The 144,179-nt window shown below is 37.4% G+C and overlaps 2 protein-coding genes across 4 annotated transcripts; both read left to right on the top strand.

Moving 5' to 3' along the window:
- Positions 1-23,595: 23,595 nt before the first annotated feature.
- Tfec (transcription factor EC) lies at positions 23,596-91,514 on the top strand. 2 transcript variants are annotated; one of them, XM_038318787.2, is made up of 7 exons: positions 23,596-23,725; positions 52,989-53,240; positions 75,430-75,544; positions 76,701-76,757; positions 83,885-83,960; positions 89,509-89,656; positions 90,536-91,514. In XM_038318787.2, exons 2-7 carry the CDS (start codon positions 53,061-53,063, stop codon positions 90,914-90,916), a joined length of 957 nt encoding a protein of 318 aa, XP_038174715.1. In that variant the 5' UTR covers positions 23,596-23,725; positions 52,989-53,060; the 3' UTR covers positions 90,917-91,514. The 2 variants fall into 2 exon arrangements, with proteins under 2 accessions (XP_038174715.1, XP_038174716.1); XM_038318788.2 differs by lacking the exons at positions 23,596-23,725; positions 52,989-53,240 and adding an exon at positions 61,660-61,725.
- Positions 91,515-139,702: 48,188 nt separating this feature from the next.
- On the top strand, positions 139,703-140,161 carry LOC119808384 (ubiquitin-conjugating enzyme E2 L3-like). 2 transcript variants are annotated; one of them, XM_038320861.1, is made up of 2 exons: positions 139,703-139,729; positions 139,826-140,161. In XM_038320861.1, exons 1-2 carry the CDS (start codon positions 139,703-139,705, stop codon positions 140,159-140,161), a joined length of 363 nt encoding a protein of 120 aa, XP_038176789.1. The 2 variants fall into 2 exon arrangements, with proteins under 2 accessions (XP_038176789.1, XP_038176788.1); XM_038320860.1 differs by having other exon boundaries at positions 139,703-140,161.
- The last annotated feature ends 4,018 nt before the right edge of the window (positions 140,162-144,179 follow it).

The raw sequence follows: 144,179 nt of genomic DNA, 5'->3' as shown, positions 1-144,179 counted from the left end.
GTTTTGTGATGGACCTAGATTAGAGCGAAGGGGTGCTGGCTAAGTGCATCTAAAGGTCACTACACTTGGGTGAATCCAAGTCTTGAGGCACAGACTGCCCCAGGATCATGAGCGATATGCACAGGAGGTTTTTCCGTCACCAGTTTTAGAGCAGTCATTAACAACACAATTCACACTTTACTTTTTTTTCTGCTCATGTAGTCTCTTTCTCTATCATTTCTTTATTTTTTATTTTTTATTAAAAATTTCCATCTCCCCCTCTCCTCCCACTTCCCTCTCCTCCCCTCCACCCACACCCCCACTCCCTCCCTCCCCAGGCCAAAGAGCAGTCAGGGTTCCCTACACTATGAGAAGTCCAAGGTCCTCCCAAATCCCCCCAGGTCCAGAAAGGTGAGCATCCCAACTGACAAGGCTCCCACAGAGCCCGTCCATGCAGTAGAATCAAAGCCCAGCGCCATTGTCCTTGGCTTCTCAGTCAGCCTCCACCGTCAGCCACATTCAAAGAGTCCGGTTTGATCACATGTTCCATCAGTCCCATTCCAACTGGCCTTGGAGATCTCCCATTAGATCTGTCCCACCGTCTCAGTGGGTGAACGCACCCCTTGCGGTCCTGACTTCCTTGCTCATGTTCTCCCTCTTTCTGCTCCTCATTAGGACCTTAGGAGCTCAGTCCAGTGCTCCATTGTGGGTCTCTGTCTCTATCTCCATCCATCACCAGATGAAGGTTCTATGGTGATATGCAAGATAATCATCAGTGTGGCTATAGGACAAGGCCAGTTCAGGCACCCTTTCCTCTGCTGCCCAAGGAACAAGCTGGGGACATCTCCTTGGACACCTGGGAACCCCTTTAGAGTCAAGTCTCTTACCAACCCTAAAATGGCTCCTGTAATTAAGATATATACTTCCCTGCTCCCATATCCACCCTTCCTCCATCACAACCATTCCATTCCCTCAAGCTCTCCCCATCCTCTCTTTCTGCCTTCTCTCCCCCCATCTTCCCTTATCCCTACTTCATCCCCACCCCCATGCTCCCAACCCCTGCCCTGCAATTTTGTCAATTTCCAATATCTAGGATGATAACAATATATTTTTCTTTGGGTTTACCTTCTTATTTAGTTTCTCTAGGATCACGAATTATAGGCTCTATGTCCTTTATTTATGGCTAGAATCCACTTATGAGTGAGTACATACCATATTCCTCTTTTTGGGTCTGGGTACCTCACTCAGAAAAGTGTTTTCTATTTCTATCCATTTGCATGCAAAATTCAAGATGTCATTGTTTTTTTACCGCTGAGTAGTACTCTAAAGTGTAGATGTGCAACACCTTCTTTATCCATTCTTCTATTGAAGGACACCTAGGTTGTTTCCAGGTTCTGGCTATTACAAATAGTGCTGCTATGAACATAGTTGAACAAATGCTTTTGTAGTATGATTGGGAATCTCTTGGGTATATTCCCCAGAGTGGAATTGCTGGGTCCTGAGGTAGGCTGACTCGCAGTTTCCTGAGAAACCGCCACACTGCTTTCCAAAGTGGTTGCACAAGTTTGCATTCCCACCAACAATGGATGAGTGTACCCCTTACTCCACAACCTCTCCAGCAAAGGCTATCATTGGTGTTTTTGATTTTAGCCATTCTGACAGGTGTAAGATGGTATCTTAGAGTTGTTTTGATTTGCATTTTCCTAATCGCTAAGGAGGTTGAGCATGACCTAAGTGTCTTTTGGCCATTCGAACTTCTTCTGTTGAGAATTCTCTGTTCAGTTCAGTGCCCCATTTTTTAATTGGGTTAATTAGCATTTTAAAGTCTAGTCTCTTGAGTTCCTTATATATTTTAGAGATCAGACCTTTGTCTGATGTGGGGTTGGTGAAGATCTTCTCCCAGTAAGTAGGTTGCCTTTTTGTCTTAATGACAAAAAGTGTCCTTTGCCTTACAGAAGCTTCTCAGTTTCAGGAGGTCCCATTTATTCATTGTTGCTCTTATTGTCTGTGCTACTGGGGTTCTATGTAGGAAGTGGTCTCCTGTGCCCATGTGTTGTAGACTACTTCCCACTTTCTCTTCTATCAGATTCAATATGGTCAGATTAATATTGAGGTCTTTAATCCATTTGGACTTGAGTTTTGTGCATGGTGATAGAAATGGATCTACTTTCATTCTTCTACAGGTTGACATCCAGTTATGCCAGCACCATTTGTGAAAGATGATTTCTTTTTTTTTTCTATTGCATACTTTTAGCTCCTTTGTCGAGAATCAGGTGTTCATAGGTTTGTGGATTAATATCTAGGTCTTTGATTCTATTCAATTGGTCAACATCCCTGTTTTTGTGCCAATACCAAGCTGTTTTCATTGCTGTAGCTCTGTAATAGAGTTTGAAGACAGGAATAGTAATGCCTCTGGAAGTGGAAGAGGTATGGAGATAGTGGACAGCTTTGTCTTGTTCCTGATTTTAGTGGGATGGCGTTGAGTTTCTCTCCATTTAATTTAATGTTAACTGTCGGCTTGTTGTATATTGCTTTTGTTATATTTAGGAATGAACCTTTTATCCCTAATCTCTCCAAGACCTTTATCATAAAGGGGTGTTGGATTTTGTCAAATGCTTTTTCAACATCTAATGAAATGTCTTTGATTTATTTTCTATTGGGTAAGTTATTAGTCTCATTAAGGCTGCATTTCATTTCATATAGTGAAGCTACCTTATTTATTTTAATTAAAATAGAATTATGTCACTTCCCTTTCTTTCAGTTCTCCCTCCAGCCCATCTGATATACCATCCCTCTACACTTCTATGACCCCTACACTCCAAGGTTGATAGCATGTTTCTCTTTATTATTGTTATGTATGTACACATGTGTATGTGCATACATATATTTGTTGAGTATATATATTCAGCAGATGAATTTGTTTCTGTTTTATGACAAGTGGTTTTTCTCTGATTTAAAGGATGCTAATGCTAGTGGCGATGGCTGTGTTACTATTCTACTGCAGAGAGCAGTATGATTGTCCTTAGGGCCATCAGGAGACCATTGTTCTTATGTACTCTTCACAGGAAATCCATACACAATTATGCACACACCCACAGACACCTTGCATTACCTATACATACACAATAGATGTTGAAGGCAAGGTCATTGTCAAATGGTGGTGTATTCTTTGCACGTTATGAATCCATGCTTTTCTATATGAGTATGCTCTATTTAAATATTGGTAATAAAAACAATCTTTTTGCTGATTGCCATTTTCATAGAAGCAACATGTTGCAATAGTTCACTAAGACTTTAGGAAAACCAGCGGTGCACTTCCCTTAGTCCTCTCTCTCCCCTGTTCTCTTTCTCAGGCAACTAGATTCATGTGATCTTAGCTGATTTATTTGTTACAAATAGAATTCCTAGATCGTGTGGAGAAGCCTTCGGTTTGCCAGTTTTAACTAGTATGAGTTCATTCCCAGGTCTAAATGACTGAGAGCTAGCTTTCCTTTTCTCTCTCTCATGATGCATTTCCCCCAGGTTAAGCGTGCTGGTATTTGGTTAGATCGGTATCATGCAATCACATTATCAAAACATATAAGCTATGATACAGCGAACCATGCTTCATTTCCCTTAAGCACTATGTCTCCTGGAGTTACAAGTTGTTTTTATTGTCTATTTAGATCCATTTCCTATGGATTAGTAGCTGATTCAGAAACCAGGTCTTTTGAGGACTGTTTGTATTTTCCAAAGCACACCAGTTTAGTGTAATTTCATGTTGCAGCAGGGACTGGGGGAGGTGCCACACTACAGTCCAGGCTGGTTATGCTTGACGACTGGGGCACAGCTGTCATAGAGGATCTCTCCGCCTTTAGTCGGGATCTCAGCTTCTTGCTCATATCTGAAATTCTTTGTCGTACCTCACACCTCACACTTCTTTCGACCCATTTCCTTGACTTGTGGAGTAGAAATTGCTTTCTTTCAGAGATTTTTAAAGATGGATATGAAGGAAAAAGGAGTCACTGTAGCGTTAGCTTTTTGTTCTCCTTTCCTCAGGCTTGTAGGATTGACTTTTTATCCCACTGTTCCCATTTTCATGCCTTATCCTTACTGGCCATTTTAGGATTTTAGCTCATATCCTTAAATTCTCAGAATTTTCCATAAATTTTGTTTATCATTCATATCACGTTTTGCCCTCCCCTCCTTGTGTGAGGGTGGGTGGAGGGGGGTCCTTTGGGAGAATACCTCTATGTGAGTGCCTGAAGATGCCAGAAGAGGGAGTCAGATCCCTAGGAACAGGAATTACACACAGCTGTGAGTTATCCTAGGAGGATGCTGGCACTAGAACTCAGGTCCTCTGAGAGAGTATATAGCTTACTACTGAGCCACCTCTCAAGCCCCCTCCCAATAGTGTTTAATTACCATGTACACGATCATTTCCTTTGTCATACCCAGAAAATTCCAGAGCTTTGGGATTAACACAAAGACCTTCTTGACTTTCCTTGATCCTAATTATTAATCTACCTTGTTTTCTGTGCCATTTAGTCAGTTGCTTTTAACTTTTCATAATTTTTCTTTTTTCTTTGCTATGTGATCTTCTGGGTTCTGGTTATTATAAGTTTATTGAAGCATTATTTACATAGGACAAACTATATACATGTAAACTGTGTATTTTTAATTAATCATTTTTATTGGCAAATAAAAATTTGCATATATTTATTAAGTATAATATATTTTTAAAAAATAATGGGATGACTCAAACTAATTATGAAAGTATTACTTCGAATATTCTTTGATAAGAACACAAAATCTACTTACTGAATATAGTTGTCAAGATGTACATGTCTGTTGGATTCATTCCTTCTGTCTAACTGAACTTCTGTGCTCTTTGATCAACATCTCTCTCTATCCTTACCCATGTTCCATAACATAATTCTATTCTTTTGCTTTATGAGACCATTTTTGGATTGCATATGTAAGTGAGGTCATTCAGTGTTTATCTTTCTGGGCCTCTTTTATTTCACCTGGGAACATACCTAAAGAAAATAAGTTATGTCAAAGAGATAACTCATGTTCATTTTAGAATTATTCAAAATAATCAGTGACATGGAGTCAGTTTTAATAGCCACGAATAAAATAAGGAAAATATAGTGTATATAACCAAGAGAGTATTATTCAGTCTTTACAAAAAGGAAATGATAGCATCAGCAGTAACCTGGGTGAAAATGGATGTATTACATGAAGAATATATTTTAAAATTTTATGTATGTATATACATGGAAATACATCACTACAGTCATTATAATGAATATGTTCTTCATTTATAAAGTTTTTTTTGACCTTATTGTTGACCTGTCCTCTCCAGGCAACATTTGATCTGCTTTCTGTTGCTATGTATTAGTTTATATTTTCTCAAAGTTCATATGAACGGGATTATACAGTATGTGTTTTTTTCTTATCTGGCTTCTTCAGCTCTGCATAATTATGTCAATATTCATAAATGGTGTAGCCTATACCAGTAGTACATTCTTGGTTCATTGTGAGTGATATTCCCTCAGGAGTATGAATATCTTAGTGGATATTTGTTTTGTTTACAATTTAGGTGATTTTCAAGAAAAATTATTTTCTTAGAGACTTGGGAGATAGTTTAGTGGGTATGAATGTTTGCTGTGTAAGCATGAGGACTGAGTTTGGACCTCCAGCATCCATGTAAGGAGCTGGGCATGGCCATGCACACCTGTAACAGTGCTGATGGGAATAGACAACAAACAAGGGCCACGGGCTTAGCTGAAAACAGAGAGCTCCAGGTTCAGTGAGAGACTCCTCTCAAGAGAATGAGACAGGGAGTCCTAAAGGAAGCCATGTGACATTGTCCTCTCGTCACTACATAGGTATATAAATGGCATACATCGTGTGTACATGCATATAACAGACACACATTTTTCATGGTCATGTGTTGTTATTTCTCTTGAATAAATACACAAAAGTGGGTGACAGAGTGGATGAAGATTTTATGTTTCATGCATCAGCTGAAATTATTTATAGTGGTTCTACCATTACATATTCCCACCAGCAGAATGAGAAAAGTAAAAGTTGCAAAGTAAAGTAAAGGTTGTAAAATTCAATACGATCTCGTTTTTTTCCCTTTGCATTTTGCTGGTTTTTTTTTCTACAATGTAATGGAATCAATGTAATTTTGAAATGCATTTGCCTCATTGCTATTGCTGTGGAGCACATTTTTATTTGCTTGTTCAGTGTCCTTATCCTTTCTATGGTGAAGCATTTGTTCAAGCAGTTTACCACATCTCTTATTGTATCGCTAGTGTTAATTTTGAAGATCTTTCACATATTATGCATACAGGCCTTTATCAGACATGTAATTTGAGCACATTTTGGGTTCGGTCACCAACCCTCTCTTTTTACTTCCAAAGGGATACCTTTGGAAGAGTAAATGCTTTACATTTTGCTGAAATCAGGTTATCAGTTTTTACAGTTTGGGATTGTGCTCTTTATGTGATACCTAATGGAAAAATGACTCACCTACAGTTACAGTTTGATTATTCAGCAAATGTGCATTTAATTTTTTTTTAAAAAATCACATTTACTTTTAGTTAATTCATGTAGATAATAAACATTAGAGCCAAAACTCCATTTGTCTGCATATCGAGTTTTTCAAGAGAGTTTATTGGAAAGACCATCCTTTGCACACGTGGGTCAGTTCAGTTCCCTAGAGACACAGAAATGCATTTTGAGACTCTTCCTTCTCATTGGGTAAGGCATTCACTTTTATAGTAAATCCACACTGCTGTGGTTATTTTAACTTCCTAAGTTATGAAAGCAGATCATATTAGTCTTTCAAATTTTCTGGAGAAATTGATATTGAAGGGTTGTAGAATTTTCCAGAGGATATCTGAGCTTGTAGTTTGTTTTGGTAAGGATTTCTAAACTTTCTTAATATTTATTTCATTAATTTTCTTTTACTCCATCTGCATTGTTTATAACATGTCTTATTCTTCCATTTTCTTAAGTTGGGAATTGGAATATGATATGGAGGAGTTTTTTTTTGTAAAAAATCAGAAGCATTTAGTTTAAAGCATCCCTCCCAGAGTTTTGTTTTGCAGCCTCACACGCAAGTACTTTTAGTTCATGAACTTCTCGTTCTTCATCTAAGCAATAGACGCCCCATCTTGTGGGACCACAGCTAACTGATAGTCCACTTAATGCTGTCGTTGTCATTCTCTTCTTGCTCTGTATTTTTTTGCTTCTTTTTGTCAGTTCTTGGAGTTTCTCCCATTAAGCAAAGTACCTAATCACTGTTACTCTCACTTAGAATATTTTGTATTATTTTTAAAAAGGAAACTCAACCAGTCTTGTTTTTATTTTATACGTCACATTTACAACAACATAGGTTTTTTAATTGTTTTATGGTATTGTCATCTAGATATAAAAGCTGTTATAACATCTATGCTAATTTGATTGGTATTTTTTTTTCTTTTGAATTTTTGAGACAGGGTTTCTCTGCAGCTTTGGAACCTGTCCTGGAACTAGCTCTTGTAGACCAGACTGGCCTCGAACTCACAAAGATCTGCCTGTCTCTGCCTCCCAAGTGCAGGGATTAAAAGCGTGTTCCACCACCGCCAGGCTTGATTGGTATTTTTGCTCATAATAATTATACTTTTCTATTTCTTTCATGAATGTCAGACTGTAAATTTAGTTATTGGACTACCAATTTTTGGACTAATCAGCATTTTTGATTAAGATATAAAATTTAATTCCTTGGAAATATTTGGATAACTTAAGTAATGTATTAAAGATTTCTTTTAAGTAAGACCCAAACAGCTTTAAAACTAGTACTATTCTCCTACCAGAGGCAAAATCATTCTTGCCCCAGAGCCAAGAATGATAAGATTTTCAGAAAGGATTGTGGGGAACTGACAATATTTTTGGTTCAGTGTGAGAACTGGACACTTAGCTCTACTAAGCAGCTGACTCCTTTTCCAGTCTTTTCCTTGCATTGCTGTTTTAATCAGAGTCCTTCTAACTACTTTGAGAGGGATGGCTTCATCTCATCTCTCCAGGGCATATTGCATTGATATTCTGGCCAGATTGACCTTCACTGTCAACCTTTCTTCCTCAGCTCTGGACCACAGTCTGTAAACTTGGGATTTTAAGCCAGGGCAGCCACTGGGTTCACTCTTCTTCCTTTGGGTTTTCTATTTCTTAGGGATCATTCCCTTTGCTTTTCAGTGTCCTTTCTGTTGAAAGCTTATGTTTAAAGTATTTTGTCTATGTTTGATTTGGTTCCATTTAGGAGGATATGACTGATTCCTACTAGCTTTCTTAGGAGTACAGGAATTAAATAGTACTCTCTTAAAAAGTATTGTTTTCATGAGATTTCAGCAATATGTTAACAATCTTTTGTGTGCACGGGAGCCAGAGGTTGATAGTAGGCATCTTTCTCAGTCATTTTCCACTTTACTTTGTGAGACAGGGTCTCTCACCGAGCTTAAAGCTCTAGCAGTTGTATGTGCTGACTGGTCTATGAGCTTCAGGTATCTGCCTGCTGCTGACTCTGACTCCCATGTTGTGCTGATAAGGACGTTTCCCACGGAACCCCACCTTTGATGTGAGTATTGGGTTTTGCATTCAGATGTTTCTGCTTGTGTGGCAGGTTCTTCACTTATTATCGACTAGCTCCCCAGGCCTCCATAAAAGTGTTTTAAATGCTTCATTCTTCAAGAATTCATGCACATTTAAAATATAATTAGATTATATCATCCCTCTTCTTCTTCCAACTCTTCTCAGAATCCACCTACCACATCCTTCTCCCAACTCATGCCCTCTTTTCAGAGCTCATTGAGAGCAGTCAGTGCTGTCTATATATGCGTGGGTGTAGGGCTATCAACTGGAGCGTGGGAAAGCTAGTAAGCCCCACTTTTCTGAGGAAAAGAAACTCTTCTTGAGTAGCAACTAGCAGCTGCCAGTGCTGCTCAGTTAGGATTGTAGATGTCCGAGTCCCTTCTCATCTGCGCTGAAATCTTGACTGGCTCATGTAGGTCAAACAGAGTGACTGAGTTCACGAGTGCAACAATGCTGTCACATCTAGAAGATGCTGTTTCACAACAGTGGTACACACAGTCTTCCCGCCTCATCTTCTTAGGTGTTTCTCGAACCACCTGAGGAGAGTGTGTGCTCTCAGTGTCCCGTTTAGTGCCGAGCACGTCACAGCTGCTCATCCTCCAATGGGTCTGAGTCTCTCAATTTGTCATCGCACACAGCAAAAGAGAAACTTCTGTGATGAAGGATGAAAAAAGCCCATTTGTATTTTAAGAATACCATCGAGTGTTTTTTTACAGCTGTTAATCATAATTTCAACAAAGACAAAGATATTAAAAAATAGCATGTATGGGACAGAATTATCTGAGCATGTAAATCACTGAACTAGAAAGGGAGATGCAATACAAGGATATCTTGTTCTTAAATCTCCCATATATTAGCAGGGGACTTTTGAAGCTTTCTGTACTTGATTTTCTTATTTGCCACATAAAGATAATAATATATTCATATAGTTGTGACAGACACTTGATCCAATGATTTTAATCCACTTTGAAAAAAATCAGTATTACATGCAATTATACAATTTCTTTTAAAATTTTATGGTTCAACTTCATAAAATGTTTAGTATTTTTACATTACTTAATTCGTGGATATATTACTTATTTCTATACTTATACTATATCACTTATATTCTATATTACTTATTTCATTAATAGAAAATACCCAAACTGTGAAAACACTCTAAAAGTTCCAGAAGATTATAAGTCACTATATAACTAATATTATAAAATATTTGTTTGTTTAATTTATCTGGAATCACATAGCTTTCCATTTGTGAACATATTTTCCTATCTTTCATGGCTTTTCTACATAATTCAATAAGGTTTAAATTAATAATGAAATACCATGAAACAGCATTAGAAAACGCAAAAGAGCCATGCCTTAATGACAGACATTTACAGTATTAATCCCAAATTGTGCGGCCCATTACTTTTAAAAGCATAACTTCAAACACAATACTGGATTTGTTTTAAATGTAACCATGGAGTTGCCAAGAAGAATCTTTTCCCATTTGTATCGAAGATGAAAGCTGATTTGTGATAATGCCCAGGCTATTTCCCTGTCATCATAATTGGACTGTTCAGCACTCTGAATTAACAACAGAGGGATGAGTAGGGAGCCTGCCCATTACTACCTCCCTCCATACCTAACTGGTAATAGAAGTGCTAGATTGCAATTGATGCCATCAAAATACTTTTGCTTTCATAAAATTCCATATGCATTTATATTTTCATGAGAATATATTATTGTAAGATTATGGAATACATTTACTCTAATTTAGCAGATAGGAGCAGAATTTTGCCTTGGTAGAATTTTGTTCACCGTTTTATTTGTTTAAACCCATGCTAGTGGTGAAAATCTATTACATCCAGTTTTGGAATCTGGCTTGAGTGAGATGCATGCGATCTGTGGTGCGGGTACCATTAGGAGGGTTTCCAGATAAAATACAAGATGCTTAGCTACATTTAAAATTCAGATGAACAATAAATAATTTTTGGCATATGTATGTTCCAAGCAACATTTGAAAGATACTTACACTAAAATATTCATTTTCAAAAATCTGAAATTCAAATGTATTTCTGTTCGTTAGTTCTGGCAAGACTGTTACTCACCAGTCAGCAGGGGAGTGTCAATTGCCTGTTCGATAGCCTTATTGACCCGGATTTAACTCTTCTCTCCAAACTAAACCTATCTTTGCAATATCAATGCATCTTCGGATAACTGTTCCTAAGTTTTTCTGTCTCTTCCTTGCTGTTTTTATCCTTTTATTTTTTAAGATTTATTGTTATTCGTGTCTGTGTTTTCCTGTATTCACATGTGTGCAGGAACATCCAGTCCCTGGATACAAAGTACCAGACAGCTGTGAGCCGCCTAACATGATGCTGGCCACAAAACCCATGTTCTCTGAAAGAACAACACAGTCCTAACTATTGTGCCATTTCCCTAACTCATGATATATTTGCTTAATGGTCTTCTGTTCTCATTACACTAGTTACAGTTTTGTGTGTCAGCTAGACCCTAACATCCTAACTAAATGCACTTCTATGTAGTATATAATCCTGAATTCTAGGTATCCCCTTCTCCAATCAACCATTCCTGCTTTTCTTATTTGTCCCTTAGAATATTCCAACTCTAACATTTGTTTTTCCTTTTTTTTTTTAATTTTTTTTTAATTTTTTTTTTTTTTTTTTGGTTTTTCGAGACAGGGTTTCTCTGTGGCTTTGGAGCCTATCCTGGAACTAGCTCTTGTAGACCAGGCTGGCCTCGAACTCACAGAGATCCGTCTGCCTCTGCCTCCCGAGTGCTGGGATGAAAGGCATGCGCCACCACCGCCCGGCCTGTTTTTCCTTTTAAAATAAAATGCCTCACCATTTTTTGCTTCATCTGCCATTTGGTTATCTCCGTTTTAAGGTTACTCGTTCTTCTTTCAGTCAGTGTACATCACGGTCCTTTATGGTGGTATAGAATTATTGTGACACGGAGCAGATGGCCTGGATACCTAGAGCATTTCCTGCATTCACAATTTACAAGTTCTAATGTTCATCAAGTTGCCATATATTTTAGTTGCGGATCTTTGTCAAATAAAAAATAGCAAGGAGACGGAGACATAAAGTAATGAACTATTGTGTGTAAAGTACACTGACAGTTTCTCTTCTGGTCCATGATAAGCACTATAGCAGCTTTTGTTATCATCATCATCGCCATCATCACCATTATAGCCATCAACAGGATCTACAACTCCTCCTACTTTCAACCATCGTCCCATCAAACCTGTCTGTAGACTACTGTGCTCCATACACACACATCAAGAAAGAGAGGTTTTGCTTTTGGTCAATCAACCTGAACCTCACTTGGCCCTCTACCCAGCACTGAATTTGTATACCAGAGACTCTTTTCCTCCACCGTTTCATGTTTTGTCTTTTCTTGCCAGCTTTAGTCATCTCTACTTGATAGTTGGATCTGCTTTGTTGTTGATCAGACACAGAATGCAAGGTATGATAGAAAGTAAATTAGGTTCAAGAATTTTGACTCATTAAGATAGGATAGATATGGAGTATTTTCTCTGAATTTGTCAAGGGCAAATGGACTAGACATTGTTGATGTATTTATTGCTTGTATATACTATATATACTATATATAGTCATTGCACTTTTATATATAGTTTACTTATATTAGATATAGCCTTTTTATTTTTAGACAAAAAAGGAAAATATAGTGGCATTTCAGTTGTATTTTAATTAAGACTGCCTGAAGATCTGAGAGTAAAACAGTCAACCTTACAGACCAGGTTATGGTAACACACACCTTTAATCCCAGTAGCCACACTAGTTGCCATCAAAACCGGCAGATGCACGCCTTTATTCATGGTGGTGCACACCTTTAATCCCAGCCCTAGAGAAGAACATAAAACGGGAGGAAACACACAGTCTCCTTCTGAGATTCTGGGAGGCAGGATCACCATTTTCAGACTGAGGTCAAGGCAAGAGCCAGTGGCTGGCCGTTTTGCTTTTCAGATCTTCAAGTTGAACCCCCAATTTCTGACCCTGAGCTTTTATTGATCATGTTTCAGAGATGTACGTAGATAGCAGTAAACTTCCACAGAGTCATTACCTCATTGTCCTGCTCAGTCAGTCTGCAGCTATTGCTTCGACCTTTTGGCTTCAAATCTACTCTCATTTGTCCTTAACCTTGCTTATTTTTTCATGTGCATTATCCCTCCCCCTCTTATATGCTGAACACCTGAGAGCATGACAAACTATCACATCCAAATGCCACATCTCTGACTTCTTCAGAAGATCACCTACATCCCAAGTCCCACCTTGCAGTTGCTTAGAGCAAACCTTTTGGTGGCAACTTTGTTCTCAGAGTGTACATCTTCTGCGAAAGACCAGGCCTTGTCCTCCTACAGAAAAAAAAGTTAGTTTACCTAATCTCTTTGTCTTCTAATATGGAAAATTATATTAGAGAAGTAACTAAAATTCAGGTAAGAATTCAATCGATAATCCATGGAAAGAACTGAAAATCCTGTTTCATTCTAACACTAACAAAAATTACAGCTATTTAAAGTCTATCAGTACATATCTACTGCTCTGTAAAACTGACTCAGAATATGCTAATATAGACAAACACACATGAATATAAAATATAACAGGCTTAAATGTCATCAGATGGATATCAATAAAACAAAACATACTATTTGTCCTAGATCTGTTTAAAAAAGCTGCTGTTTCTTACTGCTCATGTTACACTCCCTTTGAAAGACACCTAGAAAGACGATGTTTAGCTGTACTGACAGTGCAAGAAATATATTAAATGCCTTCCACATTCATTCATTCATTTAACAAGGAGTTATTAAACTCTAAACACTGTGTGTGTATACTAAGTTTTGTGTGGGTCATACTTATGAGTTGCTACAGTGCTTTTCTGTTAAATGAATATGAAAAACATTGCACATAAATGGCTATAAACCCAACCATTTCCATTCTTTTTTGGATTAAGTTATAACAATGGCTACTTTTCCTTTTTTAGCACTCTATGCTATCTTCATTTAGGAGTTGCCAAAAAAGAAACACTGGAATTCATTGGATAAAATTAGTCTTTGCTCTTCCTCCACACAATTTCTCACCTAACTGATCAAAGCTATTTGGTCTCATTTCCATGCAAGTAGACAGTATTTCTTAGTGCAAGTAAATCTGAAGAAAAACTATCCTCTCTTTATCCTGGATGAATATTTGCCTCTGGTATAGGAAACTCAGAGCTGGGACTGCGGAAGGAGCCTCTGCACCTGAGCACAGGTAGCTGGCATCAGCATGTGTATTCATTCGGAATGCTAGAAAATCATGCTCAATTGATGGCCTTGTACCACACACGGGTAATTTACTTCATTCCTTAGCTTTCAGCATGCTTCCCAAATAAAAGCGAGGAAAGAAAGAAATAAGGAAACGGAGGAGGATTTTGTTGAAAGAGTAGCCCAAAAAATAAACTCCTGATAAATGTTTTATAGCAAATAAATTCTAAGGTAGTTCATTCTATCCCTGTGCCGATAACTGTTATGGCAAAATATTCCAAATTATTGAAATTTCATGTTCAAGGCATGCAATAAATATTTTATTATATTACTGCAGTAAACATAAATTTATTTTGACTACAACTTAGCATATTGCCATTATTATTATCTAGAATAAGTATCTCAAGTATGCCTTATACAAATTCCTTGTATTATTAGAAACAGATAATCATTATTTGTCTGAGTGGTAGCCTATGTTATTAACTCTGGTCACAGTGAAAAAAAATCATAAGAGAACTTTGGAATATTTAATGAGTTCATCTTTTGACTTCTTTGGGGGAAACATCTTTAAGTGCACACTAAAACTTTGGAGCTTCTAACTCACCCTGAGATTATAAATTATCTCTCTGATTTGAAGGAAATAACTGCATTCTAAGGCATCTTGAGGGTTCCAGCAATGACTTCCTATTGTCTTTGAGGTTCCCACTCATACCTAGACCTAAACAGCAACTGGAAGGGTCTCACTCACTCCATACAGTTCCTGCCCCTGTACTTGCATCCTGCTTCCTTAATCCCACAGTTTAATAATACTTGCCTAATTTGATTTCTTTGAGTACAGCAGCTATGTATCCATGTTTTCTTTGAGAATAAGAAACGGTTTCTAAGCCGGGCGGTGGTGGCGCACGCCTTTAATCCTAGCACTCGGGAGGCAGAGGCAGGCGGATCTCTGTGAGTTTGAGACCAGGCTGGTCTACAAGAGCTAGTTCCAGGACAGGCTCCAAAACCACAGAGAAACGGTGTCTCGAAAAATCAAAAAAAAAAAAAAAAAAAAAAAAAAAAAAAAAAAAAAAAAAGAAACGGTTTCTATTTGGGTCATTTTGATAAATGAAGGTAGATAACTCAAAATCAATCATAGCTTGCTTAGTGAGATTCATAAGAAAAAAACTTTACTTTCACTTAAATCCTTATGCATTATTCCCACATTTAACAATTTTATGTTTTAACACACCATTTTCTTATTTATAAACTTATTGTCATTCATAATAAGCTTACTTACAGTGACTGTATTTAAAAAAAAACTTTAGCTTTTCATTTGTAGTGTGAGGTATCTATTATTAATGAAATATTGGTGTTTTTTCCCTTGAATTGTCTTGAAAGAACAGTGTTCTCTTATTTGGAAAGAAATGTCCTTTGGACAGGAGCATTCTTACAGAAAATCATTATATCCACATATGTTCATAAGATTCACTATTAAACTTAGTAGTCCCATCACACGTGAGCTCCAGATATTGTTGCTTTAATGCATTCCCTCACTACTTTGATAAAAGCCTTAAGATGTTACCACTAGTTCTTTGATGATATCCTCTGATGTTACAGTACCTTTCTTTTTTTTCTCAAAAAATCTGTTTTGCATAAACATGAGGAGTCAAGGCAGTTTGAATTAATGAGTAAAGAAATTCAAGTTTTAGCAACAAGAGTACATCTATTTATAACCAATTCTATCCCGTATTTGTAGCCATCTCTTTCTCACTGTAAGGAAATATTTTAGATTTCTAGAAAATATGAACAATTAGCTTTAAAAGAAGTCCAAATATGTCAGTCAAGATTATAATTTTGAGGTTTGTTCAGCAGTGTACCTACTGGTTTAATGAGCTTTTTAATGGAATTTAGGAGGAGAGTCATATTGACCTAGATATTGACTTACTCTGATTTCTTTCTCTGTCACCCCTTCTCATGAATGAGTCCCACATTCTGCTTGATGGCTGTGACTGCTTTTTAAAAAAAAAATGTTTGGTTTTAGCTTCCAGGTACTCCTTGGGGATTATTAGTATTAACAAGCCCTTCTATATTATTATATCCAAAGCTAAGTTTAACATTTCTATTGGGATAAACTGTTAGCAAATCCCCCACAAACTCAAATCTGTCGAGTTTGATCCTGAAGTTGGCCTTCTGTTAAACATGCTCTGTTCAGAATTGAATGCTACTAGCCAAAGACCCCTAACGCATTCCGGCTGCTGGAGGCTACTCCACATTGCTGCTCATAGTCAGGTATACTGTGCCTCCCTGAGCTAACATAACCTCTTTAGTTGCTTTCTCATTGTGTATAGTGCAGCCCCTCCAACGCTTATGCTGTATTATATGTATTTTAGAGCTAAGAAGATCTTCCACAGCTCTATCCTAGGGAAAGAATGCCATTCTGCCATCCTTTGTGGTACCTGTGGAATTACACTTTTCCCATTGTGATAAAATGTCATTTTCACGTTTCTCCCTGTACATCTAAAATCTGTGTCTGATATTCCTCCCTCCCCCCGGCTTTTTCCCCTTAAAACGAAGGTTACTAGGTTTCACATCTAGCTTTGTCCTCACTCTGGCACACCTGTTGGCTTTCTGTCTACCAGACTGGTAGCTTTGTGTCTGCCGCTGAAGGGGAACATTTGTAGGTCAGCACAGTGGGAACAAGAGGGGTGTCTCTTCTCCTTTATTTTGGGAATGGCCTTTCCTTGCACTGTCCCGGTGGGATTTGAGTCAACCACAGTCAAACTGTTTACAAGTGTGCAAGTGTGCACAGGCGCAAGTGTCTTTGTTTCAGAGATGGCATCTAAAATACAGAAACAGAGCAAAGGATGGAAAACCATGCCATTTGTACTTTTTAAAGTGCTGTCTGCTTTGTGTTGAAACCGGACAATGAAGTACAGTTTTTACATGTTTGGTAAGGTCTAGACACAAAGCAAAAAAAAAAAAAAAAAAAAAAAAAAGATTCTTCTGAGCACAGCAGTTTGTTCAAACTTTTCAGATTCTATACCAAAGTCACCATGAATAGTTAGTTTGCTCTTGTTTAAAATGGAAGACTTCAAGAGATCTAATTTTCCAGTGTTCTAATTCTAGAACTTCTAAGGTTTGGTGTCTGATTTTAGTTTGCTTTGTTTCTTAAACCACTGACTTTTATAGCACATGAAAGGGAAAAGTCCTGGCATTCAATACATGGGTTCTACTTGCTTGAAACTGGAACCAATTTTTTAAAATAATCATACTTATATTCTAAAACACTTGAAATTGTTTCATCACCTTTTTAAATATGCTTCTTTTCTCTTTTTGTGACTTCTTCGCTCTGGTTGTGCCTCACTTCCTCATTAATTGTCACTAGCAAACAAAAGGATAAATCACAGGTTATAGCATATGAGTTATACTAAAAGATAAAGTCACTTATGTACCAACTGATGCACATAGTATATTTAATAATACTATTATAGTTATACTCATTTACTTTCAGCTTGAGAAAATACTTTTTTTGCAGATTTAATGGATCCTTTTGGTCTTTGTGTGAGGACAGGAGACAACTGAGGATTGACTTTCTCTTGATGGAAACTTCTACCAAATAAAAATGGAATCCACATAAATTTTTTCTCAGCTGTAAAATGCGTATATTTCTTATTTTACTTTGTTCAAATAAAAGAAAACACAGTATTTTTTCTTTACCACACAGTGTAAGATTTTCAATGGTCACCAAGTTCGATGCCATGTAGAGAGTATGGGGTTAAATCTGGAGTTAAACCATATGTTGCACAAATAACAATAACAACCCCAAACCAGATTTTAGGTGTTAAAGCTGAAGATAAGAGACTCGGAGCAGTAAGCCACTAGAGAGACCTTTTACCCCTACCAATACTCAGACCAAAGGGCAATCCTTGGATTGCCTAGACTGCACTGTGTCTCCACCAAACCTCAGACTCCACACTCCAGTGAGTTCCAGCCTCTTCCCCTTTATATTCCTCTCTCTGCACAGCCGTATTGTTCCTGTCTCCTCCTCCCTAGTGCTGGTATTAAAGGTGTGAGCCACCAGAACCTGGATTTGTTTCTGGATCGATGTTTTGTAGCCCAGGGTAGCCTTGAACTCACAGAGATCCATCTGCCTTTGTCTCCTGAGTCCTGAGATTAAAGGTGTGTGCCACCACTACCGACCTCTAGTGACTTAACTCTGTACTCTTATCTTCAGGCAAATTTAATTTATTAAAGTACAAATAAAATATCACTACAACCATAGACTCCAATCCTCAGTGGTGATGAGAGATATGGGGAAGTTATTTGGAAGAAGACAGTAGTCAGGATAATCTGTGGGTTGTGACTATAATTTTTCATTTTCTAGGTTCTATGTTTTTGATTCAGAAACCTAAAGAACATCACAGCCTGTGCAATATTGTCTATAATAGTCAGTAAAAATAGTTTTAATTTTGACAATGTTGTACATATCTGAATGTTTTGTAATCCTATTCATGCCCCCCATATATTTTTCTTATCCCATCATCACTGATAATGCTCTTATTCTTTTCAATTAGTGCCCTTTCTACTTTCATGTTTCTGTTTGGCACAGATTTTGTGCAGTGATCATAGACAACTTTTTTTTTTAAAGATTTATTTATTTATTATGTATACAACATTCTGCCTCCATGTATGCCCGCCCGCCAGAAGAGGGCACCAGATCTCATTACAGATGGTTGTGAGCCACCATGTCGTTGCTGGGAATTGAACTCAGGACCTTTGGAAGAACAGGCGGTGCTCTTAACCACTGAGCCATCTCTCCAGCCCCCATAGACAACTTTTATTCTGAGAAGGGAATACACATTAAAATTCAGCCAGCACTCTTAACCACTGAGCCATCTCTTCAGCTCCACTCAGATGAATTTCTATAGACCTCTTAAATATACACAAGTATAGAGTTCTTAATTGATTTTGATCTCTAGGTGATGCTACTACCACTTCCAAGTATTTTTCTTCATGCTTCCTCCCTTCTTTCTATAACTCTTCTCTGATATCTTCCTCTTATCTTTTATTTTTAGTTACTGTAAATAATGAACAATAAGCTTATAGTTTATTTGATGGACCAAGTTTGTTCATTATACGACATTATAGGAGAACCATGTTTTGCTAAAATTGTAATCCTTGACAAGAAGTCAGATGGTCATTGCTACCCTTCCAACTCAGTAAATCAAGTTCTCTCTTCTTAGCTTGTGTTAGGGTTGCATGTTCATTGTTTTTAAGAGCAGGTAGAGCCACTGATGATTTTGAACAATAAATGAAAGACATAAATGATGACTATAACTTCCTACAGAATCTTCATACTCTGTGTTCTACCCCATTGTGCTGAAATCATATTTGGAGATGAATGTCTTTCATACTGGGTCTTTAAGTGACCAAATGGAACAAAGTTTCCTCAGCATTTAAAGCACTACACTACACTACACTACACACACACACACACACACACACACACACATACACACACATACACACACACTTAAAGTATTTTTTGGAGTTGTTGTTATGACAGCATATTACATCCTATCCTATCTGACAGGGAATAATTGTACAGTTGCAAAGGACTGTAGAAGACTTGTCATTTTTCTAATCTCTAGAGAGCTGAAGTGTCAATCATGATAGGTATCATCTACTTTGGAACACCCTAACATTACAAAGAAAGAAGATCTGCTTTTATTTATTTTTCAGATAACATGTTGTCAAGTTTTTGTATACCATGCTCAGAGTGGATGGAAGACTACATAAAATTTTTGGATTGCTTGTTTGAAGACTTTTGTATATAACCCTTCTTTTCCAATATTAAGTTTGTTTTCTCTTCTTTAAGGTCATATTGCTTTGAAATATAAATACCTTTGGGAAGAAGGTTATTTTCATTCTTATCAGTCATCTATTCCTTAGTGAATAAGGTACGCAACGAATTAGAGTGTTTTCTAAGAATAGTTTTAGATAGCATGAAAATGGAGAGGTAATAAGGGACCATGGCACCTGTCTGGAAACAGGAAAAAGGGCAAAGAGATTGATTGTTGAAAACTAATTTTGTCTACTTCAAATTTTTCAGTTGGACTTGGTCTTTGTTTAATACTCTAGTGCATGTTAGAATTAAATATAAGCTCCAGAGAAATCTTAACAATCTTAGTATTATAGAAAATTAATTTTTATTTATGCCACAAGGGTTTCCAGAGATTTCTGTTCCTCAAAACTGAGTTATTTGGGGGCAGAAGACTTTGGAATGTAATTTGCTTGTTTTGAGTTGATTTTACTGGTTTTGATGAAACAATGATGACCGCATGGACTTCTGCTGAAATTGTTGAGAAACCAATGGACTGATCTTTCCAGATTCTGTTGAGATGGACAAACGTCTTTAGAAGTGAAAGCAGCCTACTTCATCATTCTGTAGTAATGTCTATTCATGGAACATGTCCAGTTGCTCTTCTGCAGTGAGTGTTTCTAGTTAAGAACATCACCTTTTTGGTCAAGAAACTTTTAGTGCAATTTTAAAGATATTTTAAAGGTTTTTACGTATTTTACTCATACTGGACCTAATGTCAGTTTGTCATTTACTGTTTTTAATTAGATTGTTATCCATGTAGCATTTTGTCTTAACACATATATTATAAAAAAACTTTTAACTTTCTAACATCTGTCCTTCTCCAAAGTGCCAATGAAATCAAATTTTTGATGATATTTTTTGACAGTGATCCTATGTATAATCCTAATCTTTCTCTATGTAGCTTCTATGACTGGTAACATAAAATAGACAGCTCTATATCTCATTTTGGCTTGTTTTCTGTTGTCATTTTGATTTTGTACCTTGTGTTATGAGATCTATCTTCTCCTTTGATGAACTGTCTTAGGAGATTTTAGTTCTTTTCAGAGCTTAATATAGAATGTTTTCAATAAGATAATTATTATCTGTAACTACTAGATATGTATAGTACACACACACACACACACACACACACACACACACACACACACAGGAGGGGATTTCGATGGGCATGATGTAGCCAAAATTCTGTGAACAAAATCTGATGTTACTAAAAGGACTTATTGTTCAAAAACCTTTTACTTTTGAGAGTTCAGTAAAGGTAATAACTGAAATAACAGTAAACATACATATTTCTTACTTTTGAAGGCCTAACTAAGAGTTTTTAGTAAAATTGCTTTCAGAATCCATGCTAGCTGTTGCATGATCATCCGAAACTTTTCTGTGTGAACTGTTAGTATTTCTTACTTGAACACAGCCTCGCTCTGATCTTTGGCCTTTATGGCCACTGCAAACCATACTCCTCTTTTATTTTCGTTTCTCACCTCACTGTTCTCTGTCTCTTTCCAAAGGCCAGGTCTAATGAAAAAAATCTCCCACTTGTATCTATTATTTTCCCATACTTTCCTACTAGGTTTTTTTTTTCTGCTACTAAGTTTTGTCCTACTAAGTTTTTTGCTGCCCTAAACTAAGTTAAGCCATGAGCGATACATTCTTAAAAATCAAGTGGGCTGGAGCTCTTGGAAGGTAAAAAGCTTGGGCCTTTTCCTCATCCATATTGGCAGGTCATCTGGTGTTTTCATTGTGCCCGTCTTGTTTAGGTTACCATATTTTTGAAATTTCATGAGTACAGCTTTCCTATAAAATATGGAAAACAATATCACAGATAAATGAATATGTGTTTTACTTCTTTTGCTGGGGAGGCTGATGTAAAAGAAAGCTACGAATTGTTTTTCATTCATATTATCTACGGTGTGACAAGGCTTATTCTAAGTCCTCATCATCACAGCAGCTGCTGCTGACAGTTAATCTCTACTGCCATAGAAATGTTGCCTTTTTGTCTTTGAAACAAACACCTGAAGGAAGAATGAGTTACGAGGAAAGCATATATCGATCACACTTCGAGGACGTTTCAATTCATAATCAGTTGGCTTTCTTCTTTGGGACTTGGGAGGTGACTTGTGGAAAGAATGACTGCCAGAAGGAAGCTGCTCACCTTAAGGCTCAAGGGAGAAAGCAGGAAGACCTTCACTGGAACTCCAAAGAACTCTTCAAAAGCATATCCCTATTGCCCAATGCCTTCCACCATGTCCTGCTTATTCAAGTGTTCCACTATTTCCTAGTAGTGCCAAACTTGGACTAAGTTTTCAGCACATGAGCCTTTGGAGGAACATTTGTGATCGGAATCACAGTGTACTTTAGTGAGTGTCAGCGTATTTCCCAGCAGACAGAAGTTTTGTTGGAGGTCAAGAGCGGTCAAACGTGCAGCTGCAGAGGGAAAGAGGACCCTGCAGATATTTCAATCGTAGTAATCAGAGATAAGAGAAGGAAGTGGAAGAGGACACCTGAACAGCTGGGGAGTTAGGAGAATGTCTGAGTGTGTTATCCTGCACAAGTATGAAGATGAAGGTAGCAAGGCCTATTATTCTATACAACTGATGCTCATCGATGCAAATGGGGAAAAAGACATTAAATGCTTATCAAACATATGCTGCTGGTATAGAAAATAAGTTGTGAATAAGCAGTGACTGCCACTGGTAATATTGATGAGGCTAGTTAAGGTGTTCTAGCTTTTCAAAGAGAACGTAAAGTGTGGAATCTCAGGCAGTGAGCAGAAACTTTTCTGGAGCTTTCAAATGGAGACAAAGAAAAGGCTACTGTGGTCATTCATTTGTAAACTGTGTGAGTATGCCATTACAAGAATAGAACTGCCAAGTCATAAACGATGAGTGCCCTGAGACACACATCATGTTTATTTTCTTCTTCTTTACAGGGAAAGTGTATCAAATTCCTTTTTTAGAGAACATTTATGTTGGTTTTGGAAATTAAACTAGTCTACTTGCTCCTGACTTGGATTCTTATTAGAATCATTTGTGATTCTGGCTAAAAGGTCATATTTTAGCTGCTCACATCAATCAAATCTGGTGGAGTACAAGGAAGAAAGAGAGACAGGAGAGAGAAGAGAAAGGAAGGAAGAAAGAAAAGAAAGAAAGAAAGAAAGAAAGAAAGAAAGAAAGAAAGAAAGAAAAAGAAAAATAAAGACAGATGATAACTGATTTGAGAGCACCCTTGATGGTCAAAAGAAAAGGTGTTCTTTTTTTGTTTCCTTTTTAGTAAAGGCGCATATATCTCAGAAGTTCAATTTCATATTTCTATTATACGTGGCAAGATCAATGATTCTTGGTCAATATTTATCATGAAGTCTTTGAGAGCAATTGAGATGTAACAAAACTTGCATTGTATAAAATTCTGAAAATAGCCTTAAATTCTAAGCTCGGCCTATTAGTATTCAAAGCCAAAGTGCAATTCTTAACTGAAAATTTTGGAAGATCATCGTTCTGAAGAAACTTACTTGTAAAGAAGGCAGAATGTGTTGCAATAACTGTGGGGTCCTAGTCCACTCTGGTAACAACCACATACTGCCTCTGAAAATTCTCGGGGGAAAATGTTCATTATGGGGAAATAATGGCATCAATGACAAAGTTTTTTATTTTTTTAATTATTATTTTTTTGCTGTATCCACAGTGTACGGAGTGGTTGGGCTGGAATGCCCTTTCTCAAATTAGTAGCATATTTCAGATAAAGAAAGGAAGTCGCCTTAACTTGAAACTGCTGTGTCATTTCTTCTTCCTTAACTGAAATTCCAACCAGAGTTCAGGAAATGCCCTAATGAGAGACTTCTCTTTTTTCCTTCCTCAACTAAGTGGATTCCAAGCAGTTCTAACCATTCATTACTTGCGAACAGATCCTTGACTTTTGTGCTTAACTTATGGGAGAAGGGGCTGTAATCTGGAGCTCCTTCCAGAGGCGATGACACCTGCTTGCTCCAGTCACTGTTGGTAGGTAACCAAACTGGAAGGTTAATTTTCTGTACTTTAGAGAAAGATGAAGACAAGGTCAATCAATGCCTGTTTTACTTTTATATGTGGAGCTAACTTGTAATTGTGCTTTCTTCTTGTGTGATGATAACCAGCTATCAGGATAGTAAAGCAGGCAAACTATGACTTGCTATGATGTGGATGAAATATAAATGGGATGCTATTAATGTCTTATTTTAATCGTGATGTAGAAATCATTGTTTTAGCTCTTAATAACCAAGGGAATTTCTTCTTCCTGTTTAATATTCTCAGATATTCACTATATAAGAATATAATTTAGCATTTACTGTATGCTATTTTATGAGTAAGTGCTAATTTTTGTTTACATTCTAGCAATGCCTATTTTATTTGTTTTTAAAGGTAAGAATGTATAAATTTTGTTCATAGCAGAAACAACACCAGACAGGATTTTAGCACATACTTTTTTTCATAGGTTAGGTTATGCTATTCTTTTGGAACATATGTGGATCTAACTATTTTGCTGAAGAGATTTCAAGTGTCCGAAACTAGTAACTTTCAAAGTAAAAATTTTAAATAGGAACAAATAAGAGTTACTATGAGGTCTTAACAATTAGGCCATGGTTGTTTCTCTATATATGCACAATCATAAATATAGAAATGTTATATATGAATGTGCACTTATATTTGTTTCTGTGATTATTCCATATTGCCAATGTTGTCTCATATAGTTCATTAGGAGTAGATATTTTGAGAACAATCATAAGCCTGAGGTAACATTAAATTTTGTTTAAGTAGTTCATTGGCAATTTATTTATCAGAAACTTCATTTAGTACTAAAGAGTTTTCAATGCCCTTGATGGTTTTTCCCTGTTCAAAGGCTGTGCCTCCAAAGCAAGCTGAAAAGGAATGGAGAGTTCAGCAAGATCATGAGAGAAGGCTGCTTCACTTGGATCTTACATGAAACTGATTGTGGCTAGGCACTTTCAAGTAGCTTTTGAATTAAATCGTTCCCATGTTTGGTGAAAGCAGCCTTAAATAGGTCAAACTTGAGGTTTACGCTCAAGTGTTTAAAGAAACAGTTAGAGCTATGAATTCAATGAAATGCATAGATTCTTCACATTGTCTCTTCCTTGGGTTTTGAATGCTACTTCCTAGTCTTTGATTTCTTTATGAAGCAGTAGAGGAGTGTAGTATATAAGCTCATTTTGCTAAACCAAATCTTCAGATTGATGTCAAATGCCAAACAAGTTTCTTAAAAGTTAATTGAACTCTAGTGTCTTAGAGATGAGTGTTTAAATTCTAACTAGCCAAGATATTTGCAAGATGTTTGTGTATAATGCCAAATCTTAGCATAAGCATACTTTTCAGTAATTGTAGTGATTTGCATAGTGGAAATAGAAAATGATTTTTAAGAGTGGCTTGGATAGTCAGAAAGAAGAACTAAGGAAAGCAGAAACTGAAAGAACAAAGTGTCTTTACACAATGGTTTGAATGCACTGATGAAAGCTGCTTCAAGTGAAGTGGAGTCACGCGGGTACTTTTGGGATGCATGTGGAAATCCAGTAAGCTCATCTTTTGTCCAAAAATGAACAACTGGAAGCATTTCAAATCAGCTCAACATTGCAGACTGGTCAGGGAGATCAACTCTTACAGTTAAAAACAGTCACGGCAGCACCAGATTAAGAAATATGAAGTTGACAGATCTAGAAAAGGTCAAAGTTTGCAAACAACAAATGGCTATTATCACCCTGTTTACAAATGACGCGTTGCTATGGATACCTGTTGGCAACAAACAAAGCAGCTGTAGGTAGTAAAAAATATATTGCCGCTCAGGTTCCACAGTATGACTTGGCAGAGAACTTCAAAGCATGAAGCAGAAAAAATGGCAGAGGCACAAAACAACGAAAGCAATGCAGCGTGGGTAATAGATTTGTAGGAGAGAAAGGAGAGAGTGAGAGAACGAGCGAGGAATGAGTCTACAAAACTCGCCCATGCACAGTCGCCAACTGCAGCCTAGGACTCTCTGAGTCTGAGTTGCAGGTGTTTGGAGATGGCTCAGCACTGGCTGACCTCACATTGTGGAAGCAGTCCATAGCTGCTCTTGTCCTTTTGTGAAATTGGATTCTTTGGGACAGGGAAAGCCCTGGCCATTTCAACCTGAATCAAGAGCTTTGTAAGAATGAAGGCGATTTATATTAGATATTAAGGAAACTGGGGGGAGGCAAGTATTGGAAAGGTGGAGAGGTTGTGCAATTTCCCGAGGAGACCAGTGTTAAAAATAGGCTGGTTGGCAGGCACAGTGGTGACTGCTTGTAATCCCTGCACGTGGGGGCAGCGATGGGACGATCCTGTGTTCAGACGCCAGGTCAACATGGGTGAACAGTAAATCCCAGCAGAGAGGAAGGCCTCAGTATTGATTTTTTAAATCGCTCCTAGAGAAAACAGGAGGTTGACACTTCGCACGTATTAGGTTGCACGCTTTTTCTATCTTTTCACGTTTGGAATAGGAGATGAGAATTTTATGTAGAAGTTTCGCTTGTCTACATTTCTGAAACTAGCTCTAAGCGAGACTAGAGGTGCACTTCTGGGTTCCCATGCTCTCGTGTCCATTTCTGAGGCACACTGAAGGGTTTTCCAAATCATCTCTCGTATGGATTGAAATGTTCTCTAGCTTGCCCAATAAAGACATTATGTTTATGTTCTAGCTGTTTCCACTGAACCCGAGACTTCCACCCTGCCTTCTACTTCCTCCTATGTTTTTTTCTTACACAAACATATTACCAATGCCTAGAAGACCATGTGCACATAGATAAATCATTTTTCCCCTTTGTTTTAAGTTATTGATTTCTTCTTGGATGAATTATTATTATTATTATTATTATTATTATTATTATTATTATTACTACAGATTTTCACCTCCACCCCTCCTCTCATTTCTCTCCCTTTCCCCCAATTCCCCCTCCTTCTCCCTCTCTAGTCCAAAGAGCAGTCAGGGTTCCCTGCCCTGTGGGAAGTCCAAGGTCCTCCCCACTCCATCCCGGTCTAGGAAGTTGAGGATCCAAACAGATTAGGTTCTCACAAAGCCAGTATATGGAGTAGAATCATAACCCAGTGCCTTTGTCCTTGGCTTCTCAGTCCGCCCTCCATGTAAGCCATGTTCAGAGAGTCTGGTTTGATCACATGCTCCATCAGTCCTTTTTTTTTGTACTTATACCCAAATAAGAATGTGAGCCAGGACTTTCTGCATAGTTAGATATTAGTTTTCTTGTATACCTCTTGCTAATAGATATTCCATTAGGCATCTTTACACAATGATCTAAATCAGGACCTGCTACCCTGGCGATCTGTTTATACACATGTGGCGGTATTCACCTCTTTTGTTCTGTTATGGCAGAGGTTCTTAACCTATGTGTCAAAACTCCTTTGGGAGTTGAACGACCCTGTCACAGGTTTTGCATCTTAGATATCCTGTATATCAGGTATTTACATTATGATTCCTAATAGTAGAAAAATCACAGTTAAGAAGTAGCAAATAGTTTATGTAGAAAATAATTTTACGATTGGGGGTTACCACCACATGACAAACTGGATAAAGGGGTCACAGCACTGAGAAGGTTGAACCACTCTGTCTTAGAGGCTTTGCCAATGCAAACACATTCAAATCCACTGCACCCCCTCTTGCCAGCAGAGGAGGCAGCATTTAACTCTCAGATTTTAAGTTTTCATAAAATTCTAGGCTTCTCTTTAATAAATCTTAGTGAACACGCATCTGGCCCTTTGAGCATCCCCTCACATTTCTCTCTAACCTGAAAAATAGCTTTGTCTCCTCTATAATCACAGTTTGCAGGCTATTTACCAGCAAAGGACAATTTGTTCTTTCTACTGAAACTGTACCTTTCATTGTAAGTCCTTTTTTCTATGAAGCCCTTTCAAATCATTAGAATTTTTCTCAAATTTTAAAAGCATCAGTCTCTCTCTCTCTCTCTCTCTGTCTCTCTCTCTCTCCCTCCCTCCCTTCTGCACTCCCTTCTTTTTATCTGTAAAAGCACCATCACTCATGAGCTTTTGAGTGTTCCTTGTGAGAAGTTCCTTATAAACTGTTTGGAAAATCTTGACCATGTCTACCTTTAAACTGAATAGGAAGAAGTGAGTAGATGAACTTGCTCAATATTTTCACTAATGATGCCATCCTCTGAAGACGTGTGACACCATGCAATTTAAGCTAAATTAATATCACTCTAAATTTCGTTAAGTTGAAGGTATGGAAATAGGGGAACACACCTGTGGTTGTATCTGCTGGATTCTAGAACAGTGGGGTGGTGTTATCTGCCAATGAGCAATTCTGGTATTCCAACAGTGTATGAAGAGACAAGTGTTATATTAGAAATGTAGATGAAGTCTTTGAGTTGGGTGGTGTGAGAAGATCATAGAACTATGAAGGATGAAATGTATCATGAAAAGCAATTGGCTGTTCCCTAGATAGACAAACAATGGAAACAAAGCTTTAGACCAAAAATTTAGCAAATGCAAAATATGGCACAAAGTTTCCTTTAGAGCTCGGGGCCATTGTGAGGTGCGGCAAGGAGGAAGTGTGGACAGATAAGGTGGAGACAGACCTTGACAAGTTCTGTTTATTTTAAGACTTGAAGGAATTTGATGAGGGGTGTAGCGTGATCTGATCCTGCCTCAGCCTCAGTATCTGCATGACCTCTTGGTGCCAGCCATTTAGAGGAGAGATTAGAAGGTCAATGAGTGCAGTGGTGAGCTGTGTAACTTTGTTTACAGATGCTCCTATGCCTGCTTTAACCCACTGGGGTACCAATGCCGAGAGGGGTAAGTCGACGTGATTTCCCATCCCTAACATGAGTTCTTTCCGATTTACATCTACTTCCAACAAAAAAAGCTAGTTCTTTCCAAGAAAGTCTGTCTCGAAGGGCCCATCAACCACTTACGTGTAGGCTATGCTGAAGCAGTAGATGGTCAACACAAAATAAAGCTCAATGGTATTTTTGGAGACTTTTTGTCTCCTTTAGCAATTTTTTTTGTCTTACTGGCGTTTTGCTTGTATATCATAATTTCTGATTTTGTATTTTTTATTGGTTTGTGTATTATGTTTTTTCTTTTTTATACTGTATTTTAGGTGTGTGTGTGGGGGGGTATGTGTTGGTTTGTTTTCTAAAGAAAGAGAGAAAAACAGTGCATGGAGTTGGCTAGGTGGGAGATGAGAAGGTAGATAGGATCTAGGAGAAGTTAAGGGCAGAGGGAACCATGATCAGAACATATTGAATGAAAAAAATTTCAAAAGATACATATGTATACACACACACACACACACACACACACATATACATATATGTAATGGTATCTGAACCATATTTTGCAAAGAAGTGTATCAGAGCACATTGCTGCAAATATGTTAGTCCCCACCTCATGGAAGAACTGAAGATGATCTTCTGTGACCAGTGTAGAAAAAGCCCTTTATGTTAGCATATATTATCTCTCAAGCAAATTGTTCAAACAAACACACGATTCAGGGATTTCTCTGTGGCTGCCTGGTGTGGAGGTGGGGGACCTCACAGTGACTAGGAAGTCAGATGATCAGCACTTTTAGTTTGTTACTCATTTCCCATGTGACTTTGAAGAGATCACTTTATGTTTGCAGAGACTGTAAGAGCTATTGCCTAGTGTGGAGACTGCAGGTCCGGGCCCCAGCATGAGGGTTAAAGGATAAGGAGTATGATGGGGTTTAAAGTTCACTCTTGGACCTGAGGATAACTTCGAATTTATTCTTAGGAGGTCAAACTTGGATTGAACACGGGAGCTCTGAGACTGGGAATCTACCTCTGAGCATAAAAAGGGGCCTTTCCCTGCCTCCTTATGAAGCCTGAATTTCACGTTTTGACAAATTTTCAAAGCACAAATCATAACAATGAGGTCCTGCCTCATATTGAACTGCCCCATATTGTTTCCTATGAAAGCAGTTCTCCTGTTAGATGGCTCTGCTTTGGGATAGAAAGTTCAGAGCACAGTGAAGCAGAGAATAGGTCCCTGTGCATAATTTGGGAAGTCACTTGTCAATTTGCTTTTCCTCTTTAAGACATTGCACACTTCCCTAATCTCCAAAAAGTATTTCCAGCTCATTCTCTTTCTGCTGGTTGTACTAATGTGTCTCCACCCTACAAAACGCACCCAATGGGATGTATGACAAAGCTTTTGTTGATTTGTATAAAGATAGGATAAATCACAGCAACAAAAATAATACAATTATCGATGATTTTCTAAGAAAAAGAAATACTTTATAAAATAGTAGGTAAGCTGATATTAATTATTTTAGTGGGAAGCCAAAGAGAGATCTTTAGTACTAACCAACCACTCCTGCCTGAGTAGCAGTCTGTTTTGACGAATTTTAAGATATGCCCAAATCAGTTTATTTGGTGAAATTTCTTCCCCATTTCCCCACTTTTGTTTCTCCCCTTCCCTCATCTCCCTTCTGTTACCTCTTGGTTTCTTCTCTCATCTCTTTTCACATTTGCTTTCCTCTTAGGTGCTAATGGGAAATGTTGATCATGTATTAATTGTGCAATTTTATGTACTAAAGGCTTTCTATGAGCTGCCACATTTGAGTCCTACAATACTCTTGGAGTAAGTGCTACTATTACTATTTCCCTAAAGGGAAAATGCTGATTTTGAAGACTGGTTGGCTTTTCTACAATGGCTAGTGGGTGAGCAACGGACTGGCACTGGAAGGCATCTGGGTCTGTATGGCGCTTAAACTCTTCATTTGTTGTAGACAAGCCCCCATCTTTAAAAGCAGAAAAGGGGGAAATGGTCCAAGGCAGGAGGGGGGAGGACCTATCAGAATCCATGTTATCCTGTTTCCTAGGCTCACACAAGGATAACGAAGTCTCTAACTGTATTCAATTTGCAAAAATAGCAGATGCGGAGGTAACAAGGGACCAGAAAAGATGTCTGCATTTCATGAAAAAAAGGGGAAAAGTGAAGAGACTCATTAATGTCGAAGCAGTAGATGGATAACCAGTGACAAATATCAAGTAGATTTGCTTCAGTTTGGGCAGAGAAAGGTCATTGATTATTTTTGGTTAAACTGGTTCACAGAGGCCAGGTCGCCACTAAAAAAGGGAATTAATTGCTTCCATTTCCCACTAATTGCCTCAACATTTCCCTTTGCTTTGTCATTGGAGATTTGGTCAGAGAGGAGAAAAGTCAGAAGTCAGAGTTTGATGGAATCTACATAAAAAGGGAATCTAAGGAGACCAAATTATGGCATTTGGTGTAATAATGATAATGATATTTAGCATTTTCCCTGGGAGTGCTGTGGATTTTTAGAGCCCTTTTCAATCTTTAATCAGACCATAGGGCACATTTAAAAGAGTTCACTGTTTTTATTTCCATCTGGAGGATAAGGCATCACAGAGAGATGAGCTGACCCAGGGCAAGTCCCCTGAGATGTTAATCCTGTACATTAGATCATACCCTCCAACGTTGAGTTTTAGCTGGAAGCCTGGGCTCTGCCCAGTGGTATAGTTCATTCCTGTTCCTCCAGTCTTCAGGATGTTTGCACACTGCTGTTTGAGATTATGGTCTCTAGCGAGGACCAAAAAGTCACCCATGAAAGCAGTATGAAATTGTGTTGATACTGTAAACATTTCTTAGTGTTCTGCCTACTCATATGTCAGTATCATCATATGGTAAGGCATTACACTTTGTGTTTGCTGAATAAGGAAGTCTTTAAAGTCATTTATAGCTCCAAGTCCTTTGAAACTTGGGAGCTTTGTCTGGCAAACACTCTTTGTTTTGGAGCCTAATGTATCAATTTAGAATGTAGGCTAACATAGAATTCTGCACATTCTAGGTGAGTGTTAGGTTGGGTTGTTCTAGTTTCTATGGTTTGTTGACCGTTCTGAGTGAGACATGTCTCCTGAAGAAGTTTCAATCCTGCAATAGCAACCACTCTCTTTGCTGGGTCACCCAAAATGCAAGCCATTGTTATGTGTATTGTGTGTTCTTAGCAACATGAGGCAGAAGGTGTGTAGGTTTTAAAGCAAGATGGTTAGATTTCCAAAGTGCCTCTGTCATATCATCTGTTTGATCCTGGCTAGGTGATATGTTCTATGACAATCAGCTTCTTTTGTGAATCTGATCTATCTACTAGGACTTCTATGGCATTAAATCAGAAACAAAGAACAAAGTTTATCAACGACTACACAGACTAGCAATATTGCAATATTTGTCATTATGCTTATTAGTGATAATTATTGGATATTGAAAATATATTGAATGATTAACTATTAAAATGATTACACTTCAACAGCATATGCTGTTTAGTCCACTGCTAAAAATACTTTATTTGAACAGGAAGCTGTCAATATTACCGTGTACTTGAGCTGGATCACCTTCCTGTGGTTCACAAGGTATTGCCCAATACTGGAAATGATTTTCTGAAACAAAGTAGCTTTAATCGAAACAAGCCTGGGAAATACATTGTTGTATTATATGTATTGTGCAATTAAGTGCACGTTGGTAGGGACTATCTGGTCCAAAGTCATAAAGCTTGCCATTCAGTATGGAGCCAGGTTTTATGACTGGCTGCGTTGATTCTAAAACTTGCAGTCTAACACCGCTTTGTGAGCATTGGGCTGCATTTCTGCAATGGTACTTGCCAATGATCAGCTGACTTACTTTCACCCCTAGTTTCAAATGTAGTAAGGATGTGTTTTCACAGTTATCTCTCTTCACAAAATGGCTACTGCTGCTGAGAATGAAAAAGAACTGTGGATCCTGGCATCCTGTCCACCACATCCTGTGTGGAATTCTTCTTGCTGTTTTGTTTCATCTGAGAAAGTATGGCAAGCACGTTCCTTTGTTTGGACACATGTGTTAACCTCCTACATGGGAACTGTGGTCCTGTGGGCATGTGTGTGGTCCCAAGTTCTCTTCTCTCGCTCTTACCACTCGTCTCCTTTCCATAGCTCTCAGAGAATCCCTGGGCCTTTGCTCCTCCGTGGAAGCTGTGAAATAATCCCAGTGGTGTGAGCCCTTGCTTGTCAAACTAGCAGCTCACAAACTTTTGGGCTTGTTATTCCTAAACAATGCCATGTAATAAAACTCTCTTCAGATATATAAACAGAGCACAAGTCCAGAAATAGCAGACCCTGCCATTGTATACATGGGCACCCTGGTTTGACTATTTTGATTAACTTGACTGCTCAAGTCACTCAAAATGTAATCACCAGTGAAGGCAATGGCTTGACAGATTTTTGGGTCTGCTGACTGCTGATTTGGTTGGCTTGCCTGTCAGGCTGAAGTGGTCAGATTGACTGGAGACATCCTAACAGACAAATTTGACTCAGAAGGATGTGGGTGGCTGTATACCAGAATCTCCTTTAAATAGCTTTCTTTGAAATCTGCACCTATTTCCCTGGGACCAGGGAGAGAAGTTTGAAAGTGACATGCTCCAGCAGTTGACTTTCTAGACTGAGATGTCTCAGCGATAGTTAGAGTTGGCAATATGTATTTATAGGCTACAACACAATCACATCTTCCTGATGCACAGACGGTTCAATAAGACTGAAACTTTATTCCAACTTGGGAGCATCCTAGGAAAGTCTCATTTTTGCTGACTTCTGAAGGGCTGATGATAGACCTGTGACAGTAAGTGCCTTCTCAGATATTGTGTGACTCAATTAATCAGCAGTGCATTTCATTAGCATGATTTTAGTAAACAATATTGACCTTGCCAGTGGTAACAACCCTTCTACAGAGAGTCTATGGGATAAACCAAAAATAAAGCACTGAACAGGACACGAGAGGCAAGAACATTTGCCTGGACTTAATACTTGAGGTAGTTTTGAAGGAAGCCATTTCAGGTATCATTTATAATGTCCCCTCGGAAACTTGATTTTGTAATGAACTCCCAAACCCAGGCAAGACAAAAATAACACTGTAAAAATGGAAAGAATGATTTATGCTTATATTATAGTCTTGGATTTTATGGGGAAGACATAACGAGGTTATTGTATGCTCTAAGCATATTTTCATAAAGTCTGGTTTATGTTGGTTAAGTAGCCTAATGTATTTACATTGAGAATCTGAAATATCCTGTTATTGTTAGAGCGAATTATTTATGTGCTGTTCCTTAACTCCCCCAAATTCTTACTTTTCTCGGGAAAATGTTTTGTAAATGTTCAGGATTTAGATGTTATCTCATGTACTTAAAAAAATAAATCCAATGATAATTTTAGGTAGAAGGGAAAAATGTTTACAAAGACTTTAAAATCCTGACAAGTTTCTTCAGATAACCTAACACTCGTATTTTCTCTCTGTTAGAAACACTTAATCTATCATGCTATTTTTTAAAATTTGTAATTGATCAAGAGAAAGGAAGCTTACTTTGTCTTTGCTTTCAAGTTTAGGTTTCCTAGCAATTGTGAAAAATTGTTTTTAGCAAGAAAGCCTTTTCCATGAATGAGACAGCTTTGTAAGATTTCTTACTACAGAGAATGCCATCAGAGGGGCCTTGGTGTAAATATTTAAATATTCCATGTACTTGACAGTCTGTAATATCATGATTCATACTGTTTCAATGATCATCTTGATGTTTCACATCATTTACACATTTAAGACTATATTTAGTTGACTATGCGAAAGTATACATACATACAGGGAGATTATTTTCAAAATTCTCCACATTAGAAGTTTTCATGAAGGTATTTGTTAAATTGAGTAGCAAAAATTCTCAAATTATGGCTATGGAAGCAAGGAATTGGTTTTGGGTGCTTGCTTTGTTCTTTCACATACTTCCAGTCTTTAACATATTGTGTAGGGCATAGTGAATAAGAATTCTCAACTCACTGGCTGGAAGTGATGGTCAAATGGAAAAAGGCAGACAGAATAAGAAATGGATATGGTTATATTCACCAAGTTATACTATTATCACTAGTACCATGAATGTAATTTTTAGCTTAGAAGTGAGCATAAGGATAGAGTTAAGGAGGCTTGGTTTGCTTTTAAGTCTGTAAACCTTATTTCTCTGTACCTTAGCTAATTAATTGAAATATAAACAAGGAAGGTTATTATAGGTGATTAAGTTGGAGATCATAAAAATGAATAATCAATGAATTTCAAAATTCTCTGTGAGTAAATATTAATCTATAAGAATCCAATTCATTGCCACTTGATTGCTTATCCTATAAATTTATAGCTGCATATTAGAGAATTCAGCCTGTATGCTATATATACTGAGCCTTCGATGGAGAGCGAAGTTACTAGTGGTGGCAACATTGAGACATCAAATTGTGCACTTGATCACTATTTTTGCTGTGCTCATGGGAAGTGGTAATATTTAATGTTAAGAATATGTCTACCATTTTATAATTTTAAAGTAGTGTGCACATCATAACCAAGAAGCCAGGGCCGTGTTTACCCCTGAAGTTTGAAGAAGCGTGGTTGATAAACAAGCATACTTCCCATACCTCCTTCATGGAGGAGTGTTTGGTGTGATGCACAAAACAGTCAGTGCTAACAAACATGGAAATTTGCTGTTAGGTTGAACATCTCCTTAAATGGTTAGTGAACAATTGCAGCCAAAGATTCAAGTATTGTAAAATGTCTATGAGGTAGATCGGGGGATCTTGATTCTGAGGTTCAAGTGTGTTCAGAAGAGTTCCAAGACCCCAGGCTAGATGTCAGAGCTACCTAATCAATTACGCCTTTCCCTTAAGTCTTCTGCATGTGTTTAATAACTGATTACCTTCTGCCTATGAACACTGTTGTCTCTAAGTACACATACAAACATATAGTACACAAACCTCTAGTCACCCCAAAACCATTGCAATAACTGAAAACCATCAGATGTATCTTCTTGTTTATTATTAGGCACCCCAAGCCCCAGTGTGTTTACTTGAACTTAAAAGATAAGAGCTTGACAGCATGAATATAATCTTTGAAGTATCCCTTGAATACCACTGGATGGCATCAGCCACACAAAGGGTAAGGAGAGCTTGGTGCTGAGTGCTATCTACTTCACAGATCTCTGCACCCTTGATGTTACACCACACAGAGATCTGGTTCAGAGAAACAATCTTGGAAGGCATTCACATGTAGGCAGCCTTTCAAACTAAACTATCAGATGAGCTCCTCCATGAAGCTTGTGGAGAGAGAGGGGTCAGCGACCCACCTAAGGCATGAGATCTCTTTGTTCACAATTCACTGTCCCTGCCGGCTGCTCTCCACCCTCTGTCCATACCTGCGAAGGGTTCTCCTAAGCATCCCTGGTGACCTACTTATTTCCAGGTTTGTGAACAGCACCTCCTTCTCGCTGTCTTCTCTCTTCTCTGTCACATTTGACTTTGCTAAAACCTCTATTCCTCTAACTCTCTCCTACTTTGACCTCGTGATCTTACACTGTCCTCATTTCCTGGTACGTTTGTGAGATTCTCTGTTTCTCCCACTCCTTGGCGCACCTCAGAATGCTGAATGCTTTGTCCTCCAGATTTTTGCTCTCCTGGATGGATTTATTAAAAAAAAAATCCACTCGATGACTTTTTCTGAGTCCATACTTCTTCCGTTACCTCAGCTATGCATGAACTCTGAGATTTTCCTCTGACTTCAATTTCATTACATTTACCTTGGATTTCTTCAAAATACACTTGGTTTTGTCATTTACCGCTGCACTTTTTCTAATTTCACATCCCACAATCATGTGTGGCTGTTCTTTATCACCTGGGTAGATTTACCAGAGCTACACGTATTGTTAGCAATTAATTACTTTGTTTATGTTATGATTAACACTTTGCTTATATTGTACCCGTACAAAATTTATTGCCTTTTCTTGGGCCCTCTATTATATTCTTCCAAGTTACTGAAAATTGCTATTTGTTCATGATCCTAGGATGGTCTTTTAATATCTGAGCCTCCATATCATTGCTCCAGGGATATTTCTGAAGATGTAAGCTGAGTGCAACCCCATTTCCCCCAAAACTCCCAGTAGTATTATAGGGCTTTAAGAACATAGTGGAGAGTAGTGTTCTCAGTTCTTTATCAGTTGTCTTCTGCCTTATTTCCTGGTTTATTTCTTTTCATCTTTATTTTGTTAAGATCATTACGAGAAGAAGGAACGGAAGGAGAGAAAGAGAGGGAGAGTGTGTGAGTGAGTGAATTAGGGAAGGAGGGAGGGAGAGAGGCGGTAAGTTTTACCAGCATAATTTCTACTATAGGAGCGTTTTGGTAGCATTAAGAGGTTAACAGAGGCATTGTATTTGAGGAACTGCATTTTTTTTTTTGCTAGCATTTTCTTAACAATAGCTATGATTGGGAAATCCCAAATTCTCAGCATTTGTAGATGGACTGTTTCTTAGAAGTCCTAAGCAAAATCCATGTCACTAGAATGAGAATTAACAAAAACACATCTTCATTTCTTTCTCATTGCTGCTCTAACAGTTTTGCTGACACTGTAGTGGTTTGAAGTCAGGAAAGAATTTATTGTCTTGAGTCTGGTGGGCCAAGTCCTGCAGAGCTACCGTGGATTATGCTGAGGGCACAGGCAAAGCTTAGTTCCTTTCTAGGGCCTCCAGCGAGTTTCTGTTTCCTGCCATCTCCAGCTTTTTTGGTTAGGTTCCTGCCTCATGTTGAGTCCAGCACTTATTGCCACATCTTCCCTGTCTGACTGTCCTATCTCCTGCTTGTAGAACCGTTAGGGTTACATTGGACCTAGATAGATGATCCGAGGTCATGCATCCACCCAAAGAATCTTTATTACATCTACAGAGTTCCATGTGCAATTGCAAGACTGCATATCCAGGCTGCTTCTGGGCATTAAGATATCAGCATCTTCGATAGGGGAGATATTATCTTATGCTACAAAGTCACAGAAAATTACTGGAATAATAATAATAATAATAATAATAATAATAATAATAATAATAATAATACTGTCTGATAAAAGTTTGCTTTTGCCTCTTAGTCATCAGTGTAAAGATATTTTCTTTATGTTTTAATTGGTTTCTTTTCTTAAGAAGAACTATGGAAAAGAGATCCTGAGTCTGAAATTCTACTAGAAATTTTTCTGTATATTCCAAGTTACAGTATCATTTACCATTTGGGTTTTATAATATTTTTCTAGATTAAGTGATACAGAAGAAAGATTTGGTAGACAACCTTTTTGTCCCAGTAAGTCTATCCAGCTTGTTTATAGGGTTAAAAATATTTTATTAGTTAGTTAGTTAGTATGTGTGTGTGCATGTGTGCACATATGATTGGCAGAGGACAATTTTTTTGGAGTTATGCAAACTTTTTGGTGTGAGATTGTAGCCAAACTTTATTACCTGCCTGCATCTGAAAGCTCTCTCTCCTGAGGAGAAGTGTGAAGACAGTCTTTTGAATGACTGCGAACTCATTCATTGCTGTCCTTCCGCATTCTTGGTCATTCAGCTAGTCCACCAGCTTCTCCGATTCTTCCCACTGAATTACTGTTTCGTAGATATACTTTTTGCAGCCATGAAAATTCAAATCAGATGCGTATTTCCTTGAATCCAATGAAACATTATTCTTCTGTCTCAATGGGGAGGTAAATCTTTGACAGTTACACCACTGAAGCTCATTCCTAAGGTGACACAATACTTGAGGAATTTGATATTGTAGATATTCTAACAACAAGTGAACAAGAAACACAGAAAGCCAAAAATGATCATCTATACTGTTAAGTAGAACAATGGCAAGATCAGTTTTACCCTTTTCTCATAAATGCTAGCAGTCTCTATAAAAATTGAGTGATGGAAATGTGCTTCTGAACAAAACCAGTGTCTGTAGTTTGTCAGTCAAAATGAATAATCTCAAAATCTCATTTTCAATTAGATTATTTTAATATTTAACTACCTAAAATGCCCCAATCATACTCTTTAGAAAATTGTTAGACAGGAATACTGCAGTTCTAATGACATTTATTATGATAGAAATGACTTCATTAATTGATGATCATATATCAACCCATAAAGTAGATAAAAGATATGAAAAAATTCAAGTCCAAAAGAGTTTAGAGCCATTTTAATTGTTCAGTTTTTTCCTCAAGAGTAAACTTTTATATGATACTTTAGGCCTCACATAAATAGGAAAATTTCATATAAATATAAATATATATGCACACACTCATTTCAGTCAAATTAAATAGTCCATGAATTTCTTTTCTAAAGTTCAAACAAATTGACATTATGTAAGTGTCATCCCAAATACAAACACTAGGATATAATAAAAATGATAAATGTAGTACATGTGTAACATAAGGATGCAAGACATTTCAAAAGCAGTGAGTGTTGGATTTTTATCACAAACATTTTCCTTTGTGACTTCAGATCTATTTTAGAACATGGAGAATTTTTTAAAAAGTGCATTGGTGACTTTCCAAAAATATTTGAAACATGACCTTTTAAAGAAACTGGTCCTGTTTCCCATTTATTCTCCGCACCATTGAAAGAACATTTGCTACTTCTTAATGAAAATAATATAAAAAGGTCACTGGGGATGAAAAATAGCACAGTCAAGCATTACAGGAGAGTTTTGCTTTAACAGGTAAGCGAATAAGAAATGTAGAGTATTATTATGTTTGTTGATTCCTCTTAATATATATTAGTATTTAAGCTCCCATGAAATCAAATAAGCCCTTGCCCATCCTCGTTTCCTAGTTTCCACAGGTACTCAATATCAAACAAACCTAACTAAAAAATAGCTAAAGAGTTGAAGCTAGACGCCACATATAAGAGCATGCATGTGACATTGTTTTTGTGGACTTTGGCTACCTTACCCTTTTTTTTCAATTCTGTCCATTTCTCTGAAGTTTTCATAATTTGGTTTTTTTTTCTTTAAAAAGGAGTTACATTCCATGGTATATACTTACCTTATTTTCGATATCCATTCATTAGTGGACATGCTAGCTGCTTCCATCACCCTAGTTATTGTTAATTGGACAACAATACACAGAAATATTTAAGTATCCACATCACAGGGTATGGGGTCCTTTGCCCAGGAGTCATGTGTTAACTCCCTCTTTTTTCTTTTTCAGAAACCTCCAGCATGCACTAACTTATGCTTCCACTAATAGTGTGTAAAGTCTTCCTTTCTCCACATCTATACCTGGATTAGTTGCTGTTAGTAATTATTTATGCTAGTCTGATTGGGTGACAGAATCTTACAGTGGTTTCCTTATGGGTAGTAGTATCAAGCACACTTTTGAGTGTTCATCACCATTTGTATCTCTTCTTTTGAGACGATACCATGCGACTCATACTCATCTATACTGTGATTTTGTCTGGCTTGTTAATACACAGATCTTGGGCATGCAGGCATAGGTGCTAAGAGTTCATGTCTGCGTTGTTACTGTTGTGTCTGTAAAATGTTACTTTGCCACCACAGATTCCCACTACCCCTGGCTCTTACAGTCTCCTTGCTCCTTCTTCTGTGGTAATTTCTAATGTCCTCAGCAGGGAAAGATTGTGATATTACTATCCTATTTATTCTACACATGTTGATCAATTGTCATCCTCTGCATTAATCCCCATCTACTTTATAAAAAAATTTCTTTATAGAGATGCACTAATCTATGGTTATACATAAAAGAATGTAGGTAGTGATTTATTACTATGTACATTTAGCAGAAAATTAATACGAGATTTTCTCTTAGCTCCTATGACCCAGTCACAGATTTTTGATCTTGTTAAATGTACTGGACATCAAGGAGTCTTAAATCTAATCAGAAAGTGGCTGGTTACTCTCATAATGTTTGTGCCACTATTGTAACAGTGAACGTATCATGAAAGGCCAGTCATCACTTTAGCTGCCAGTGTTCACAGCGGGGTTAAACTGTTGGTTATTTTATTCCTCTGCTACTCATTTTAAAAATTAGAATGTTTGATTCTTGGTACTCAGTTTTGGAATTCTTTGTATATTCTCATCATGAATCATCTGTCAGATGCAAAACTGGCAAAAAATAATAAGCAATTCCTAATCTTATTAAGAGAACTAGTTTCATAGTGGTGGGCATCACTATCAATCAAATTAATATATGTATGAAGTGATAACTTGATTGAAGAATTCATATAAACAGAACTAATAAGCACATGTATAAATAGTGCTAGCTGGAGTTATAAGATTTCTTTGAATCTCATTGAATGTAAACATTTTACTGCTAGAATGATATTGAATGAGAAAATTGTGCTTAATAATATTCATGTCTTGCTAAAGTGCTTTAAGTGTAGATTTTTTTCCTTAAAGACACATCTCTGGAATTATCTGAATTCAAATGATTGAGACTGAAGGAATATGTTACAACCACATTTTACATCATTATCCATTAAATGGCTCTGAATTATATAATACTCCACTGAGATATGCTGACAGCTATTCTGAAATCTAAGTAAAACTTTTGATGAACTGAGTCCTACTTTAGCTCAGTAGTTACATCTCAATCAGACAGGCTCTGCCGTATAATTTTAGGTTTAGTCAAGATGAGATTTATGGGTGTATCATATTCACAGACCACTGTGAGGAAAGTAAGATTTGAAGAAATGAGTTATTAATCTTCAGTGTGGAACATTAAGAAGTGTCATGTGGCTATTATAAGTTGGTATCTAGAAGGTAGTCGACTCATAAGCCCCCCAAAATAGATTTCCTCCTTATACCTCTGATATCTGAGACATAATTAACTGTTACCTATTATTCATTTGTGAAGTCCAAATATTTTACTTCATTTATTATGTTCAAATGGAGCATAAATTAACAGCATTTCTCACGAACTGTCATGCTGTAGGGAACATGGCTGTCTATTGCCTTCCTTAATATTTGCTTGTAGGCCTGTGTGTAACTGGTGACTGCATATGAGCTTTGCTTGCTCTCACCAAGTAATATATCTTAATTTGCTGATATATTTTATTTTAATTTCATTGATGATCTTATTAGGTATGGGCCTGTGTTTGCCTTTCTAGTTAGAATAGTGGAGACAAAATGTTTTGTTACTGAGATGACTGTGCTGTGATATTTGCTGTCCCTCTTTAGTTTTGACTTTCTGCAGAGAAATGGTGTCCAGAGGCAGAGACATGATCTCAGAGGTTCTTTGTTTCCAGTTTGGATAAGTGGTTTTCTGGAGGATGGTGACATGTAGGTCATAGTTTTGTTTTCTGGAGAGGAATAACTTTCAATGGGATTGGTTTTTCGAAAAAGGAAACACTTAAATGCCTGTTGAGGGCTTGCTGAACCAGCCAAGAGGGTTCATCATTCTCTTCTGCTCTCTCTCCGCTATATATCACTTTCAAAAGAGGCTAAAATAAGTAAAATCCTAGAATATAAAAATAATTTATATTATTTATAACAAGATTTAGAAAGATATAATTCAAATAGACAATATTATAGAATAAAAATATCACTAGGTCTGCATGCAGAGTTGGTGGATTTTGGCATAAATACCCACTAGTAATTTAAACTTCCTGGCAAAAAACAGAACAGAAACAAGCAGCCTCAAACTATTATCTCTTTGATGGGTTCTAAAATCCATGGAAGAGCTAGGTCAAAGGCTTTGTTATTACACACTGAAGAGTACGTTGAATTAATAATTTGAAGGCTGCTATTTCTGCGTGAAGAAGCATGTATCTCGAGGTGGGGATTGCTTAAAGCCATTTCTTCAGTAGCTCCTCCAGTAGCAATTCTGTCTGGCTGCCATGTCACTCCTCACAGTGGGATGTTTGTTATCATTGTTGACCTTACACTGAGCCCTCACCTTTCCTCAAAGTCTGAGGCTTACAGTAAGGGTTTACTTACGGTACTATTTATGCCATGGGTTCATGGGTTTCGACAAAATGGATGCTAACATGCATCTCCCATGCTGTGAAGACTACTTTTACTGTTCTGAAGAACCAGTAGTCTGTGATCCGTCCAGTTCTCCTCCTGCTCCAGTCTAGTGCACACCTGACATTCTGATCATCTTTTGTGCTTTTCTTTTCTAAATGTCACATAGTTGTTATGATGTAGGGTGTAACCTTTTTAGATTGACTATTTCACAGAGTGGCAGGCTTTTAAATTTCCTTCATGCCTTTTAATTGTTTAAATCACTTATTTTTTCTTAATTTTTAAATTATCTGTATATGTGTGTCTCCGGGTGGGTTTGTGCTTACTGAGGCCATCATAGGGTGTTTGATCTCCTGGAGCTCAAGTTATAGACGGTTGTAAGCTTCCTTTTGTGGTAGGGGGCAGCTGAGCTTATGGCCTCTGAAGAGTAACAGGTGATTTTAACTACGGAGCCATCTCTTCAACCCACATTCATTTATTTTACGTGTCTAACAACATTTCATCATCTGGATACACCACAGTCAACATATCCACTCAACCGTTAGGGGAGATCTTAAGACCTCTTCTGAGTTTTCAGTTTTTAATGAAGTGTTCATGTAGACATTCAGTGGATCTGTTTGCAATTAATTTAGGTAAATAACAAGAGCACAGATGCTGGGTTATATGGTAGGAATATGACTGATTAAAAACATCATAAAATTATCTTGCAAAATGGCTCTAGCTCTACTACTTTACAATCTTACCAATAATGAATGAGGACCCACATGGTCCCCACACACTCCCCTGCCCTGTAATTGTTTGATATCACGGGTGTCCTCTAACAGGTATACAGTGGGAACTTCTGCTTTGATTTATATTTCCATGATTACATAAATCTCAGAGCATCCCTGCTGTGGTGTCTGTGGGCTTTTTCTTTTTAGTTAGGTTGCTTGCTTTTTTTTCCCTATTGTTTATTTGAGAGTTCTTTCAGTTCATGGGCAACAGTTCTTCATCTGATACAGACTGTTTTTGAAAATATTTTCTCTTTGTGGCCTCTCTTCCATTATCCCAATCATGTCTTTTATAGGGAAGAAAATTCTAAATTTAGTGAAATCACATCTATGATGTTTTTCATTGTGATACCTTAAAAATTGTGCTATACTCTAAGTCCCATGCTTCAGTTAGCAATTAAATGTCTTTAGTAGATAATCTAAGAGAGTGTTTCCTATTTAGTGAGTTTTGCCGAATCATTTTCTTCAGAAAGTTGGCTCATTTCATTTAGTTTATCAACGTGGCAAAGCTAGAGTTGTACATTGTGCTGATTTGGTATCCTTTACTGTCTTGGGTAAGGTATGGTGAGGGCATCCTTTCCTCCTTTCCTCCTTCTCTTCTTTTACTTTTCATTCTTTGTTTCACTTTGCTTCTTATTTGATACAAAATCTGGATTTGATACACAGCCTAATTATAAAATCGTGGGCTGTTATAAGTCACCCACCTCCAATTCCCAAATAGCTGGGGCAACGGGTGTTTCCCACAGTGCCCTGGCGTTGCATATTATAGTTTTAATCCTTTCTCAGTATTTTTTTAAGCTAACCTAGAAACAGGCATATTCATATTCACTAATCATTTCAAGGAATCAGATTTTGATTTTATTTCCTCAACTGAATTTTGATTTTCATCTTCATTGTGTTCCACTTAAATTATGTTATTAATTTCCACATTTTTCTTGGATCTGATTTGCTTTTCCATACTTAGTTAACTAAAATGTAAATTTATATTTTTAATTTCAAATTTTTCTTGATTTCTCTTCATACATTTTGCCCTATATTGATTTTTGTGGAATAAGAAAATACATGTAGATAAAACAAATAGATTTTTATTTCGGAAGGCTTAATGAAAATGTTGATGTCTCATTGGGCATATATTTGAATTTTGAGGGTTTTTATTTTATAGTACATTTTAATTGAAATATAATTACCTCACTTTTCCCCTTCCCTTTCCTCTCTCTAGCCCCTCCATGGTAATGTCATTCTAACCCTTCTCATTCCCTTTACAGTCTCTCCCGATTACCTTTACTCTGACATCGATAGCCTTTTATTACTACTACTACTACTACTACTACTACTACTACTACACACACGCACTTACACAAACACATACAAATTTGTAAATATAACCATTAGTTGCTGTCTTAGTCACTGTTCTATTGTTATGAAGAGACACCATGACCAAGGCAACTCTTATGAAAACAAATTTAATTGAAGCCTTTACTACAGTTTCAGAGGTTTAAGAGGTTTAAGACATGGTCATCATAGTTGGGGCATAGCAGTGCACAGAAAGAGAGAGAGAGAGAGTGAGAGAGAGAGAGAGAGAGAGAGAGAGAGAGAGAGAGAGAGAGAGAGAGAGAGAGAGAGAGAGAGAGAGAGAGAACTGAGCCTAACATGGACTTTGGAAACCTCAATGCCCACATCCAGTGACACACTCCCCTCAAGAGGAGCACACTAGTCCAAGGCCACACCTAATCTCTGTAATTTTTTTTCAAATGGTGTCATTACCTGGTGAATAAGAATTCAAATATATGAGCTTATGGAGGCCAGTCTATTCAAAACACTACAGTTGCCTATAGTTCCTTGTCTGGAGATGGGATCTCATAAAATTTTACTCTTTCTCTGTTAGCATATATAGATATTGCCTTTATTCTGCTCTTGTTTATATAGCCATTTCCAGAGGTCTGCTTCAAACCAGTCTTCCTGGTGTTTTGGCTTTTGCAGTCTCTCAGCCCCTTCTTCTGTGATTTCCCTGAGGCATAGATGCAATAGCTAAGGTATAGATGTGCTCATTAGGCCTGGGCTTCTCACTGCTCTCTGGCATCCTATTCCATTGTGGCTTTTGGTGATGGATCTGCGGTCCAGAGAAGCTTCTTTGATGAGGTGTGGTAGGTACACTTGCATCAGAAGAGTTGTAGTTAGGAACCATCAATCAATGGGAACATTTTTATTATTTTTATTTTCAGTCTGAGCTTAGCCTTTAATGGCTGAATCATCTCTCCAGCCCATGAGAACCTTTTATCTTAGAACTGTGTGTGTATATCCATATCTCTCTATATAGTTAAATTTTTCTATTTTCATTGATGTCCATAAAACCTAAAAGTTTTGTTTTCATTTTCATTTAGTAAAAAATGTTTCAAAAGTCCTTTTGAGACATCTTTGGCTCATATGTAATTTAGAGCTGTGTTTCTCTAAGTATTTTGGAATTTTAAAAAATTATTTATTTTTACTTTTGTGTATTGGTATTTCATCTGCATGTATGTCTGTGTGAGGGTGTCAGATTTCAAGGACGTAGAGTTAGAGGCAGTTGTAAGCTGCCAAGTGGATGCTGGGAATTGAATCCAGGTCCTCTGGAAGAATCGCTAGTGCTCTTAACTGCTGAGCCATACCTCCACATCCATACTTTGGGATTTTTAATTAGCTCTGTTATGATATTTCTGGTAGAATTCTCCTGTCTCAGAGTAGACACTGAATGATTTCTTTAAGTTGTTAAAATGTTTTGTGGCCCCAGATGTGGTATATTCAGTATTTTGTGTGAGTTTCAGAGAAATGGGTATTACATTCTAGTTGGATGAAGTAATCTACAGATGTCAATTATATTAATTTGTTTGTTGAAGGTACTGAGTTCATCTATACACTCATCGATTTTCTGTGTCCTGTATCTATGCATTACAGCATGTTGAATTCCACAGCTATAATAGTGGATTAATTCCCTTACTCTGACATTTCGATCTTCTTCTGCCACAGGATTTTGGCATTCCATTGTTGCTTACACATTAAGTATTTCATTATCATCTTGGAGAACTAATCACTTGTCATTGTAAATTATCTCCCTCCCTCCCTCCCTCCTTCCCTCCCTCCCTCCCTGCCTGCCTCCCTCCCTCCCTCCCTCCCTTTCGTCCTTCCTTCTCTTTCATTTTTGTTTGTATGTGTGTGTTGTGGTTATGAACATGTGAGTACACAGAGGTCACAGGAGGACACAAGGGTCCTGTTCTGTCTCACTATCCTTTGTTTCCATGAGACAGGATCTTTTACTGAACTTGGAGCTAGTTTAGTAGCCAAACCAAACCATAATCATCCTCCCATCTCCACTTGCCACACCACTAGAGTTACAGGGATACCTGCCAATGGTGGAATTGGGAGTTTGATCTCAGGGACTTATGTTTGGCAAGCTAGAGCTCTTATCCACTGAGAAATTCTCCAGATGCTGGATCTCAATATTCCTGATAACTGTCTTATCTGTGCTATGCTCTATTTGAAATTATTACAGTTATTTCTGTATTAAGGGAAACAAGTTTCATATAATATATTTATATTCATTTACTTATAATCGACGGGTGCCTTTATATTTAAAATGAATTACGTTTTCTTGATATTGTTATTAATGAAAGATTATTTATTTTGGTATTGTTATAGAATTACATCATTTCCCATTCCCTTTCTTATCTTAAATTTTTCATCATGACCCCTTCACTCTCTTTCAAATTCATGGTCTCTATTTCTTATTGCTCGCTCTCTCTCTCTCTCTCTCTCTCTCTCTCTCTCTCTCTCTCTCTCTCTCTCTCTCTCCCTTGTCTGTCTACCTCCCTCTTCCATGATGATCTCTGAGCATGAGATGCAGGAGTTGTGCCATAGACAGATCAATTTGGACTGGGCTCTACAACTCTGCATTTGGACTGGTTGTGGTTTTCTGTAATGGCCCCCATCTGTTGTGAAGAGAAGCTTCCTTGATGAAGGGTATGTGCTATCTGCATCCATCTAGACTCTGGAGATGGATCTGTAGCATCTAGTTGCAGAAGTTAGATGTGGTGTGAGAAGGGCTCGACATTGAGGGCTGGGAAGGCAGATCCGGGTGGAAGCCTATAAAACTTCTATGAGTATTATAAGAAGAAGTTTAGGCAGGTGTGGCCAGAAGAAACTGAGGTACTGGATTTGGAATGTATTGAACAGAGGACCAGACAGATCCTGAAAATGGGTGCACCAGATTTGCCTGAATGGAGAACTTGCTTTTGTTTTTGTATTTATGTATTTATTTACAGAACAGATTTCTAAGTAGAGAATGGTATCCTTGAATTCTTACTATGTTTGTTGCTTTTTTTAAAATATGGTGACTGTTTTTTTTCTTTTTATTCCTGTACCCTTTTACTTGTTTGAGGCTTTACTTGAACACTTTTAGTTATTTATTTCTAGTTTTGTATATGTGTGTTTGTATGTGCACCACGTGTGTATAATGCCTGTGGCAGCCGGAAGGGGGCATCAGATCACCATGAACTGCCTCTACAGATGTTTGTAAGCCAAATTGTGAGTGTTGTGAATGGACCCTCAGTCTTTTGGGAGAGCAACAAGTGCTTCTATCTCTGCAGCCCCTTCAGCACTTTTTAATGATGTTATCCTCTGTGTTTGCCCAAGGGTAATATGTTCTAATGCTTACCCGTATTTCTCAAAAGTGCATTTACAAACAGTTCATGTGTATTTCTAAATAACATTATTCAGTAGTATTTGGTGATACATTTTCCTTATGGTAACAAACAACTCCCTCCTGACTGCTGCCTGCTACCACTGCTAGCCTTTCCTAATTCTTAGACTTTGTACTTTCAAGCGTATGCAAAACATTCACAATCAGTAGCTCCTCACTAGTATTTTGAACAAAATATCATGGACTGGGTCAATTAAAAGTAACAGACATTTAAAAAATTCACTTCCTTATAATTGTGGCTCTCTAATGCTTTAATCATTATAATCATCAGCACTTTAGATCCCGAGCAGGCAACTCTAACTTCTTCGCTCTGCATTTCTGATGTTTTCTTTGAGATGTTTTATTCAAATTGCCTTTCTTTCTTGGCTTTTAGTATAACTGTTAAGAAGTTATAGATAGCTGGACATGACGTGACATGTAAAATCAAAAATGCAAAACTCCCAATGTGTAACAAGTAGGCCTTGGGTGGTATAATTGCCAGGCATGTGGGAATGGATGCTTGTTGTATTTTCTTCAGTTTGCAACAGCAGCATATTGGGAAAACACTGTTAAAACATGGCTCAGAATTTTGGAAATATGATCCTTTTATTATTTTCAACAGCAAAATTTCCTTCTTTTGCAATGGTTCAATGACAGTCCAATGTGACATATTGCAAGCCATGACAACTGTAGCTTTTATGTAAAGGTTTGCAGTTTGCCTATGCCTGAGCAACAGCATCAGGTCTATGGATTCCTGAAGCTCCTCGGTTTCTCCATGGTGCTAATGCACACTGTAATCTCATGACCTACTCATTCATTCAATCACAGCATAATATTCCTTTAAGTATCTGCTGTGTGTCTTCTCTGGGTTGTGACCCGGGGTCATGGTAGCTAAGCACCCAGCACGAAGCACGTGGTCTTTGCCTGTAGAAAGCACCTGTCCTTCCTTCCTGGCCATAGGGAGACTAGACAAAGCCATTTGAACTCAGACACAAATGACAAACTCCCCCTCCCTTCACTATGTTGCTCAGGGCCCACATGCTTGACTCTCAAAAGCAAGCATGGAGCTGGTAGATAAATAAACAGCAACCTATAATTAAACTCGCTGAATATCAGAGAAGATTGGGGTATTCAGTAGATGAAATTGAATAGATGCTTTTCAATTTTAGAACTCAGGAAACCTAAGTATTATGAATGTTGCTTGGTGAGGTTTCACCCTGAGCTGTTCCATTGTTCTGATATCAGTCTGTGACTGGAACAGTCAGCGATTGGGGTTGGGTGTGCGTTATCACAGTTTATTGACTCTTCCTGAGCACAGGAAACAAAGTCTTTCCTGCTTAGTTAACTGATGTTGTGTAGATAGCACCCAACACAATCTCTACCGTTGACTGCTAAACCTTGTAATTTCCTGTGGCCAACCATTCGTTCAGATAGGGCCTGTCCCATTGTGAATCTTCTATCATTACAGAGCAGTTGAAAAAGACAGTTCTGTTTTAGAAAGGCATCTGGGTGGCTTCTAAGGGACACAGATTTGTAACATTGTTCCCACTTCTTACTACATCTTATTTCCATAGGACACCCCCTTTCATTCTCCTTCTGTGTAGGACTGTCTCTCCCTGCACCACCTTGCTTATAAACCCATTCTTTTCCATGATGCTTATAAAAAGCACTACTTATGCATGTCTTTAAAACTCATTGAGTATACTACTGGAACTTTCTGTTGTACTCTGCTAATTGGAATAGTTCACTCAAAAGCCATTGTAACTGTGCTTAGGGCATAGGCTGTGTATTTTAATTCTCCCCCCTACCAGCTGAGGGAAAAAGGCATGCTCTTTAATGTTGCTGAATCCCAGGTACAGGTATCATAGTTCTGTGGAGACACTAAAGGTACCTATCTCCTGGGTTTTAAATAAAGATTAAAAGCAACAAGAGCAGCGACAGGATGTCCAAATTGTCTAATTGTCTAGCTCAGTGACCAGTACCTGCTGCTTTGGTTGATGTTGTGGTTGCTATAGACACTTTAGCTAAATTAGTTCCATCCAGAAGGTTATGAACTCCAAGAACTCTGAGATCACATAGAAAACATTTATTCTTGATATCCCATGGAAGCCTGAAGTTCAGTAAATATATGTAGCATCAATGACTGAAAGGTGAAAAATGAATTAGTTAATGAACTAAATTCAAATTCCAGGAGCTTTACTTAAAAGATGAGATATGGTGCGTTTGTACAATGCTCCACAATTACACACAATTGATGTGATTACATAGCATGAAAAATTGTTCAGATCTGTGAGACTAAAAGCATTCTTCATGATTTCTATTTTGTAACTGTATGCAGACTAAGAGGGATTAATTTCAAGTTAGGATCTCTAAACATCTACACTTAAAACATTACTATTGGCATTTTAATGAAATGTTATTTTACAGCTTTAAAGTTCATAGCAATATAATTAGTAATATGTGTAATCTTTATTGCCAGTCTTAATCTTTTTTATATGACTGAAAAATTATTTTATGGTCGTACAATTAAAATAATGCTAAAAATGTCAGCATAACAGAATTAGACTAAAGTAACTACTACAATATTGTACCCCAAACCAGCTAATATAAATGCAAAACACTTTCTACAGGCTATTTATTTGAACTAATACATGGTGAGGGATTTAAGGAGTAGTTTGTGCAATGAAATAAAAAGAAAAATACGCACTGTACAGCAATCTTTGCTACTGTTTAGCACAAGGGAAAATTAAATAGGTTTATATATAGGCCACTTGAGGAAAATGTATTAAAAGCCACATCACAACACAGTAAATACAAAGGCAACTGGCAGGCAACGCTCCATTTTATAGGTTTTTATAAATACTCCATTTGCAGATTTTAAAGGGAAGTCTGAGGTGCTTAAAGTTGTCATTTTGCAAATGATTGTATAATATTGACTATGAAACCAAACTGCGTATGCCCAGAATGCTTTGTTAAGTTTGTTCTTTGCATTTTCACACATGTATACAATGCTTTCCCCACCCACCTTCCCTTCTGCCTCCATCAGCCCCTCTCTTCCCTACACAGCCCCTTTACATTTTTATGTGCTTTTGTTTTGCTTTGGGACCCAGTATTTGTAACCAGGGCCATCTGGTGAGCATGGGTGCCCAGAATCCTAATGGTACATTTTATAAAAAAATTTCAAAAAACAGTTGTGCAGTTGGCACACCAGAATAGTTGGAATTTTTCACAATGCTTTTACCTGTTGATTCATGGGAGTACATATTAATTTGTTGATACTATTTGTTAGGACATAGGAAAAAATAAAAAAAAATATAAAACAAAATTCTGTCTGTATGGAAAAACTGGAAAATACATAAAAAGATGCAAAAAATAAACCACCCAGGATTTTGCCACTATTACACTATCATACTATAACAGTATTTCTATTTCTAGTGTTTGATTCCTTATGAATACTTTTATAATAATTGTCTTTATTTAACCTTTTGTTGAACATAAGAATCAAATATATAATTTGGTATATTTTGCATAAAAACCAACAAATATTGCTGAATATGCTCATTTCCTTTTAACATTTTAAGACTTCTTTTTCTAGATACTCATAGAGTGTTGATGTTTTTATATTTATTCCTAATTGTTATAGATATTCACTTTTAAAGCCTCACTAACACTACATTTTTGAATCATTTTTTAACTCATTTTTAAATATCATCAAATCATTAAAATCCTGTCACATTAGGACAGTAGCATAGATACACTCTGAAAGAAACTTTTTGGGGGGCAAGGTTTTTTATTATTATTAAATACTTTATTCTTTTTTATTGATTTTTTATTGAGCTTTACATTTTTCTCTATTTCCCTCCCTGCCTCTCCCCCCACTCAATCTTCTTCCAAGGTCCCCATGCTCCCAATTTACTCAGGAGATCTTGTCTTTTTCTACTTCCCATGTAGATTAGATCTATGTAAGTCTCTCTTAAGGTCCTCATTGTTGTCTAAGTTCTCTGGGATTGTGGTTTGTAGGCTGGTTTTCTTTGCTTTATGTTTAAAAACTGCCTATGAGTGAATACATGTGATAATTTTCTAGGTCTGGGTTACATCTTTCAAAATAATGTTTACTAGCTCCATCAATTCGCCTGCAAAATTCAAGCTGTTCTTATGATTTATTTATTTTTTGCTATGTACTACTCCATTTTGTAAATGTACCACATTTTCCTTATCCATTCTTCGGTCAAAGGCCGTTTAGGTTGTTTCCAAGTTCTGACTATGACAAACAATGCTGCTATAAACATAGTTGAGCACATGTCCTTGTGGCAGGATTGAGCATCCTTTGGCTATATATATGTGGTATTGCTGGGTTTTGAGAAAGGTTGTTTCCTAATTTTCTGAGAAATTGCCACACTGACATCAAAAGGGGCTGTATCAGCTTGCATTCCCACCAGCAACGCAGAAGTGTTCCCTTTTCCCCACAACCTCTCCAGTATAAGTTGTCATCAGTGTGTTTTTTATCTTGGACATTATTACAGGTGTAAGATGGAATCTCAGAGTTGTTTTGATTTGCATTTCTCTGATGATTAAGGATGTTGAACATTTCCTTAAGTGTCTTTCAGCTATTTTAGATTCCTCTGTTGAGAGTTCTCTGTTTAGGACTGTACTCCGTTTTATTATTATTATTATTATTATTATTATTATTATTATTATTATTGTTGTTGTTGTTGTTGTTGTTGTTATTTGTTCTTTTTGGTGTCCAATTTCTTCAGTTCTTTGTATATTTTGGAGATCAGACCTCTGTTTGATGTGGGGTTAGTGAAGATCTTTTCCCATTCTGTAGGCTGTCATTTCTTGATTGCAGTATTCGTAGTGTCCTGATTCCTTTAGGGGAAAAACTGGTTTACTACATTTTATTCCACATTTCATTTATTTATTTTTAAATCGGCAGGTCCAGGCACACTGGGAAAGCTCTACAAGGCCTCAGCTGCCCAAGGTCCAGAGACAGCAAGTAACTCCTTTCATGACCCTTGACCATCAGGAATTCAACCAGACTCTCAAGAGGACACCACCTCCAGCACCAAGCTGTATGCCTCTGGGAGAGCATGGACCTACGAGCCCGGACAGTGATGCTGGTTGTACAGGAAACCCCTTCACAAAACTGCTGACTCTTGGGAGAGAAGATGGTAGTGCAGAATGGCACGTATGTTCAATGGCTGATTATGAAGTCTATCTTAAGTGCTAGGAATTGAAATTAACAATTTTGTAGTGACTATTTCATATGAAAGTGTAACAAAAGAAGTGTGTCTTTATTAATCAGTCTGCAATTATTAATCATATGCATATTAATTATGCATAATAAATTGCACGTGTTCATTTTAATATTAAATTAGGTAGTTCATTTTATGACTCAATTAGTTATCAATGAACCACTAATAATCTTTTGTATTTAGAAGGTTTATTTCTAACATAAAGGTTTAGGTTTTCTGAGTAAATTTAGTTGAATTTATTAATATCTTGAATAGCTATAGATATAGCACAACTAATAAAAACCCAGAGACAGATATTAGGGCTCAAGCTGAAAGATCAGAGAAGTAAAGCAGTCAACCACTAAAGAGCCTTGCCTCTACGTATGAAAATTTCAGACTGAAAAGAGAGTGAATTCCTGTCTCATCCTGCCTTACATTCCTCTCTAGTGCTGGGATCATAGCTGAGGAACACTACTGCCCAGCTTTTATGACTAAGTATTGTGGTTGCCGGAATTAAAGGTGTGTGCCGCTACTGCCTGGCCTGTATGGCTGACTAGTGTGGCTAGCTTTGCACTCTGATCTTCAGGTAAGCTTTATTTGTTAGATCATAAGCAAAATATCACTATACATAGATTTGAAACCCATAGAGGTTATATAAAAAAACACTAATTTTGTGCTCTTAAAATATTCACTATAATAAAATAATCTTATTACATTAAATATTTCATGGAATTATAAATAGATTTTTACATTTGATTTTTTAATACTTTTTAACTTAAATAAATTCCTTTCACTTACTAAATAGCTGGCATGGAGTGATACTGAGATGTCTTCAAAATAAAAAAGAACAGCTAGTGTCATGGAACATGTTTTGCTTTTAAATGAATCTTTAAAACTACTGAGAAAAAGAAGGATACAAAGTAGGCAATAACTAAAATTTGGGAAAAATCTTTAGCAACTTCTTGTAGATGAGTTATGCTGATTACAGATGGACTTTCTTTTCCTTTTGCTTATTTGCCTTGAGCCCTTGGTAGAGCTCTGTTCTCTCCCACCTGGGGTATCTTCTTCTAATCTGAATGGCCTGTTCAGGTTGATATCTTTCCAATATTAAATTCACAGCCCCAAAGAGCAAAGGCAGGACACTCAGGGTTTCATTTGAATCCAAACAGGAAAGGAAGACTTTTAAAAAGCTTTATGTTAACTTGGAAAGTAAGAAAGAATGAAGACCCAATAGATTATTCAACGAAAAAAAGAAAAAGATTATCACTCCGTAGGACTCTCTGAAATACAAAGCTGAATGTGGATCCCTGTATGTGTTTAAACGTTTTAGTAGTGGGACTATATGTGGGGTGTGTGTGCACCTGTGTGTGTATGTATTATGCACATATGTATGTATGTATGTGTATATGCATATGGAACTTTCAAAAGTAAAATACAGCACCAGTTTCCCTGTTCTGTGCATGAAGAACACAAACTACAAGTCGGATGAGAGCGATCTGCACAGTAAATATTAGAACATACACCCAATACAATTCATTCTCCAACCACCTCATCCAAAGTTTATTTTTTTGTAACAATTATTGATTCTTAAAGAAAAATCAAGTCCATAGGTAATGAATGTGCCCGTCAATTTTGGTGAAATCTAGAAAGTAGTCTTTTGTGTCATGAAGGCAGCATGCATCAGTCTTCTGGGTTTGCCATGGGATCTTTTTGTCTATTCTTTGGTTCATGCCTTACCTTTGCCTTTACGCTTGTTTTTGCTGTTTGATATATAACCTCACTATATCCCTTACACTGGCCTTGAACCTAAGATCCTCCTATCTCAAACTTTCCAGAGACGAAATTACAGATGTGTGACTAAAAGCCAAGAAAAAGGGTTAGTTTGATTTTTGCTCGATGTTTTAAAACTTCCAAACACAATGTCATGGTTGGTGCTCAGGAGATGGTGATTATTGATATTTGTCTTATTCCCTGTTTCTTTCTAAGCCATCTCCTTCACGAACAAAAGGGAACCTCTCCTTCATCCAGCGATAACTATAGTATCACCTCATAGGTCTGGGAGAGTATCCTCAGGTTCAGAGGTGATGATTGGGATTAGAGATAAGTGAGAGATTGGAGGTCTCTGGCACAGAGATAGGTAATATTAACAGAAGCACGTCACAGTGTATGGTTTCCCAGCATGCAATTGGCATTTGTACTTACAAGAGTGAAGGCGCCTTCTACACTAACCGTTGCTCCTAGCTTAGCGTTTTCCTTCACCCTTTACTGCTCTGTTCTTCACCATCAGGCTCCAGAGTTCAGGTCATCCTTATGTTTTTTCTATTCCTCCTCTCATTCATTCTTAGCCATTTGTCTAGATGATTTTAATTCTCTCTGAAACACAAACTTGAAATTCCTCCCACCCCCATTTTAAGGTTTTTCCTTGATGATTCTCCATATAGATTTGGTACCTCAATGACTGCACTCATTATGAAATTTTCACACCACATGATGCATTTTAAGGATTCATTAATATTTTTTCATTCTTTTAGTTTTTTACTTCATTGATGAAAATGTCATACCTTACTCACAGGCATATCTTTGTCCAGAGTGAACGAGAAATGAGTCCAGTCAACCTCTGTTCCTTGCGTTCCACTGTATACTGTTTACTCCTTAATAGTGCTTGAAGTCCATGAGGGCAAGAACTTCTCACTGCTGTTGCCTGTAGTAATTCCTCTGGTTCTGGAAAGGTCTGAAAATAAATATTTCTCTATAAGTATTTGGCAATTCTTATTTGAATTAATTCATGAAATTATTGACAAGTCATATTTGGATGTATCCTGACAGAGTCTCCCAAGTCTTGACTCAAGTTGACCAACAACCTTTCTTAGAATACAGCAGAATTGGTTGGAAGGCAGTTTAATGCTTTTGGAAGTGTTTGCTACTGGTTATTTCTTTATATGCCATGAGAAACTCAAAATTCGACCATGCCTCTCAACTCAGCACTTGCACCTTCTTCAGTTTACATGTGTTAAGGTTTCACTGAAGACAGTGTGGTGGGAAGAGGAGAACTAGAGGTTCAGTGGTTCCTTGTTTCATCTCTATTGTTGTGATGAAATACTCTAACAAAATGAAAATGGGGCTGGGGGAGAAATGGTTGAATTTAGCTGACAATTTGGGGTGTAGGGAAGTCAGGTGGTAGGAACTTGAAGTAGCTGTATCATACCCATAGCTAAGAGGAGAGAGAGGAAATGCATACATGTTAGTGCTGAGCTCACTTTCTTCCTTGTACAGCCCAAGGCCCAGCCCAGAAAATGATGCCCACAATTAGGATGGGTCTTACCACCTCAGTTTACACTCTTAGAATAAAATCTTTTACACGTATATCCATAGCACGGTGTGGTCCAGGCTGTACTTCACTGAGAGGTGACTCTTGTATCAAGTTCACAATCACAGCTAATATTACAAGTATTTGGGCTGGTGGGGGATAGAAAGAGCAAAAGAAGCACACAGTCTTTTTTTTTCAAGTGTAAACCTTTAAAAGCCTTCCTCATCTACTGGTTATTTCTTAAGCCATCTCTGCAGAGAAAAGGAAGCTTTAAGAACTGAAAATGCAAATAAAGATTTGATTGAGGTTAGAACTATAGATTCAGAGTTCAGGAGTTCAAACTTGCCTCTGCCATACTCAGGTAATCTGGAAAAAAGTGGCAATTTCTTTTCCTTTGGATTTCCTTCTGTATGATGAAGATAAGTATCGAATTCCTCTCCTGGGCTGCTGTGAAGCTTAAATGATTGGAATATGTCAACCACTAGAGACAGTGCCTTGCACATCTCTCTCACTATGCAGGTGTATGGTACTGTTGCTGTATAAGGGGTTTGTGTGTACCCTTGGTACTGTATCACCAGTTACAGAGATGAAGAAAACAGTATGCTTTCGTATCATCTAATTCATGTGCATTAGTCAGTTAAAAATTCACCACTGACCTTTGGACATCTACAAAACATTTTGTAAGAAGACAGATGATATAGAAGTCCTCTGTCAACATGTTGAGGTTGTGGACTTTGGTTTGAAGCACAGCACGAGAAGCACTCTGCTGATCTAGATGCTGATTGCAGCAAGTGTCCCCTGGGGGCCTTGCCACCAGGGAGCATAGGGAAGGTGATGCAGGGAAAGCAACCTATCAGAGCCATGGACCCAGCTCTCAGATAGAATGAGCTTTGAAATACACAACTAAGTGTTTTAAAACTTAAAGATGCAAATTAAACTCTCAGTCTTCACTAAAGTTCTCCCTGATTTCAAATGGAAGTGCCACTTTAACCCTTACTGACTGTATTCTGAATGGATTGGATTCCGTTAGAGGGAAATTGCTGAGGTTATGAACAGTATGGAATTGTGTTGAAGAGGAAAGAACATACACTCTTCCACTCATACAAAGCACAATAAATATTTACAGACCCCCAAAATGTCAAAAACCCTAAAACTGTTAATCACTTCAGCTTATAAAACAAAGTAATTTCATTTGACTGGGAAATGGTGTTTTATTCTGTACTGTTGAAATAGACAAGACAACCAATGAATATTGCTAAATACTTAGTACTAAAAGATCATACTAAAAGGCCTCCACTGTTCCCTCTTTGTGTGTGTTTGTATATATGTGTGTGTTTATGTGTGTATCTCTCTGTATGTTTTACATGTATATATGTATCTATCTACATCTATCTATCTGTCTATCTGTCTATCATCTATCTATCTATCTATCTATCATCTATCTATCTATCTATCTATCTATCTATCTATCTATCTATCTATCTATCTATCTTATATTTAAGCATCCAATTCTGTATCTAATCTGCTGTAGCATTATGCAGGAATGACTTAATTTTGACATTTCCTATTTGAAGCTTTGCCTATAATCAACTACCTTCATGAGGTCCTGATTTCATTTTGACTCTTCACTATGATTAATAGATTGAGATTCATAGGCTTTACTCCCTTGTTGAAGACAGAAAAATTACTATGATAAAATATGAATTATTTCTGAGCCAATATTCTGAGCTGAAAAAAAGAGAGAGAGGTCTCATCACCTTAATGTAGAAAAACATTCTGTGTCTAAGTCGGTATTAATTCCTGGAATCATATTCCAAGAATGGATGTTATCTTATCTTTTGTTTGATTACTTAAATCAATGTCCAGTTACTAATCTCAGAAGTGTTATCTGTAAAGCTTGTATATACTCTTCCTGCATATCTTGAAGGGTTACTGTTGGCTTGTTAGTGTGTTGGTTAAGATCCTGAAGAAATCATAAGATGATGAGATGTAGAAGTTTTAAGTGCAATTGTTATTTTACAGTTTTTATTTGGAGAACGTGAGTGACTACATTTTGTAGGCTGAGGTCAACCATTGATCAATGTATCATTTACTTAAACAATGTTAAGATAGATGCTTGATATTCAGGGCCTGAGAAATGGTCTATGAAAGCCTCTAGTTTCTGTTTACTAATTCCAAATAGACTTTCTATTGAGAGAACTATCTCTTCCGCCTTCCTCTAGTATACAAAATTACAAACATCACAGGTAACTGAGCATCACACACAGAGGATCAGATAAGATTGAATATTAGACATGTGTTCACCTCTCTTTACACAAAGAAATTGTACTTTAATTTAATGTACTTTTGTTGGATTTCAGGGAAGGTGCTCAAGGGTTTGCATTTTACCCTAACAATGATTACTGAGGGACTAGACCCCGAAATGACAACAACCTTCTCATTTCTGTGTGCACTGGAGAGGTAGTCGCCTGTACAAGGAATTGGTTCCTAGGCAACATCTGCACAAAGTGGAACTCAAGGACCCAGGACACCAGAAGCAGACAATGCTCTGCCATGTCAGTCTTGCTTCATCGACCTCTCCTCTGAGGCTCTCCACTTCTTCAGTATCCATCCATGTTAATTTTCTTCTTCCTCTTATAACCATCCCTCACAAGCTCCTATCTGAGCTCTTGCCAATTTCTTCATAACTTTAGTATTTCATTTCATACATTATCCAATTCCAGTTTTTGAAGTATGTTTCTTCCAGCTTTCTTTCTTTATTCTTGTTTAAGCTCATTGAGAAGACATACCATTTGACAATGTTTCTGTTTTTCAATACCTATTTTTTCCCATTTACAAAATTAAAAAAAATCTTCTTTTATCTCACTAGAGTCCAAGATATAACACCTTCTTTTTTTTCACAAGCACCATCAACTTCTCATTTTCATATCCTGCCTAGATTGCAGTACTGGATAAACTCATTTATTTTTGCCACATCTTTACCTGAGCAAATAAATGAGGAACAGTCACCACACTGTGCATGCTGATTATGTGAAATAGATCATCAGATTTAACATGATTGTTTACTCCTGTGAGTCAAACCTAAAATCATACCCTAGAAGATTACTAGTAAGGGAGACTGAACAATATCATCCCTCCTTGTACTTCCAAGGTTCCCCATCCATTATTATAACACTCTGTAAAGAAAATATGTCCAGTCCAGTTATGATCCACTCAATAGCTTTAGCAGTTCTCTTGACCCTCCACATCTATTTTTTTCTGTCACCCTATTAGAATAGATAAAGTTACTATCTCATTCTTAAATTCCCCCCCAAATTTCTTCCTGTGTACTTCCCCGCAAATCAACAGTATATCTACAAGACTGTTTATATCAGTGTTGTGTTAGTCTTCCATAATCCCCTCAAATCATACCAAACCAAATAGCTCTATTTGAATACATTTGCTTCCTAGCCACCATGTTATTTCAGCACACAAACATCCCCCTCCACAACCTGAAACAAAACTTTACTGCCTCCATTTCCTCCCTTCCAGCAGCATCTGATGACCCCATTTTCTCCTCTTCAACCAAGCTTTTGTCTTCATGACATTAAAAGAGCTCTTAACACCAATCAGTTGAAACAGTTTTTCTGAGATTATAGTATAATTACATAATTTTACCATTTCATTTCCTCCCTCCAAACCCTCAAAATTATATATATAGTTATATATATATATAATTTGATTATATATATATATCAAAGTCTCTATTCTCGTTTGGCTTGGCTTCCAAGTTGCATTTGACATGGTTAACCATACCCTGAGGCACTTTCTGATGTACATATTAGGTAATCTGATTTTGCAATCATTTTGCTTGCTAACTCTTTCTTTTCTAACAGATGACAAAATGTGTCTTGGCCCAGTCTTCAGACATCTCTTCTCATGTATCTTTGTAGATGATGTCACGTCATCTCCATCCTAGGTCTTTTTTCTTCATGTTCCCCATATCTGTCCTATGCTTGTTTGATATCCATTGTGCTCCAACAGACATCTCAAACTTACAATGGCTAAAAAGACTTTACTTCCCAAATCTATTTTGGCTGATCTATGAAAATAATACTAACATCCAGAACTCCAAGAGTCATGTTGTGTTCTTCTCTGCTTTATTCTCCCCTCTGTCTACTGTCAGTCCCAATCAAATCCAGTATTTCTAAAATCTCTGTGTTTCTCAACCTTTTTCCTTCTCAAACAACATTCTGCATAGCAGTTCATTACTAGCAACTTGCACGATGCCTCACACAACATGAGTGTCAACAACTAAATACCAAAGTGCTATAAACTCAGGTCCATAATAAATGGCTATAATAAAATATAGCCACTTTTCCTTGGCTACACAGTGTCACTATAAAGCAATTTTCATGAAAAACTCTTACATTTTTCAGAAAAATATCCATGTGCTAGAGATTGTTTATATTTGTACACAGCAGAAAGATGCTGAGAGATGTTCAGGAATGCGGTCAAACTCATGCTTTAAATGAATAGAAGATTTGTGTTTGGCTCCATCCCTGTTGGAAAACCCATGCAGCAGCGGTCTGATACCTCTATGTCAGTCATTGTGAAAAGGGGAGCTAGCTCCTAGACGTGTGAGAGGACCTGAGACAGGCCCGACTCTCTGCTCCATTGAAGCTGGATGACTAGTTAACTTCTGAGTTTAGATATCAGCCTGCCATTTCTACCCATTAGCCTACTTCATTCTCTCCTTTTGGAGATACTGTTGTGAGTAGTAACTCATTTATGTTAAAGTGATGAGGTATTTTTCAGCCAGGTATCTGTAAATTCTGGTGGCATTTGGCAATCTAAGCAAACTGTTATAGTTCAAGACCATTCCAGAGACAAGGACTGAGTAAATATTAACAAGCTCTCCCGCTTGCTTGGAACTTGAAAGGACTGCACGACATCAATGAGCAAGCTTTTGTCAGTCACAATCTAGACCAGATTAGTCTTAAAGTCCAAGGAAGAAGCAAAGTTCACCTTAGTGCAGGAGTTCCTGTCTGCCTCTCCTGGCTAGTGTTTGCAAGCTCAGGACAAGGATGATGAAGGAGAAAGAGAAAACCATTGCTATTGTGAAGGTTCTAGACCCTTCCAAATTGAAGCTGGTGAGTACACACATCTTGAAATTCTTTCACTATCTGGAGATGAAACTGGCCTAAATGCTGAATTTGAAATTTAGACTTACAGTGGGTAAAATAAAGTGTAGATATTTGCACTGAAATGTGTTAACCATAATTAACTGTGTGTTTCAAAGAGCTTGTTTACTTGCAAACAGCATTGGAGTGCTCTGGGCTATGCTAAGAAATTATATAGTTTATTTAGTCAAAAACCTGCTAAAGCTAATGTTTTATTGTGACTTTTGTGTACAACGTGAGGATTCAGTTAATTGTTTATTTCGTACTCACACTAACAACTTGTAATTTTAGTGAGAAGAGAATAATGAACACACAGTATATGTGATGTGAAACTGTGAGCGTCCAGTTTTGTAGTTTTCTATTTGTGTTAAAGCTAGCTTGCCAAGGAAACTCCAGCTCCAGCCCCACTCATTACTTTTATTCACTTACAATGGAACAAAAAAAATAATAACAAAATAACACAGCAGGATTTCATGGCTCAGTGTTTGTCATTTACCTCGGAGTGATGTTTTAACAAATAAAATAAAGTTTGAGGCAATTGGTGGTGTATGTTCTAAAGCAGGAAAAATCTGGCTGAGTGAATCTAAATGAATCAACACCCACAAGGAAGGAAAATAATCTTTGGAAACTCAGTGTTTCATGTGCGCATACATTCTACAGCCTACCTTTCCCTGTGGTGCGCCTTTTTAGAAAAGGAGTTTATCTTCTTTTATGTTCAGTTGCTCTATCAAACAGTCTCCTGCTCAGTTTTAGCATTTCAGATTCACAGTGCATATTTTCATAGGAAAGCAAAAGGCGAGCGTCTAAACAAATACATCTGTCAGCATCTTTTAAAAACTCACACTAAATACGTGATATGACACCACACACACACACACCACACCACACACACACGTACACACGCAAACATACACTCACACATACATACACACACACCCATACACACATACAAACAAACCACACACACACCATACATGCACACACACATACACAAACAAACACCACACACACATGCACATACACCACACATACCACACATGCACACACACCACAAACACATACATGCACACACATACACGCACGCGCACACACACACACACACACACACACCATTTAGGGCCTCTTTTTGCCTTTTGTTATTTCACTGAAAATTTACTTGTGAATTTAACTTGTAACTGTCCATAAGTTTCGTTCATTTTTGAGTATTTATAATGAGATTATCTAGGCGATACATGGGCATGTCCAGAAAAACTTCAAGGTTTTCATAACCAAAGTAATTTCCGGTAGAATACTGAGTGTATACTATGGGATCCTTTCTGTTGCTAAGTGGATATAAATGGAAAGCACTGGAGTAATAAATAGCTACAAATTACATTTAAACTTTTATTTAAGTTTATTTGTCCTACGGCACTTTGGAGAAGAGAAAAATAAGCCAGGTTACCTTGAGAGAGTCTGTTGGGTAGAGCTGGCCCCTGAGTTAAGCCACTGAGAGCAACTGTTTGATTTTGATATTTATGGGATGGGTGGAGTTCAGGAAAGAGCAGTGGGGAAGAAAATACAGTCAGTAGCTCCGAATTGATCTGACTACTCAAGACACTAAAAGAAACTAAAGACAAGAATGCTTCTGCCGTGAGGTAGATAATAGTGGATACAGCTTTTGTGTCTTACAAGCACGAGTCTAGGCTATCATTCCAGCTTCTGTTTTGAGGTGGTGTCTCCCTCTGATGTGACCTCACACAGTAGGTGAGGCTGGGTGACCTGTCAGCTCCAGGCACCTGTTTCTATATCCGTGGTGTTGTTATAACAAGCAAATGCCATAGCTCTTGATTTTCCCACGTGGGTTTTGGACATTAAACTTATGTCTTTGTGTTTGCGGACACCGAGCAGTCTCATTGTGACCTCTGCTGCTTTTAGAGCTGTCTCATTCTTAGACCATTACTTCAATTCTGAGCTGCAATTGCTTCTCGTTTAGAATGCTAGTCATGTGCACCCTACAACGTTGTTATGAATATGTTATTTGAGTTATTTTCTTGTCCTTGACATGTAACAATCAACTCTGGCATAGCATATGTGATTAAGTTGTGTTTTATTTTTCTCAAAAAATTCCTCATCTCCAGATTCACAGAATCATTGCAGTCATAACCCTTACCCAAACCAAAGTCTGAAATCTCCTACTGAAAGCCCCAGTATGTGTATACGTGATAATGACAAGGCTTTAAAAGTTAAGAAGTAGTGGAAATAACATCAAATCTGTAACAAAACACTATAGTAGCATTTTGAATGCTAGACACAAGAGTTTCAGTTTATATATGGCAAGGACTTTAGGCTTCAGATTCTTGAGGCCAAATAGATCTTAAGGGTATTTGAAATATGTTGGTATGAGACAGTGGGAGTTTATTAGGAGGGATGTAGAAACACTAGATGGGGATGCATAGTTTAGGTTAGGGACCTGAGAGCTTGAGGAATGAAAAAAGAGATGAAATTCCAGAGTGGATATCATTGTTTTAAAATGTCGTATCAGGGTTCAGATTGCATCTGATGCCTGAAGAGTAACAGTCATTTTAAAGTAGAGTTTAGGTCACAGTGTATGTGGCTTTCTGGTAAAAGGTGATGGATATTCTTTCAATTTATGGTTTGTGTAGACGCTTCTGCAATAATTTTGGCTGTAGACTGTTTTCTTATCCAGACAGCACCAATTGTAAACAAAGGCAAAGCTATTTTTCTCCGGTGTCACTGAAAGTTTGGCAAACGGTGTTCTGCTGATTCCACCATTCTCAGGAGCTCTGTATTTTCTCAAGGGTCTTCCTGTTGCATATCTTGTGCTCAGTTCTTTAACCCACTGTGAGTTAATTTTTAAATAAGTGCAAGATAAGATCCCAGAATTGTTCTTTTTCCCTTGGATATCCATTGAAACCAATGCCATTCATTGAAAAGATTGTCCTTTGCCACTGAGTGGTCTTGGCAACCCTGTCCAATTTGCTGGACTATATTAGGAAGTTCCTTTTGGTTTTGTTTTTCTGCCCTACAGCCCTGTCTAACTGTTGTAATGTCAGAATGTCACTCTATGCTACCATAGCACTGTAACAGCTTAAAAATCCAGAAGTATTAGTTCTCTACTTAGTTCTTTTCCAAGACTGTTTTTAGTTTATTAGTGTTCCTTGAAAATTCATGTGAATTTTAAGAAATGATTTTCAATCTCTTCAAAAATGTGCTTGGCATTTGATGGCAATAACATTGGATATGTGACTGCTTTGTGTAGTGTTATCATCTTGTCAATATTCTCTCTTTCTAGAAATACAGGTTATTTTCCATCTTTTATGTCTTTAATCTTATCTGTATTTTTTTGGTTTTCAGCCCATACATCTTTCATTTATAAGAGTTAAGCTTATTCCTTCATCTTTTTTGAGGTTATTTTAAATGGAAATGTGCTAACTTTTTTTTCAGATTGCTCATCGCTTATGTATATAAATACAACTGATTTACACGTGGTGATTTTATGTGTTTTTTTTTTTTTTTTTTGGTTTTTCGAGACAGGGTTTCCCTGTAGTTTCTAGAGCCTGTCCTGGAACTAGCTCTTGTAGACCAGGCTGGCCTCGAACTCAGAGATCCGCCTGCCTCTGCCTCCCAAGTGCTGGGATTAAAGGCGTGAGCCACCACCGCCCAACGTGATTTTATGTTTTGCCACTGGGCTAGCAGCTTCATTTGTTAGTTTAAATAAGGGTACGTTTTCTGTTTTTGTTTTTTTTGTGTATTTTGTTTTTATGGAATCTCTGTATTTTCTAAACATACGATTATAAATCATGCTGTCTGTAAACAGAGACCATTTTATGTAGTTCTTGATAATTTGTGAATTCTTGGCTTCTCTTGACTAATTGTTCTGTCTAGATTATCTGTTGAATGATAGAGGTGAAAGCAGACATCCTAACCTTGCTCCAAATATTAGAAAAAAGCTCATTATCTTTTATATATATTTTTAATTTATTAAGAATTCTTTTATACAAGGCTAAGCATATTGGTGCATGCCTTTAATCCCAGCACTTTGGAATTAGAGTCAGGCGGATCTCTGTGAGTTCAAAACCAGCCAGGTTTACATAGAGAGTTCCAGGCAGCAAGCGCTACTTATTCTGCCTAATGTATTAACGTTTCCCCTCCTCCAACTCATATCAGAATCCTGTCGCCCATTCCACCCATCTTCCTGGTTTCTCTGTCTCAAAAAAGAAAAAGAACAAAAAGTGAGAATTGAAAGAAACTTAAAAAAAAATAAAACACTAAATATCTCTACAAATCAAACAAACATAAAACTCCAACAATAATAAACAAAAAACAAATGAAAAACAAAACAAAAACCCTACAAAACATGGAGTTTGTTTTGTTTTGGCCATCATCTCCTGGGTCTGTGTTCTGTCTTGGAGTATGATTGATTTATTCATTGACACTCCTTTGGAAAAAATGATGTTGTCTTTTCCAGGTATTGATTACAAATAGATTCTTGGTTAGGGACAGGACTTTTTGTTTTCAGTGCAGGGATTCTGTGTTGTTTGAATCTGTGTAGGTTTTGCCATGTTGTTACCATCTTTCGGGATTCATATGTGTGTCAGTTATCTTGTGTCTCTAATTTATTGTTTCCTTGGAGTTATTTACCATCTCTGGCTCTTAAATCTTACTACCTCTTCTTCTTCATAGATACTTGAACCTTGAAGTTAGGAGTTTAGTAATAACATTCCTACTTAGGACTGAGTATTCCAAAGTCTCTTACTCTCTGCACATTGTACTGTTTTGGGGTCTCTTTGTTAAAACCATATACTGCAAGATGCAGTTTCTTTGATGAGAGCGGAGTGATGATCTGCTACATAGAATAGCAATATGTCATTAAGAGTCATTGGTCTATAACCTGTCAAGTCTGAGGCTATTGGCTTTTTAGTAGGACCGTGTATTGGTTCCTCTGCTCATGGAGTGGACATTAAATTTAAGCAAAACGTGGTTGGTTACTTCCATAACACTTGTGCCACCATGTAAACTTACTGTCTAGTTGTATACTCTGTTTATTTGGATATTTATTTTATCTTCTTTCTCTGTTTAATCAGTCTAATAGAAACATGATAGTACTGTTAATTTATTTTCCCTCAAATGACTTGAGCTTTGTGAATTTACTTTTTAATGCTTTGCTATTATTTTATTATTTGATTATTTTTTCTTCTGATCTCAGAATAGTTTATCTAATTTTAACCATAATCTATTTTTGTTGGGTTGTTATTTAAGTCTGAGACCTTTTCTTTAGTTTTTTTATGCTAAAAATTACTTTATATGTGTTTTTGTTTTTTTCAGTTGTTATATTTCAGCATGATTTTATCTTTACGCCATACAGATATTTGTTCTTTTCTCATATATTACATCCTGACTTCAGTTTCTACTCCATCCCTTCACCCAAGTCTTTCTCCTCTGACCTCCCTTCTTCCCCAAAACATCTCCTTCTGTATCCCCCTCAGAGAAGAACAGGCCTTCCAGGGACATCAACCAAACATGGCAAAACAAGATACATAAGACCAGGTACATACCATTACATCAAGACATCAAAACTGAATGAGGCAGCCCAGTAGGAGGGAGAGGGTCTCACAGTAGGCAAAAGAGTCAGAGATAGTCCACTCTTACACTGTTAGAAATCTCATAAGAACACCAAGCTACTCAGTTTATATATATAATATATTATATAATATATATATATATAGTAGTGATGAGACGAGCAGGCCTGCTTTTCATCCCACCTGTATCACACATGGCTAGCTTTACACCCGAAATAACAACACACAAATTGTATTCATTTAAATACTGCCTGGCCCATTAGTTTCAGCCTCTTATTGGCTAACATTCACATCTTGCTTAACCCATTTCTAATAATTTGTGTAGCACCACAAGGTGATGGCTTACTGGGAAAGATTCAGCATGTCTGACCTGGTGGCTGGCTTCATGACGACTGACCCAGAGAGGAGAGGCATGGCTATTGCCTCACTTCCCTCTTCCTCCCAGCATTCTGTTCTGTCTACTCCACCCACCTAAGGGCTGGCCTATCAAATGGCTAAGGCAGTTTCTTTATTAACCAATGAAATCAATAGAAAACAGAAGACCCTCCCACATTAATATATAATTATACACACACACACACACACAAACACAGACACACACACACACACACACACACACACACACACACACACACACACACATATATATATATATATATATATATATATATATATATATATATATACATACTTAGGTCAGACCCCTATAGGATCCCTGATCTCTGAGAGCCCTCGTGAGTCCTAATCCATTGATTTTGTGGGCCATGTTCTCATAGTGTCCCTGACCTTTCTGGTTCCTCAGATCCTTTCTCCCCACCACCAGCACTCACAACCTCCTTCTCATGTTTGCTGTGGGACTCTGCACCTGCTCCCATCAGTTGCTGGGTGAACACGCTGGTCTTTTTGATGATGACTTTGCTAGGTTCTGATCGCAGGACTCTCTGCAGGCAGGACAAACTGTAGGTTGAAGGCTTTGTGGCTGGGTTAGTAACTCAATCCTTCCTCTTAAGGCATTGCCTGGTTACAGAAATGACTGGTTCAGGCTCCATGTCCCCCATTGCTAGGTGTCTTTGTTAGAGTTACTCTAGTAGATTTAATGGAGTTTTCATTGTGCTAGGTTCCACCTCACCCCTGAAATGCCCCCCAATTCCAGTTGTTTCTCTCAATATTTTCTCCCCTCCTCCCTATCCAATCCCTGCTCTTCCCAAGCACTTTCATCCCCAGTCCTCCTGTGGAATCTATTCTGTTTCCCCTTCCCAGGGAGATCCTTGCATCTCCCTTTAAGTCCTTCTTCTTACTTAGCTTCTCCAGGTCATGATTATCTTTTACTTTACTGTTAATATCTACTTATAAGTGTGTACAAACCATGATTGTCTTTCTGGGTTTGAATTATCTCACTCAAAATGATTTTTTTCTGGTTCTATTTATTTGCCTGAAAATTTTATGGTATCATTATTTTTAACACTTGGGTAATACTCCATTGTGTAAATGTACCACATTTTTAAAGATCCATTCTTTGGTTGAGGGACATCTAGGTTGTTGCTAGGTTCTTGCTGTTATGAATAAAACTGCTATGAACATAGTTGAGCAAGTGTCCTTGTGGTAAGAATGAGCATTCTAGGAGTGGTTCAGCTGGGTCTTGAGGTAATTTAATGCCTAGTTTTCTGAGAAACAACCATGATGATTTCCAAAGTGGCTATACAAGTCTGCACTCCCACCAGCAGTGGGGGAGTGTTCCCTTCGCTCCACATCCTCAGCAGCATGAGCTGTCATTTGTGTTTTTGAACTTAGTCATTCTGACAGGCATAAGATGCAATCTCAAATTGATCTTTGGTCTTGAGTTGCCAACAACTTTAAAAACTTTCCAAATCAAATGCTATATGAACACTGTGTTGAGATTTTCTTTTGGCTGAGTATACAATGTTTGGATATTTCAAAGATATTTGAGAAAATCATGTGTTCTCTATTTTTGCAAGTATTATAAACATATTATCTATGAGGTCACACTATTACGTTTATTCAAATCTTTTATAGCATTCTTCATTATTTTGTCTGCTTGACTTAGGAATGTGTAGAAATCTTTCACTCCGATGTTAGGTTATTAACATCTGTAGATTTTAACATTCTTTACATATTTGGTGTGGTTTTCCATAGGTGCATAATTGCTTATAATTAGTTTTTTAAATTCACTCTTTATATGTAGATCACTCTTTTTTTATTAGTTATTGTCTTTGTTAGGGTTTACTACTGCTGTGAAGAGACACCAAGACAACTCTTATAATGAAAATATTTAAATTTAGGAGCCTCACTTACAGTTCAGAGGATCAGTCAATTATCATCATGGTGGGGAGCATGGTAGCATGCAGGCAGATGTGGTGCTGAAGCTGAGAGTCCTGACATCTTGACTCAGAGGCAACAGGAAGTTGACACACTCCCTCCACCAAGACCACACCTCCTGATAGTACCACTCTCTAGAGCTTATGGGACCAATTCCATTCAAAGTACTGCAATTATATATTTCTTTATTGGGACAAATCATTAACAGCCACAGTTAAAGGAAGGAAAATTTAGTTTTAGTGTACCGCTTAAGGGCACAGTTCATCAAAGTGAAGGTGTCATGGCACTAACAGCTTGAAGTGAAGTAGGTGTGTCTTCTATCTATCTGATGATTTCATTGGTTAATTAATAAAGAAACTGCTTGGCCTGATAGGTTAGAACATAGGTGGGTGGAGTAGACATGCCAGAATCTTCCCAGTAAGCCACCACCTTGTGGTGCTACATAGATTATTAGATATGGGTTAAAGCAAGAGATGTGAGAATTAGCTAGTAGGAGGCTGAAAATAATGGGCCAGGCAGTGTTTAAATGAATAAAGTTTGTGTGTTGTTATTTTGGGTTTTAAGCTAGTGTGTGGGAGCCAGGCAGGACGAAAAGCAGGCCTGCCTGCAGCTCCTCACTACAGAATGGCGCCCAATGTGGGGCTCGAACCCACGACCCTGAGATTAAGAGTCTCATGCTCTACCCACTGAGCTAGTCAGGTGGCCAAGAGCCGGGTGGCAGGAACACAGCCCGCTGCCCTCACTACATTGAAGAAGCTGGCTATATTATATTTTCAGTCACAATTACATGCAGTTTAGACCCTAGCCTAACTAATGCTATCACCCACAATTATAAGGGGTTTTTCCACTTCAATTAGCATATTCTTCACACAGACATGTCCAGAGTTTCACCTTCAAGTTGATCCTAGGTCCTGTTCAGTTGACCACCAATACTAACCATCATAGTCATCAATGAAGTTGCAAATTTGAAAGCCTACTTTCTCTGATATTAGTATAGCTATGTCAGTTCCCTTATAGTTATAATCTGCTGGCATATCTGACTTCATTTTTTTCTGTTCAACATTTGTGTATTTTTTTACTAGCTGTCTCTTGGGAGCTACGCATATCTAGTGATCATCTCTTAATCAGTTTACATTTTAGATGGGGTGATTGTGTGACATTGATAATTATTATTCATATATGTGATGACTGTTTTTGTTGCCACTTTCACTACACCAGAAGTTAAGTAAAATCAGTGGCTAGGCACACCTGTGAAAGATTTTTTTTCTTAACTAAATCATTTGAAGTAGAAGACCCACTTTTAATCTGGCTCTCTTGTGGAATGATGCATCTTTAATCTAGGTTTTGAGGTGGGGAGATGCATCGTTAATCTGAGAAATGCATTCTTATGGAAGCCCATTAAAAGGACATGGGAAAGGGAACCTCTTCCTCTTCACCTGTTTGATGTCACTCTCACTATCAAGTCCATTCCTTCACTGGATTAGAGCCTACTTCTTTGGGATTCTGGCACATACCAAAGACCAGTTGAGATGTCCACTCTCATGGACTGAGCAACCAGTGGATTCTTGGACCTTCTGTTGGTATACAACCATTGTTTGACTAGCTGGACTACAGCCTGTAAGCCATTCTAATAACCATAAACACAGACACACACAGACACACACACACAGACACACACACACACACACACAGACACACACACACACACACACACCATTGTATAAATTCTGTTCCTCTAGAGAATTCTGAAAGCATATTACCACTTTCTGGAGAGGTGACTCAGCAGTTAAGAATACTGGCTGCTCATCCAGAGGTCTTAGGTTCAATTCTCATTTCCTATGTGGCATTCACAACTGTCTGGATTCCCAATCCCAGGAGGTCTGATACCTCCTTCTAGCAGCTACTAGGCACTCATATGGTGCCAGATGTACCTTAGGCAAAACATCTATGTGCATAAACAATTTTTAAAAAGTATGTTCCCATAATAATTTCTTAGCACTCCCTTGCTATCCCAATTCACTCAGGCTATAACTAGGAAGACTGGAACACTTCTCTCTTGTCTTTGATCTCAGTCTCTACCATTGCCTTTTCCTTACATTCCACAATCACTTTTCTAAGATATTTGATCAATTTTATTTCCATCTTTGAAACACATCTTTAAATAGCTTTTCTTTTAGGAATTGCAGTAAATGTTTCTTATAATTAACTCATTAAAAATTTAAATAGTATATTATGATCATTTAATTTTCCTTTTCCCAACTCCTCCCAGATCCTTCTTACTTCTCTAACAGTCAAATTTTGATTTTGATTTTTTTTGAGGAGGACGTAAACTTAATGCTGTATGCTTAGGAATATTATTATAGTGGTTTCATATGCTCATGACCTCAAGGCTGGAATAAAAAGGTATGTATAATTATTTTCACTTTGTGTTTAAAAAATTCATTCATTTTTACTTTATACTTAATTCTTAGTTGTGTTATTGGTCATTGTATAATCATTTATTTATTTTTCTCAATATAATCACTTTCGTTAGATATTTTGCTATTTTACCTTTGAATACCCTGTAACCCCCAGGAAATACTGAGTGCTTTGAAAGGATCTATCACTTATGAAGGCTAGATCCAGACATGACAAAAATCTAGATAATCATACATCACGGTCACTCACTGCTCATCGCTGAGCAGCTTCTCAGAATTGCTGTTCTTTCTCTACCAGAGAGTCGCATTCTCTCACAAAGATGTATTCTTGGCCCCTTTAAATGGATTTTAAGATAAATTATTTATTTTTATTTGGTTTGGTAACAATATGTTCATTCACTGTCATGTCAATGTATTGCCTTATTGAGAAATCAGTCTGCCTTTTCTTAACAAGAATAAATGCATCTTCACAAAGTACCTATCCATTTGCTTGCCAACCCACAAAGACATAGGCCTTGTTACTGAAGTAACGCAGACCTCTGGCAAAGGTAGATGCACATTAGCTTTGTAAGTGCTTTCCCACAGCTATGATGCGTTCTGTGTTTACTACCTTTGCACAAGTTTTTTTTGTTTGTTTGTTTTTGTTTGTTTGTTTTGTTTTTCGAGACAGGGTTTCCCTGTAGTTTCTAGAGCCTGTCCTGGAACTAGCTCTTGTAGACCAGGCTGGCCTTGAACTCAGAGATCCACCTGCCTCTGCCTTCTGAGTGCTGGGATTAAAGGCGTGCGCCACCACCGCCCGGCTAAGTTTTTATGGAGAGAATTCTCCTTAGGTGACCTGAAGTGTGTTACACACTTTGAAACTCAACAGTCTAATGATATTCAAAATGTGATTAACCATTTGCATGAAATATAACAGTACCTACAGCATAATAGGGCATTAATCATTATGATTTAAGGCATAAATTAGACTATAGCCGAGTTAAGGGGATGACATACCTAGCTAGAGTTAGGCAAGATTAGATTCACTGTCAGAAACCCTTTTCTCTTTCTATGGACTAATGCAGGGAGTACTATCTGAGCAGGTACTGTGGACCCGGTGGTTAGGAGCCTCTCTCCATTGTTACAGTACATGTACTAGAGTTGCTTTTCTTCTTTAACATTTCTGCAATTTCCCAGTCTACATTGAAATCCATCTGAATTCAAGCTCTTTAGAGGCAAAGCGCTCTTTCCCGAGTTCCTTCCCTTCCACTTCCTGTCTTTTTGTTCAGCACGTCCATTATATTTCTCAAAGGCACAGTGGAAATGTACCCCTCAGGTGGAGATGCCTCCACTCATAACCAACAAGTTACTCAAATGCGACCATGGAGAATGTGTACGTTTAAAGCATTGTTGAGATGGTGCACACTTTGGGGAAATGGTCTATGTTGTGGAACACCTCCTAGTTGTATTTGTCAGAGAGTCACATACATCATCTTTCTGATTTAGTCAACGTTTGTTTGTTTCTAAAATGAGTAAATTGGAAAAGGACAAGTGCTTAAATGCTCCACATCTAAAATCTATAAAATAAAAACACATTTTAAAATAATGAGTTTGTAGGGTCAAGAGTGTAGCTCATGATAAAGCATGTATATGTGTAGTATATTTCAGGTCCTGGGTTGGTCCTGAGCAGTGAAGATAAGTAAAGTATAAGCTGGATAAATTAAAGATGAGGCTTTCTAATAAAGTTAACGATGATCCTAGCAGTGTACTAAAATATATGCCATAGAGACAAAAGCAGGCTGAAATGTACTTCTTGATAGGAACGTAGATTTATGTATTAGATCATTTAAACTTCATTTTGTAGTTGATTTTACTTAGAAGTTCACATTTATTTAATACACTAAAGCAACTTGTTCTCCTGAAAATTAATTTCAGCCTAAGTAATTTCTTCATATCGATTGCCAAATTGATTTTCTAAATCTTGAAATAGTAACTCAGGTTGAACTGGAATTCCACAGTAAGTAGAATGTAGAGTTAATTTCTCTCCAATACTTTTGACATAGCTGTGTTTGATTCTTTTCCCCCTAGTCCTTAAGGGAAAAAATTCCTATTCAGCCTTTTGTTATCTGCCCAGAAATATAAAATAGAAATATTTTATACTTTAAATCTTATGTTGTAAATGTAACTGTTTCCTGAAATACTGGGTATTTACTTAATATTTGAACATTATTTAAATTGAATCTTTTTGCATGATCAATAAGTACAGTTTGAGTAATAAACATTATAATTTTGAATTGTATTGAAAGCACATTAGGTTTCTAAGAAATTGTACTCAAGAAGAACTGCAGGCTTTGCAGAGCTGACGGTTGGACAGAGCCGATGTTTAATAGAGGCAAACTAGTCTTAGTATGCTCTTGGTTACCAGGTGGGGTATTTATATCAATCTAGAACATTGGTGTACAGTGAGGAGAGTATGCCTTCAAGGATTCATAGTTTCCCATTTCATTAACAACCTAAAATCCCTCTTGATGGCCAGATTCTGAAATTACTGACAGCATTCTGAAGCTCCCCAAATTATTGCCATTTTATTTCACTTACAGTCTTTAAGAAACTTCCAGATTTGCTAAGAAGTGTATAGCTTTTTCAGAAAGATATTTTAATAGTACTAAGTTACAATCATGTCATAATCTGGCTCAAGGCTCCATAGGTTTGTAAATATTCATCAGAATTTTCTTTCATGCATGAGCTGATCTCTCTTTTTGTTGCAATCTAAATACTATTTTCAGCATATCTTATCCACATGCATTTCATAATGTATTTAAGAGTAATCTGCAGCACAGTTTCTAATTGTTCATAATGAAAACCCGGAGTGAGATATTAGGGGATGAAATCTGAGAAATCAGAGAAGCGGTGTAGCCGGCCACTAGAAAGACCTTTCACCTCTACCAAAGGGGCGATCCTGTCCTCAGACTGCAACTGAGGCTGAATCTGTCTCCACCAAACCTCAGACTGCACTGAGCTCTTGTCTCCTGCTGCCTGCTTTCCTCTCTGTCCAGCCATATCCCTTCCTGTCTCTACCTCTCTCGTGCTGGGATTAAAGGCCTGTGACTCCTAGGCACTGGGATTAAAGGTGGCCTCCAGTGGTTTAGCTCTGCACTCTGATCTTCAGGCAAGCTTTATTTGTTAAGACACAAACAAAATATCACTACAGTGGTAAATGTATATTTTCTGTTTAAAACTAATGTTTTCTATTGTCGTGCTCATTACAAAGTGATAAATTTAAAATGAGGGATTTGAGGTATACATCAATATATGGATGTCTACAGTGGCATTAATTAGTTGATCTCTCCTTTTTCTTTAAGTTATCTGGTAGTATTTTGGATGTTTACACTGATGAGCAGGGAATTTCTTCAGTTAACACAAATCTAATGAATGCTTCCTGTCCAAGCATCCTGCCCACGAAAAAGGAAATTGCAGGTAATGCTGATTTTTAAAAAGTTTGGCCTTTTAACGTTTTATGAGTTGCATATATGTGAATGGCATAGTGTCATGCTGAATAGTTTCTTAAAGTACTGTCAAAATAGTTAAAGGGGAGAGGTAAGTTTCGAGAGTAGATCTAGCATTTCTTAATATCACTAAACAATAGGTCGATATCATTCACATTTTAGTTGAACGGTTTCAGCATTTTAGAAACTGCTCATATGCTTCTTTCAAACATTAACAATCTAATTCCATCTTCTTGGCTCAGGGATCCAGGAGAAGTTTAGCCAATTGTTGTGACTCAGGGTCGCCTATGAGTCACTCTGGAAAATACGCAGAGTATTTTCTAGACAATACATTCCAAAGCCGGTGTTAGTCCAGGGTGTGAACATGCTATAAATTGACAAATAGTCTTGCTTTGTAACTGTGTGCACCTCTCCAGAAGGTCCTATAGACAGCACAATAGAAGTCACTTTTAGAGCCACCAAGGACACTTCCTTAACATTCTGTTGGTATCATAACCCCAATGGAGGCTGATAATCATGAAGCAACTACCCATGTTATGAAGACCATGGAGTCAGAATTATTTTGGACACTTTTCAGAGTTGATGACCAACCAGTCCAGCCTGTAGCAAACTGTGTTGTTTCCTGAGTGATAGGATGGTTTTGGCATGTACATCTAAGATATATAACTGGTTCCAATTTTTTTTGATGTAGCAATCATAAATATTTTAGACAGCACAATGTTAATTTATGAATCTCAAAATTATGAGAATAATAGTACACATTAATGAGTTTAGCATTTCCATTCAACATGCCTGTAAAACCCTTCCCTTGTTTATCAGGTAGCTGTTGTATTATATTCATTTTCCAGGTCAGGAGCCTGAGACCACAAGTCTGATAATTGACCACATGACTATAAAAGGAAAAGCTCAAAAAACAGATAGGGTTTTTGCTTCCCCTGGTCTTAAAGACTTTGCTATTGCCTTTTAATGAAGCATCTCCTGCCCTACATTTCTTCATATGGCATCAAGCATATTATTACAGCATTCTAGAACAAGCAATCCTCTTTTTCTACCCAGTGTTTCTGAACATTTCAGGGAAAGGCTTCAGAGCAAAACTGAACTGTGTTTCAACTGTTTCTTTTGTTCAGAAACTGACACTAGAGCTTTGGCGAAAGAGAGACAGAAAAAGGACAATCACAACCTCAGTGAGTATGTTTTCTTTTTTCTTCAGACAAAATTAATACAAGAGGAAATGTATGCAGAGTAAAGTTGTCTTTTGCTGTCATACCATTGCTGCTTGAAATTGGATTACTGAAATTAATTGTCCATGCTTAGCAACTTGGGCCAATTTTAGACATGCAAACCTTGAGAACTTTTGAAAAAGTTTGGCATTTTCATGAAACGAGGCAAGTTGAATAGTCTCTTTACCCTCCCTTCTTGGGCAGGGCATGCTTGACTGCGATGAGTGCATTTGGTTACATTTGTGCAGTGTTGTGATTCACCAGCTTATAGATTTAAAGAAGCAACTGGCTATAAAGTGTACTTCATACTGTCAGAAATAAGTACACATTCTCGATTTTCAGTATCAACTTGCTCCTCCCTTTTCAATGATATGTTAACTGAAAGGCATGGCTTATGTTGTAATGTTGAATTCTTCGTGCCTTTTTTAGGTCATTTTGACTCAGATAACCAGTCATAGGACCTGGAGAAGTGCAGCTGAGAGAGGTAGATTATCAGTCAGGCTGGGGTTTACAGTGCTCAGTGTTGTCTTAAGAGTCTTAGTATTTCAAGTGACTTCCACTAATTGAGTGTGAAGCAGCTTTGCTCTGAGACACAAGTCTCAACAGAGAAAGAGTAGCAACGAAAATGAAAGAGTAAAGCCACAGTCAAACTAGCGGTTTTCTTATGTGCAATGGACTGAAATCCATTCTGTATGGATATGTGAAACCCTTGCCAGTTCTTATTGCAACTGCCACATCAGACTGGTAACAGTTAACTGACGGTGAGCAGAGCTGGCCCTTGCTCCAACTCTTTTGAGCCATAACCTTTGGGTTCTCTTAGTCTCAGGGGCATTGCAGACAACTTTGATTTAGAATGTGAGATAAGGGGGAACATGAGTGGGCAGTGCTGATGACTGGTTCTATTAGTTAATATACTGGGGAGCCACAGGTCCCATGGAGTTACTGCCCTTGTCTCTCCTTCTGTTCTCTATGTAGGCATATTTTTTTTTAAAAAAAAAAAACATGTCTTTAATGGATAATATTGTTGGTATCTGCTATTTATCTTATCAAAGTGTTATGTAACTGGATTCTCATGCTACGTCATTTCATTTTGTGGTAAATCAATGTTAAAAATTTAGTGCTGTGTATTTTATAGATGACAAATATAAAACAGTTAAACTATAGAACATGAGAAGTCATTGCCAAACTACAACGGAGGTTGCCTTTATCTGCTGCCTAAACATGTAAAAGTTAAAAATCAAATTTGAAAATGTTAATTCTTTATTAAACCTGGAAAGCCAAGAGTAGATTGAAATTCTCAGGATCTCTGGGTTTGGCCTGGGACTATTGATGCAAGCCTTTAACTTGCAATGTATTTCTTGTATCTTTCTATTTTATGCTGTCAGTAGCTTTGAACCTGAGGTACCACTCTGCTTCAAACATATGTAACCCTTTGACTACACACAAATAAAGGTGGGAGCTCACTCCCTCAGGAGAGAAGAGTTTAGGTCAGAGCTTGTCCTGGGCCTGGAAATGATCCTTGGAGTGAAAGAGAAAATTTCTTGTGCAAGTTAGTCAGAGTGCCATTCAATAGGATTCTCTTGGTCTTGGTCTTCCTTGGTGTCTGTGTGGCCAGAGAATGCAAAAGTAGTCTACTGAATGCCAGTAGAGTGCCAGGGGATTTAGAGATTAGGCTTGACAGAATATGCCAAAATCATAATGATTAGTGAAATTTTGCAATTTACAAAAAACTTGTTTATTCAAGAGCAACTGAAGCTATAATTTGTCATTTTTTTTCCTCATGGTTTATTTTTTTTATATTTAAAAATTTCCATCTCCTTCCCTCCTCCTTCCCCCTCCCTCCCCTCCTCCTCCCCCTTCCCTCCCCTCCTTCTCCCCCTTCCCTCCCCTCCCCTCCACCCATACCTCCCCTCCCTCCCTCTCAAGGCCAAGGAGCCATCAGGGTTCCCCACTCTATGCTAAGACCAAGGTCCTCCCAACTCCCCCCAGGTCCAGGAAGGTGATCGACCAAGCTGAGAAGGCTCCCACAGAGCCCGTCCATGCAGAAGAATCAGAGCCCAGAGCCATTGTCCTTTGCTTCTCAGTCAGCCCCCGCTGTTGGCCACATTCAGAGAGACGGGTTTGGTCGCATGATCCATCAGTCCCATTCCAACTGGAGTTGGTGATCTCCCATTAGTTCTGTCCCACCGTCTCCATGAGTGAACGCACCCGTCTCGTTCTTGACTTTCTCCCTCATGTTCTCGCTCCTTCTGCTCCTCATCAGGACCTTGGGCGCTCAGTCCAGTGCTCCAATGTGGGGCTCAGTCACCTTCCCCATCTGTCGCCAGCTGGAGGTTCGCTCACGGTCCTGACTTTCTTTCTCATGTTCTCTCTCCTTCTGCTCCTCATCAGGACCTTGGGAGCTCAGTCCGGTGCTCCAATGTGGGGCTCTGTCATTTTCTTCATCTATCGTCAGGTGGAGGTTCTAAGGTGATATGCAAGAAATTCATCAGTATGGCTATAGGAACTGGCCTTTTCAGGCTCCCTCTCCTCAGCTGCCCAAGGAACTAACTGGGGGCGTCTCCCTGGAAACCTGGGAACCCCTCTAGGGTCAAGTCTCTTGACAACCCTCAGGTAGCTCCTTAAGTTAAGATATATGCTTCCCTGCTCCCATATCCACCCTTCCTATATCCCAAGCACCCCATTCCTCCGAGCTCCCCCCGTTCTCCCCTTCACACTTTTCTCTCCCCATCTTCCCTTGGGCCAGTCTTGCCCAACCCTCAAGTTCCCAATTTTGCCTGGCGATCATGTCTACTTCCAATATCCAGGAGGATTACTATATCTTTTTTTGGGAGTTCACCTTCTTATTATCTTCTCAAGGATCCCAAATTTATAGGCTCGATGTCCTTTAATTATGGCTAGAAACCGATTATGAGTGAGTACATCCCATGTTCATCTTTTTGGGTCTGGGTTACCTCACTCAGAATAGTGTTTTCTATTTCCATCCATTTGCCTGCAAAATTCAAGATGTCATTGTTTTTTACCGCTGAGTAGTATTCTAGCATGTATATATTCCACAGTTTCTTCATCCATTCTTCCACTGAACGGCATCTAGGTTGTTTCCAGGATCTGGCTATTACAAATAATGCTGCTATGAACATAGATGAGCATATGCTTTTGTTGTATGATTGGGCATCTCTTGGGTAGATTCCCAATAGTGGAATTGCTGGGTCCTGGGGTAGGTTGATCCCGAATTTCCTGAGAAACTGCCACACTGCTTTCCAAAGTGGTTGCACAAGTGTGCATTCCCACCAGCAATGGATGAGTGTACCCCTTACCCCACAACCTCTCCAGCAAAGGTTATTATTGGTGTTTTGGATTTTAGCCAATCTGACAGGTATAAGATGATATCTCAAAGTTGTTTTGATTTGCAATTCCCTGATAGCTAGGGAGGTTGAGCATGACCTTAAGTGTCTTTTGGCCATTCGAACTTCTTCTGTTGAGAATTCTCTGTTCAGTTCAGCGCCCCATTTTTTAATTGGGTTAATTGGCATTTTACCGTCTAGTCTCTTGAGTTCCTTATATATTTTAGAGATCAGACCTTTGTCAGTTGCAGGGTTGGTGAAGATCTTTTCCCAGTCAGTAGGCTGCCTTTGTGTCTTAGTGACAATGTCCTTTGCTTTACAGAAGCTGCTCAACTTCAGGAGGTCCCATTTATTCAATGTTGCCCTTAAAGTCTGTGCAGCTGGGGTTATGCGTAGGAAACGGTTCCCTGTGCCCATTTGTTGTAGAGTACTTCCCACTTTCTCCTCTATCAAGCTCAATGTGTTCAAATTAATATTGAAGTCTTTAATCCATTTGGACTTGAGTTTTGTGCATGGTGATAGATATGGATCTACTTTCATTCTTCTACAGGTTGACATCCAGTTATGCCAGCACCATTTGTTGAAGATGCCCTCTTTCTTCCATTGTGTACTTTTGGCTCCTTTATCAAAAATCAGGTGTTCATAGGTTTGTGGTTTAAGATCCGGGTCTTCTATACGATTCCATTGGTCAACTTCTCTGTTTTTATGCCAATACCAAGCTGTTTTCAATACTGTAGCTTTGTAATAGAGTTTGAAGTCAGGGATGGTAATGCCTCCAGAAGAACCTTTATTGTATAAGATTTTTTTGGCTATCCTGGGTTTCTTGTTTTTCCATATAAAGTTGATTATTGTCCTCTCAATCTCTGTGAAGAATTTTAATGGGACCTTGATTGGGATTGCATTGAATCTATAGATTGCTTTTGGTAGAATTGCCATTTTTACTATTTTGATCCTCCCAATCCACGAGCAGGGGAGATCCTTCCATTTTCTGGTATCCTCTTCAATTTCTTTCTTCAAAGACTTAGAGTTCTTGTCAAATAAATCCTTCACTTCCTTGGTTAGAGATACTCCCAGATATCTTATGCTATTTGTGGCTATTGTGAAAGGTGATACTTCTCTGATTTCCCTCTCTGCTTCCTTATCCTTTGTGTATAAAAGGGCGACTGATTTTTTGGAGTTGATCTTGTACCCTGCCACGTTACTGAAGGAGTTTATCAGCTGTAGGAGTTCTTTGGTGGAGTTTTTGGGGTCGCTTATGTATACTATCATATCATCTGCAAATAATGAAAGTTTAACTTCTTCCTTTCCGAATTGAATCCCCTTGATTCCCTTATGTTGTCTTATTGCTATTGCTAGAACTTCAAGCACTATATTGAAGAGATAAGGAGAGAGTGGACAGCCTTGTCGTGTTCCTGAATTTAGTGGGATAGCCTTGAGTTTCTCTCTGTTTAATTTGATGTTAGCTGTCAGCTTGCTGTAAATAGCTTTTATTATATTTAGGAATGACCCTTGTATCCCTAATCTCTCCAAGACCTTTATCATAAAAGGGTGCTGAATTTTGTCAAATGCTTTTTCAGCATCTAATGAGATGACCATATGGTTTTTTTCCTTCAGTTTATTTATATGATGGATTACATTGATAGATTTTCGTATGTTGAACCAGCCCTGCATCTCTGGGATGAAGCCTACTTGATCGTAATGGATAATTTTTCTAATGTGTTCTTGGATTCGGTTTGCCAGTATTTTATTGAGAATTTTTGCGTCAATGTTCATGAGTGAGATTGGCCTGTAATTCTCTTTCTTGGTTGAGTCTTTGTGTGGTTTAGGTATCAGGTAAAATGTTATAAGTAGAATCTAAGAAGAAGAAAGTAGTTTTTGAAAGTATGCACAATGTGGAGTTAGGAGAAATACTTTGGACAAACTTAAAACTAATGTATTTTGAGATAAAATCATGAACTTGCTTCATTGGTGTTGCATGTTTCATTGGTGATTAGATAAAGTGTGTGAACACCGAACTGTCATCGAATTCTCTCTGAAAAGCATACATGCTTTTCTCTCAGTTTTACTTTTGTTTATTTATGTAGATATATTTAGCTGCCCTGTAAGTCATGTACAAAGAAGCAGAATGGTTAGTGAAGAGGCAGACAAGCTCAGTGACTGCGTGTGCTCTGATTTGAATGTGCTGACCCCGCAGATCAGGTGAAGCTCACTAGTGGTTCTGGCTTTGCAGAGAAGGATGTGTGAATGCAAATGGTCTTTGTTAGTCACTTTCTTCCTCATGCAGCAGATCTCAGTTCTCAAGCAGGCACTGCTTAGGTATTTTACAATGTTTTTGAAGTATACTTTTCTTTTTTGTGGCCTTTTTTTGGGCCTCAATACTTTATACATATAATCTACTGCAAAAATATATAGAGCCAATATAGGAAAATATATAGAAAATAAATAGAGAAAAAAACAGCAAGAAATTTTGAAGGGCTTCTATCTATAGTTCTCGAATGGGTAACATTGTACATGTAATAACAGCCTCACCTAATGACATTTCGGAAGTGCATATACTGATTCTACATAAATCAGAATTTATTGGTGAGGTAAAAACATATTCAACAATCCTACCAGATATGTCTGACTCAAGCAAGAGTTTAAAAAACCTTATAATTAAGGAAATAGGACCAGTGAGGTGGCTCAGTGGGCGAAGGCACTGCTGCCAAGTCTGACAGCCTGAGTTTGATCCCCATGATCCACACAGTGCAAGGAGAGTTGTTGTCACTACAAGATGTCCTCTGACCTCTACGCATGCTATTGTATGTATGTCCACACACACACACACACACACACACACACACACACACACACACACACACAATAACTGCTAGTTAAGAGAAAAGCAACTAGTAGTCTAATTTACATACATTTAGTTAACACCTATGTAGGCCAAGCTCTCAGAAGATAATTTTTTTTTTACTTTTCCTTTTTTTTTTCTTGTTTAGTTTTTCAGAACAGGGTTTTTCTGTGTAGCCTTGCCTGTCTTGGAACTCTGTAGACCAGCCTGTCCTTGAACTCACAGAGATATGTCTGTCTCTGCCTCCTGAGTGTTGAGATTAAAGGTGTATGCCTCCACCATCTGGCTTTTTAAGAAAGTTTTATTTTATTTATTTAGATTTATTTTCTTATTATTTTATGTGTATGAGTGTGTTGTACCACATATATGCCTGATACCCAAGGAGATGGTGAACTTCCATACTTCCATGTGGGTACTGGGAATTAAACCTGGGTTCTGGGCAATAACAAGTGCTTTTAACCACTAAGCCAACTCTCCATCCCAAGAGATGCAAGTTAGCTTATCACATATATTTGCAATGTGCTAAACGTTGAGGAGAGTATATGAGAAGGGTAAAGCATGGTGAATGACCTTGAAAGATTACATTAATACTCTGCCAGTATGTGTATGAGTGAGGTATCAACCAAACAGGATAAGCATATGCATATATGTGTATAAATGTATATAGTAATGTGAGTGGATTCAAAACATAAAAGCATTTTGGGGCAAGTATACATTTACAATTCTATTATTATAAATTTTCCTGCTGGTATAAGACATATTTGAATTTTTATCTTGTTATTAAAAACTGTCCTTTGACTAACTGGGAATATCTTCTTTACTATTTTTTAAAGATTATTAAATTTACAGCTGACCAACAGTGAACTGTGTTTTAATGAGAATAATCAATAATATTTCTTTCTTAATAGTTGAAAGAAGAAGAAGGTATAATATTAATTACCGAATCAAGGAGCTTGGCACTCTTATTCCAAAGTCTAATGATCCGTGAGTTCAAAATCATTTGCACAATAATGTTGTAGTTTCAGTGTCCCACAAATGGGTGGGTGGGGAAAGGGAGGACAGATCCAATGACCAGGAAACGAAGCGTCTTACAGCAAAGATAAGTCTTCTTCTGGTCTCCCTTTGAAATATCTATTTCAGCATCAAGACAGTCCCTGGCCTCATCCTTCTGATAGTCAAAATAAGTGTATGAGAGTTGCCCTCAGATCACAGTGGCTCTCCGCATGCTAACAGTATTGGCAATTTAATGGTAGTGTCAAAAGCTGTTTATGATAATGACTGGGATATTCAACTTATGATAATAGCATTGCTTCCAACTTAAGATTTATATGACCATTAAAATTAAATTGCCACGATGTCAGATATGTTCAGGCTCCAGAGAGACGCATGCTAAAGTAGAACTGTAAAATACCGATGACTGATGCCAACCAGATTTTGGTGGCAAACACAAAGCCAGATATATAGTGTTTGAGATTGTAAATCTCAAGAAATAAGTAATCAAAATTTCAATGTTGAAAGTAGAGCATTTGTAGAAAAATCGGTCATTATCTGCAGCTTGAATGATGATTCAAATATGATCTTCCCAAATATCAACAATTTCCCCATCTAGAAAGTGATACTTGTGAGAAATTAAATAGTCTTTCCTTAAATCTAAACGTTATAACTAATCTGGACAATAAAATAACTCAGGTTGGAAATGAGTGAGATATGTATCTTCATTAACACACTGGAAAGTACAGGCTTCAAGGTGACCGTGGCAGAAGGACCCAACCAAACAGAGAGAATGAAGCACACAGACCAAGTTTGGGTTCTAGAGATAATCACTGAAACCTGCTAAAGCCACTAAATGTAGAACTCCTCTTGTTATCCAGCTGAGTCTGGTTGAGAATGAATGCTGCTCTTCCAGAGCAACTGAGTTCCCTTTCCAGCACCTATGTTGGTCAGCTCCTAGCTGTCTGTCACTAACCATCAAGTCATCCAGCATCTTCTGGCACTTGTAGACACATGGACATACACTGCATACATTCACACAGACAGCACACAAATAAACTTATTTATTTCTAGATTTATTTATGTTGTTGTTTTATAGATATGAGTATAAATACATTTATGAATAAAATACATGCATGTTTTATATTTATGAATATTTCTCCTGTGTGTTCATATATGGACCATGTACATGTCTAATGCCACAGAGGGCAGTAGAAGGCATTGGAACCCCTGATAATAGAGTTTTAGGCATTTGTCAACTACTATGTGGGTGTCGAGTACCGACCTTGGGTCCTCTGCAATAACAAGTGCCTTAACCACTGAGCCAATTCTCCCCTCCACATACACAAAAATTTAAAAATATAGATCTGTAAACTATAGTAACTAATTGCCTTTCCTTTATAATTGTTTTTATAAAAATATCAGTAAGGTATATGAGAATACATTATAAAGACTAAAGTATTATAATCTTTAACATATTATAGTTGTTTAGATAATCTAATTCTTTCTAGTTTAACTCATTGTATAGCACATGACAAGATTTTCCGACAGATATATCAAGCCTTATGTTTTATGTAGGTTGTAGTGCAGTGATTTAACTCTGCCAATATTGTCCCCAAGTCAGAGAAAAACCATATATAAATGAGTGAGAATGATTACAGCCACAGAAACTATTGACCAAAACTGTCTGTGGCTATTGTTTGTCTCATTCTAGCCTAGAATGTGGAAAAATCTATTTCTCACAGACTTAAAGAGAAGAGAGTATCTTTTTCTTCATTATGATCATCAGTCCTCCTAACTCTCATTTTTCATAATGCTATCTGTTGACAAATAACATTAATATCTTCCTGTGAACATATTGAATGATGAATATATCTATATATCTATATATGACTTCTAGCATGTCATTCAAACACCTGAACACTACATTTTGCTTTAGGATATTTCATTTCCTGCCTTACTGAGACCTCAACAGTGACTTCAGTATCCTTTGGGGTTCAGCAGTGAGGATGCCATGGTTGACTCTACAATCTAGCATCTTGAAAAGTATTTTACTAGAGTAGACGCTGGGTCCAAAGACCCCAGGAATGGCTAGTCTATGAAACAATTTGGACTGATTGGTTAAATTTTAAATGCTGATACAAATCCTTTAAAAGCTTCAGGAAAAACACTAGGGAAAGATTGTAGGCAAAATACAGAGAAGGCAGGATTCCATTTGAAGAACGAAAAGTAAGAACTAGCATTACTATATTATGGCAATAATTAAACTAACTAAAAGTACAATTGGAAAACAACGAAATATTAAGAGATTATCAGTTTGACTAAATAACTCTCAGTTGAATCTGTTATGTAGATGATAACCATTAAGATGAGAAATTATTATTAGTTTTTTAGTTCAAGAAAATAGCTGGGTGTGGTAGCTCACATCTGTAATTCTACTACTTACAAGGCAGAGGCAGGAGGATTACTGAGACCAAGGTGAATTTTGGCTACATAGTTACGTTTAGTTAATCTCAAGTCACATGATGAGCCTTGTTTCAAGAAACAAACAAACCAAACCAAAAAAGGAGGAAGCCACATGTTTACAGAAGATCAGTAAAGCAAGCTTAATGAGCAAGACCTAGAGCTCACCTTCTAAGTGTCACCTGTTCCTGGGCACAGGCATGCTGGGGCTACTCCTGCTGAGAACCTTTTCAGCTCTCTAAACCAAACTCTGGGGAATGAGGCCAGAGCTACTTTGAAGATGCTGAACTCAATGACATTGTCATTTTTATATATCAAAACATTCAAAAAACTTTATTGCTTTCCAGATCAAAATCATGGAGTTAAAAAAGAAATTTATACAGACAAACTAGAGTTGAGAAAAATAATTTGAGAAAAATACAAATCAAACTTGTCCTGGTGTTTTCTGCATTTCTTGGTTATAAAATTCTGGTGCTTGGGGCTGGATAGATGGCTCAGAGGAAGAGGCACTGAGCAATTCCTTCCAGAAGTCCTGAGCAATTCCCAGCAACCACATGGTGGCTCACAGCCATCTATTGTGAGATCTGATGCCCTCTTCTGGCTTGCGGGCATACATGGAGGCAGAATGGTATATGCATAATAAATAAATTAAATCTTTAAAATTCTGCTGCTTTAAAGTGGATGTCACACACAAGGTGACAACTGATACGCATTTTCTTCAGCTTTATCTGAGGGAAATCCTATGCTAATTTACACCTCAGGTCTTAATGTCTTGACCCTACCTTCAGACTTTTAGCTTTCCTCCTAAAAATATTAAGGTCTTCAAGGATAATTGCCTTATGGGAAATAAAATGACAATGTCTCCCTTTTTTGGTTAGATGTGCCTTCATATTATTCATTTCTATGATAACATTATATTTTTTTAATTTTTTAATCCTACAGTATTTGAGATTATCCCATAAGAGAGAATCATATATTCCCATGTACATGTACATATATGTATATATGTAGATATATATGAACATTTTTAAGCATTTGAAGAGCAAAGCCTTACCTAATTCAAATATTAACTGATGCAGCAAACTCTAGGAACAGTCAAATGACATCAGTGTTCTCCCTCTCTATTTTGTAGATTTATTTTAAATTTAAATCTGTTTTAGTGTTTATTTTGACTGTAATCTTACTTTGCTTTTGATTTTTCCATTATGTTCGGAAATTTTATGCATGTATTCGAAGAAATTTGAACCTATCCCTCATTCATTTCTTTCCCCAACACTTTCATATCCCCCAACAACACTCCCCTTTCAACTTTATGTCAAATATATATGTACATACATACAGTTATCTATTATAGTATGCATTTTATTTATCCAACTAGATCCACTTAGTGTTGGTCACATGTGCATGGGTGTGGGCCATGCCCTTTGTTTCTTATTCTTCCCCTTCATATGCCCTTCCCCCTAGGGGAGGAAACGAAACAAAAATAGGGTTCCTGCTACTACATAAAATAAGTTTCGATTCAAGAGACCACAGTTTTTCTCAGTTACAGTTACCTCTTGGTTCAACAACAGAAATGACTTGTCTTTCCATAGTTACTCTACCATGAGATAAATCCCCGTGACTAGAATGGTTCTTAATAGTCATGGTGGCTCTAGAAAACTGAGTAGATAATATTTCAAATGAGCAAACACGGAGGTAGTTTGGTACATTTTCGTAGACGGCTGGCCACTCAAATGTCGTTAACCCTTTGTGCATTGGTTGCTGCTAATGACATGGCCACCCAACCTGTTTCCACGAGTGATGTTCAAAGAGTTGTTTCACAGACTTTATATTCCTACATCTGACCCCTAATGAGTAATTTATTAACCTTATTGTATTTTATAAAAATCATACAAACTAGGACTCTTTCCAATATAATACTCAGACAAAGTAAAGCAAAAACAACTGTGGGAAAATGTTTATTTTTTGCTCTATATGTGTAAATAATTTTCAGTGTGAGGGACACGACTCAGTGAATAGTACTTGCTACTCACTCACAAGTATCTGAGTCTAGATCCCAGAACCCACATAAAAATTTGGCTTGGATGGGCTTGCCTGTAATCTGTCTGCTGGGAGTTGAGACCGGAGGGTCTCAGAGCTTGCTTGGCCAGCCAATCTAGCGGAGTCAGTGGACTTCAGGTTCAGTAACCATCATTTTCTAAGCACTTTAATTAACATTTGGTAATTAGTTTGCTCTTGTTTCTAATGCTATTAATAGTTCTCATGGAGCATTACATCCATAATGTTTTCAGAAATTAAGATCGCTATTAGCCTCTTCTACACTTCGATATTATTATTTCTCCTATATTAAAAGTATTTTCATATTTTTCTATGCCAAACTTAAACAACTTTTGAGAAATGCTTGTTTCTATTAATTATCTTAAATATTAAAAATATTAAAATAGTTAAAAATGGTGCTCTGAGTCCAACTTTAAAAATAATGATGTTATTGTTTGTGCAGAAAAAATGATTAAATGGTTTCAGGAAGCTTGCTCTGTTGCATAAAGCAATATTGCCCAACTCTGCTGTGTTTCACAACCGCTCAGGATCACCGTTCAGGGGAGAATGTCCTTTTTCCTTTCTTAGAAACAAAAGCAACCATATTAGGAAATAAGTTAAAAGATTGGTACATTTGAAATGATCTTAAAAAATTTAGGCTTAAGTCGTCAGAAATGTACATTTGCTAGTTCATTAATGCAGAAATTCTGCACATAGACTTTAATCTTAGAGTTAATAATAAAAGCAATTTTCACTAAAAATATAAAAACTGTAATGGTAGAATCATGATATTGCATTTAGCTCTCCCACAAAAAGTCACTTTATTACTTTCTTTTGACACTTATTTTCATTCTGGGATTAATTTTACTATATAAGGGCTTCTTAACTATTCTATTAAAATTTCTATTCAGAAGCAATAATATCTAAGAGTGAATAATAGTCATGTAAATCATTATTTCATATTAATGTAAAAGATTTTGTAAGTTCTTATGAATTCTGCTGACATGCACAATTGTGAAAAGGTTATCTTCCCCTTCTACAGTGATATGCGCTGGAACAAAGGAACCATTCTGAAAGCATCAGTGGAGTACATCAAGTGGCTACAGAAAGAACAACAGAGAGCCCGGGAGTTAGAACACAGACAGAAGAAATTAGAACAGGCTAACCGGCAGCTTGTGCTCCGGATTCAGGTTGTCATGAGATGGTTGCTGTGCACTGCACAGCGAACATATAACTAACTCGTCACTTCTTTTCTTCACTGGTTTCACTTATACATTTGCTTATTAACAACTTTTCCCCACTTTGGAAAAATAATTTACTGCCTTTTAAAGCTTGTGAATTGGGATGTTTCCATTAGATTTTAATTGGAGATCGAAGATCAAAATGACTTAAGTAGATACAGAATAGGTGAAAACCAATTACCAAAAGCAGAAAATGATGCTCATTTGTTACACAAGGTATTATCTCACACATTGGAAAACAGAAACAGAACAACCAAGAGAAGCACTTGCTTCTGTAAGATGATTTTGGACACTAAATTTCTCCCTCCTCTTTAATTTCTTCAGTGACATCGGTATGAATTTCATTGCCTTAAGGCATATTTTACCCGTTTACATTTTACCTCTCATCTATTCATGTGTAACAAAATATTAAAATATGGGCTTTACAATTGTATCTCTTTTTAATGCAGAGAGGCACATGGTCAAGTCATACACTTAGCGTGTTTCAGTGAAATGCTCTTGAGTTCTAGCAGGAGATTAACTAGGAGGAATAAGTGGAAGACTTTTCACAAATTGTGTAGTGCACTTTAGCCCGATACACTATGATACCATCACATATCATGTGGTTTACAGACACTGCGAGGACTTTTTCCTTTAATTTAAGTAATTTTTAGGTATTGTAAGTACACCAGATTTCCTTATTTGCAAAATGTGTTTGTAGTTTGCCGTCCTCTTCATTTTGTTCATTAGCTAATTTGTTTTGTTTTCTTTCCAGTTTGATTTCAATAATTATGTCAACTTTTCCACCGCATTATTTGACAATTTATAACTTCTTATTGGAAATTGCAGGAACTAGAGATACAAGCACGGGCTCACGGTCTGCCAATGCTGACTTCACTCAGCCCGGCTGATCTCAGTCCCCACCTCACCAAACAACAGATCCATCCTGAGAAGAACTCAGTAGTGGGCTGCTGCCAACAACTGACTCCGTCTCAGGGGACAAGCCCGGAGTTCTGCGAGCAAGCTGTGGCCTTCTCTGACCCTTTGTCCCACTTCACAGATTTATCGTTTAGTGCCGCTTTGCAGGAGGAGCAAAGATTGGACGGCTTGCTACTAAGTGATACAATGTGCCCCTTTGGAACAGACCCTCTCCTCTCTGCCACTTCCCCTGCGGTTTCCAAAGCAAGCAGTCAAAGCAGCTTCAGCTCCGAGGATGGTGAAGAACTATAAGCCACAAACAGGCTCCAGTCATCAACCAGGAAGAAACAACATGTTGGTGCTATGCAATCATGATCTGTGTTTCACACATTATTTTCTCTTAATTCTCTGAAAGGAATTATGCTGCCCGTCGGGGGAAAATGATTAGAAGCAATGGGAAAATCCGAGGGAAGAAGAAATATGATGTTAAAGAATTGCTGAAGAGCACAGTTTCGTTTCCTCCTTTGTCTACAGAGTCCAGATTTCTTTAAATTTGATTTTCCTGGAAAGTGGTTTACTTAATAATGACTCTAGTGTGATACCTGCAGAGCAATGACATGATAAGATATTATTGGAAGTATAGTCCTTAAAGAGACTGCAATAGACCACTCTCCTCTCACTTCCATATTCTGTGTCATGTCCTGTAGCATTGTTTTTTTTTTTTAAAGAATCAAGACTAACAAATTAGGTGATAATTTCCTCTCCATTGTCTGATGGACATATTACGTATGCTTGGACTCTTGTTGGGAAATTTACTGTAAAATGAATATTTTTTCACTTATACTTGAAACTCAGTCTGTAATAACATGAGACTTTTTCAAAATAAAGCAAAAACGTTTCTAAAATGTTATTTTCTAAAATTAGATCCTGACTTTTTAAAATCAGTTCAATGAGCCTAATTCTGAGCATCTTCTTGCACGTTTATGTATCTGTGCCTTCTTCAGATAAGAACCACAGGGAGGGCTCTGCTCCGGAACACGGCCCCCAGTCTCACCTGTTTCACACAAAGGCAGACGTACATAGTGCATGTAGGGCATATTATTTTATTTTGCTTCATTCATCTGATTATCTGAATAATGTCATAAACTATATACGAACTTTTCCTTTGCTCTTCAAAAGATATACAATAATCAATTTTAGTAACTAAAGTATAAAATTTCTCCATACTAGAAACATTTGTTTGGATTAAAATTTGTTTTCATGTCCAATGTGAGATATAGATTTCTTATTCATAAGGGTTTTCTCAAACATTGACTACATATTGAATATTAAACTGCCAATTGATAATCTGTTAGCTGAAATTACTTTTTATTTTATTCAAATGTGAGGAGAAGATAAAGTTCTTTTTCCCTTGAAACTTAGAGTGCCCTATGGTCTTCCTTTCTGTCACCAGTTAGTACAATGCAAGTATTTGCGTGTACAGTACTTCATTCATGCTTTTATTTTCAAACTTGTCTAAACCTTGGGAATTTATCAACACATATATTGCTATATCTGGCATATGACTATATCTTAATGAATGAGCATGAATGAATCAATGTTGGTGGGGGAAGAGTCAGAACTGTGCTGGGCCCCTGAGAAAATGTAGAGATGATGAGAAGTACATGATCTAATTCTTGAGGAAACACTTAAAAAGACAACAGGAAAACAAAACCAAAGGATAGAGAACGTGCAGCCTTGAAATCTAAACATAAGTTGTGAAATAAAAAGAATTCAGAGAAAGCAAAGATGGTTGCGAAGCTGAGGGGAAATGCAGCATGTAAAATGCACAGGATGGATACAAGGGGAATTAATAGAGGGGACCACTATCAACCAAATGATCAAAGGAAATAAGTGGGCAAATATCTTCAGGAGACGTTTGGCTGACAGATCTGTATATCTTTCTTCAGGAGGTGTGAGAAACTGATGTTTACATTTAGTTGTAAAGACAAATACATCTTGGATGCCATAATAAACTAGAGGTTATATTTGTTACTAGAATAGGAATATAGATAGCAAAATGTATAATTCTTACTTGAGTTGTGATATCTGAAATATTCAAGTGTTCAGTATTTTGTACACAATATGTCATCAAAAACTTTCAAGTCCTTATGCTAGAGAAAAGTGATGAACCGCCACCTCCTTCTGGACATTGATAGTCTCTTGCTTACTGTATATCAGCTCTGATTTGGGAGTATTAAAATAATTTAATTGTCAGATTTGTAAAAATAATTGATAATTTCTAGGAATGACCCTTAAAGTCAGATGGATTGAGTCAACCTAAAATATGTTATTTGAAAACAGATTTTTCTCAATATTTTTCCAGAGGGCATTTCACACTTTTAGTAATAATGACAAAAGTTTCCCTCAGGGGTGATAATTTGATCTGACTTTGCAAATCATAGGGAAATGAATGTTTTGTGGCCCATGGGAACCATGCTATTCTAGCTGGAAGATTATTTCTTTTGAGACTCCACTGTCCTCTTTTGTGATATTCTAAGGCTTTCTCAGGTGATGCTGTTGATCTGACATCTTCCATTCTCCTGAAGTAATCCTGCTTGTCCATGAAATTGAGATCTCATGGTATTGGGTAAAATAAGGACTTGGCACAGATTGATAATTCTGGAGAGGAGGCTAGTAAATTTAATGCTCCATTCAGAATGTGTAATTTCAGAAAATGAAAACTTGGGTAAAGATACATTTAATATAGAGTAGAATGGTATTACGCCCCCTGTGTCTAAAATAATTTAAAACATTTAGACAGTAATTTTTAGCTTCAAGGCATAGAGGCCTTGAGAACTTAGCAACAGCCATCTATTCTTTTTCTACAAAAATACAGAACTTTGCATGGACAATAATTTTCCCACAACAAAGTTTTAAAGCTCCCCACACTGTATCCATGGACACCAAATGAAAAGTTTCTGCATCACATATGTAACCCACATATGAACATGGGTATGTCAGTCCATACCTCATATGGTGGAGGGAGTACTTACCACCATCAATATTCTAATTCTAATAGCGCTGAAGTTGCATAGGAAAGTAAAAGCACACCAAATGTAAAATTATTCATCAGACGTTGTCTATTCACAAAGTAGGCAACATTGAAGCAGCAATCCTTACTCAAAAATTATGTATTGTGTTATATATTTAAAATTATGTTTCTGTGAATATTATATTTTATATACATCTTACAATGAAGTTTGGCTTGACGTATAAATATCAAGTTAAAAAAATATAAACTGAAAAATAAGCTACTTAAGCATCTAGGAATCTTAGGAAAAAAACCTTATGAAAACAGATGAATAAAAGAATATTGTTGCAGACTTTACCTAATAGAGACAGAAAAATTATTTGTCAAAACACTCTACCACAGAAGACTGATTATAAAATCACTGCTAATAAACAATTTGTTAATCATGCAAATAATTAATGTACAATTTCAATGATAACTTTAGTAAAAATTTCAAGATAATGTCCCAACCAATCTCTTTTCCCATTTATTATAAAATGTTGGATTCCTTCTTGTGGATTTGCATTAATCAGCCTTTTTCATTTCCCAATTCTCTGGCAATAATAAGAACCCCAATGATTAGATGTAATGTGTAGTGTTCATTTTCTTTAATGCTTGTTCTCTGGAAGGCTTCCTGTATCAGTTGGAGAACACGTGCCTAGGACAAACTCCCTCAGTTGAGGGACTTATCAGTGACCCTGCCTTTATCTGTAAAGGTAAAAATAATTCCTATGAAAAATAAATACGCAGATGACCCGAAGACACCAGGAATAGCCTTGCTCTTCATTTTCGGTCTCATTTCTTCGTGCTCATATGTGACTTACTTAAAATGCTTCCTAGGGCTTTCCTTAACAAATACACATAACAAATTTCTTGATTTAGTGTGCCCATTTACCACAAGCTTAGAAAAAAGTACATTTCATAAAAGAAAAATCATTTATTTTTCTTTTCATTTAATATTGTTAGCAGTATTATAAAAATGCCCCCCTTTTCTTGTACTGTTACAAGGGCTTTAAAAGTCTAAGTAAATGGATGTCATAACCGAACATTCTAATTTTTAATTGGACATGTATTATTGATTGTAGGACCAATACATAGAGCAATGTAAGTCTCAAAAAGAATTTGAGCGCATTGGACTTTTCTACAATACCTTTATGCTGGTATTTTCTTTTCTCATAATATCTAAGATGTTCATGAAAACTCAAATTCATTAATCATATTGCTGTTTTATCAGCATTAGGTCAATCTGGGTTTAGTGAAAGCAACTGAGACTTGAATTTACTTCAGTATAGATGAGGAAAGATTCCGTAGATGCCATAACGGTGCATCCTTTGGTCTACCTCAGGCCTTGTCTTGTTATAAGTTTGCATCAACCTGAGTTCCTGGAAATTACCCGGACAGAGATTTCTCCCCATTGCCCATGAAGCGAGCGCTAACACTGTGATAAACGTCTCATTGTTATTCACTGCTACGTATTTTATTGTGTGGTTTTTAATTTGAAAATAAGGAAACTGTTTTATACATTGAGAGGTTAAAAACCCGCAAGAAGCTACCCTTCCTCTGCACCTGGTGCTATACCTTTGTAATAAGAACACTCGGGAAGCTGCAACAGCTGAAGAGTGAGTTTAAAAACCAAGCAGGCTATGGGACCGGTTCAGAACTAGCCGATGTAGGTAGCTCCTGATTTGTTTGTTGTGGAAGTTTGGTTTCTGTAAAACCTAGTTCACAGTTTCTGTGTCACATGTTCTCCTGTTTTCTGTGAGTTTCATTTAGAATGTAAGTGTATGAGAAATGATCAGAACTAAGTTGATATATAAACACTTTCTCCTAAAATTCATCTAATTTGGGAATAAAATGCCCTTGTGTGCATTCTATACATAAAGGGGAAGTTTTTAATCCTCATTGAGGGCCTTGCTTTGCATATTTCTTACACTATGTATTTCTTAACAATCAAATTATTTCTATTGTTTCTGCTGATAAGATCCTCAGTAAAATCCCAGTTTTCACAGCTTAGTAGGTTTAAAGAACAAAAATAACGACTTTGCTGTATGCAAAATTACATTCCTCTTCCTATCCTACCTTTAAAGTTATAAAGATGGTAAAAATTTCTGCCAAAGCAAACTTTATAATTTTTTAAATCTTATTTTATGTAACAAATAAAATAGTCAAAAGAAAGAGGAAACCAGTATCATTTCAAAAGAATTATATAACCATACGTTATCTCTTACTTTGAAAAATCTGTATATGAAGATTTAGACAAACTAAATTCCAGAATCTTATCTAGCAGCATAGAGGTTGCTTATGGCATGCCAAGCTAAAAATTAATTCAGCTATTTAATCTTAATAATAATAATGTAGTTAAAATCTTTGACTTTAATAGCATTACATATATATGAATAGCTGAAGTAACATTCCAATAATTTTAGTCTAACATTGGTTATATCAAGAAAACATTGCTAATATAATAAGACTGTAGAATTCATAATTATTGCTATTTTTCATTTTAATAACAGAGTAATGTGTCTTATTTTCTATGAAAATGAAGAACATTGGTGTACTTTAAATGCATACATGAATTTTTGTACAAGTACTTTTTAAATGTACCAATATTTTCTTTGCATATATTAAATGGAAGAACATAACCATTAAGGGTTTTAATATACTTCTCTTTATTCTGCCTTTGTATATAGACTGCAGAGGGAGATGCCGTACGGGTTAATCATCTGACAGGATACTTATGTGCTGCAAGACTTCACAACTGACAACTGCTTGTTACACAGGCACGACTGACAACAATGATCCAATATTTTTCCATTGTGGAAAATCACTGTTACATTCTCTAATATGGTCTCCTGCCATCTGCTTCTGCATGCTGTTATGGCTTTGATTTATGGAAAATATTTATCAGGATGTTGCAAAATTGCTAACAGGCATGATGGTAGCAGTGAAATCACCACAAAGCTGCAAAGCCTTTTTAATATACTAGATGCTCCCCAGACAATCTAGGATAAATAGAATACTGTATTCTAATATGTAAAACGTTTTAAAGCTGCTAATTGCTATTGACTACACCCATCCCTTGATAATGAAATTAATAAGGAATTCAGAAGCGTTAAGACTTTCTAATATTTAATACCGTGTTTATGGATTTTGTTCTTATATACTTGTACCAAAAATGATAAAACAGGACCATTTAAAATTAGTATAAAAAGATACTTTGATTGAAACATAAGTTCATTATTTTTAAGGATAAGTACCAGAAAACAGATGCTGTAAAACACTATCAATTCTCAAAATATAGATTGATATGATAAAACCTATATAGAAAGAACAGCCAATGCAATACACACGAAAATAAGCCATGATTTTAAAAACCTTACATAGATTAAAAAAGTTGAGACAGGATGAATTTTAATTCTGTCATTTGAATGTATATGTACTTAGATAATGTGTAGTTTTTTCTTTTTTGATTTTATTGAGCTCTACATTTTTCTCTGTACCCCCTGCAGACACAGAAGGAACATTTGAAGCCATCTTTAAATGTCTTTTATTGGAAACACACACACATACACACACAGACACGCAAACATATATGTACACCAAAACACACATACACAGAGGCACTCATGAAAACATGGGAATGGGCACAGACACACAGAGACACATACATATACACACTCGCAAAAGCACACATACAAAGAGGCACACACGTACACACACAAAACTTTGAGGTAAGGCAAAAAGTTGAGAAAGCTTTAACACACTTTATTATTTCTCACTAAAATGGTTGATGTCTGTAATTTTAAAACATGAAAATATAATATAAAGGATGATTTGGTTAACTGCCAGAAAGAAGGGTAAAACCCACCTTGAAAGTCGTTAAAAAGTATTCTCTTTAGGAGTTCTGAGTATGTGATGGCTAATGGAAACAATGTGATATCTCTTATTTGTTACATAACATACCTACCATCTTATATAGGTATTAGTTTCATTAATTGGCAACCATGAGACAAGATTACAGCATTCTGGATGGTTAGGATTTTGATAGAATCCACCACATTGTGGTTAAATATATGATTCACCTAATAAGAAAAGTTGCCTCCGGGCTATTGTTCCTAGCATGGATTAAAATTTACATATTGCTTCTCCTTATGTCAAAACATCTGGTGCCTGAAAATGCTAATGTTTCCTTAAAAAGTTTCACAAGCCAGGGAAAGTGGATTGGAAACACTGAATGTGAATCATTTAAACCTTTCAATAGAATAAGAGCTATGCTCAGAAAAAAAATAAATTGCTGCAAATATTATAGTCAAGATTATAATTTATTTGATTACATGTGAAAAGTAATGTGTTTGTATAGAAAGAAAACGCTGCGTGGTATTTGCGTTTTGTGTTAATCTCTTTAACATTACTTACTTTATATAACCATATGGAATAGGCAGAGGTTTTTGTTTTTGTTTTTTTCTAGACATGGTCTCTCTGTCAAGTCTTGGCTGTCCTGGAACTTGCTCTATAACCAGGTTGACCTGCCTCTGCCTCCTGACTGCTGGGATTAAAGGTGTGTTCCACCACTGCCTGGCAGAACTGGGTGATTTTTAAGATCGAGATTTAGCAGTGCTGGAAACAGTCTACAGTTCCAGAAAGCCCATTCCTATTTGCTAAGGACAGGATCGAGAGCTATCCTAGACATTCACTCTGGAATTATATTTCTTCTTTTTCACAGGTAAATCAGAGAAGTGCATTGGGATGTAGACTGATCTTTTCCATTTAGGTCCTCAACTCAATATTGTCAGTCTTTTGCAATGACTGCCTTAGTCTGTTTATCTTCTTTCTCTAACAAGGCCATTTAAGGTTTTTCCTTTTGTAAGGCTTTTTTATTTTTTAATCACAATAATCAATGGTAATCACTATCATAATACTCTCTGGATGTACCAGCCAGGAGACTCTCAAATTCTATTCTTGAATTGCTCTCTTATGCAGATTATCTACATGAATGGGCATAGACACAAGCACATATGTACACGTGTGTGCATATATATTTGTGTGTGTGTGTGCGTGTATGTGAGCGTATATGTGTATGTATGTTTGTATACATGTTACTCAGCTAACTCTCTCTTCTACATTATTTACTGCTGTGTTTTGCTTGACACGCTGTATCCACAGCTAATGATTCTTACTTGCTGATAAGGGAAACACGGGTGTGTTAGATTTTTCAGATAACAGGATTGTACTTCCTCAGGACGCTAACAATGCATTACAGTCTCCACCTTATCATTCACTCCTACAGTTCTTTCAGCTGCGCCTGAGAAGTCTCTGTGTCCTCTTGGCAGTTCTAGGAAATATGACTCCTAAAAATGAAAATAATATGAAGTATTGCGACAGAAAAAATAGAGGAAATTGCTTCTAGAGTTTTTCCTTTATTTCTTCCTTTAATAAATATGACTAAAGAGACATGCTTGCTGTTGAAAAAAACTATAAAGGACCTGCAACCAAAATTTTGTAGTAAAGTGGAATTGGGATGTTGGGAGAATCAGAGGAATTCGTCAAGCACATGTCAGGGCATCTGAATTTCCCTCAGGTGAACTTAGTTTTAAGGCAAATGAGAACTCGTTTGGTCCAGCCAGCAGCTGGGAAGAGAAGAATGGAGGACGCTGCCTGTGCAGACCTCCTGCGGCCCACCACTCCTCATCCCGGCCACCCCATCCTCATCCCGGACACACCATCCTCATCCCGGACACCCCATCCTCATCCCAGACACACCATCCTCATCCCGGACACCCCATCCTCATCCCGGACACCCATCCTCATCCCGGCCCACCACTCCTCATCCCGGCCACCCCATCCTCATCCCGGACACACCATCCTCATCCCGGCACTCCACTCCTCATCCCGGCCACCCCATCCTCATCCCGGACACCCCATCCTCATCCTCATCCCGGACACCCCATCCTCAACCCGGCCACCCCATCCTCATCCCGGACACACCATCCTCATCCCGGACACACCATCCTCATCCCGGACACCCCATCCTCATCCCAGACACACCATCCTCATCCCGGACACCCCATCCTCATCCCGGACACACCATCCTCATCCCGGACACCCCATCATCCCGGACACCCATCCTCATCCCAGACACACTATCCTCATCCCGGACACACCATCCTCATGCCCAACACACCATCCTCATCCCGGACACCCCATCCTCATCCCGGGCACCCCATTCTCATCCCGGACACACCAACACTGTTTATATAGCAGGATTTAATTCTTTGAGGTTTCAGAATATTTGAGTATACTAAGAGTACTGCATCTTATGAACACCTTATTTATTTATTCTCATATTAAAATACATCTTACATCAGAATGTAATCACTTTTCATATAGGCATCTAATGACTGCTGGGAGAAAAAGAATTTGCCTTTCTCAGGAACGAGCCCCCTCACTGGCTATTCAGTACAGAGTGGTTATCCCTGAAACTATAAACACATAACAAAAATGGACACAGAAAGCTGTATTTATGTATTTGTGTGTATATATACATATGTGTGTATATTTAACTAATAGTAAGATCTCTTTAACCACAGAGTATCCATGTAATTCAGGTTATTCATAAAAGGGACTCCTGGCTAGAAGTTCCTTTTTCTACTTTTTTTTCCTCATTTTTTTATTAAAGATTTCCATCTCCTTCCCTCCTCCTCCCCCTTCCCTCCTCTCCCTTCCACCCATACCCCCTCTCCACCCCTCTCCAAGACAAAGAGCCATCAGGGTTCCCTTCACTATGTTAAGTCCAAGGTCCTCCCAGCTCCCCCTAAGTCCAGGAAGGTGAGCAACCAAACTGACAAGGCTCACAGTGAGCCCGTCCATGCTGTAGAGTTCATGTTCATTGCCGTTGTCCTTGGTTTCTCAGTCCTCCTCCACCGTCAGCCACATTCAGAGAGTCCGGTTTGGTCCCCTGTTCCATCAGTCCCATTCCGACTGGACTTGGTGGTCTCCCGTTAGATCTGTCCCACCGTCTCAATGGGTAAACGCACTCCTCAACCATATGATCATCTCATTAGATGCAGAAAAAGCATTTGACAAAATTCAGCACCCCTTTATGATAAAGGTCTTGGAGAGATTAGGGATACAGGGGTCATTCCTAAATATAATAAAGGCTATTTACAGCAAGCCGACATCAAATTAAATGGAGAGAAACTCAAGGCCATCCCACTAAATTCAGGAACGCGACAAGGCTGTCCACTCTCTCCTTATCTCTTCAATATAGTGCTTGAAGTTCTAGCAATAGCAATAAGACAAAACAAGAGGATCAAGGGGATCGAATTGGAAAGGAAGAAGTTAAACTTTCGTTATTTGCAGATGATATGATAGTGTACATAAGCGACCCGAAAAACTCCACCAAAGAACTCCTACAGCTGATAAACTCCTTTAGTATCATGGCAGGTTACAAGATCAACTCCAAAAAAATCAGTCGCCCTTTTTCTACTTTTATTAGACCCAAAGAGTACCTTTCTCTTTGTGTTTCTATTTCTCTCTCTCTCTCTCTCTCTCTCTCTCTCTCTCTCTCTCTCTCTCTCTCTCTCTCTCTCTCTCTCTCTGTGTGTGTGTGTGTGTCGTATAAGTTATGTGTGTATGTATATACGTATGTATATATATATATATATATATATATATCATATGTATATATGTAGAGGATAGAGGAAGAGGGGAAGTGATACTTTTCTATGAAACCTGGAATATGGTTATCAAATATCTTTTCTACAGCTCACTTTCCCTTCCCAAACAGAATATATTTTCTTACTGGCACTAACCATATTATAAAGCCCATTCTTCCAGCTTGTAGTCCTCCCTTTTAAGTAACTCATATTGATTATGCATGCCTAGAAGTAACCAGTAAAATCTTGCTTCTCTTTATCAACAGTATTAATATTTCATTTAAGAAACCTAATGCAGAAAGAAGCATCTAAAAAGCCAAAGAGCAATGAGGGAAGACAAATACCAACCATCAGTCACAGACATCTCAATATCTCAGTTGTTAAAACTATGGCACTGTTCATGAACAAACAGTTCACAGTAGAGAATCCAAACCAAAGCAATAACACAAGCATTATAAAGCAACCCTGTGAAGACAATTCTGGAAGTGGTGTAAGAAAGACACCAGCTGTCCACCGGGATGAGACTGAGGGATATCCATTGAGTGAAATATAGTGCCATGCCTTGCAAAAAGAATGATGCAAACCACTGCGTCTGATATTGGAAACTATTGTAAGGAGAGATTACTTTTACTTATTAATGCATGATACATAGCTACATATAAGGTATTTTCTAAGTGATTACAAGAAGATAGAAAACTAAATATCATACAGCAATAAAGTGCAGAAGAATATACAGAAGACTAGTAACCTGTTTATGGTGAAGAAAATATGGGTACACCTTTCCAATATATATTTTAGTTCTTTATATAGTCCTATTCAAGTAAGTCCACATACACACACACACACACACACACACACACACACACACACACACACCTACCCCTATACGCATACACATCTTTTATATACAAGATACAGAGGTAAACCTCAAGTTCATTGAATACGCATTAAAGTTTTACTGCTCAGTTTCATTTTCTGTCATCTTATAGTAACTTCTGTGATGTCGGGTTTTAAGTCCTTCTGGCCAGTGATACTTCTAACCTATGTATTTACACAAAATCTAAGCAGCAAAATAAAAACATATAAGCTCTACTTGTACTTATATTGTGGGGAGGTCTTAGAAGGAAGTGGATCTCTACCATGACAGAATAACTAGTTTCCCTTAAATTGTCGAGAAGTGAAAAGACCAGTTATTAAGACCCAAAAGATAGCCTCAATCTTATTGTGAACCATGCTGAAAAGGACCACATGGCAACCAAAGCCTGTCCGTTGTGTTTAAAATAATACCCTCAAAATCAGATAATGCCATGAGATATTGCAGTGGGTCCAGTCCAATCACATGGGACCTTGGAGATTCCTGGTCTCAGACTGCCAAGAAACTCTCCACTTATCTGAGAGGAGGGTGGTGTGACTTACTGTTTTACAGAGCTAGGGCTAGGGCTAGAATCCCAGGCTACCATGCTCTCAATCTTCTATGCCATTTTGCAGGTGGTCCCAAATCATCTGACATGGTATTTGCAATGCAGTGGTTTTCTCAATAAAAACTCACTTAATGAATTGGATTTAGAATTTCCATTTTAAAAAGTACTTCTGAGGATTTCAAATCTTGTAGATGACGAAGGTCACAATGACTATACAGACTCAGATTTTGAGTAATAAATTATTTAAGGGTAGAGTGTTATAGTTAAGATTTTTGCAGATCACTAAGGAATTGTAGGAAGATTGTACCTTAGTCCATTTAAGCTGCTCTAACAAAATGAGGTTTATCAGCAGTAGAAATCTATGTTGTATGTATTCAACGATGGAGAGTTTAAATGCCCTTGTGCAGAACCTTCTAAAGGTCCCTACCATGACCAGCTTCTATGTATAAATTTCAAGAGTACACAGACATTCCATCTATAGCAGATTTGAGACTTTCCAGTGTAGAATTTTTATTTGCCTATGACAGTAGATATGCTCTTGGAAGTGTAAATCATAAAAAAATATAAGGAAAACAAGTATTAAAAGTAGGTAGGAGGATAGGGAGAATAGTGGAAACAAAGAAATGGACAAGAAGAAGGGAGGAGCAAGCAGGACGGGAAGGAAGCAGAAACAAGGAAAAGGAAGAAGCGGCGATGAACATAGCCCATGGCGTTCCCTTGATGACTCCTGAGGAGAAAGGTGGAGGTTCTAAATGTCTCTTTTCTCTCCAAAACATACTGCTCTACTCTAGATTATCTAAAACAATTTTGGGTATCTCATTAATAACATGCTTTCCCAGACAGATCACATTCATTTAACAAGGACAGCCATTGCCAGGTCTCCTGTGATGAGGTCCCATGGACTTGCTTTGTGACTGTGAGACAGTGTATCATATTTGAGAGCTCACAGTCTCGACTCAGTCAGACGAGCTTGATTCCAGTTCCTTCTCTCCTATGTCTGTTAGGATGTGACCTTGAGATTGTGCTGCACTGCTTAGTGCATGTATCACATATAAAACAAGTTTAAATGTCATATTAAATTTCTGACTTCATTTAAATAAAGTAGGCACAGAAAAGATTTTGCTCATGCCTGTACAGACGGCATAGTGTCAAGTAAACAAAACTGGAAACTTACCAAAGTTGAGAGTTTCTCTCTGTTACTGTTTCTGAATATAGCTGAAATTCATTTTTTATAGGAAATCCTTGATGATGCTCTATTTTCTCAGCTTCAGTTGCACACCCCAGCTTTTCCTTCCATCTGCCTGTGAATTCGTATCCATTAAATAGAATCCTAATTGTGGAAAGATACTAATGGCCATGCAACCTTATAATTTTCTAGGTTGTTTACTCATTCTTTTACCACGTATACATCATAGGCTTCCAGGATCTCAGCACAAGCGTGATGAACACCCCATTGTCATATATCCTGCAATTCAGATCACACCTTCTAGACTAACTTATTTGTACATTTCTTTTAGCACAAAAGGTTCCCGTCTGTGCTATGTTAGGCATCAATACATATACGGGGTATAATAATAAATAGTAACAATACCCTGCTTTCATTAGTTTACATTTAAATTTGAAGTACAGGCAATTGATAAGTTAAAAGTAAAAACTCATCAAATTTTATGGAGTTCTATAACCACTGTAATAAAATGGAAGTCATGTCTGGCAGTGGAGAGAATTGTTTGACCATGGTTGGTGCAGACTTCCCATGCCAGGTCAAACTGGAGTTATGAAACCTAAGTAAAAGATAGGAATGGAGAAAAAAAGGAAATTTAAAAGGGATTCAAACCTGATACAAATGACCTAAATCTGAAGAAAGATTGGAAACCGTGTGGGGTTAGGGAGATGGTTTGTGGGTATAAGGCTTGCTGTGAAATGTGAGGACCAAAGTTCCAATCCCCAGACACCCTGTAAATCCAGATGCAGTAGTGTGATTGCAGTTCTTCTCCAGTGAAGTGGGAGACAGAACTCCCCAATGCCTTGGTCAACTAGCCTAGAGACTACAACAGCTAACACAAAGGAGGAGCCCTGTCTGAAGCAGGGTGAGGGCAAGGAGAGATCCCTAAGGTTGTCTTCTGAACGCCACACATGTAACACACACACAGAGAGAGAGAGAGAGAGAGAGAGAGAGAGAGAGGAGAGAGAGGGAGAGAGAGAGAGAGAGAGAGAGAGAGAGAGAGAGAGAGAGAGAGAAGAGAGAGATTTGGGGCAATAGAAATTTCTAGGTATGCCGGTATACCTGGGAATATTTCTGCTACAGATTATTTCCCCAAACTCATCACATGGCAGGTCTGTTTGGATTTAATTACGTCTTAGAATATGCCTGTGTTCATAATATATAGTTTTTCCCTTCAATTTTGCCATTGTTGGATGCTATGTTTGTATCTGGAAGACTCTTCAAAGCTCCATGTAAAAGCATCAAACCATTAGTGAGGACTACTGAGGAATTTCAGGTCATTGAAAATGAGCATTTAAGGAGATTGTGAAAACTCCTTTTAGTCCCTTTCTCTTTGGAGTCCTGTCTATCAACTAGAACTTTACTTTCTCCACTCTCTGCCATGCTTGTTTTTGCCATTCTGTGGTCCAAAGACTGAAAACCACCATATACGTGAGCCAATTTTGTTTTACTAAATTAAACTTGGCTTTGACAGTTTCATATGTTTATAGAAAGCATTCTGATTACTCTTGCTCTCCGTCGTCTTATCTCCTACCTCCACCTGCCAATCCCTTCCCTCTTCCTTAACAATTGCTTTCTCGCATTCATGTCTTTTTGCTTTGTTTTGTAACCCACTATATTTAACCAGGGCTATCTGTGTGAGCTTAGGCATCCAGAGGGCTTGCCAGTGAGTACACAGCTGATGGTTACCTCTTTCCCAGTCTCTAACAGTAGTCAGCACATCTGTAGAGAGGAGTGGAGCCCCATGAGCCCTTCTCCATTTGTTGATTGACGGTTGACTGGACCAGTGTTAATACAAACCCAGTGCAGGTAAGCACAGCTCCCATGAGATGACGATGATGTCTGTATCATACCTAAGATAGCATCTTATGTCTCCTACACTCCTTCTGTGCCATGCACCTTGGAGGAAATAGTAGAAATGTCTTCTCAGACCATCTTCAACAGTGAAACTACAGCATCAGCCCTCAGTCAATACAGGCCTTCATTAATAGGTAACATTGGAGGGATTAATTTCGTCTGAATTCCAGGTATGGCTTCTAGCCATATGTGTGGGTGCCTCGGAGGTAAGCATCCCAGACATAAAATAGTTAATGATCTTTTTTTTTAGCAAAATACTTGGTTTCCATGAGGCTCATTTCGCGGAAGTCTCAGAAATTTTAATGATGCTGCCAAGTTATTTGCTTGGTATCTACCCATATTTGTGAATGAGGTACCCATCCACCTTGTCAGCCATCTTCTCATCTGCACAAAAGTACACCTCAGGGCAAAACTGAAAGATCTGAAGAGAACGGAGATTAGAGAATTTCAAAGGAGTTGGACTGGAACTCTAATTGAATCCTATCAACGTTCTGTTCTAGCGCATGTCTGTTAAAGCTCTGCACGGGGGATATGTCTTTTAAAGTGTTTCAAAAAGTCTGATTGAGAATTTCCACTGTGAAATGAATATATGCTAATAGATGCCCTCAAACCAAGGGTATTCTCCTCCTCTTCTGATAGACTTTGCACTGTGTGTAAGACACAGCCAGGTGTAGAGCCACCAAGCAGGATTCTCACCTGGTCATGTTTAGGAGACCAGCAGTCGTTCCAGAATGTCTCCCTCCTAGCCATTCCCAGACAGCAATTTCTCATTTGTTGGAACTCCTGGCTCCCACGTCTTAGGACTGACTATGCATCAAGTGTCCAGGTCCTTTGACTTGAGATGTGCTGCTTGAAGGAGCTGAGGTGTCAGACAACTCCCTCTCCGTTTCAAACAGAGCAGAAGTTTCTCATAATTACATTTCAGTTAGTTCTTAGCATAACTGTATTCTCTCTCTTAGTAGAGAAAATAATCTTTACAAAATATACAAGGAAACATTTTGATACTTCCAGAATTGCCTGCTGTTGTGCAAAGAGAACACAGAGGTCAGCGTGAAAGCATGACTTCTGGCCAACTGGATCCAGCAGTGAGCACATAGAGATGAGATTTCTTTCATTGTTCTCTTTTAAGGAAGTTATTGTTGGGGAAAGTAGATGAACAAGCTCATAAACACATAGGAAGCCTAAGTAACCAGCGTTCATAGACAATAAAGAGAAGATGTTCAGTGTTTTCTGTGCTGAGTTGTAGTAAGTGTTGTTTTAAGAATGCTCTTAAAATTTTAGACAGAAACATTTCATTTATTTTTAGTATTTTTTGAGAGTATCATCTATTTGCATTATTTCCCCTCCAATTCTCATCTTTAAGCAATCCCATGTAATCCCTTGTTGTATTTCAAATCCATAGCTTATCTTTATTAGGTAATTATTGTTTCTCTCTCTATCTCTCTCGTTCTCTAGGTCTGTCTCTGTCTCTCTCTCCATTTCTCCCCCCCCATCTCTCTCTGTGTGTGTATGTGTGTGTGTGTGTGTGTGTGTGTGTGTGTGTGTTTGTACTCTTACATCTATAAATAGACCCATCTCAGTCTGGTTAATGTTACTTGTATATAAATTTTCTGGGCTGATTGTTCAGTATTAGTTAACCTATAGCTGTGATTTTTTGTTTTTGTTTTTGTTTTTTTTTTTTTTGATGGGGAAGAGTATTACTCTATATCTCAGAAATCCTCTGTGCCTGTAGTTCTTTGTCTATGGTTGAGACCTCCTGAGCTTTCCCTTCTCCATGCATGTCTACTGTTACTGTTCTTACTTTGCTTGTCTTTAGGCAGTCATGTTGGTGAGTCTTTATAGGTGTAGCTTTTGGCATCCCTAGGAGACAGAATCTTAAAACAAGCCTCCTATTCCTCTGCCTCTTACAGTCTTACCACATTTTCTTCCACAATGTTCTCCAAGTCTTGGGTTCAGAAATTGTGTGTTGCAATCATGACAAGGCAGTACAATTCTGCATTTGGTTTGTTGTTGTTTTTCATAAGAGAGGTCAGAGAAAGTATTTACATTTTCACCATGTAGAGAGCTTATCACTTCTACTGCCTTTTTATTGCCCACTTATTTTACAATTTGAAAGGACAAGTATAAACTTACAAGTAATTATTAGTAACATAGAACTATTTTTATACCAAATCAAAGATAAGATGAAAAATAATTTTGTCTGCTAGTCATATAATTAATTCCAATTCACAATTGTTATATGCCTGTAATAATGTTGTGGTTGTCTTTTAAAAATAGCATTTAGTGCTTATTTTGACACACACTTATAATTCTAGCACTAGGCTGGAAGGTTTTAAGTTCCAGGCCAGCCTGGGCTACAGAAGAAACCCTCTTATAGTCAGGCAGTGGTGGCACATGCCTTTATTCCCAGCATTGGGGAGGTAGAAGAAGGTGGATCTCTGTGAGTTTGAGGCCAGCCTGGTCTACAAGAGCTAGTTCTTGTCTCAAAAAAGAAAAGAAAAGGAAATGAAAGAAAAGAACACCTCTTTTAACATACACACACACACACACATTCACATACACAGCATATAGGATGAGAGCAGACAGCCTTAAGAAATAGCTAGCCTTCCATTGTACGTTTGCTGTTATTGTTGTGTAAGTGTGTTTCCCAGACTAAGGACATTCCCTTCTTCATTGTTATCTCTTGTTGCACCCAACCTTAGTGACTTACAACAACAGCCCTAGTCACCCTGGAGTTAGTGGGTCAGAACTGTGACAGGATTGAGCTGTAGGATTTGATCCTCAGTCTCTACAAATCTGCATCCTAGCCTATCCAGGCTTTTCTAGGAAATGCTTTATTTTTAAGGCACTCACGTGCCTTATCCTGGAAGGAAGTTTAGTTACTTGTAAAAACTTTGACCTTTTTTTTCTTGATCTGTGGATTTTGGGGGTCATCTGTAGACATGTTCAAACTCTGGTATTCATTTCTTCCAGTGTCATAATCACTCTGACCAAGCTCAGTGAAGAATATGTTCACTTTTTCTTTTCAGTGTGGTTGTTGAGAATAGACTCTCTCCCCAGCCCTTTGTCTGTGAAATGAGTATTCAGTTTGATGTCTCAGTGGTTCTTTCTCTAGACTTGCAGCCTCCTTGGGCATGTACGCTGAACGATGTTCTAGTGAATACCCCAGCAAAGTGGTATTCAACCCCGGGCATTTCTCGCTGTCTAGAACTTCCCTGACTAACCATCTACAACCTCTACCTGAATTTTAATCTTTAGATTCTTATCTTTCTCTCCCTGACTTGAGTCATCTCTAACTTGCACCTGGATTACATTCTCTGTACCATGGCCCCCAAACTCTCTCAGTGCATTGGGGTGGGGCAGTCACAAGTTGTTTCATTTAAATTCTGTTCTTCAGGCATTCCTGTCTTGCCTCCCCACATCCAGTGTCTTCCTAATTGTTTTTTTTTTCCAACATGAGCATTGCATTTTTAAAGAAAGATATTACTTCAAGGGGAAGCATAAGTTTATTTTCTATGCTTTATCTTTATCTTTAGTTGTAGATTGCTTTATAAAATTGCATATAAGAGGATGTATGATTTAGGTAATTTCTATTAATTACCTAAATATTAATTACCAAAATATTAGAAGGCACAAAGCATTTATCAGATGATTGCAAAACTAAAGTGGTCTGATAAAGATAATTTGTGTGACTTAGTTTTTCAGATAAAATATTCATTTATGATACACAATTTTTATTTACTGTAATTTTCATCTGGCAGTTAGGTAGTAGGCCAGTCATAACAAGCAGTACATAGTTACCAAACTTCAAACTTCTTATTCTCCCTTTTAATGTACACATTCTGGCTATTCAATTTCTATTTCAAGATAGCTCATCTTGAGCACTATAAAGTGACTGTATTAGAATTAGATTTCTTTTACAAATATCAACAAATATTAGAAAAAACAAGTAAAGTTCTTTGTGCCAATGAATAGCACATAAGAAAAGTTATGATAATTTTTGAAAATAAAAAGTTCCAAATGTTGGTTTTTACATTTCTGAAACGTAGAAACAGAAATTGCTGGAAAATCCTTTTATGGAAGAAGCAGCTAGAATCTAGGGGTATACTCTGCTGCTGGTAGATTTGAAAGTCAAGTACCAAAAAAAAAAAAGAGTCATTGTTTAACAACATTTAGATAAAACATGTCTCCTCTTTGAACTCAGCCAATGCCTGCACTGAATATGATATACAGAACAGGACTCTGAGAAATACAGGATAAAACACTTGCAGAAGCATTAATGTGTTAAGTATAAATTAGATTATGCAAGAAAATCTATAGAGAAATTGAAGTTCAGGGCCAGATAAATTGGGGGAACCTTGACCAGTATCTGACTTTTAGTCTAGGAAGTGTGTTCCCTCTGTTCAAAGACACACCATGAGAACTGGGATTCATTTTACCACTTAGCTGGTCTTACTTTAAACCTAAAACCAACACCTAGCAGATCCAAATCACCTTCCATTAGTTTTTCAGTCTCTGAAAATTAAACTTGTTTGCAAATATGACTAATGACAAGCCCTAGTGTATCTGTGAGTATGTTCACTAGAGAGAGCTCACTAAGGTAGAAGACTGTTTAGAAGGTGGGTCTCACCAACACAGATGAGCTGCAGACTCATTTGTAGGAAACGTGGGACAGAGAGAGCCTGAGAACGCAGGTAAGCCTTTTTCATCACCTTACTGTCTCCCGTAATGGACACTGGTCTGATCTACACTCCTTCTCTACCATGATATATTGGAAGTTCTGCAGCTGTGATCCAAAGAAATCCTTATTAAAGCAATTTTTCTGTAGGTGGAGAGTGCTCATTTGTTTTCCAGACACCCATATGCAAAATAATCACACAGAAACAGTATTAATTACAACACTGCTTGGCCTATTAACTTAGGCTTCTTATTACCTAACTCTTAAATCTTAAATAAACCAATTTCTGTTATTTTATATTTTACCACAAGGCTCATGGTTTACCAGTAAGGTTCTGGCTTGTGGCTCTCTTCTTTCTCCTTCAGTAGCTACATGGCATCTATATGACTCTTCCTTCTTTTCTCCTCTATCTCTGCTTGGAATTCCCACCTTGCTCTATTCTTTACTGCAATAGGCCAAAAGCAGCTTCTTTATTAACCAATTGTAATAAAACATATTCACAGCATACAGAGGGGAATCCAAAATCACCTTTCTTGGTTTTTGTTACAGTAACTAAAACCAAACATTATCAATAATGCAGACATCCAACAATCCAAATGTTGTATCTACCAGAAGCTGATATTAGAACACCATCAATTCCTATTTTAATGAAAAATATGCTACTTTATTAGAGATGAGAGTCTCTTTATAAGTCTTTATAAATATCCAATGGAATTACAAGATATGATGTTTCATTTTAGGAACGTGTTAAATAGGCCAAAGAACTTGAGCATAAAGCAAAATATAAGGTTTGAAAACCAAAAGGTATTTTAGTGTAGCAATATTAAAACTGCAACTGAGGTGGGGGGAAGAAACTTTGAAAATGTCAGACAGCAAGGCAAAAAAAAAAATACAAACAAGCAAAAGATAACTGCCTTAGAGATTTGGGATTGTTTTCTATTTGCAAGTAAATACTTTTATACTTCCACATAAATTTTTGTCTATACTTTAGAATATTTTCTTAAGATATATTCCTAGAAAGGCCTAGCTTATCAATAAATATTTACAGATAGAGAAGAAAAAAAAGAAATCACAGAGACAAAGTGATGTCCAAAGAAATGAAGAATGAGACATTCCTAACTTGTGTAAGATACAATACTTCCCAGAAGTACAGTGAACTCTAAGGAGGAAAATAATGAAGGAAAATTCTGTGTGTATTGTGCTCTGAGATTTAGGCCTGACCTTTTCTACCTTAAGAATCTTTTTTTTTTTACAAATATTCTGTCTCTCTCAATAAGGCATAACTATCTAAGTATTTTTAATTCTTAAAAAAATACTATTTTGATTTAAAAGTAAAGAAAAAATCTCTTTTTCCTCTTTTTCCTCTGGTAACTCTTAGCATCACAGTTGAATATATTGCCAGCCTCTGAGAGCAGGAAGAAGTGTGTAAGGAAATGAATGAAATATTATCCAAACTGAAATTTTAAAGACTAATGAATGATGGCAGTACATACTCACACAGCTTTGTTTTTCACTTGGAGGATGGTGTAGGAGGTCCTTCTGTTTGTGCGTTGCTTTCATTGGTTAATGAATAAAGAAACTGCTTTGGCCTAGTTGATAGGGCAGAACTTAGGTAGGTAGGGAAGACAGAACTGAATGCTGGGAGGAAAAAAGGTGGAGAAAGGGAGAGATACCATGGAATCACCAGAATCAGACATGCGGAATCTTTCCTGGTAAGCCACTGTCACGTGGCTATAGATAGATTAATAGAAATGGGCTAACTCAAGGTGTAAGAGTTAGCCAATAAGATGTTAGAGCTAATAGGCCAAATAGTGATTTAATGAACACAGTTTCTGTGTGGTTATTTCAGGGCTAAGCTAGCTGGGAGGCCATGATGAGCAAGCAGCAACAAGAGGAGAGTGTAATTTCTGTGTATCCCAACAGCACGGTACACAACAGAAATAGTTAAATCTTTAATGTATTTGATACACAGTTCTCAGAATATATCCTAAGAAACACTTCTAGATGTAGACAAAGATTCATATGTAAGTATAAAAGTATTTATATGTAAATAGAGATCAGTCTTATTAACAAAGACTCAATAGAAGCAAAACCATCAATTACCCATGGAGTTGACAGGAAGCTATGACAGCTTAGAATATTGATTGATGATGAAGTCATACTTACAAAACTATGGGCCCTTTTAGGACATTTAGTTTTTAAAGTCAAAGGAGATAATATGAAATTAAAATTATAAAATCCTAAACTTAGAAAAATGAGTATAAAAAGCTGAAGAGATGACTCAGAAGTGAGAAGTACTTGTGCTTGCAAAGGACCATAGTTTGATTCCCACCACCCTCATGGAAGCTCACAGTTGTCTATAATTACAGTTCTAGGGATCTGATGCCCTTGTCTGGGCTCTGCATGCACCACACATGCATGTGGTGAAATACTCATATACATAAACTATATATTTTAAAGCATAAATATGGATTGGATATGTTAAATAGCAATTATCTCATAAAATTTTATGCATAAAATAACTTGAAATAAAAATATTAATACTGATTGTTATTGCCTATAAAGCTGTGATAAGAACATGCTGTGTTCCATGTGTTTCTGTATTTTGCAGTATTCCCAGTAACAAAGTCTCCTAGTGTCTTGTTACACATCAGAACTCCCACTTTCCTGTTCATAGGCCTTGTTAACCAAGGCTCCTCTGAATGCCTGTGCTTATCTCTATATGCTGATTAACATTCATAATTCTGTTAAATTTCACTTCTTCACAGACGTATTCTATAGACCCTCTCACAGGAGGTCAGCTTTATCATGTTGGGAGTGTCAGAGTTCATTATTTCTGCCCTTTAAATCCTTGGATTATTCCAATCTAAGTTACTCCTAGTGAACCATTTCATAAGAATCTCCACAGCATTGTAATCCTTGGCTTGGCAAATGTAGATAGTTTATTAGTCAGTGAATTGTTATCTTTGCTTTTAAGCAATGTTACTTGAGTTAATTTCTTTCTTTGGAAAGAGAAGTATGGTACCAAAAGCCCCAAATAGTAGCAATTGGCTCTGACAGGTGATGATGCAGATACACTTTCTGCAGTGGCCTATTTTATTCTTAGGAAGTTAGAGAGTATCTTGGCATTGTTGGGCAATGCTGGCCATAGCCTAGGAAAGAAATGGGGGATACACTCAAGCCCAGGCCTGTTTAGACTTAAATCAGTATTGGCTTCTTTTAAGAGAAATTTTTATGAAAACCCTAAAACCCACCTAAAAATTACAAAACAGTATTGTCGGTCTACAATGTGCCATTTGCTTTAGAGCCTTAGAAGAAAAGGTCAATAGCATGTGGTAAAACTCTCCTGGTGTTAAATCGTGGTCTCCTGCTCAATTCCCAAGACCATCCACAGGACAATTGACTCACAACAGTAGTCTCACAACAGCGGAAAGAGATGACAGACAGTGATTCCTCTTTATTGGCTATGATGTGCGGAGAACAGCTGAAGAATCGCCGTTGCCATTTTATCTTCCTCAAAAAGACAATTTCAAGTCCAGACTATTTTAGAACCCCAGAACTCATTGTGTACACGCCAGTGTGACAAAATTAGGCAGGGCAGTGCAAAGCCTGCAAGAACTGTGCTTTTCTCCTTGGCTGACTAGGCTGACCAGCCATCTACTGCCTTCACCCCTTCACCTTCGTCACAGAGCATCATGCTACCACACTCAGTGTGGTGTGGTTTATTTGAGTACCAGAAACCGCTTCATGTTTGCTGATAGCACACAAACAATGGCCTTTTGTGCTTCTTTCCGACCGTATGTGTTCTAACTACAGTGGTCTACTCCCTGCTTACATGAATCTTTCCCTTAAAATGGCTGGTCTACAGCCCTGCATTTCCAATTTGTGTTCTAAAATACATCTTCTTGAATAAAAGAAGCTTGTAAATACGGAGGGAATTATATCTCCACATCTCCATGTTTTTATGTTATCCTTAATTACAAAAAGCAGTACCTGCACGTGGATCATCATTCCATTGATATAATGCATTCTTAGGTTTTTACTGCCATTCATAAATGGCCTCAACAGAACTATGTGTGATTTACGGACTCAATAGAACTCTTTAAATTACATCCTATATTGTAGGGCATATATTGCCCTATTGTTTCGTATGCAGTGTCAGAGACAGAGGGAGCAAGAAGTGGAGAACTAGGACTTCACTATAAATCAAAGCTTAGGTGTTGTTTATGAGACTGAGGATTTAACACATGCTACAATTTCACTTTTCTTTCCTCTAGAGCAGATTACCTGATATGGGACAAAACTTGCATGAATGAATAATCACTTACAGTTTAATGTCTTTAGCAGTAATACTAAATAATAATAAATAAAGCAGGGTGTTGGGCACACACTTTCCTTTCTAACAAGTTTGTTTTAAAATATTGATCACATTTTTAGTATATAAGCAAAAGGTCTAGCTATGTACATGTATACATTGTGAGAACACTGAAAGATTCTTGACTTTTACATTGGTTTTAATAATAATGGACCAAACTTTTATCAATTCGTATTTAATGTAGGAAACAAAAAGATCAAAATTATACTGATGAGCCTATACATAGTCATCAATAAACTAAAAATCTTAATTTGAATTACGTAATTTGGTAGCATAAGTCATAGACACTCACACAAAACTAATTAGCTTTAGAGAAGACACCAAATTCCTTGTGTTCCCCATATGTAGGGTTTGTGTCATCTTTGGTAATGTCTTTCTAAGTCATAGTAACAACAATTGTTCAAAACATTTCAAGGAAGAATGGTAAGTTGCTCTTGCTGTTTTATAGAATAAAGAGTCTTTTGACCCCTGATACTTCCAACCATGAGCCAAGCAATGATCCCAAGTAGAGATCAGAGCAATCAGTTTGAGATGAAGTGCAGTCACTTCACCTGAGCTTTTCCACATACTGTAGATGCGCTAAAACTGGGAGAGGCAGTCATTGAGGGTAAAAAGGCATAAAAGAACCAAATGCCTGACCTCTTACCATGACTAATTCTTAGAAGCTACTTAGAATAACAGTCCTTCTTCCCAATGGACAATGCTGAATTTTTCTTTTGTGGCATGTTGTATACTGTGAGGGTATTTGACGTCTCCATCCCTGTATCAGACTGCATTACTATGCTGCAGTGATATTTCTAAGAAAATATTTCTTTATATGCCTGCATGTATCTATAGGTAGAGATAGGCAGAAATATAACAATGTTTTAAAATTAGTTTTATAAACCTATTTGGATTCAAGTCATTACTAAACAGCCTACTTATGAAACCCCCCAAAATGGATGAGGTTATTTCTATAGTCTATGTGTCTAATATTTACCTGCAGGCACATATGAAATAATTCTTAAATGACGGGGGCTACTTAAAATTTACAGAATTCAACCTCTGCAGAGACTTGATCTTAAGCTGACACAAAGCAGCTAGTCTCCTAATGTGACTCTGAGGAGTTTAAACTGACTCCGTTAAAGCTGAGGTTATTTGCCTTGGGGATGCCTAATAGAAGGGTTATTCTAACACTGTCCACAAATAAGGGCCTTGAGAGAGCAAGTCTATTGCGTTCCATTGACAGCTAGTACATTGGGCCATTGCCACATCACACTGATCTCCGAGGTCAAAGGTCATGTCTCTCCCTTAATATTTAAATAACGATATTTGACAAGAGCAAAATATGCCCCATTGCCAGTGATGGCTGGGCCTCCACTTATAAGAATCTTTAGAAAGTGATGCTAATTCGTAGACTTCTTAGAATGCATGGTAACCTTTCATAAATCCATCTTTTCCAGATGTCCTTGGAAATGACAGTTATAAAACTATAAATGATTTGTAATGCAAAACGGGACTGACAGACTTGAAGATAGGATGCCCTGTACTAAAATGAGCAAGACTACAGCTAACAAAAGGCAGAAAATGCATCAATAAGTAGCTATTGAAGTGACTCAAGATGTCATTATATAGCCTCAGCAAATGCTAGAACAAAACAAATAAGAAAAATATAGGTGTCAATATCATAAGTAGAAATTTGGTTTATGAGTGTAAGGATAAAGAATTGCTCTGTGTCAGACAACTGGGTGAAGGGGAGAAATCTGCCATGCTTGCTTCAGAGAATTAGTTTTTTATCATGTCATTTTTAATACATATACATACATACAAATTTTACTTTTTCACAACTTTGGGCAATACCAGACTCATTGAACACAATCACGTATCTTGCAGTCTTGCATCCAACCTTCAAAAAATAATGACATGCCTTACATTAGTGAAATATTTCAGATGAAATGGACATTAAAACTATTAAGGAACATTTCTTTCACCGGCATTATTACAGGGATGGTTTTTATAGCTCCAGAGTTTGCTGAGGCTGTGAGCTCAAGCCATACACACCAACTGTTTTTACATGACTATTCTTAGGAAACTTGAACGTGAGTGAGAACTTGCAAAATTGGAATGTTGCAGATTGAACCTTTGAATCATTTAGAAATTAACAGACACTCTCCTTTTATTTTTGTTTAAGTTTGTGTAATCTATACGATAGGCCACGTACCCTGTGGCCCCTTTAAAGCACTGGGCATCTGGCCTGTCACTGAATGGACTAGGCATCCCAGGACCATGAAGATTCCGTAGGATGCACTGGAGGAGACACTCACAGAAGGCCCAGCCAACAGATTTCCACTATGCGGGATCTCTTACTTTTGCTTAGGTCTGTGCCCTTCACTGAATTTAATTCCTCCCATTTTGTTCTCATGTTTTCAATTCCTAATACCTATTTTAAAAGAAGTGAATGAGCCCATTGCTGTAACTACTGGGTTTGGGCAGATCAGAAACCAAAATCCCTTCCAATCAGTGAAACTTTTCAGGTTTGTGTACTTTCTTTGAATTCTGGGAGCTGGGCAGTGAGCGAAAAGCTTATTTGTACCCGTGACCCTTTCAGGAAAGAGAACACATTGTTAAAATAGGACACGATGCATTTTCACGGAATCGCTGAGGTTTTATATGAGTAGCTGCATTTGGAAGTACGAAGTTCCTTTATACACATTTCTGAAAGTAATTCTCATGCTAAATTTAGTTGACTATAACATAGATCTGACAAGAGCATGGAAGAAAGATATTGTTCTTCCTTTGCTTGCTCATTTTTTCATTGTCATAAAACGTGTGAGCACATGTTCACAGTATTCCAAAGTTTGTCATATGCAAGACAATAATGCAGATCCTTTTTCAGTTGTGAATTTGAAACACCTCAGGACAGGTGAGCCTCATAAAGTCCACATAGCATTTTGAGGAAGAAGACCACAGTGAGTGGGTTGGGTCCAGAGCATGTCTTCTTTTACCACATGGCTCATTCAATTTTTCTTTCTCTTTCAGTCAGTCCTCTGAAATTACTAGATACCTGGCTAAGCAAAACTGTATTTGTGAGCTTGTGGTATTCACACTCCTGATACAAGCAAACTAGCTTTCACTAGATCATTTGATCATCAGGCCTACATATTTAATTTTGTTCACTTGCCAACCAGTAACTTTACTTTGACTTATTGACTGGGACGGAGAAGAATAGCTATCTGTAGATGTTTTGAAAATGAGCTCTGCGGTGTTTATTCATTTATCTATCGATTCACTTTTTCATGCATTCTAAATGTACCAACAACTCTTCTGGATAATGTCATCTACCAAGATGAATACTTCAGGGCATCTCTTTCTGAGGACCAGATGACCTAACATCACGCCCTCATTTGATAGCTCAGCCACCTTCATCACAGATGGTTATCTTTGTGAGTGAGTCATGCTCCCATTGGAAGAAGCTATTGCATTAGGCTTCGAGCTTACAAATGGCACATTCCAGAAGAGAAAGAAACATTCTTCAGCATGTTTATCCTTCTAAGGTAAATACTGAAAAAAATTGTTGAATTAATAAATTAGCAAATGAACGAATAAGCTAACAAGCAGGACACTGAATGTAGCATTTAGTGCGAGCTCCTTCTAGCAGGCTTTCAACTCAACGTATTCATAGAACCCATGACACAGTATTTTATATAATCTCAAGCACAGCTTCTTTCCTGTACCTTGGTGTGGAAATTTTTGAAAGCAAAAGAAACTTGCGATTCAAATGTGGCTGACAGATGTCTTTGCTCACGCACAGCTATGTCATCTGGGAATAAAACATATTTAAAATCAGGATGAGATTCTCAGAACAATCAACATGTTCTACCAAGCAAGATCTCTTATGTTGCCTTTTAAAAACTTAAAAGCTTTCCTTAAACAGTTCTTCAGCTGATAGGTCCTCCGTTGTTCTAATGTTGATGCTGATCAACATGTATTCCATGTAGTCTGATGCTCTTAAGTGATGGTGGATATTTCTTCAGTTCACCCTAGGTGACACTATTTTCCAGACCCTCTTTCCGCTGCCACTTCTGGTTGTAACACAGAGGCCTTTTGAGTAACGCATTATTCTTTTCCCTCTGTTTAATACGAATCCTGCCTGACAGGCCCAGTGTGACGTGCAGACTGGATTGAATCAAAACACTATTCTCCTTCCTTCCATCTGGGTGTATGGGAAGTGATACTAACAAGAATCAGATTTTCCTGGACCTGTAACAGAGGAAACTACTTCTGGCATCATAATTCTTTGAACTGGGCATGTAGTAATGTCTCCTTTCTATCAGAGGCACAAGAAAGCAGAACTTCTTTTTCTTCTTCTTCTGACTGTTGAAATGGGCTGACTCAAATTTGTGGTGCTAAATTTTTGAAATCAAGTGAATATTTTGATTTCTTTTGAAAGCTTTCATGTTCACAATTCATCTGGTCCTATCAGTAGTTCTAGCCTTGATGGTGTATAATTTACTTCTGGAAGAGATTGAGGAAATAGGTGTAGGAAGATGTCTTAGGAATATTTGTAGAACTTTTGTTAAGAAAAAGGCATAAGACAAATAATTCAACAGTACTAATAACCCAATAATGTGAAGTTGTATTCACAGAAATTTTCATCATCTACCCATGCCTAGGACCTTCCAGTGATTGGCTGAGTTGACTGACTCCAGGAAACTAACAGTTCTGAAACTCACCTCCTTCCACTGTAACAATGGTGATAATTAAAGCATCTTCATCCAGGATGCCATGTCAGTAAAGGTGCTTTTCTATCTGTTTATTTGTTCAAATTACCTCAAATTATTTTATGTTCATCAGACCACAGATCTGTTAGAGCTGGGATCATATTGATTCATCTTCATACAAAATTATGCAACACTACACCAGTACGTGGTGCATGCCCAATAAATGTTGAGGAAATGGATAAATGGATAAATTCAGGGTGCTGGAGCTACAAAGATTAATACGGTCCCTCCTCTTCGCAAACCCATAATCAAGAGAGGTGATGGGTAGAGGTGCAGCGTACTGTAACATAATTTGAAATTATACCTGTACACCTCTCTGGTATTTTCTCTATTCTTTTGTTATTATGCAAAGGCATGTATATGTATATATGCATATATATGCTAATATGCATTCAAGCTCACATTAACAGGCAAATTGAAAGCTCCCGTGGATCTTAACCAATTCCAAAAGAATAATTTGTTTTCCTGAATGGAGTTTCACTGGGTAGATAAATCACCCTTAAGATCAGGTCACATGCTCAACAGTAGGTGACCAGTGCAAGATGAACTCAATGGGAGCTTTGTAGATTTATTTTTGTCTTATATTGCTGTGTTTGTCATTTTTTAATCTCACTGGTCTTTTGTAGATAATAATTTATTATTTTGTCTTTTGTAGTTGTGTGTGAGTATGCTTGAGTGTGTGGGTTGTGTGTTTCCCAGCTTTTTTCTTTATTCTTTATTAATTTATTATTTTATTTCTGTTTGTTTTCTAAATTCAGAGAGGGAAAAGGGCATGAGAGGTGTGGAGGATCAGGGGAGAGAAAAGAAATGAGCAATTGTGATCAGAAAACATTGTATGAAAAACAAATTGCTTTCAATAAAAACAAACAAAATTTTGAATTTTGCTACATAAATAATAATAAAGTCAGAGTTTTATTTCTTTTAGAGAATAAATGTAAAGTTAAGATAGGATGTTTAGATGATATCTGGAGTGGGGAAGTGTGCTTGTTAATTTCTGCCAACTTGACAAACTAGAGTCAGCTAAGCAGCAAGCTTCAACTGAAGAACTGCCTGGATTGCCGACTGTCAGAGGATGACCCAGCTTCCGTATGTGGTGCCTTCCCTCAGGAAGGTCTGGTATGGATAAGGAAAGTAGCTAGGCAAGCCAGTTAGCAGTGGTCTCTGCTTCAGTTCCTGTATCCAGGTTCCTGTTGAGTACCTATCCCATCATTGCTCAGTGATGGACTATGATCAGGATCCAGCCATGACACAGTGCCTTTCCTTTCCCAAGGTGCTCTTGAACATGGTGCTTATCAAAGCAATAGAAAGGTAAGCTAGAACAGGAAATTGAGTCTGTACTGTATATGTATTCTGGTAAGGAAGGTAAACGACCCACTTCTATTTATTATTTCCTTGTGTTAGATGCAGAAGTAGTGACACACGGATGATCTTATAAGAAAGATAAATGTTTAATTATAGTGAAAAATAATACCTTAGTCAAGAGCCAGTTAGAACTATTCTATCTTAAGAAATTACTTCCTCCCACATGTTTTCTTTTGGGGGGGGGGAACAGAGATCTCTGCTCTCTTAGTGGTGCTTTAGAAATTTCGTGAAAGGACTACATGATTTTCTAGGTTTGAAATTTTTTGAGAAGGAAGCACTCCTAAGTACTGGAAGTCAGGTTCTCATTCCCTTGTTGGTGTCAAACTGGGACACAAAACCACCTTCCTCTTGTATGGTGATGTTGAGCATGAGGGGTCCCCAGATCTCTGGAGGAAGGAAAACATGACCAGGTCAACTAAAAATGCAGTTTAGTCTCAGTCATGATTCATTCAGCCATTTATGTGATTGGAATAAGGTTTATGTACTGAAACCAGGGTCTCAAGAGCTAAGCTTAGCGATTTGGAGCTGCACCATCCATTCTCCAGGCAGGCACTCTCTGTCTGTTGTTCTCACTTTAAGACACAATGGGACTTCATGGTTTCCAAGAAACTCATCTTCTCCTTGGCATTCAGACAGGAGAAATGTTTATTACAAACCCTGTGGCCTGGGTGGAAACAATTACCCAGTCCTGTAATTGACCTTTAGTAATATTGCGCGCGCGCGCGCGTGTGTGTGTGTGTGTGTGTGTGTGTGTGTGTGTGTGTGTGTGTGTGTCTAGGCCATGGATGGTCACTGGATGTTATTGTGAATATTTTGGTTGCATTCTGTCAGTAAAGTTTGTTTTGAATAAGAGGGTGGAGCTAACCACTAGCTGATGAAAATTAACCACAGCGGTTTTGGAGGACTGAGGAAGTAGTAAGGCTGGGCTTGAAAAAGGTCTAGACCCTTTTGGATGGAGGACAGAAGAGAGGAAGGAGGTCGCCGGTGGCTGCTCTGCATCTTCTCTGAGCATTCAGATTCTTGCCCAAATATCTGACTCCTGATTTCTTATTGATAAAGAATAATTAGATAAACACTTCAGTATACCTTCTTCAATCTCTTCTTATATTAGTTTTTAAGACAGGGTATCCCACCAAACCTGGGTTTTACCAATTTCACTGGGCTGGCTGGCCAGAGAGCTCTTGGGATACTCCATTCTCCGTTTCACCAGAACTGGCTCCTCCCGCACTTCTGGGTGGAGAGATGAGGTCTTCAAGTTTCAAGCATCCACAGGATTGCAACTGCAAGGTGAATGTTTAAGTCTCTTGAGAAACAGAATTGTGACTTCTCCTGTGGGTATCCTAGCAAACTCTCAAGTTTTGTTTCTGCCTTCATTGTTTCTTATACTTTAAGATTTGAGGTATACTTTTTCATGAAGAAAAAAGACTGGGAATTACTTAGGCATAATGAAAAAACGAGGATTTGGGAGGTGCAGTACTAGTGGAGCCGGGCTTCCCTGGGCTCTTTAAGGGAAGGAAGCAGCTGCGAAGTGGAGTTTGCAAGCTTATTTAAAATCAACGCGGCAGCATGGTGAAAGCAATTCAAGTTTTAAAGGTGACAATGTGCAAGAGAGCAGTCAAGTTCGATGTTATTTGCCTTCATATCGTGAGGATATCTTTTCAGCCCACCTATTGATTTTAGACAGATAGAAACAAATAAACTCATTCATATCTTTAAAATTTTAATTTAAACACTTATTGTTTTTTAAAAATCTTTCTTTATCAGAAGAATCTCCATTCAAAATTAGGACCAAATTTGGAAAAATAAAAATAAAATATGTGACTCTCATTAATTTCCATCTTTCTTCTTTCCTCTTGCTTAAGTGGCTCACAGTCACCAGCTCAAATCTGAAGATTCATGAACTATACTTCCTCTGAATAATGGTGTCCTGTTTCAGGATATTCTTCAACTTCGGTAAGAGTGGAAAGGTGACCTCCCCAGAGCTTGTGGCAATGCATTAACCTTGAAATGAGCTATCTGGCAAATAGCCACTAAAATTTCATTGTTATAAAATTTAACTTCAGATAGAGTTCATTATTAAAAACAAAAGGCAGATTTTTAAAAATATATATTTTTTAAAAAATAGATAAGAAATTAGGTAGTGACAGAGAAAGTAATTTTGCTCTAAACGTGTAACAACACAGCAGAAAAGCTGTAGTTTCACTCGTGTGATCTGCTGAATGTGCTGGTTACCTCTGCCATTGTCGTAGAGTCTGTGGACTTGTTTTGGTGAGCAACTCGTTCTTGCAGTTAGCAGAGAGAGAGAGACCAAATCCAGTGCTGCATTAACCTGGAAATGGTGCATCCCTAACCTCTTGCACCTCTCCCGTAAGCCTGGAATACTTTCTTAACCTACGTGTTTCTGGATCATGTTGTGCCTCTAAACTCAAGTTTAAGTTGGGAGTTTTACGACTGCCCAGCTGGTAAACACTATGGTGCAGGTTTCCTCACCAGTTTAGTGCTGTATCTAGGCACACAGCATATCGTAATTGTCACATTTATCAGTATTGTTGTTTCAAAGAGTTTTAAAAGCAGCTAAAATTAAACTATATGTAACAGAGGTTGATGCAAAAGAAGCCACATGGCAAACAAAAGAATAATAACCTTTCTTGGGTAATGTCTTAGTCAAATGAATTACTCTGATCCAGAGGCAAGGATTTTCATTAACTAACCTGTACTTGGCACCTCTTTAGTGACTTCATGAGGTTTTCTTCTTAAAAGTAACTTTGGATGTATGGCTAATGTATTGAATGTATTATTTTGAAAAGCTGGAAGACTCCAGATCCCTGCCTCACCATCAGCAAAGTACTTTGATGTTATTATAAGTAAAATGAATTATCTACACCCAAACCTAACTTTTACAACGTGAAAAAAAACATTCTGGTTTCTAAACAATTTAGTTCCTCCAGCATTGGAGTACCCCCTTTCAAACATCTTAAACACCCAGAATTTAGTTTTCAAAGTCTGATGTCTAAGAAGTTCTTCCTCTCTGATGTACTTCCACAGCTTTATACAGCAAAGGATCGTTGGCTTGAACAAATCGCCTGTGCTAAGCATGAAAGAGGCATTTGGCTGGCTGCATTATGGACACTACCTTAAATAACGTGTGCACGTTCTATTTCTCAGATGCAGCAGAAACAATAAAACGGGTTTCCAAGACACTTGCATGTTTTTCCACTAGAGGTCTCTCTCGTAACGGCTTTCCTTTTGTTGAACTCATTAATTATTTTACTCAAAGGAACAATTCCACCTTTTAGACTAGAATGCCGCACTTAGCATGTTATACTAGAGAAAGCTAGAATGCTGCCTTCGCTTCTCCTCCTCCTTGATGAGTAGATATTAAGATGACTGAATGAATCACCTTGGGTATTTTATTACACAATGGCTACACTTGAGGAATGAAGTTTGAACTTTCACCTATGTTCCCAAAAGTATCACAATTTGACTGGTTAAAACAGTTTGCCAAAATAAATGTTCCTTATCAACGAGTACTAAATGCTAGGGCTTTGCATTCTCCTAGTAACACCCAAGATATGGTGTCAGCTTAGATCTTGTAATTGCAAGGCTGAACTATTTAATGTTCATTTCTTTCACTTTTAGAGGTGAAAAAGAGAACATTCTCCCATTTATATAGGAATATTCAGCTTTTTTTTTTCTGTTCTGATCTATTCCTTGCACAGACAATAAACTATTAACTCCAAGACACTCGATATATTATTATGGAACTCTTGGTTTTTATAAATGCCATTTGAAGGAAGTACTAATTAGAAACTTTGCTTTTAATCAGGAAAAAAAAATCCCATAACATTATCTTAATCACAGAGACCAGTGTGTTTCTATCAGTTTTAAAAAAGAAGGAATTTTAAATGAAAATAAGCACAGGAAATTGCACAAAGCACGTTAGGACAGAATGAAGCACATTGACATCTGTCACAAAGCTATTGAAATATTCAGAAAACCCAAAGAATGTTCAAATTTCTGAGGATGGAGGTAGAAAGACAGCACCGTGTCCTTGCCAGGAGAAATTCAATGGGAAGATGTGAAGTGTGAGGAAGCAGAGGAACGCCTAGCAAATCAACTGTAGTGTTAGACTGGAGGTAGGGTATGTCTGCAGGAACCGACACAGTGGCTAAGCACAGAGCAGGGCTGTATAATGAAAGAGGGTGTGAGGCAGTGAGGAAATTTGACAAGCTGCAAAATGTACCACAACCTGGTCAGGAGAGCACAGAGCTGTCAGACAACCACTCTGAGAATCTGAAAGGGTTTTAGTGGGAGCAGAAAATACACAATGCGTTGTTTACATTGCTAAGGTTTTATTTGGCTCCCCAATACCTCTTCTAAGAACTGTAAATTATGAAGCAATTAAATACATGTTTCTATCAATGCCAATTTGGTGTCCTGCCTAGTCACCAAAGCTCAACCTGAAAAAAACAACCTTTTCAACTGACTGAAGCCTGGCTGGTGAGTAGAAGTCCTTAGCGCTATCAAGTGTGGGACTGGTTGAATTTTTAGAATTTTACAAGATTAAAAGCACACATATTCTGCTTTCCAAAGTTTTGTTTTCTCCTGTGTTCTTGATAGGCACCCGGTGGTAGCCCAGGCAAAGCATGTGATCTTTCTCAGCCATTCGGTGGATGGAAGAATCCTGAGGTAGCACAGACTCATGAAAGTTTTGTTCAGGAAAATACAGCTTTATTAGTCTTAGTTTTAAAGTCAGGAGTCAATACAAAGTGACCATTGTAGGAGTCCTCAATAAATGGATTATCCTGCTTATTGGGAGAAAAGATGTAACAGCTTACATATGAACCAAGCAAGCATACAAAAGGCATCAGCTTAGGGGAATCTTAGCAAAAATACACCACAGAAATACACAGTTCCTAAGGCTGAGGCTTAAGGACATGCTAGTGGCATTTTAAGATAGAACACTTAAAAATTGGCACATTTTAGTTAAATGTAAAATAAATGTGACCTTTAGGAAAGATGAGCTCTCAGGATAAGTGTTACGTGTATGTGTGTGTGGAGGTGTTAATGTATCAATATACATATTGCCTTTATATATAGGTCTTATATGCTGGGGGGGTTTCTATCCGTAGACATATTGTTCTTAAAGGCACAATTCATGCATGTTTCCTTGAACAACTTCTGAGATGGAATGCGCACCTTTAAGCAGGTATTATTATTTTTGTTTAGTTAAGAATATTCCAGTTGAGAGCAGAAGAGGTTAGCTGATGGGCGGCCCTGACTGGACAAACAAAATCCATCCCATTATAGCAGAAGAGCTGTGCTGTTGCGTAGAGGTGCCGTGTTTTGTTTCGTTGCCTAGGCAGCTTGTTACTGAGGTCAGTTCAGAGCCAACATTTTGATGTTAAATTTGGAAAGAAGAAATGCAAAATACCCTGTATTGAAACAAGCAAGCGGAAAGCTTCCATAAGAAAGAGCAAAGCTTTTATCGTTTTCTCTGAAAGAATCTAATGCAGTGGCTCCCTGAGGTCTGTCTCTGCGTATATCCATAAGCAGGGTAGCTGATGGTAACATTCCTAAGTATGTACGCAGTCTCTTCCATTTAGACAACATCTGACGTTCTTATGTTGGACATAGCTTTTGGGGTGGCGTGGGGTTGAGTGTCAGCACCATTTAAGCATTTAAAATGATGCATTACACCTTTTGTCTCAGTAATTGTTTAGATACAGTTTGTGTTAATTTCTGACCAAGGAATTATAAAGGAACGCAGTTGTTTTGAGGGAGATGGATTCAGGCTTGTCTGTAGCCTTAATCATCGGTGTTTTTCTTTTGAATGTGTTTCAGAGTAAGGAAGGACAAGTTGGAATGTAAATCAGGGTTTTCTCATTTTCTCATCCCTGATTATTTCCCCCTCTATCATTTAATCCTTCTTTTAATTCTCATTGCCTTCATTATCCTGTGACATTTTAGAAAGTTATTTGCTTAACTTTTGTTCACATCATCCATTTTAAATACTGGGTGAGTTTCCCGAGGTCAGTGAAACCTCTTGCAGGACAATGTAAATACGTTTTAGTGATTTTTAAAGTATGTGTTTTTTAATTCATATCTTTAACTTTTTTTATTCCATGGTAGAAATAGAACTGCTCAGATATTCCTTCTCTCCAGGTATTAAATTATAGATTATAGAAATAGCTGGTCAGAGATGAGAATGTCAAGACAATATGGCTCAGCAGTGTCTTTCCCTCCAATAAAAAGTTTGAATCAATCGCCCAGGTGCTAAGATGCGTCTCATCTTGTGTGGCCATTCAGGTGCCTGTAGTTTGAAAGATAGGCTGAAAAGTTGCTTCTTGTTTTCCTTTTGGAAAATGTCAGCGTTTTTCTCTGAACAGCAAGCATCTAACAAGTGTTTCTCTTGACGGAGTAATTTATAGCGGGTCGTGAGAGGGAAGAGGGGCCTCGTTATTCCGCGTGGGCTGTGAATGCCTGTTGCTTAGATCACAGTGAAGTCGCTGAAGGAAGAGCAACAGGCGCTGGGGTACCGACTCTGACTTGAGTGAACTTAAAAGGAAAATGTGGCTCTTTGTTCTTTAAAGGAATTTTTTCTTAATGGACAAAGATTGCCTTTCTCAAACAAATCTTTGAACCATCTTGTTGACAGTTCGAAGGAAACTAAAATGGCACAGAAAACGTATAGAAGGGGTCATTTCTTGATTCTGCTTTTAAAAAGATCAAATTCATTTTCTTAGCGTTTTGACATATTTATGTATTTTTTTCTTTTAAAGTATATATGAACAGCCTTAAAAACTCTGTCAATAGTCACCTGATATATCATTTTTATAACTAAATTCTGGTAAAAGATGAATATGAATATGAAGCCAGCAGCAATGCCTTGAGCATTCGGTGTTGTAAGTCCAGCATCAGTTGTCATCATGAGCTGAACAATGTCTACACTTTGAGGAGCAGCATGTTTGGTATAGCTAGTCAGAACAATGTGTGATCTGTTAATGTGCATGCGTCCTGCCCAACCCAAATTATTGACAAGCCACGTTTATGAAAAGTTTCATAAAGGAAGAGTATTATATCTACCCAAAACAAATACACCATTGAAAACTTGGAGCACGAGGAAAAAACATGCAGATTCTGATAAATACTATCAAACATCTAGAAATTGGTAGTTCAATTTTTATTACAATATTTTTTTTCATGAAAATTGTTTGTATCATTGTTTCTTGATGAGCTTATTCTGTTAGGTTCTTGGAGATCTCGGGTCAGCAAGGCCCTTTGGTTTCATCTTCGTTTGTCACAGCTCAGCTCAGCTCAAATATGCACAGAATGACAGATCGACAACTCACCCAAAGAACTGCACGTGGGAGAATGCCTGTAATGTTGTCTGTTACATGCATGTGTGCAAAACCAAGTGGGCCAAAGTCAGTCGGCATGTGTGAAACACAACTCTCCTTTCACCAGCACATAGATGCCTTCTTTGTTTTTTTGTTTTGTTTTGTTTGTTGGTTGGTTGGTTGTTTTGGTTTGGGAGATGGGGTTTCTCTGTGACACTGGAGCCTGTCCGGGAACTCACTCTGTAGACCAGGCTGACGTTGAACTCACAGAGATCCGCCTGTGTCTGTCTTCTGAGTGTTGGGATTAGAGGCGTGCATCACCACCATAGATACACAAAGCAAACAAGAGACATACCCAGACTGAGCCTGGAAGATGCACGGTTTCTTTGCAATGACTTGGAGTTCTCATGGAAATTATTTAGATTTCAGATTTAAGATTTCTATGTGGTTATCTACAGATCTTTTCCACTGGACTCAACTTTTCTGCCTTGTGTTTAGGCAATTTCAATGTCGTTAAAATCTTAAGTAAAATAGGGCAAAGATGCATCATTGACATTTTAGAAAATTTTTCTTGCCCTGTGTCCCAGAATGTCTCCAGGAATTTCCCATCCCTGGGTTATTTTGGTTGTTCTTAATCTGCTTGGGCGTGCATTTGCAGAAAGAATCATTCGATAAAGGCAAAATAAAAACCTAGGTCTCTATTTGATGAACTTAATGCTATGTTTTAAAAGTAAATGATAATTATTATGCATATGGTGTAAGTATGACATTTTAAATGTAACTTTGAAAGAAATCGTAACAGCTGATTAATAGGTAGTAATTCTTACTAGTATTTGAGTCGTCACTATTTTCTACAAATGCCTAAAGGTAGCTGATGTACTTTGATACAAAAGCATTGTAGCAAAGTTTTAGATTCCTTTCTCCTTGGTTTCACTAGCTCCTCCCTGATTCACCATCAAGTTTTCTTTTTGCCACTTTTTATAGATGGTGCATGTGTAGGACAGAGCCCCAACGGAGGTGAGGTCACATTCTGCTAAGAGAGCATGCTGATTATTTATCCCCTGCAAACAGGTACATACTGGGAACAACGTGTCTTAAAGTTTTCTCTGTCATAAAATCTTACCTTAATCATCATCTTTCAAAACAGTCATTATGTAGAAAATTATGAAATTTACTTTTTTTTAAAGTAAATTTACCTTTACTTTAAGCCCTTTTGAGCTTACTGATGCTAAACTATACTATGTCTTTATAAATAAATTAGTTCTATAAAATCTACTATAAGAAAGCATCAGAAATTAGTATGAAAATATGAGATTGATCAAACGTGATAAGGAAAATTTTGTTTCCATATGATTCCAATGATTTGTGTTCATTTTCAAAAAAAATTTAAAATATACCTGTAGAATGAAAAAAGCAAAATTAAATCTTTCCTTCCCTATATAAAATTAATTCATTGAGGTAGGTATGTCAATATGAGATGACATTGCTCTTTCCAGGAAATTATTAGGTAAGAGACTGCTGTATCTGAAATATGTTCATGGTAGTGATAAAACTGAATAATTATGAAGTTATATAAATTTAAAGTTTGGGATGATTTTATTTATTTTATTTTTTATTTTTGTTTTTGGAGACAGGATTTCTCTGCTCACCTCTGACTGTCCTTGAACTAAGGGATATCCCTGCCTCTGCCTCCTGAATGCTACAATTAAAGATGTACACTACCACTGCCCAGTTGGGATGATGTTAAATTTCATCTACATATTTACTTTTGTTTGTGTATTAATTATAAAATTCAGATCAGTTTCAATAAAAATGATTCATATGTCCAAACAGTTGCTCAGATTTCTTTCCATCAAAAGCAACAAGGATAACTTTTTATAATTCTTAATGGTACACTTATGGTGACATATTTAATGTTTTATGACTGGACATTTTTACACATAAAGGAAAGTCAACTTTCTGATTTCTTGTTCTCAAGTATTATCAAAAACTCACAGCTTTGCTTACAATAAAAGGTAATGCTTGATAAAATAAAGAAAATTAATTTTAAAAATAAATATGTCCATTTTCTAGATACAAAATATTACTAAAGTAGAAATGCTGTGACATCTATCTATCCATCGATCCATCCATTCATTTATCTATTCATCCATCTATCCATTCATCCATCCATTCATCTATCTATATCTGTCATCTGTCTATCTCTCTATAGTACAAAACCACTAACTGTATTCTCCCAATTGAAATTGATGCAAGTAAATGAAAAAAATTAGCTTAAAATTAGCACTCTGAGATTCTTTAGATAAGCATACTCTTGTCCAGTGTCTACTCCATTGGTGTTTTTGCTCTCTGGCAGTGAATTGATTAATGTGACTAGCCCTTTCTTCCAAATGCAAACTCTAGGGTATTCCAAGTTCTCATTCAAATTTGGACAATAAAACTAAAGATTATTTTACACGCCATTCAAGGAAAATAAAATTTCAAAGTAGTTGTGTTTATGAATACCTTTGTACCTTTTCAGGAAATACATTGAGCCATGCTCTTAATTTTATTGTTTTATTAGTGTGCATATATGTATTTGTGCACATGTATGTAGGAATCATATGGGTAGGCCACTCATCCGTGTGTGTGCAGAGGGTGAAGGTGGTTATCAGGTCCTCCTCTACCGCTCTCTACTGTATGTTTTGAGAGAGTGTTCTCCCTGAACCTGGAGCTCAACATTCCATCCAGAGTGCTGCTCTGGAAGCCTATGGGGATCTGCTCATTTTGCCTAACCCAGCACTATGGTTACAACTCTTAACCAACATTTACAGGGGGCTGGGATCTGAACTCAGATCTTTATGCCATGTAGAAGGTATTACCCACTAAGCAATCTTCTTAGTCCTCAACTATGTTAATTATATTTGTATTTATATGCAAAATATACATATTCAAACAAATTTGAAGAAAAATGTTCATGCATATAAAGTCAGTTACACTCCAAATAGGATATAAACAATGAAAGGCATAGTTAATACATTCTGTGCTATATTTATGGGCCTTTCCCTGTGGAATTATAAGTTCATGGTGGTACACACTGTGGACAGTGCTTCTTAATTGAAAGGACTCCTGTATGAGAGAAGAAGGTCTACCCTCTCATGCAAAGTTAGGAATTTTACAAAGAATCATTGACCTTGGCACAAAAATGTGGCCTCATTCCAGGGACGTTGACATATAAGACTCATTTCATGAATGTGAAAATTGGCTCTCAGAAAGATGAATGGCTTTTTCCAAAGCCAAATACCGATTTAATGAGAGCAGAACTAGAACTAGAGATTTGGATAATTTGGGCTGGTGCTCTGTTCTCTTACTACCATGCTCTCATATGCATGAGAATGTGTATTTGAATGGCCCAGTACTCCCTTCACTTAAGTATACACATATTTAAAATTGTTAAACTGCACTTTAAAACGGAGTTCTTTTCTTTTGATTTGTGCATGTTTCTGTGTGAGTGTATGCAAATGTGTATGTGGAGGCCCACAAAGGCAGAGGAGAGTGCTGGATTCCCCGGGAGGGAATTACAGGTGGTTGTGAACTGCCCAATGTGACTACTGAGAACTGAACTTAGGTCTTTTGAAAGTGAGTCATCTGAGCAGCCTGTAACAAAACAAGAACAAGAAATAGCTGACTCCTTGCACAAGGGGGTCCCAGCTACAGGATGCAAGAGACACAACTCTTATAGAAACTTCAAAAAAGTGGTGACAAATCTCTAGCAGGAAGAACAACATGACTTTCAGATACAGCTTCACAACTCCAGACCTCACTCACGGGAGAAAAAGAAAACAAAACCAGAACAAAATAATAGGGAGCTGGCCTCAGAAATTAAGAAAGCTGGCTGTTCTTTACCCAGAGGACTGCCTGTTTGATACCAGCACCCACATGTCAGCCAACGACCAACTCTAACTACACTTCCAGGGCAAATAATGCCCTCTTCAGGTCACTACAAGCACTACACAAATGTACACATAAACATTTAGTATTTAAATACACGTGTAGGTAAAAGACTCAAACACATTAAAATATATAAACAATTTTTTAAAACAATAAAAGTCATATCTGCCAAAATTTTCATATCAGAAGCTGTGCTGTTCTGAAATGAGATGGTCTTGATTTCTTTAGAGTTGTGCTGGTCAAAGTTTCCAACCCAGAGTTAACAGGGCAGCACTGTGGATAGTTGCATCAGTGTGTACTCAAATGTCATTAAAACATTTGAGGGCCAAGAACATGACTGAGCTCTTAAAGGTCTTTGCTAAGGAACCTGACATTTGTTCCTTGAGCCCTCCATGACAGAAAGAATCACCTCACAAAAGATTCTCTGAATATGCACAATATATATATATATATATATATATATATATGTATATATATATGTGTGTGTGTGTGTGTATGAGCACACACACACATGAGCACACATACACATATCTACACACACACACGCACATAAGCTGAATTTTGAAATTCAACTGCTTAAAATCACTCAAAATTTCAAAAACAACTTGAAGAAAAATATAAAAATGTTTCATATTAATTTATTCTTTTTCATCATTTTTTTATTGAGTTATATGTTTTTTCTCTGCTCCCCTCACTTCCCCATCCCCCTTCAACCCTCTCCCATGGTCCCCATGCTCCCAATTTACTCAGGAGATCCTGTCTTTTTCTACTTCCCATGTAGATTAGATCTATGTATATCTCTCTTAGGGTCTTCTCTGTTGTCTAAGTTCTCTGGAATTGTGAATTGTAGGCTGGTTTTCATTGCTTTATGTCTAAAAGCTACTTATGAGTGAGGATGTATTATATTTGTCTTTCTGGGTCTGGTTTACCTCACTCAATATGATTTTTTCTAGATGCATCCATTTGCATGCAAATTTCAAGATGTCATTATTTTTTTCTTCTATGTAGTACTCCATTGTGTCAATGTACCACATTTTCTTTATCCATTTTTTGGTCGAAGGGCATTTAGGTTGCTTTCAGGTTCTGGCTATCACAAATAATGCTGCTATGTACATAGTTGAGCATATGTCCTTGTGGTATGATTGAACATCCTTTGAGCAATACCTAACAGTGGTATTGCTGGTCTTGAGGAAGGTTGTTTCCTAGTTTTCTGAGAAATTGCCATGCTGATTCCCAAAGTGGCTATTAGCAGTTCGCACTCCCCCCAGCAATGGAGGAGTGTTTCCTTTACCTACTTCCTCTCCAGCATAAGTTGTCATCAGTGTTTTTGATCTTGGCCTATCTGACAGGTGTAAAATGGAATCTCAGAGTTGTTTTGATTTGTATTTCTCTGATGCATAAGAATATTGAACATTTCCTTAATTGTCTTTCAGCCATTTTAGATTCCTCTGTCGAGAGTTCTCTGTTTAGGTCTGTACCCCCCTTTTTATTGGTTTATTTGTTCTTTTGATGATCAGTTTTTTTTTGTTGTTCTTTGTATATTTTAGAGATCAGCTCTCTGTCCTATGTGGGGTTGGTGAAAATCTTTTCCCATTCTGTAGGCTGCCATTTTGTCTTGTTGACTGTGTTCTTTTCTTTACAGAAGCTTCTCAGTTTCAGGAAGTCCCATTTATTAACTGCTGCTCTCAGTGTCTGTGCTACTGGGGTTATATATAGGAAGTGGTCTCCTATGCCACTGCATTCAAGTGTACTCCCACTTTCTCTTCTTTGAGGTTCAGTGTGGTTGGCTTTATGTTGTGGTCTTTGATCCATCTGGACTTGGGTGGGGTTTTTTTTTTGGCATGGCAATAGATATGGATCTATTTGCATTCTTCTACATGTTGATATACAGTTATGCCAGCACCATTTGTTGAATATGCTTTTTTCCATTTTATATTTGTTGCTTCTTTGTCAAAAATCAGGTGTTCATAGGTGTGTTGGTTGATTTTCAGGTCTTTGATTCGATTCCATTGGTCCTCCTGTTTGTTTTAATGCCAATACCAGGCTGTTTTTTTATTACTATAGCTCTGTAGTAGAGTTTGAAGTCAGGGTTGTGATGCCTACAGAAGTTCTTTTATTTTACAGAATTGTATTGGCTATCCTGGGTTTTTTTTTTTTTTTTTTTTTTTGCTTTTCCCTATGAAATTGAACATTGTTTCCTTCAAAGTCTGTGAAGAATTTTGCTGGTATTTTGAAGGGCATTGCACTGAATATATATATATATATATATATATATATATATATATATATATATATATATATTCCTTCTCAAAATGTTCCTTTATGAGGTTAAGTAAATTCTAAGAATCCAGGGAATATCAAAACTTAAGAACATAAAACATAACTAATCCTGACAGTGGTTGCTTTTCTCAAATTCATTTATTTTTAGAGACTGAGGAGTTTCTATTATACTATATATGTGTATGTAAAGTCTTGGTTTCCACGGTGACACAATTATTTGTTTTGTGTACCTATTTATCATGCAGGCAATAGAAACCTACCCATTTCTTCCAAAGCATGTTATTGTAGATCTCAATAATTAGAGCTGATCTTCTTTTGTTGTGAATGCTTTAAACAGATCACTCTGTCACCAACACATGAGATTTCACAGGTAGTTCATTTGCTATGTGACTCTGAAAAGTGCTTCTGAGAGAAGACTTTGCCTCTCTTTCTCTTCAGTCAACACCACAGAGATTCCCAACTGGGCTTTCCTAGTGTTGCAGAAAATTCAGAGCAGAAAGTGAAACCCTTTTGTTTCACCGTCAAACCATTCTGAAGAATCTGCATGCCTTGCCTTCTCCAATACTCAGAGCTAGATGACCATTCTGAAGAATCTGCATGCCTTGCCTTCTCCAATACTCAGAGCTAGATGAAGTTAGGGCACATTATTACATTAATATTTTGAGAAGTCAAATGTTTAAATCTCATCCCACTTATTCTCTTAAAAGTTTACTTTTCCTTGAAGTTTGAAGAAAGGTTTTTTTTTCTACCAAATTACTTTTTCTTGATACTAAATTCTTTTTCTGACTACATATTTTTATCATTAAAATTCTTGCCATACCAAGTGCAGCTTCTAATTAATGGTGTTCTCATTATGTGGCCCAAGTATCAAGGTTAGCTTATCATTTAATTTACTTTTTCTTATTATAAGACACAGAATGAGAAGAAATGCAGTTTTATAGTAATAGTCATTAACCTGACTTTGTTGAAAGGCAACTATCATATTTAAGAAAAGAAAGTGCCCAACCCTCAAGTTCCCAATTTTGCCTGGCAATCGTGTCTACTTCCAATATCCAGGAGGATTACTATATCTTTTTTGGGGAGTTCACCTTCTTATTATCTTCTCAAGGATCCCAAATTTATAGGCTCGATGTCCTTTAATTATGGCTAGAAACCGATTATGAGTGAGTACATCCCATGTTCATCTTTTTGGGTCTGGGTTACCTCACTCAGAATAGTGTTTTCTATTTCCATCCATTTGCCTGCAAAATTCAAGATGTCATTGTTTTTTACCGCTGAGTAGTATTCTAGCATGTATATATTCCACAGTTTCTTCATCCATTCTTCCACTGAAGGGCATCTAGGTTGTTTCCAGGATCTGGCTATTACAAATAATGCTGCTATGAACATAGATGAGCATATGCTTTTGTTGGGCTCTGATTCTTCTGCATGGACGGGCTCTGTGGGAGCCTTCTCAGCTTGGTCGATCACCTTCCTGGACCTGGGGGGAGTTGGGAGGACCTTGGACTTAGCATAGAGTGGGGAACCCTGATGGCTCCTTGGCCTTGAGAGGGAGGGAGGGGAGGTATGGGTGGAGGGAAGGGGAGGGAAGGGGGAGAAGGAGGGGAGGGAAGGGGGAGGAGGAGCGGAGGGAGGGGGGAGGAGGAGGGAAGGAGATGGAAATTTTTAAATATAAAAAAAATAAACCATGAGAAAAAAAAAAAGAAAAGAAAGTGCCATAAATTTTTAAATCAAACTTGTTTAAAAAATCTTTAGAAAACCTCAAAACAACAGAGTTATAAAAATGTACTGAAATTGACAATAAAAGAAGCTGAATGACATACAAAGGTCTAAATGCTATTCAGAAAAACAGATACGATGTGGTTTCAGTCAAATGCCTCTATCCTGTTAGGATAAGATGTTTGGTTGCATTTTTTTTACTTCTTCTAAAGAGAAATAAGGGGTGTCTTAAGTTACACTTTGAAGTGGATTTGATAACTTTCCCTAGGATGACAGGCAACCATTCAGAGAGGAGTGTCACATGAACTGTCCACAATTAATATGCATTTTCATGTCTTCTGGAGAATAATTTCTTTTAGATGACATACAACAATGTTTACTGAGACAATAAATATTTTGGCAGGGGTGATTAAAGTTAATACTTTTGTGGCATTCTTTGGAGACTCCAGGATGGCCTAGGCATCTGGTATCACCAAGCCTCTTGACGCTAACTGAGTGGTACATTCAGAGAAAACTCTAAAGAATTGAAAAGCAGAATATGCTGTCTTAAAATTTATATTCAAAAGAATATGTCTTTGTTACAAGACACACAATTCATCACAAAGAAATTAGAAAGCAGGGCGGTGGTCGCATATGCCTTTAATCCCAGAACGAAAGAAAGAAACTAGAAAACTAATAATTTTGAATGAATCCAAGGTTAAAAAAAAACCTTGACTATTACAAATAATGCTGCTATAAACATAGTTGAACAAATGCGAGCCTATAATTCATAAAAAATCCTAGAGAAGCTATATAAGAAGGTGAACCCAAAGAAAAACATATAGTTATCCTCCTGGATATTGGAAGTAGACAAGATTGCCGGACAAAAAATGGGAATATGGGGGTGGGGGGATGGGGGGATGGGGAGAGAAAAGTGTGAAGTGGAGGATGGGAAGAGCTTGGGGGAATAGGATGGTTGGGATATAGGAAGGGTGGATATGGGAACAAGGAATTATATATCTTAGTTAAGGGAGCCATTCTAGGGTTGGCAGAGACTTGACTCTAGAGGGGTTCCCAGGTGTCCAGGAAGACGCCCCCAGCTAGTTCCTTGGGCAGCTGAGGAGAGGGTGCCAGAAATGTCCAGATCCTATTGTCATACTCATGAATATCTTGCATATCACCATAGAACCTTCACCTGGCATTGGATGGAGAAAATGACAGAGCCCCACATAGGAGCACCAGACTGAGCTCTCAAGGTCCTGATGAGGAGCAAAAGGAGGGAGATCATGAGCAAGGAAGCCAGGACCGCGAGGAGTGCATTTACCCATTGAGACGGTGGGACAGATCTAACGGGAGACCACCAAGTCCAGTCGGAATGGGACTGACTGATCGAACAGGGGACCAAACCGGACTCTCTGAATGTGGCTGACGGTGGAGGAGGACTGAGAAACCAAGGACAATGGCAATGAACATGAACTCTACAGCATGGACGGGCTCACTGTGAGCCTTGTCAGTTTGGTTGCTCACCTTCCTGGACTTAGGGGGAGCTGGGAGGACCTTGGACTAAACATAGTAAAGGGAACCCTGATGGCTCTTTGTCTTTGGAGAGGGGTGGAGTGGGGGTATGGGTGGAAGGGAGGGGAGGGAAGGGGGAGGAGAAGGGGAGGAGATGGAAATCTTGAATAAAAAAATGAGAAAAAAAAAAAAAAAGAAAAAAAAGAAAAAGACCATGACGAATAGTAAGTTGGGGACGAAAGCGTTGATTTGGTTCACTCATCCCAAACACACTTCATGGAGGGAAGTCAGGGCAGGAGAAACTCAAGTAGAAACCTGGAGGGAGGAACTGAAGCAGAGACCATAGAGGAATGCTATTTATTGGCTTTCTCCCAATGACTTACTCAGCCTGCTTTCTTATATAATCCATAATCACTAGTTCATGTGTGGCATCTCCTCTCGTGGTCTGGGCCTTTCATATCAATCATTAATCAAGTAAATGCCCCACAGGCATGCCTATAGACCAATCTGATGGCCTCATTTTCTCAGTTGAGTTTCCCTCATCCCAGATGACTCTAGATTGTCAAGTTAACAACAACAACAAAATGTAACCAGCATAATACCTAATTATACTCTCAAACTTTTCTGTAACTAGGGCATTTCTTCCAAGGAATATTAATAAAACCAGAAATAATTGTATTATATTAAGTATCAGAAATAAAGAAAGGGAAAATCTCAAAAAAAAAAAAAAAAAAAAAAAAAAAAAAAAAAAAAAAAACCCTTGAAATGGAAACAAATAAGGAATACAAGAGAAATACATTTTGGGTAATTTTATTTTTAATTTTTTGAGATATAAACAAAATCTAAAATCAATACATTCTTACAATGTAATAGTAGTAATAGTATACCATTTAATGATGTCTGATAATGCATTGGGCACAAAATTCACAGAAGCAGAATATCAGTAAAACTATTTTTTCGGTAATTAAAATACTATATATACACATATATATTAAAGATTTTAAAATAATGTAATATGAGTTTAATGTTATCAATGAGGCTAAAACACATAGAAATAAAATACATTAGATTATAACATGTAATGAATTAATTAGAAAAATATATTAGAATGTAACAGTATTAGATTGTTCCTTGAATTTTCGGGAACAGATAAAATGAATAAAAAAAAACCAAATGATATAAAAATGTTTTTACTGCTTTTACTTTTTAAAAGGTGAAATATCCTACATGAATTAATCATGTTTTGTCTATTTTTAATATCCATAAATGTACAATTTGTAATAAATGGATAAAAAAAGTTGCTGGGTGGTAAACATTCTATATCACACTAACATTAAATTTTATAAATATAATTAAAAATCTAACTTAAATATCTGTTGACAAACAATATGAAAAATGAATAAAATTTTCTAAATGTGTTAAATTGTTGATGTGAGATTCCCCTCTGTGTGCTATGAATATGTTTTATTACCATTGGTTATTAAAGAAGCTACTTTGTCCTGTGTCAGGGCAGAATACAGCCAGGGTGGATGGGACATAGGGAGAGAGTAGGTGGAATCAAAGAACGGTCATGTAGCAGCCAAAAGAGGAAAATGCCATGTAGCTGCAGAAGGAGAAGGACATGCTGGAAGCTTATCAGTAGGCTACAGCCTCGTGGTGATACACAGATTCACAGAAATGAGTTAATTTAAGATGTAACAGTTATTTAATAAGAAGCCTGAGCTTATAGGCCAAACAGTGTTGTAATTAATATAGTTTCTGTGTGATTAACGAACGAACCAGCAGCCTCGGCTTACAAAATATTACACAAGAAAATATTCCATTAATTCAAAAGTTAATTTAAAAAAAAAGAAAGATATGGAAACAGTCGTAAGGCTCTAGGAAACATACATCAAAACAGACCAAGGAAATGCAACCATGCAGAAAACATTAACACAGAGTACCAGATCCAAGATGGCAGCCAGCAGGAGGCTGATGAAGGAGCTTGAAGAGATCTGCAAATGTGGAATGAAAAACTTCCGTAACATCCAGGTTGATGAAGCTAATTTATTGACTTGGCAAGGGCTTGTTGTTCCTGACAACCCTGCATATGACAAAGGGGCCTTCAGAATTGAACTTTCTGAAGAGTATCCATTCAGACCACCCAAGGTCACGTTTAGAACCAAGGTCTACTACCCTAACATTGATGAGAAGGGGCAGGTCTGTCTGCCAGTATTTAGTGCTGAAAACCAGAAGCCAGCCACCAAAACTGACCAAGTAATCCAGTCCCTCATAGCACTGGTGAATGACCCCCAGCCTGAGCACCCATTCTGGGCTGACCTAGCTGAAGAATACTCTAAGGACCATAAAAAATTCTGTAAAACTGTTGAAGAGTTTACAAAGAAATATGGGGAAAAGCGACCTGTGGACTAAAATCTGCCATGAGTGATTCCAGTAAGTTTGAGCAGAGCCCCTCCCCCCCCCAGCAGTGCATTCAGATACCCCGCAAAGCAGGACTCTGTGGAAAATTGACACGTGCTACCACCTGGCGTCCGCTTGTGGCGATTACTAACTTTCTACCATTTTCTTAATCAAAAGCGGTCTAGGTAACCTGTAAAGAAGGATTAAAAAATTCAGATGTTCTAGTTCTGCTTGCTTTGTTTTAAAAATCACTGCTTTAGTCTACTTCAAAAGAATGTCATTTCTTTTCCTGCCCAGACTCAAAGTTAGAGTTAGCCCAGAAGGTTCGGCTAATATATAAACAGGTGTAAGAGATTTAAATTGGCTGTATTATTATTAAACAAATTTTGATACAATAAAAAGTGATCACAAAGATATACAAGTTGTTTTTAATCATAAAAGGATCAATCCATGAGGAAGATAACAATTTTACACATATATGATCCTAGTAACACAGTCCCAATTTAGAGGTAGTGCAGACTTAATGAATAGAGTGGAACTACATAGTTCTACAATGATAGTTGAAGCCTCCAACACTTCAGTTTCTAGTTCAGCTTTACGAAATAAAACAATTAGTTAAAAGACCAATAAAATATAAAAATACAACAGTGGAAGTAAAATTTACATAATCTCACATATATTTAACAGTATATTTAACAGTATAAAAATGAATTCTATATTAGTTCACAAACACTAATTTATGTAAAATGAATGAATTCATTAAAATGTATGTAGAAAGAGCTATGGGCTGCATTCCTGCCGCCCGGCTCCCTGCCGCCTGGCTAGCTTATGCCTCAAAATAACAACACACAAATTGTATTCATTTAAACACTTCCTGGCCCATTAGTTTCAGCCTCTTACTGGCTAATTCTCACATCTTGCTTAATCCATTTCTAATAATCAGTGTAGCACCACAAGGTGGTGTCTTACTGGGAAAGATTCAGCATGTCTGACCTGGTGCCTGGCTTCATGGCGACTGACCCAGAGAGGAGAGGCATGGCGATTGACTAACTTCCCTCTGTCCAGCATTCTGTTCTGACTCCTCCACCTATCTAAATCCTGCCCTATCAAAAAGCCAAAGCAGTTTCTTTATTAACCAATGAGAGTCCTCCATCAAAGTATATTTTGGGAACATAGAGTCATTAAGTTAAAGATTAATAAGAAAAAATTTCACAAATGTGAAAATAAGAAACATTTAAATAATCAGTGGGTTAAAGAAGAAAATAAAGAACCTTAAGAAATACTCTGAAATAAATAAGAAGAAAACCCATAAAAGCCAAACATATGATGTAATTAAAGCTGTATGAAAAGGAAATTTAAAAAGGGAACATACCTATGTTAAACATATAATAACTCACATAAAATAACTCACCTCCCAATTTAACTTGAATAGTGGTAACAGTTGTATATTTCAGTGCATATAATAAAAGTCATTGAATTGTACACTCAAAATAGTTGAAATTTATGTTATGTGAATTATATGCCAATAAATCTATGAAGCATAAATCAATAGTGTTTTCATTTTAGTAAGATGTGGCATAACTATTATACATCTCTCAAAAATGTGTTTGTATATTTTGGTGATAAAACATTATAGATCTGTTTGATTATTCTTTTAACTAATTCTACTTTAGAATTGTTTTAATTGTGAAAATTTACATGTTAGTAAATTTGAAATAAATATTTGGCACAGTTTTACCTTGTAATTTCTTATTAGTTTTCATTTTATGAATGTTTTAGGTGGGAACACACTCAGTTGTTGGGTTTTTTTTTTTATTATTCTCACAAATTACACTTAAAATCCTGAACTTACAGATAATGTTTAAAATCTAGATTCTTATTATCACAAGAATCTTTAATATGGGAATATTTCAGTCTATGTTATGGCCTTTTATTTACATTTATTGAAGATGTTTTAATTTTAAAGCTTCCAGCATGTAAACTATATATGTGCAGAAAACATCTCAGGTACATTTTGAATCCTTTGGGTACTGTGCATTTGTATTCAAGTTTTACCTACCAAAAATGTTAGTATCATATACAATGTACTACAATTTTCCAATTGTGTTACTTTCTATCCAGAAATACATTTTATTTCAAGTATTCAAATTTTTAAAATAAAATTTATTAAACTTAAAAAGTTTGTTACATTTTTATCAACTTTATTAATACTGAATATACTATTTTATGTATTGTTTTTATTGAGCTATATATTTTTCTCTGCTTCCCTCCCTTCTTCTCCCTTCTCCTTCTACATTCTCCAATGATCTCCATGCTCCAAATTTACTCAGGAGATCTTGTCTTTTTCTACTTTCTATGTAGATTAGATTCATGTATGTCTTTCTTAGGGTCCTCTTTGTTGTCAAAATTCTCTGGGATCGTTAATTGTAGTCTGTTTTTTTCTTTGCTTTATGTCTAAAAGCCACTTATGAGTACATATTATATTTGTCTTTCTGGGTCTGGGTTACATAACTCAATATGATGTGTTCTAGATCCAACCATTTGCCTGCAAATTTTAAGATGTCATTATTTTTTTTCCTCTATGTAGTACTCCATTGTGTAAATGTACCACACTTTCTTTATTCATTCTTTGGTTGATGGACATTTAGGTTGTTTTCAGATTCTGGTTATCACAAATAATGCTGCTATTAACATACTTGAGCACATGTCCTTGTGGGATGATTGAGCATCCTTTGGGTATATACCCAAAGGATGGGTCTTGAGATAAGTTGTTTCCTAATTTTCTGAGAAATCACCATACTGAGATCCAAAGTGGTTATATCAGTTTGCACTCCCACCAGCAATGGAGGAGTATTTCCTTTATCCACATCTTCTACAGCATAAGTGACCATCAGTGTTTTTAATCTTGGCCATTCTGATAGATGTGAGAGTTGTTCTGATTTGCATTTCTCTGATGCCTAAGGATGTTGAGTTTTTCCTTAGGTGTCTTTCAGCCATTTTAGATTCCCTTGGTCAAGAGTTCTCTGTTTAGGTCTCTATCCCAATTTTAATTGAATTGTTTTTAATTTTGATATCAAGGTTTTTTTTGTATATTTTGGAAATCATTCCTCTGTCTGATATGAGGTTGTCGAAGACCTTTTTCCATTCTGTGTGCTGTCATTTTGTCTTGTTGACATGTCTTTTGCCTTACAGAAGCTTCTCAGTTTCAGGAGATCCTATTTATTAACTTCTGCTCTCAGTGTGTATGCTGCTGGGGTTATATTTAGGAAATTGTCTCCTGTGCCACTGCGTTCAAGTATACATCCCACTTTCTCTTCTATACTGTTCAATGTGGCTGGCTTTCTGTTGAGGTCTTGATCCATTTGGACTTGAGTTTTGTTCATGGTGATAGATATGGGTCTATTTTCATTCTCCTACATGTTGATATCCAGTTATGCCAGCACCATTTGTTGAATATGCTTTCTTTTTTCCATGTATACTTTTTGTTTTTTGTTTTTTGTTTTTTTCAAAAATCAGGTGTTCATAGGTGTGTGGATTGATATTTGGGTCTTTGATTCAGTTCCATTGGTCCTGAGCTGAATAAACTTTTAAAATAAAGTATATTTAATATAATTTGCATCATCATACTAGAAGGTCTTACATCACAAAATAATGTATTTATGAATATAAAATAATAATAAATGTGTGTCAATAAACATCATTTGAAAGCTATGTGATAAACCTGTAAACAGTATGTTCTGCTACCCTGATTACTGAGTTAGAAGTTGCTTTCCTATTCATAAAGTTTATTAACATATACTGCATATCATGTGGTATGTTACAATCTGGCAATGCTGTTTTGAATCAATTGATACACTTTAGAATTTGTTACCAATTTTCTGTAAAATCACTAAAATCCCAGACATACATCTTTATATCAGTATTTCTACTGATATAGAGATGTTTTGTTTTGCAATGTTTACAAGTGTTTGTTTGCCTCAATTTCTATGTGACTTTACGAACTTTTTTCCTCAGAAATAACACATATATA

Source organism: Arvicola amphibius, chromosome 2, assembly GCF_903992535.2.
Source record: "Arvicola amphibius chromosome 2, mArvAmp1.2, whole genome shotgun sequence".
NCBI lineage: Eukaryota > Metazoa > Chordata > Mammalia > Rodentia > Cricetidae > Arvicola > Arvicola amphibius.
The sequence above is the reverse complement of the archived record's forward strand: the minus strand, read 5'-3'. Positions and strand labels throughout refer to the sequence as shown.

Coding starts and splice junctions, on each gene's coding strand:
- Tfec (XM_038318787.2), top strand. CDS start 53,061: ATGACCCTTGACCATCAGGAATTCAACCAGACTCTCAAGAGGACACCA. Junction 53,241..75,429: donor ATGGTAGTGCAGAATGGCAC/GTATGTTCAATG, acceptor TTTTTCTTTAAG/TTATCTGGTAGTATTTTGGA. Junction 75,545..76,700: donor CACGAAAAAGGAAATTGCAG/GTAATGCTGATT, acceptor TCTTTTGTTCAG/AAACTGACACTAGAGCTTTG.
- LOC119808384 (XM_038320860.1), top strand. CDS start 139,703: ATGGCAGCCAGCAGGAGGCTGATGAAGGAGCTTGAAGAGATCTGCAAA.